The 118,741-nt window shown below is 42.4% G+C and overlaps 1 protein-coding gene across 3 annotated transcripts; it reads right to left on the reverse strand.

The window, feature by feature from the left end:
- Nucleotides 1-3,715: 3,715 nt before the first annotated feature.
- UBR2 (ubiquitin protein ligase E3 component n-recognin 2) lies at nt 3,716-82,381 on the reverse strand. Of its 3 annotated transcripts, none has more exons than XM_063443877.1 (47): nt 82,281-82,381; nt 77,293-77,549; nt 72,617-72,695; nt 67,263-67,373; nt 66,695-66,825; nt 46,764-46,902; nt 46,574-46,636; nt 45,126-45,261; nt 43,671-43,778; nt 42,672-42,760; nt 40,498-40,596; nt 38,303-38,469; nt 35,974-36,073; nt 35,031-35,159; nt 34,335-34,518; nt 32,197-32,258; nt 31,457-31,567; nt 31,110-31,175; nt 29,790-29,912; nt 29,418-29,481; nt 28,416-28,540; nt 27,803-27,855; nt 27,612-27,714; nt 26,981-27,029; nt 24,601-24,755; nt 24,195-24,297; nt 22,960-23,069; nt 22,738-22,818; nt 22,027-22,205; nt 20,795-20,994; nt 20,390-20,483; nt 19,785-19,946; nt 19,194-19,294; nt 19,042-19,105; nt 17,144-17,292; nt 17,000-17,055; nt 15,916-16,012; nt 15,348-15,415; nt 14,463-14,598; nt 13,642-13,771; nt 11,553-11,683; nt 10,430-10,538; nt 8,632-8,688; nt 7,974-8,051; nt 7,712-7,882; nt 6,832-6,933; nt 3,716-6,024 (listed from the first exon to the last, which is right to left on the reverse strand). In XM_063443877.1, the coding sequence occupies exons 1-47, from the start codon at nt 82,359-82,361 to the stop codon at nt 5,883-5,885; spliced, it is 5,304 nt and encodes a 1,767-aa protein (XP_063299947.1). In that variant the 5' UTR covers nt 82,362-82,381; the 3' UTR covers nt 3,716-5,882. The 3 variants fall into 3 exon arrangements, with proteins under 3 accessions (XP_063299947.1, XP_063299949.1, XP_063299948.1); XM_063443879.1 differs by having other exon boundaries at nt 3,717-6,024; nt 13,642-13,732; nt 45,126-45,246; XM_063443878.1 differs by having other exon boundaries at nt 3,717-6,024; nt 13,642-13,732.
- Nucleotides 82,382-118,741: the final 36,360 nt, after the last annotated feature.

Below are 118,741 nucleotides of genomic sequence, written 5' to 3' on the forward strand. Positions count from 1 at the left end.
AGGTGTCTGGGGGACTTGGATGTGGGTAACTTGCCCAGCATGACCATGCATGCCTTGTGTGGACTAGTGGTGAAGCGAAGTCGGAGAGCAGCAAACAAATGCTTATATTGCCTCAACGCAAGCAGAAGCCGTAACACTAGGAAGTCTGTGGGGGTGGTCGGGAGGCTGGTGATTCCAGGCGGGATGGCCCCCGCATGCTGGGCGATAAAACGCCTCCTCCAGTGAAGTGACTCCAGTCTACATATTGAGCCGACCCAGTTAGACGGCATTACGGCCTGACAGGGCCACCCGGCCGTTCTACAGTTTGCATTCGCATTTATTTATTTTTCTTTACTTTATTATTTCCACGCATGCATTTAATTTTTACTCAGGTAGCATCATTATACAGACCCTTTAAGAATTCAGGGACCGTTAGCTGGCCAGTTACGCATATAAACCACTTCCGTGTCTTCATAAATGATTGCATACTCATTTTATGGCATACCTAAGTTGTAATTGCCTAGCTGCTGCAAAATTTTTTAACTATATGACCTGTCTGCACCAGGCCTCTGAAATCCATTAGATGGGGAAGCCTTAATACCTGTGATTGCGCTACCAGGCCGCTATGCATCGCAATATACCTTTATTCTTTAGTTAGGTAATATATGCATAATTCAACAGATGACCTTGCTATTTACATTTTAGAGCCCCCCGGGGGCAACCGCTTAATACCGTTTATTATTGTTAACTAGATAGCCAGACAGATGTCATATATAACGTATGCTGACATGCTCACACTGTACCTTAGAGCGCATGCACCTGGCTCGAGCAGAACCTACTTCACGCATACAGACCTGAACATTTAGCCATGCAATTAAGCACATCCTGCACTTATCGACCATTTCATACTTCACACCCGCATATCAGATGCACAACCTTTAATCATAATTAAGCTTCCCTTTTGGCAGTCATATGGCTATAGTTCTTTAAGTTTACTCTGCAGCCAAAACAGATCTTGCACAGTTAATGTATACCTAATTTCATTACCAGCATGTTTATTCCTGTTAAATGCCCTTGTTATACCAAATCTTGCAAAGTCTATGTACATCCAATTTACCTTACTAACTTGCATGTCTCATCTGATCTATATGCCTCTGCGCAGGCAACCAAATGTTATTTTAGCAATTCAAAAAAAAAAAGTTTGCCTGCGCTTTTTGTGTGACTCAAATAAACATATTCCAAAAAAAAAAAAAGCCCAACTCGACTTATACCCGTTCAGCACCTCTGTCAGCTCACAGTGTAAGTCTCGCGAGAGCTGCAGGGTCATAGTGCGGCCGCGAGACTTACACTCTTACACTGTGAGCTGATCGAGGTGCTGACCGGACCGGCGTGGAGGAGAAGGGAGCTGACAGGAGCTGCAGGAGAGGTAAGCAAGAGCTTCCTGCCAGCCCCCCTCCTACACAGTGCCCATCCACTGGACCACCAGGGAGTGAGAGCCCCCCTCCTCCCTGCCATGTATCAAGCAGGGAGGGGGGACGAAAAAAAATAAAATAAAATAAAATAAAAAAACAATAAAAAAAATTTAAATAATTAAAAAAAAATAATAAAAAAAAATTGTCCACCCCCCACCAAGGCTCTGCAACACACACACTGCACTCATTATACACACACACTGTAAATAAATATTCAATTAATATAATTTTTTTAGGATCGAATTTTATTTAGAAATTTACCAGTAGCTGCTGCATTTCCCACCCTAATCTTATACTCGAGTCAATAAGTTTTCCCAGTTTTTTGGGGTAAAATTAGGGGCCTCGGCTTATATTCGGGTCGACTTATACTCGAGTATATACGGTATTTGGTTTTAGTTTAATACAATTTGGTGCTTAGTAAGTTAGTTTAATACAATTTGGTGCTTAGTAAGTTAGTTTAATACAATTTGGTGCTTAGTAAGGAAACCCTGAAGTCTTTGAATATTTTTCATATTTTAGCAAGTCTGCCATGTACTTTGTGAAACCTCCAAACAAAGTTACTGTAACCACTGGGTCTAGAACCAAAATGTAGCCACCATATTATTTCAGTGTCTTCAATGGCTTGGAAAAGAAATATTTCAATCTCAGAAATGTAGCAGCACTGACCTTCCCATTGAAATGGAGAACAGACCCGATACTTCGATACTAAAATAAATCCTGCAGAGCACAACTTCTACGAGCATATTAGAATTGTCAAAATGGATGTACTGCGCTATTTTTACAATTAACAGTTACATTACAATGGAATCTACTGTGCCATTTTTAAACACTTTGGGTTACTGTCAAAGTTAAGACACTGCATTATTTTTAAGAACAATTCAGCCACAGCTATACATGGTAAAAATGTTTCAAATCTGCAACGTCAGGGATTGTACAGAATGCCGGCACTTCGAAGTGTCCTGATGTTTAATTAACTGGCAGTAAAAAGGGTTAAAGAGAACTAAGTAGCAGGGACCATGCACCTTTCATTTATCTGTTTATACTAGGACTCCTAAGATTGTGCTCATTTACCAAAACAACACTACCATGTAGTATATCTTTATACCAGCATGGCAACAATATACGCTACCCTTTAAATAGAACTCGTTTGTGAGCATTGAGCACCTACATATATCAGCAGTATAAATTATTACTATTGGTCTAAAACATCTTAACCATAAAAAAGCTGTGGGATGTTACCATATGCTTTGTGATGACATTATGCTTGAATAACTGATTGAACCGATTATCGATTAAATGAAAATTTAGCAGCCTTGACATATTTTTGCGTAGCATTCATTTTCAAAGTTACAGCCACTGAGTATATTTCTGTAGCTTTTTATTATGTCCACTGTGTGTGGATTGTATCGGCCATATAACAGATGCTCTGCATGCATTTTCAGACTTCTTATAGTAGATACTCGGTATCTAACTGAAGATATATGCACATCTATTTTAAAATGCTCCTTTACCTCAGCTGTTGGACACATATTGGCTCTCATAAGACTTGCATTTCTCCTACGTAAACACAGTTTGAGTATGAAACCACCATGAGCGTGTTGCAGAGTCTTTCAGGACTTCAAAACAAATTAATATAACTTTTTTTACGTTAAGTGTATATTGAAGCCATAAAACAAACAAACAAACAAAAAAAAACTAACAACATTTTTCTTCAATATTCATCAACAGAAATCTCCAGGTTAAGTATAAATAAAGAAAAAACATCCCAACAATTATAGAGCATTAAATCTATTTAACGCCTTATTTAACAAAAATGTCTTCAGGGGCAATTGTCACCAACAGTGAAATAAGTCTTGGTTGCGTATTTACAAGATTACTAAAACATCAATGGGTTTGGTTATGAAATATTGCACTAAAACACCCTCTAATGGACTAGTTCTTAGAACGCATATAATAAACTTATAATCATCAGTATCTTCACCCTCTACCTATCCTAATCTGTTAAACTCATGAGCAAGCTTATTTGTAGACTATCAGCATACCTGCCTGCTATTAACCCTAATATCATAATCATCTTTACGTTCAAGTAAGGTAACTGCAGAGGCTGCAAGACTTGCTAATCTGATGGCTTAATCGTGACATATTTGAGCAATGGCCAAGGCTGATCTACTTTCTCCTATCTCAGCAGAAATATGCAGTCTATATAGGTCAGTTCAGTAAGAGGACAAGAAATAACAGCTATAGCATTTATTTGGATAAGTTGTATATTTTTTTATACATATATTACATTCAAATATTACAAGAATTTAATGTATATTAAAGATGAAGTAAAATCCTTTCAAATATAATTTCATTCATACTTTTTTTTTACATTACCATTTTCTACATTAAACATAAATACATGCTAAAACTGTGAGCGTGAGAATAAAGTGGAAAAATTGCTTGACTATATGTCAGCAGTCTTCTGTTCTAAATTGGGCTCATTTTGCTACTAGTAGGATTGCTAAGCAATACCGTAGGAACAAAAGGAGTTGCACATGGTGTGCTGAAAGAGTTGGTAGTGATCCCTGGCACGCACAATGTTTAAGTATTGATTTTTACTTTTCATATGACAAACAACTTGTGCCATATATATTGACCAACGATCAAGTCACATCAACACACGTCTGGAATGAATTGAAATCACCCAGAACATTCACAGCTACATTACCAATGGGGAAAATGCACAAAGGGGATGGCAATAATGAAAAGGTTTGTATAAAAGTAGACCCACTCATTGTGATGCCAAATGTATTTTCTGATTTCCCTCTGGGGAAAGAGACCCTGTTTAAAGTTGTTGAATGGGATGGCATTTTAAGTTTAGACTACCTGGTAGTCAATGATGTATATGTTCAAGTAATGCCTTATTTATAAAGGGGTCATGAAAAAAAGTTTAATATTGAGAATCTATCTGCAGAATCTCATTCAACAGGAGCAGAAGAATGGGGGGAGGGGGAATCAGGCTAGCTATATTACTTAACCATAATCAAAAATCTTTTACAAGCTTATCTTCCCATAGTAACTGAGGACCAGTTTAATACATGCCCACAGTTAGCGTTAAGCAAATATCAACTATTTGTTCCAACAAGTTTAGTGCACTCGGAAAACTCACTTTAATTGACACCAGGTACCTAGAAAAAAATACATGCAGTTAGTGGTATTTAACTCAAGTCTGACATGGTCAGAGATCCAATAAATCTGCTCTGTGTCAACTACTTAAGATGTTGTTTCAGAAAAGTATTCATTCCCAGCAAGACACTGAATGTACTGTTATACTCTGGCAGTGAAGATGTTAAATAAAAAATGCATTGCCAATAAGGAAGACGTACTAATTTAACAGATTGATTTTTTTTTTTACCCGAGTTATCATACTACTGACTAAGGGAACACACTGAGATGTCAAAGGTCTTTGTCCCACGTGCAACTAATTTACTGCACACACTCAAATATGCACATGTCATTATGAGCGAGTACGGTTCTTAAGATATGATTGGCTAGGTGCCATTATTCACGCAAAATAGTAGTAGTGGAAAAATGGCAAAAACTTGTTTCCACGCAATTATTACTCATAAATGAAGGTAGACACCCAAGGTAAGATTATAGAAAGTCAGGAAACTCTTTAAGGTCTTTTTCTATTGGGTGGCGAATTCTGCAACCAAGAATCATCTGTATGCAAAGGGCAGCCCTCATGCAGAAATGTCAGATAAACAGCCTACATGATAAATATTCCCAGCTATTAGAGACTTTGTGTCCGCGTGGCATATTGATCTGTGAGTTGAAAGTAAGTCCAGCTTGCTCAAATGCCAAAAAAGCATATAATAGAAAGTCTGCCCTTGTTGGGTAACAAGAATTAACTAATCTACTGCAGGGACGTCTGGTGGTTCTTCGTGGTATCTTGTCTGAATTACACTCCCATGATTATCTGCAGCTGTTACCCATATTAACAGATTGGGAAGTGCTCATTGTCTTCTTCCGATCTAGAGAAAGCAAAACTGCTTCTTCTGTAAATAAAGTCACCATATAAAAGGATTACTATGCTGTATAACAAAATATCTCCCTTTTATATTCACTAGAGTTGCAGCCTGCTTTGCCATGCTTAGTACAGATGAAACAGAGGGGGTAATGACCAATATCTACCCCCTCCTAATCTGCCCTGAATTTTAAGCAGCAACTTCCCTTTATTTAAAAGAAGCATGGCAAGAACGAATACTAAGGAATTGTACATCCTGGTGACATTATCAGTGCCGTTAGCAAACGACAATTTTATTCAGATACTAAATTATGTATTATAAATTAAAGACTTGCATTGTTTGCACAATGAGCTGTTTTCGGTCACAGGCATTGTTTTAGAAAAGGGGTACAGCTATAAAATAAAAAAACAACTATTCTGTATTATAAATGTTGCCATTCGATGCCAGCTAGCGACTGATTGGCTTCTTGTGCATGGCCAATCTCCTCTGTTACGCTGTGTTGCTGCCAGAGTTTCTGGATCTTTTTAAAGCGCTCTTTACAGAGGTGCAGAGGGTTTCCTCGTCTAAACAAAAAAAAAGAAAGAAAAATTTCAGACAATATCCATATCAAAAGAACATATAAACAGATATTAATTTGCTAAATAAACTTTGATTCATGGCCATGATTACCGTGTGGGTTTCCTTTGCTAAAACATCTTTCAACGTAATTTTTTAAAAATAATAATTCTGGACACCACTACCCTAAAGGATCAAACAAACAGTTATATGATGTTGAAAAAAATTTGTCGGGGGGGGGATGTTCCATTGGGTCATAAAAATTGCAGGCTTTAACGCTGTTTGGACATGGAACATCCTGCAGTTTTGGTGTGAGCAGAGTTAACTCCATCAGTCGGGGCCATATTTAGTGACCCCAGACTTACAGACGAGCTATATGCAGTGCTCAAAGTAAGTGCTACATAAGGACCTTTAGATCCATCTCAATCAGGCCAACTGCTGAGGCTTAACCCTCCCCAGACCAGATTTCCTGTGGTTGTCCAATCCCAGATTTCCCAGTGCAGCTCAGTAAGAAGTTTTTGCAAGGCAAGTGCTCTGGGCAATTTCCTACCTACTGAGTTAGCCCCACTGAGCTAACCAAACCAGGAACAGGACCTGTGGTCTGTTTGAAAGCTAGGTGGTGTAACAAGTTTAATTTCTATTGAAATCTGTACTTTCTGTATAATGAGAGAGAGGAAACCCTTTTCACACAGTTTTCAGCAAGCTAAAGTGCTTTAGGGGACCAGGGTGTCCCTTTAAAAAAATGTGGAGTGGAAATTTGTGCAAAATATTCTTTACATTTTTATTTAAAAAAATGAATGCTGGTTTTCACATACCGCAGTCCCTGGTCTGTTTCGCCATAATCATCTAGATAAGGAGGTGCATAGAAGCAGCCCTTAGTTTTCCCAGCCAGAAAGAGGAGCTGACATTCCCGGACTCTGCAAATAATAGGGGGAGAAGAATGAATTTACTATAAAAATCGCCAGGAAAGCCTACACTTTTCCTATTGTTACACTTGTTTCTTTTAACAGATTAAGACGACCCAATGTACTAGATTTCATTCATCTGAAAATAGAAATCATATTGCTCAACATGCAAAACATGAAAATGTGCAAATCCCTTGACAACTCTACAAGAGTCGACATTTATTTAATAACCCTTTGAATATTTGTCATACAAGCTAATAAAAAATAAGTAACTGCTAAGCCTTGCAGAAAGATTATCGAGAGGGCACATAGATTAGATATGACCCCTACTGATTAAAATAACGGTTTGACTTTACTGTGACTGAGACTGTGCTTGACATCTGTGTTGTATTTCTGTGTTTGTGTTTAAATAGAAAAATATGGAATTGTGACAAAAAAATAAAGTTTGATTTTGTGTTAACCAGTAGCTGGAAGGCATTCATGGTTATAAACATGGCCTGGGGATCTGCATCCTTTGGATTTTAAGTCCATAGTTATATTTACGGTTTGCACACACTACTGAGCACCTCAAAGACATCTGTATCCATACAACTGTGTTTACTTCAACATTAATTGCACTTTCGTTCTACAGGATCTGTGTGACTAGGTACCAAGACATTGAAAACTTACCTGCTCTGAAACTTATGTTTAACTCTAATAGCACACCTTGTGAAAAACAAGATTTAACAGACCCTTTTTAAACAGTTGATTGTATAACATTGTGTGCATATTATAGTGTCATCACGCGTACCGGAGGAAGATACCCATGCCAGATCCACATGTGTAAGTATGCGCAGTGCATGCACCAACGTCGTCCCCATCTAACTCGGTCTGGCAGCAGTAACTCTGAGAGCACAGCATTGCTCCACACACCAGACACAGAGTGGGAGCTCGGCTTTTATCCCCTCCAGACTTTGGGCACCTGCACAGAGTAAGATTAGAAGAGGAATTAATCGATGCAAAATGTGCTCACTGGCACACTTTTTAGGGGGTGCAGAAAAGATGCTACTCACGAAAAATTTGATGCTTGGTTAATTAGGCTGCTGTAATCTTCTGGAAGGTCTATTAATTTATTAGACTCTCTGGGAAAGCTGAAGAAAACCAACATGGTAAAATAAGGTTGACTACAAAGACAACACAAGTAACTGTGCAGAAGAACGTATCATACACTGATGAATGAGTTGAGCTGTGTGACTAAATGTTAATTGGCCTGTACTGTGGATTGCATCATGATAGAGTCCAATCTTTGTGAATACTACCATTGGTATAAGATTGTAAATAAGTGTATATCGGGCTGTGTGCCAAAGCAGAGTAACTGGGGTCCAATAAATAATTGCTGTTATGAATGCTTATGCAGAGTGTTCACACGTGTTTACTGTGTCTTTCCCCATATTGTGCTACAGAAAATGTTGGCTCTACAAGTAGCAAGACAGTCTTTATGTAACATACAAATCTGCTTTCAGTTAGAAAGAATCATTCAAAAATATATCAAATGCAATATTGTCTATCTGAACATTCAACAGCTTATAGAGAACAGTTATATTCAAGAACACAGGAGCAGATTGAAGCCCACTGAATGAGCACAATCCTGACGGAGGAATCTACTTTCTGTCTACCAGGATTATGCGATCTGTTACAAAGAAGGGAGAAGAGAAAAACAGAAAATCTTACCTGACGGCTGTCCGTTCACCAACCAGAAATCTTTTCACCTCCTTGTTTTTACACCAACTAAATAAATATAATAATTTTTAATATGTGGCTTCCACGGTAGAAAGACATTTAAATAGAAATGTACGTAATAGGACTTTGCAGTGTTCCTCACTTCCACATAACACTCACAAAACGACATAGCTATGCTGTACACTTGTAATGTTACAGGAGCATCGGGCCAACTATCCCAAGGTTTATCCCAATTTTAATACCCTAGGATATGATCTTTACTGGATTGTCAAAATTTTAATTCAAACTAAAACCAGAAAAGGAGTGTATGTATTTTGTGCCCATCATGCAAATGGAACACTGAGCTAGTATTACAGTTCCTTTTAAAAGTGGCAAAATTAGCCCACAGCGCTATAAGTGTAATTCATCTGTGGAGGCAACCAGCGAATTGTAACTCTGGCTGCAGATTGAATCTGACAACAAAGCTAGAGAACTTTGCAGAACCTGGCAGAGTGTCTTTGAAGGTTGGACTATGTTGGATTTTAACATAACTTGGATTCAAAGATGACCCATGACCAGCTTGGTGGCAGTAAGCGGAGCTAAGATTGATGACAGAACTGCAGGTCAAGAAAAATATTAATCACAAAAAGCGTGCAGCCTCTTTCAACCCATGGGTATTTAATCAGCAAGCAAGCTTCACTTTCTAGATATGTACATCTATGGATTACAGTGTTTTCCACTAATATCCATTTATTCTCTTATAATACATATTGCAGGTTTAAGGAGCATGCGTAGTTTGTTAACCATATATGAGAACAAGCACTTCCAATACAAAGTAACTGTGCAAAAAAATAAAACACCAAACAGACAAAAAGCATCAAGCAAAGATAGAGTGATTCCCAATCTATAGGGAACATACCCCACTCCTCTTTTAAGGGGACATCATAGCCACCAAAAAAACTTTAGCTTAATGAAGCAGGTTTGGTGTTTACTGCTCAATTCTCTGTCAGTTAGGAGTTAAATCACTTTTGTTTCTGTTTATGTTTATGTAGCACTAGCCACCCCTCCTGCCTGCATGAAACAAATGGTTTCCTTTTCAATTAGACATTAACTTGCTTTAGAAGTTTTTATCTACTACTCTGTAAATTAAACTTCAATCACACACAGCTCCTGTGAGGTCCAAGCTATTAACATAGCAGGAGATAAGAAATTCTAAATTAAACAGAATGTGCAAGAACAATAAATTTGAACTTTAGACGTCACTTTACAGGAGGAGTTTGGTACGGCTGTGTAAGTCACATGCAGGAAGCTGTGGCTAGGGCTTCATAGACACAATGATTTACCGTAACTCTTAAATAGCAGAAAATTAAGACATGAGATAGCAGGGGCATGATTAATGCACCCAAACCACTACATTAAGCTAAAGTTGTTTTGGTACCTATAGTGTCCCTTTAAGCTGTGCAGGCTACACAAATGCCATTATAAAACTTTAGAAATCGTGTTCTCATTGTGCCAGTGATATGCTAGGTCTAAAATGTCAGATCTAGCCAAAATGCTGCATGCGAATAGTAGACATCAGCAATTCTATCAGTGTTATTCTGGAAAGTGAGAATTAAAAGTGGAAAAAGTCAGCTATGCTTGAAGTTTAGCTACTCTGGCCCAAATTCTAACATTCACTTTGAATTCTCACTTTATTGAATAACCCTGTAAAAGCCTCTAGGAAATTCAAGGTGGCCGTATGCATCCTGGTTTTTATTTACCTTGTTTATGATTCACATGTGAAACCCACCGATAAGATCTTTAGATTTACCTATTTATCAGGGTCTCCGACACTTTGGGATTATCTTGGAAAAGGCTGATTAGGTTGGTAGGCAAAGAAAGGTAACTACAGAGATGATCAAACTGGCTCATTCCATTCACTAGAGAGGAAAACAAATGAAATAAATAAACATTAAACGTGTTCCCAAAACAACATACATTACTTCGCAATCATTAAGGAGACATACCAGGTCAACAGGCAAGCACATGTTAGAAGCAATGTGCAGATTAGGTCAGAGTTCCCCAAGTTAGACATTTTCTACTTATTTGAATTAAACTGTGTTTTTGTTTTATAAGAAAATAAGAATGTGTTTAGTTACAATCTCCCACCCATCGTGCCCTGCCTTTTGTATTTCAAAGCCAAGTAAGTGTCACGACTGGCCAGGTTACTGTTTTGGCGAAGGGACACAGTAAAAGCTGGGCAGTCTTTGGGAGAGATTAACCTGTTTAGGTGTGCTGCCTTCCCTACCCATAACACAGCGCTATTCCTTTACTTGTTTTTTCTGTGGATGTGCAGCAAATTCTGAAACTTCAGAAGTCAGTATGGTTTTTATTTTATTTTTTGCATTTGTATACGTTATCTATATAATGCATAAAAATAACGTATCCTTTGTTCTGGAAGTCCTACTTTAAACACATAGCTCTCGATACACCCATTTATTCAATGTAAACATTCTCCTATATACCCTATTTTCTCGTCTTTGTTTTCTATCCTAAACCATTCACCCTATTCTCAACTCATCTCATGAGATCCCCTTCTTAAAATTGTAAATGCTGTCTGCCAGCAGGGTGTATGGAATGTAAACAGCAGCAACAGATAGCAAACCCTATGTGAGATATGCACTTCCCACAAGTCCCTCTCACTGACCAAAAAAAAAAAAAAAAAAAAGAAGAAAATGCCAGGGTGCAACTGGTCTATGTGTTTTATTTTTCCATGTGATGTGATCCATACATCAGGCAAAAAATAATTATGTATTGTTTTAACATGACGTGACGTTGAACATTCACAGCACCTTAGTTGTTTGTGGCGTCCCAATAAAGACTGGGAGCCGCCACTCAGAGGAAGGAAAAAATAAGACATTTCAATGAGAGTTAAGACTGTAAATGTAACATACCTGGTAAATCTAATGGTGCTGGCACACCATTTAAATAATGGAAAAACAAAGCAGAACACCTCAGGAAAGGCAGGATAGCAGTTTTTATTGCTCTGCAGAAATGCCACCCAGAAGACAGCTCTCTCACAGTTCTAGATAATGGAAATGAAACTCACAGTTATCAGTGGAATAAGCAGTTATCAGGGCAAATAAGGAGTTGCAATGTACCAGCAACATTATGATAACCACTACATACAGGCCACAGAGCAGGCCAGTCACCGCATACAGACTACACATCACAGAGCAGGCCAGTCACCGCATACAGACTACACATCACAGGGGAGGCCAGTCACCGCATACAGACTACACATCACAGGGGAGGCCAGTCACCGCATACAGACTACACATCACAGGGGAGGCCAGTCACCGCATACAGACTACACATCACAGGGGAGGCCAGTCACCGCATACAGACTACACATCACAGGGGAGGCCAGTCACCGCATACAGACTACACATCACAGGGGAGGCCAGTCACCGCATACAGACTACACATCACAGGGGAGGCCAGTCACCGCATACAGACTACACATCACAGGGGAGGCCAGTCACCGCATACAGACTACACATCACAGGGGAGGCCAGTCACCGCATACAGACTACACATCACAGGGGAGGCCAGTCACCGCATACAGACTACACGCCCCAGGGGAGGCCAGTCACCGCATACAGACTACACGCCCCAGGGGAGGCCAGTCACCGCATACAGACTACACGCCCCAGGGGAGGCCAGTCACCGCATACAGACTACACGCCCCAGGGGAGGCCAGTCACCGCATACAGGCCCCAGGGGAGGCCAGTCACCGCATACAGACTACACGCCCCAGGGGAGGCCAGTCACCGCATACAGGCCCCAGGGGAGGCCAGTCACCGCATACAGGCCCCAGGGGAGGCCAGTCACCGCATACAGGCCCCAGGGGAGGCCAGTCACCGCATACAGGCCCCAGGGGAGGCCAGTCACCGCATACAGGCCCCAGGGGAGGCCAGTCACCGCATACAGGCCCCAGGGGAGGCCAGTCACCGCATACAGGCCCCAGGGGAGGCCAGTCACCGCATACAGGCCCCAGGGGAGGCCAGTCACCGCATACAGGCCCCAGGGGAGGCCAGTCACCGCATACAGGCCCCAGGGGAGGCCAGTCACCGCATACAGGCCCCAGGGGAGGCCAGTCACCGCATACAGGCCCCAGGGGAGGCCAGTCACCGCATACAGGCCCCAGGGGAGGCCAGTCACCGCATACAGGCCCCAGGGGAGGCCAGTCACCGCATACAGGCCCCAGGGGAGGCCAGTCACCGCATACAGGCCCCAGGGGAGGCCAGTCACCGCATACAGGCCCCAGGGGAGGCCAGTCACCGCATACAGGCCCCAGGGGAGGCCAGTCACCGCATACAGGCCCCAGGGGAGGCCAGTCACCGCATACAGGCCCCAGGGGAGGCCAGTCACCGCATACAGGCCCCAGGGGAGGCCAGTCACCGCATACAGGCCCCAGGGGAGGCCAGTCACCGCATACAGGCCCCAGGGGAGGCCAGTCACCGCATCCATGCCACCGGGGAGGCCAATCACCGCATCCAGGCCACCGGGGAGGCCAATCACCGCATACAGGGCACCGGGGAGGCCAATCACCGCATACAGGGCACCGGGGAGGCCAATCACCGCATACAGGGCACCGGGGAGGCCAATCACCGCATACAGGCCACCGGGGACCACATCACAGGTTACAGAACAGGGTGCTCACCGCATACAATAATCCTCTTCAGGTAGGGGACACACACACAAAAAAAAAAAAAATACCAAGAACTAAAGAAGCTAAAATGTAATCGTCACAGTTTGAGTATGCGGTTAAGATTATGGATTCACACATCCAGATGGAATATCTTTTACCTTTTTCTAAATTAGGGCCAAGTACCGAGCAATGAAGGAACTCTCTTTCTCTCTCTCATTGAATCACCACTGTTATTCCAAAATTGCATTATGGGTATTTGTTTTGCATGAGTAAATGATCTTCTAGATTTTATTTTGAGTTAAAAAATATATAAAACAAATAATCCCCACCGTCCAGTGCACTGGCAAATTTTCCTATACAAGGCAATGGCAGCCATCTCCTCTTCTCCATCTGTAGATTCTTGGTCCATGCAGTTGTCTTCTGAAAGGTAAGGGCACAACACGGATAACTGCCGTATATCTAAAAACCAAACCATTGTGTATATTGTCAACCAGACTGGTGTGCTCGGGATATATTTTTTGCACTTATTTATCAACTTGATGCAACTTCAGGAAACATCACGATCAAGTCAGAAATCCTGGTATCCCTTTACTGAGCCAACACTTGATCTCAAAACATCACTATTTCACACTCTAGTCTATTGTTTGTACAAACACTTTTCTTTTTGCACACTGAACAGGTAAGGGAAGAACTACAGCAGCTCTTATCTGTTGGACAACATTTATTCTGGGAAAGTCTGGACTACAAAAGTCACACTGACTACACTAGATAGTCTGCCATGGACCACTTGCAAAGTTGCCTCCCTTCATCCCTCCCCCCCTCTCACCCTCAGTGGCTCTTAATGGTAAGGTCAGAACTTAAAATTGTAGACCGTGTCATTGTAATAAAAATATTAGAAATCACTGCTCTATCACTGTCTATGGTTCTTCCTAGAACTGACTATATTTCAACTATCTTCTTAAATTCTTACATTCAGACATGAAAACATTTGCATAAAAGCCTTAATTTATATAGACTCACATACTAATCACCACGGAACTCAATTGTATATTTCTAGTATTTGCGCCACTTTTAGAACTTTACACTGAATTGTCTATATGAAGACCTAATCTCTTGCTTTGCCTTATTGAAAAATCCAAAACCCTCTTACCTATCGATGAAGAAAGGACTATCTGGACGATATGTGCCATGGTTACAAGGTGGAAAAGGTGAAGGTCTCCAGTCGCAAGGCTGTTCCCAGAAAAATCCTGGCACTGTAAGGCTGGAAAAGCGAGCACCAAGCTGACCTGTAAGGAAAAGACACCTTAAATAAAGAGAAAACAAAACACTACCACTACATTGCGGCTGGAACCTGTGACAAAATGAAGATCTACAGTTATAACCAAAGTATTGTTCATAAAGTAAAGCTTGATACACCAGCTATGAGAAACTATTAGTATGTATAAAGGAGCTTATTTTTTTACAATTTTTCCTTCAAATAAAATGTAGCACATTCTTGAGCACACTTTAGCACATCCTTTTTAGTGACGCTGGAGGTCCTTTTAGCACATCCATTTTAGTGACGCTGGAGGTCCTCACATAGCGTGAGGACGTCCAGCGACGCTCTAGCACAGAAAACCTGTGCTAGAAACCAGGAAGTTCCCTCTAGTGGCTGTCTAATAGACAGCCACTAGAGGAGGATTTAACCCTGCAAGGTAATTATTGCAGTTTATAAAAACTGCAATAATTACACCTGCAGGGTTAAGGGTAGTGGGAGTTGGCACCCAGACCACTCTAATGGGCAGAAGTGGTCTGGGTGCCTGGAGTGTCCATTTTTTGGACATTGTACATGACCGATCAATTAGATAACATTTCACACAAAGTGTACCTATCATGGTACACACAACTTGACTGTAAATGAAAAACTATGACATTTCTTGTTTTTGTTTTGCTACCAGAACTGCTAGCAATCATGTATAAATGTATTTTCCACCACCAAAAAGGGAAGATAAATGGGAGTTAAATATTCATAAAAGACAATCATGCTTCAACTCACCATTAAATGGAACATGTCGATATCCAGTATACATGGAGCAGTATTGCTGTCTTCCTCAGGCACAATTGCTGTATTAAAACAGAAAAACACATTAGGTAACATCTCCGGCAAAATTCCAAGCAAATTTAGATATTTAAACATCCAATTTCTTCAGAGTAGCTTTTCTACAACAGAAAAGATCTGCCTGTGATATCAAAACAGGAGAAAGATTGCTCAGAAATATTCTGTGCCAAAGTGACAGAAAAAGTGGCCACGTAAGAAGAGGATTTACATCCTAAAACTTTTGTGAGTATGGCCTATGCATGAAAGCCACAAAACATGGGGCAAGCTACCACTAAACCACATGGGCAAATTCCTAGACTGCCTTGTGGAAACGGTGATTGCACTACAGCGGAGACAGTTAATACTTCCATCAAAGAGCGAGCACCTTGGGAAATTCCACAAAGTGACAAGGTTGGCAATTAATGAAACTCATTCAGTTCTCTGCACTGTTAGGCTCCTTAACTAGAAAAGCAAAAATTAACTTAGAAATTAACAGTATAATAATGTCAAACAGGAAAACCCTTACCACTAAACAAGCGGCACAAGTGTTTCTGCACCACAGGAAGTGAGGACACAGTCCAATGAGCTGCAGAAAACCTGGTCAGAGACTTGAGGCAGTCATCCTAAAATGTAAAAATATGTAACAAACACTGAAATCAGAGGATTGCTGCCATTAAACATATCTCACTAGATCACGACTTACGTGTAAATAAAATGAAATGTGAAAATGGAGGATTATTTAGTTAAAATAAGCTACAAGATAAACACATACAAATTACTTAAAATGTCAAGTCCTACGCTACTAACCAGGCCTTAAATGTTACTAGTTACTGTTAGCCAGGAGAGCATAGAATAATTCGCACAATAAAAGATGGCAGTGATCTCTGGATAGAGCAAAATCTCATATTAGCACTTGCCAGGTTAGTTCTGACATCAAGTTAACCTCAGACAGACAGTTCTAGCATCACTCTATCCTTCCTAATTTGCACCCCTTTTCTGAAATTTAACATAATAGACAGGACTTCTATATGGGGTTTGAGGCAGGGCTTGTCATCTACAACAATCCTGTGAATGTTGAACTACAAATTACATTATGGACCATTGCTGTCAATTTATCCATTAGGTAGTCATTTCCTATTTTGGTTTTTACCTCATCAAAAATAGGCACTTGTGTCTGTAAATACCCCACCACCAGTGCACTGAGTGGGGTTAATGTAATTTTGCTCTTGCGATTTCTGAGAGTGCACCGGAGAACGATCAATGAGGTAAAACAATAGAAAGACCCAGTGTCACGAATGTGCCTGAAAAACATGTGACAGAACCCTCCCTATGCACTCCCAGAAAGGACCCACAACATATGCTTGTAGGTTCTCTTATTACCACAGTGCCTCCAGCACAGCAGAGATCAGAGGTAGTCTTTCCCATTTTATAAATCTTAACTGGTGTGGTACACCCTCTCATTAAAATGTTCTACCACCCTGTTTTTGATTTATCTTGGACCATCTAATTATGTCGCCCATTTTATATTTCTACAAACCATTCAAGTTGTGCTTTTGTTTTCGACAACAAAAATTCTTCAATAAAAACTATTTATACAAAAGAAAGCTTACCTGCCGGCACGGCAAATTTCCAAACAAAGGTCTCTCTTCATCAGTCAGTATGCGTTCTGCAGAACACCACAAATATAAAAACTAGGTAATGAAGAACATATAACACGGTTTCCCTAACACTGAAAATATAACGGCTTTTCTTACCAATGGTTTGTATAGTGTAAGCACAGCTCCCCCAGCACATGATTGGGACACGTGGATCCTGCTCGTTGGGATGAACATTCAGGCCCACCTTGTATGTTGCTGTTCCAAACGTTGTCAGCATCCCTTTAATGCTGTCAGAGTATGGATTCCTGTGGGGGAAACACACAAAGACACAGCGGAACAACATGAATGGTTGGAGAAGACCGATTTAAAAGTATAGTTAAATACATGTTCACTGAGGGTATATCTACTAAACAGTGATTTCATTTTTTTTTGGTGTTTGGACAGTGGAGTGGTGCTTTAACCTTCATGTTGGCATTTTAAAAGTTTGTTTTAAAAAAAAATCTTCAGTGTCGGTAATTGAAGGAGATGTTTGGACGCAAACCTGAGAAGGAGTGCTTATGGAATAATAATGAGTATTACACTCCATGTTATGGAGGCTTTTCAATAGCTATAAGATATACACTGATCAGTCACAACATTAAACCCACCTGCCTAATATCGTGTAGGTCCCTCTCGTGCTGTCATGGTTTACAAAAACACTAAACATGACTTGTGGTATCTGGCACCAAGACATTAGCAGCCGATCCTTTAAGTCAAATAAGTCGCGAGGTGGGGCCTCCATGGATTGGATTTGTTGTTCATGCACATCCCACAGATGCTCAATCGGCTTGAGATTTGGAGAATTTGGATGCCAGAGCAACACCTTGAACTCTCCTGTCATGTCTTTCAAACAATTCCTGAACTATTTTTGCAGTGTGGCAGGGTCTATTATCGTGCTGAAAGAGGATGCGGCCTTCAGAGAACACTATTGCCATGAAGGGCTGTCTGTGGTGAATGTGATCTGCCATAATCTCTATGTAGGTGGTACAGTGCAAAGTAACATTCACATGAATGCCAGGACCCAAGATCCCAGCAGAAAATTCCCCAGATCTGCCATAATCTCTATGTAGGTGGTATAGTGCAAAGTAACATTCACATGAATGCCAGGACCCAAGATCCCAGCAGAAAATTGCCCAGAGCATAACAATGCCTGCGCCGGCCTGCCCTTTTCCTTTAGTGCATCCTACTACCATATCTTCACCAGGTAAACAAAGAACATGCACCTGGCCATCCACCTGATCTAAAAGAAAACATAATTCAACAGATAAAGCAACCTTCTCGCACTTCTTCGTGGTCTAGTTCTGATACCCACGTCTCCATTGAAGGTGCTTTCAGCGGTGGACACGTGTCATCATAGGCATTCTGACAGGTGTGCGGCTACGCTGCTCCATACAAAACAAACTGCAAAGCACTGTTTCCTCTGATCTTTTTATGATGACCAGCATTGGGTGTTTCAGCAATTTGAGCTAGAGTAGCTCTTCTTTGTGACCGGACCAGTCAGCTTGCCAACCTTGGGTGCTGCTGACCATTACACTGATTCACCGGTTGTACTTTCCTTGGTAGGTACTAGCCACTCCTGAAAGATTTGCCGTTTTGGAGATGCTCTGTTGTCACGTCACTACTATTTGGCTCTTGCCAAAGTCACTCAGATATTTTCGCTTGCCCAATACTCCTGCTTCCAACACAAAGTTCAAGAACTGACCGTTCACTTGCTGCCTAATATATCCCACCCTTGACAGGTGCCAATGTAACAATATAATCAATGTTATTCACTTCGCCTGTCAGTGGTTCTACTGTTGTGGTTGAACAGTGTATTACGCAGATATAAACTTCCAGGTTCAGCCATGAAGAATAATATTACAGTAAAAAAGTTATTTAATCTTTACAACTCCCAGAAGGGTAGGGCTGTATTGGGATAAAAGTCGTGTGTGTAAATAAGCAAACAGTCCCCGTAAATACTGCTGCCCATTACTGAATTTATCAAACAAACATATATAAGGCTGTTTAATACATACTTTGGCTGGAAATCTGTCCGGAAACCTTCAGGAAGGTCCAAAAGTTTGGGGGTCTCTAAATCCGCTATGCAAATCAAATTGGAGATAATTAGGAATAAATAATTGAGGCACATAAATAATATTTGCTCGCATAACCATTGATTGAAACTCACCTGGATCACTTTGGTCTGAGTATAGGAGTTTGAGTCCTTTAACCTGCTGAGCTGTTATACTAACCCATTCGGCTAAATCAGGCTGATCGGAGAAATCTAACCTATTAAAGGAAGAGTATTCAGGTTTACTAACAAATATAAAAGAAAGAAACAAATTGAAGAAGAAAAACTTAGTAAATAAACAACAACAAAAACCAAACACAAATAAAATTTAAAAAAAATTTATTATGTTAACGTCTTTGTATGTAGTTTGAAACAGGAGTTAATTATTCACAGAAAAAAAAGGAAAATAATGAAAAAAGGAAAGAAAATTACTCCTTTAAAAAACAAATAAACTAAAAATAACTTGTGGATTTTATTTTTTCAATAGTAGAAGTGGAGCATAGGGCCAGATCTATGACATTTACAATATTAGACATAAAACCTGAAAGAGACTATAATGAATGAATGCATTTTAACTCCATCATAAAAGATGACTGTTTCCGACCCTCATGATAGAGTGTTTTGTACAAACTTATTCATGAAGCAGTTAAATCCACCAAACGTCAGAAAGCTCGGAATAAATGACAGACGGTACATAAATGTTCTCACCTGTGGTATAAGCATCTTGGTGGTGGTAGCATAGGGATAACTGTGTTGCTTAAACACTCACAAAGGGGGCAAAGAAATTCCCCATTCTCCACATCATAGCTCGTGTGGACACGTAGACGCTGCTGCCTGCGCTGTTCCTTTGCCTGTACAGCGTCAAAATACCTATGAGAGATAAGCGATCACTTAAATTACAAAGAAAAGAGTACATGGTGCTCATTTAAAAAAAAAAAAAAAAAGTGATGCATAATAAGCAGCAATACAAATTACAGGGGTTATTCCCCCAACCTCGTGCAAAATAAGGTTTGTGTGTTTGTTCATTTAAATTAGCCTGCAAGCTTAATGAACTTCGTGGACACATGTTGGAAATGGAAAAATTATTAATATTCTCCCACTAAAGTTCACATCAGACAGCAGTTATAAATCCCCTGGAACAAGGTACCTTCTAAAATACGTGTCTGCAAGAAATATTCCACTAATATAAGCATAAATATTATCAGGAATGAAAAGTATTTGATCAGTTTCCAAACATAGCTGTAATGCATGATGCACTGCATACGTGACATGGTTTACAAAACAACTGCATGTTTTTCTTAAAATATAATTACCTCTGCCAGCAGTCAGCGTGCATTATATGTCCGCAGCTTCCTGTATGAGTCCCACAGGCCAAGTCTGGGTGCATGAACAACGGGTCATAGGTCTCTGTGCAATAAAGTGTAAACAAACACATTCATGCATTGATGATCAGGGCCAGTGTTTGTAATAGAGAAACCATACTTTCAGCAAAAACAAATAGTTTTCATTTGTAAATACATTTCCTGTTACAAGTTTTAACAAAGAAGAATAATTAACGCACTGCACTTTTTTGTTTATGAGTGTCTTATATCCCCCAGCTTTGGCTCTGTACTAGACAATTTGTGGCTTAAGGTAATGCTACATAAATTCTTTAGGAAAGTCTGTTTAAAGTTGAATAATATAAAAAATAGGCATATCAGTATGCAGCCTTCATTTACCAGGATTATCAATGATTTTACTCCGGTTCTTAGAGAAAACAGTCGATCTTTGGATGAAAGCAGCTAGCACCATGGCTTTGTTGTCCACTTTATATTCCTGCTCTTCTTGGCACAAAATGCAAATAACACGCTGCCTTTCTTCTGTGAACTTTGTTTGGTGAGGACCCAATGAAACAGGTTTGGTATCCAACATTGCAGGGCTATGGAACAGATAGAAACACTTATTCATGTTTTCAGCCTATATGGTCAGCACAGACAAATTGGTTAATCTTAATAAAAGGTATTAACTTGCTCTTTATCCTTCATCTATCTGTGTGTGAGTGCTAGGTTATAATGGAGGATTTGGTTGTGCCAAATTGCTTAATTTTTTTTTTTTATTCTTTATTTTGTAATGACAGAAAGCGTAAAGGTAAGCAATAACATGACTTGTGCAAAAGCCTTCATAAGGCTGCATAGTTGCAGCATGCCTATTCATATCGTTTATATTCAGAGTGAAGAACAGTTAACAGCTATTGCGGGTCTTATCAGCCATGGGTCCCAGATTTTGTGGAAGGATTTAGTTGTATCATGAATTAGGGCGGACAGTTTGTCCATTTCGATGGCATCTTCTATTTTCCGTAGTACTTCTGGAGCTGAGGGGGTAGCGTTACTGCCCCAATGTCTGGCTATGGTTCTGCGTGTGGCCAGTGCGACCCTGGCTGCGAGTTTATTTTGGGCCCTGGTTAGGGATTCATGTGGTTTAGAAAGGAGCCAGATCCATGGGCAAATTGCTTAAGCTTTTTAAGTTCACTTGAATCACTATTAAGCTTTTCGGTCAACATTGATTTAGAGATGGATCTGTAGAGCTTTGGCACAGCCAAACCCTCTCCATGGTGCATATGTAGTATTGACTTACAGGCAATTAAGTAATATGGAGCAATGCCTGCAGAAACTTTGGGCTGTGTGCAATTATAATAAAACTGATCATTGAGGTCTTATTTATTTTACTCAACTGTTATATTATCTTAATGTTTTCACCAACTGTGCTTATAAAGGATCTAATAAGCTTTACAGAATTTTTTAATTAATTTTTTTAAGGTTCCTTGTGAAGTTGAACTTGGCTAAAATCTAATTTAATTCAATCCTTAATACTATACAAAAAAAAAAAAACTAAAAACAAAGGTGACACTGTACAGCCTTTAAAAATGACATGTCAAGCCCTGGTTTAGCACAAAATGAAAATGAGTCTTTACCCATGATCACACGCAGAGGATGTCGATGCACTCATTTCGTCTGTTTGTTGGAAAAGCTCCTTATGCTCATCAATGAAATGACGCTGCATCTCGGATATTTGGGCCATGATCTTTTCTCTTCGAAGCCTTGCAATCTCTGATTTCCTCTTCCTCTCAGCTTTGTCTTTATCCCGAGTACACTGTGAGATACAAAGTTTTTCTTTATTTTAAACAAGAACACTTGCCTAAAGACAGAAGCACAGCTTATGTGAACAATGATGGTGTATGCTGTCTCTTTAAAAAAAAAAATAATAATAATTGTGGTTAGTGTTTACTCATTAAATGAGGATACTGCAAAGGTTAACATAATAGCCAAACCTGGAGCAACAATGAAAATAACAGATGAACATGGCATTCAGAGTTTGAACGATATTTCCCATGAAGCACTATGAAAAATGTAGCTCAGATCCAACTGAAATTTATGAAAAATACAGACCACTTAACTAAACCACTTACCACTAAATAAATAAATACCACTATATGCATGAAAAAAAAAAAAATACTAGACAGACCCAAATCCAAAATAAAATCTTACAGATCAATGTACTTAAACTCCTGCAGTGGTGTTTACACAAGTCAGGACCAGATATTTGTGAATACGTTAATTGTTTCTTTTTGATCAGGACACGCGGTTGGGATAAACACATAAATGAAAGGAAGTGAAAACCATACCTCCTCAAAAATACTGCCTTCTGTCTCTAAGACTGGGCTTGCTGAGGAACTCTCTCTGATCTTCTTAATAGCACCAAATGTCTACAAAATAGAAAATAAAACGTGCCCGTGTTATGATGCACAAACATTGTAAATAAACCAAGTGCCAGCAGGAAGAGAGCAATTTTATTTGATTGTGTTTAAAAAAACAAAAACAAAAAGCATTCTGAAATGTAATGTTACCTTCAGTATCCAGCGTATCATATCTTTGTGCGCTTCCAAATGGGCAGCATTTTGCAGTGTTTCTAACGTGGCCAGTATGCTGGGAGATGTGCTGGGGGGTTCCCCAGGTCCTAACAAAAATACATTAAACATCATTCACATTGTAGAAAAGAGTGTCAATAGCACTCGACTAACTGTTAATCAACCATAATACGGCACTTAAGTGCAAACGTACTGTAAAATATTAAAATGTGTGGAAAATATCTAGGGAAGTCAGACTCACAATGGTGGGACTGTTAGAAAAAATCTGCTCATAAGCAGGAAATGGAGCTGCCAATCCATGTAAAAACATTACTTTTATAGACTGACCCATAAATCATTTTGTTATTGCCAGCTATAAACAAAAATTTGTTTATAACCCCTCATGGGCTGAAAGGAGGAGCAGCATTTGGTGTGTTCTGACTCCACAAACATTTGGATTTTTGTGCTAATACCACTTGTGAAAGAAGATTACTTATCACCTAGTAATTTAAAATAATTTCACATTTGATTTGGTTACATGGCAGATTTATTATCATGGGACTTCTGGTTTGGAATTCTCCCTTTTCCCTTTGGTTGATGTAACATATTCCTTTGGTTGATGGCGACTTCTACACAATGAGAGTGGGTGATCGCCACTTTCAGGCACAAACTAACCTCCAATTCCCATTGCATGATAATTCCCCTTGCTGCTGTGATGTCAAAACATAAACAAAACTGAAAAAAGGAAGCACAGGCGGCGCCAAATGAAAATGTCAATCGTATAAGGTCCACATTTGTTCTTCAACAATGGATTAAGTATCACAACACAGTTTCATACACAAAAACAGAAAATCGAATTTACCTGTGAAGTGATGCCAAATCCATTATGGAAGAAAGAATACGGGACATTGAAAATTGTGGACATTATCTGGCTGGACTTTTTTTTCATAATTTTCATTTAGCGCAACCTGTGCCGCTTTTTCCACTTTTGTTTATATTTGTTATATAGAGGTTAAACAGAGTTCCCCTGCCTTACAGGCTTTGCGGTCTTATTTATCTATTATGTATTGTCAAGCGTTTATCCACACCGATATTTATACACTGAAATCAATCGGACATGCATACAACTTCTCAGCATTTGGATAACAGTATTACAATTGTATCTACTGTATTAATAACGGACAAACTACACCCTGATCTCGATCTTGTAAACACATCCAGTGATTGAAGCTTACTTGAAATCTTTTCACTGAAGTTGAAATTGACAACATTGTCCTCACAGACATTCTGTAAGAGTTGATTCTCTTCCTGTAATGCCATGCCAATAAGATGCAGGACCTGGAGAAACAAACACAAATGAAACATTCCAGATGTTTAGATTAAATGTCCCAATCTGGGTTTGCTTGTTGGAATGTACGAGGCTGGTTAAACTAACTACACTTTTTTTTGTTCCAGCCTTATAAAAATTAGTTTTTATGGTTTCCTATAGGTTTTGTTATGGAATTTATAATGCAAGTATACTATTATACGTTATTATGGGATTATTCCAGTCAAAATGTACTGCACTTTGTTATATAATATTTCTAGTATTCAGTCTCAGTATTATTAGCCATTATTACCATATGTACATTATAGACATACCCTTTGCAGCATGGACTCTGACCATCCAAGACCACTAGGCTCCAAAGCCCACTGTAGAACTGTTCCCATGATGCATAGCATAACATCCGACTGCAGAATGTTTATCAAACTAGCAAAAAGTGGACAGAAAGGTGGCAGGACTGGTGGAGGGAGAGCTGAAAGAGAATATTGTCATGTATTAAAGGGCTATTTCATGTCATATACCCCTCATAATCTAAACAAATAACAACAAGCATTTCTAGTACCTTAGTTCAAAGCTTCTCTAAGACATTACTTTATGGAGAAGGACATAAAGAGCCATTTTACATCTAGCTAACCTGTTTTAAAGGAGAAATAAATATAAATAAATTAAATGTACCTTTTTACATGGAGATTGTTTGACTTTTCTGATTATGACACAATATGTTTCATTAAAGGAGCATTAACATTATTCCAGTCGCAGTAACAACTCAATTATGGCGTTGAGAGATGGAATCACTGGGTGCCCACATTTCCAAATGATTTAACCCCAAAGTGGTTGTTCTTCCTATGTATGTACTATCACTTTCAATAAGCTGCTAGTCATAGACTGAAAGCACTAGCTCTTAGCCATTTAAAGGTCTCCAAAGTAAACCTCCCTGGAGTGTACAGCAGCCAATGGAATACATAAAGGGAATCAACAAAGTAAAGGAGGAGACTATATTTAAAAGAAGACAAACTACCGCAACAAGAGGACACGGTTTAAAAATAACTCAGGAAGTATTACTTTACTAAGAGGGTAGTGGATGCATGAAATAAGCCTTCCAGCTGAAGTGGCAGAGGTTAATACAGTGAAGGAGTTTAAGCATGCGTGGGATATGCATAAGGCTATCCTAGCTATAAGTTAAGGCCAGGGACTAATGAAAGTATTTAAAAAATAGGGCAGACGAGATAGGCCGATTGGTTCTTATCTGCCATAACATTCTATGTTTCTATGGAAGGGCTGTAGCTGGACAAAGTTGTCAGATTGGGGTGGACCCTTTACTGCAGAGGAATAACTTCACCACCAGCAGCGACAGAGAGGGGTCACTAGCAAGCACAGACAAGAGTTCCAGTCTGGCTAATGTAAATTATAGTAGCCATTTATTGGCTGAGAGCAGTCAGGTGATATTCTCAACCAATAAATGGTGACTGGATCGGTGGGACAACTCTCCAATGCCCTCTGTTGCTGAAACTAAAAAGTGTATTTATTTGTATAATTGTGATATGCAAATTAGGAAATTGAGGGGGTCGATACCTGCCTGGGAGAAGTGAAGCAGACCGAGGGGGTCGATACCTGCCTGGGAGAAGTGAAGCAGACCGAGGGGGTCGATACCTGCCTGGGAGAAGTGAAGCAGACCGAGGGGGTCGATACCTGCCTGGGAAAAGTGAAGCAGACCAAGGGGGTCGATACCTGCCTGGGACAAGTGAAGCAGACAGAGGGGGGTCGATATCTGTTACGGAGAAGGTAAGCAGACAAAGGGGTTGATACCTGCCTGGGAAAAAATGAACAGGCAAAGGTGGTTTGATACCTACCTGGGAGACGTGAAGCAGACAAATGGGCCGATACCTGCCTGGGAGAAGTAAGGCAGGCAAAGGGGGTTCGATACCTGCCTTGGAGAAGTGAAGCAGGCAGAGGTGGTTGATACCTGCCTGGGGAAACTGATCAGGCAGAGGGGGTCGATACGTGCTGGAAAGGAGGGCTTCTGGCTTTTTCAGCTCTGCAGAAGCGTCACCAGACATGGAATGAGCCTTAGAGCCCAATGGGGACCCAAGTTTAGTGGGCACTAAATAGTTTTCCTCATTACCAGGGAACTGGTCCAGAACACTTTAAACTGTAGGAAAATGGGTTATGATCTCAACCAGGCACACCTGCCATTATAACAATGTCAGAGATGAGGCTGTTATGGGGTGAGAATGTTCCTTTAATAAAAAAACTAGAGAAACTGCAGTTACAGTGGAACTATTAAAGTTTCCTACCTGATGACAGCAGTAACGGTTCACAAGTTTGGAGAGACACACAGTGAGGTGCCCTCCTTCATAGCTGCAATAATAACAAATTAATCTAACTTGGGACAAAAAAAAATAATATTTTTTTTAAAATCTGCTTTCATCCAACTCCATATCGTAAATAATAACCTATTCAATTGCCAATAAAAAAACATTTATGTAAAACGATATATATTTATATATATTTTTTTAATATGAGGATTGAATAAAAGTTATTTGTCATACTGCCCTCTCGGGTGGAGGCTGGCTTTTTCAGCGTACCTACTTAGTAGTTCAAATCTTGTTGGTATGGCACGAATCTCTCTCTCAATGTTTCAAACTATGCGTTGCATTTTAGCTACATTTATTGTAAAAACAAGGATAGATTACATACCAGTATCTTCACCATTCTGCTTCTTTAATCTGCGCTGAGCTTCCTCTGCCTGAAAAAAAAACACCCATTGCACAGTGTCAAGGGACAGTTAATATAGAATTTCTATTAGATACATTTTCTGTATAAACAGTGTCTTCATTGAACTGTGAGCAGCAACAATAGGCCGAGCGGGCAAACCCATGCTTTTTTTTTTTTTTTTTTTTTTTTTTAAACAGCACAAAATAATTTGACGTCCTTTGGGCTCTCTTTCGGTCTAGATCAATGGAATTAAATCACTTGGGCAGCTGCATGGTTGCAGGACCTGGTAGACACCATGGCTACTTTACTGGGAAAACAGTTAGGCCTCTCTTGGAAAAAAATCACAGCTAAAAGCCATTCTATTGTGTATTCATATTACAAGGTGTACGTACGATGGAAAGAGTTTAAAATAATCTTTGAGCAGATTTTCAGTAATGTTGAAATTGCCATATTCTTCCACATGGTATGCCTCTCTCCACTGGACAACTCCCCCTTCCTCTGCCCCATTTTATTATTCACCTAGACTTTGCTGCTAAGAAAGTCAGAGAAGTCACTGTTTCTCATCTCATGGTTTATTGTAATTAAAAACAAAAAAATATGTCTGAAAGGTTACCTTAGATTGTTCTGCCCTCGAGTAGTGATGAAAATATAGATTGAACTCCTTGGCAGATTCAGGCTTGAGCTCATAAAGTCCTCTGCCTGTTAGACCTGGTTTTCTAAATATAATAAAAAAACTAATTAGAAGATTATTCCAATGAAACAATTGGCATGTGTAATATTTTTGAGACAATACCTGGGACTTACTTAAATGAGGCTATAGATTCAATCACTGTTTCCATTCCTGTTTCTTTGTTTTCCTGCAAGTTAACAGAAACAAAGTTATTCACCACAAAAACAAAGTAATTTACAAAAGGGGCAGTATGGGCCTCCAACTTCAAATTCGTAGCATGGGCTTCCATGACAAGTTTTTTTTCCAGAAAGATTTACCCATAAACTATTTATGGCCAAAAAACTGCAATGATGTTTCCATTTAATTACAAAAGAAATTTCACCTATTAAAATTGTAATGCAGGTCTGAACAGTGCCACTGCAGGCACCCTGAGGGAGTAGGCCTACAGGGTTATAGTGACCTGGCCACTGGTTTGCAATTAAAGTTTTCTTATTTAAACATTTTAAATTAAAAGTAATCATGTATGCATTTATAGAAAGAATAACTGGCAACAAAACCGTTATCCTATTCAAGAACTAGTTAATTAAGAGAGTCACGATTCAAAAAATTATACAAGAACTGGAATTTCAGAGCATCAATGCATATAATTTTAGCAGAATAACCACTGATTGGCACAATGTAGGTATGTTTCCAACATAGGCAGCTAAAGACATCAGTGATAATTAATCCAGATTTGATTTCACTTACATCTTCAGGCAAGGCCTTAACTAGTTCACTGTGGGCCATGGGCCTGATGCACAGTTGGTGTATAATTTCACGCTTTATCTCATCTGTAGCAGTTACTTGTCCAACTCCTGGGCAATATCTTTCTCCTGTGTATTAAATAACACAATGGGGGCATTCAATTAGATCTAGAGTAATTGTTTTCACATTACGACATACACAGAAAGCGTAGGTGTTTATGGCTGCTGCTAATGTAAAAACAAAAGGTATTCTCTGATCAATTAATTTCTTAGTTACAATCGGGAATTACAGCTATTGGCTTATTATCCTATTCGCACATTAAAGGTTAAAACATATCTACCAATATTTGCTTGGATGTGGTGTCAAACTTGCATTCTTTAAGGGGCAATCTAAGCACAACAACCCGATTTCCCCTGGCACCTCCCCCCTTGACAGTCAAACTGTTTTCGAAAAGATGGACACACCAACTATTCACAGATGTCCGTAATTGTGACATTAATACTTCCAATGTTGGCAAAATCTATTCCGTCCGTTTTCGGATGGAATTCATAGGCTACAACTTCCACTTCAGCGTTATGACGACCTGAACCTGGTCAAAAATGGTTTGGCTCATAATAGCAGGACTGCGTCGCGGGATTCCTGGCACCATAACCACTGAAGGAGGCTGTCGTTGGTATGGTGCCTAAAATGCTCATTGAATGCTACACTCAAATAGTATTTCCTTACTCATACCGCTTGTCCATTTATTTTATACATATGTTGTATGTTTACTTGTGCATTTACTTCAGCTGTATTCTATAGCACCTCTATATTTTTGCTTGCCTATCCCAAAATATTGATCGCTCCCCAACCCCAATTCCTTTTCCCTGGCTTAATTTTTTTTATCTGTAATAATTTAACATATTTTGCTTAGTTGACTGCCTAAGTCTGCATTTTATACTTTCTTTCACATGTGCCGCTTTACCTGCACAGCTCTATTGAAAAAGAAAGAAAGAAAAATCTTACCAGCAACCATTATGATCAAGTGCAGCATTTCTTCTGTTAGAGTATTGTTCTGCTGTATAATATCCTGCACATATAAAAGGGAAGAAGGACGGTCACATCAACCAGTCCATGGAGAGCATTCAACCATATTCCTGCACCATCAATAAATGGTGTTCATTTTTTTTAATCAAAGAAGATAATTAATTACCGTATCGGGTATCATCATAGGAGGAACATTTGCAAGTGGTCATTTTAACCATAAATTATATTATTTCATTTCAAGTAATTACACTACAGGTACATATATTAACCACATCCTCAGTTCTGTGGAATTTCATTTATTTAGTAATTCTATATCTATTTGAGCAGCGTGCGAGATTGTGCCAGTAGTACCTTGTTTGTACTTTCTTTCCGAAATCTTTTTCCATAATCTGGATTGCTAAACAGCTGAAAGAGTTCAAAACGGCTGAGCACGATCATCAGAAAGTGGTTGGGATCCATCATAGATGCTCCTGCCTAGAATAGAAGCAGTGATGTAAGGTAAACTAAATCATGAATATTTCTTATTCAGGCATGGTCAGATGAGGTCAGATTGTAGCTCTCATTAGATTCTTAAAAGAGTCCACACACTCCAGAGAATTTGGTAGTTGCCGTCCAATATCATCAAGTTTGCGGACTTTATTTAACATGTATAGTTCTAAATAGAAATCTGCAGTATAGAGGACCTTAACTAGAAACAACAAATGTTCATGGTAAGAGAATGAAAGCAAAGAAAATACCCACTTAATTTTTATATTGAAGAGTATAGGTTATACAAGAAACCTGGGTCTTAACTAAGAATTATTCAAGACATGTCTAACACTGGATAGTTATAATTGAAGTACCCGTTTACTTTGCTACTCACAGACCAAATTAATATAAGTAAATAAATAGAAGCATGTACTGTGGAGAAGTGCCTCTGGAAACTTTTCCTGTGCAGTGTCTGTGTGGGCTGTGCGCAACCAAATATGCCCATGATACCATCCAGAAAGAGGTAAAAAATCTTTCAGACAGTCCTATTTCTCCTATATCTGCAAGATATTTATCAGGTATAAAAATGGTATGAGGTCACTTGCTCAGTAATAATCAAAGGAATACGATTTGGTAAAGATGTGCTGTATGTCTCCTTATAAGTGTAGCACCCACAGTTTCACATATATTTTTTCTTCTCTTAAAGGGACAATTTGGTCACTAAAACAACTTTAGCTTAATGAAGCAGTTTGGGTGTATAAAACATGCCACTGCAGTCTTACTGCTCGATTCTCTGCCATTGATGAGCTAAATCACTTTTGTTTCAGTTTATGCAGCCCTAGCCCCTGGTTGTGACTGACACAGCCTGCATAAAAAAACACAATGATTTAATTTTCACTAAAATGTAGAATAAATATTAGATGTCTTTTTACATTAAGTGTTTAAGAAGGCTGTGCAAGTCACATACAGTGAGGTGTGCCTAGGGCTGTATAAACAAAGTGATTTAACTCTTACATGGCAGAGAATTGAGTTATGAGACTGCAGGGGCATGATCTATACACCAAAACTGCTTCATTAAGTAAAAGTTGTTTTGGTATAGTTTCCCTTTAAATTGAACCTGTCATTCACAAACACAGGAATGCAGTCATTACAATTCAATCCATACATGATATCTGATATCTGCAATATAAGAATGACACTTACCTGTAACATTACAATATCTTTGTCAAACATTTCTCTTCGGCACTTTACGTTGTGATAGTAATAAATCTGTTGAATATAAAACGGTTTTGAAATTGAAAATTGTATAGAGTTGTAGAACATAACATTAATCAGCAACATGATGCAGTTTTACAATAATCAACACAGGTACATCCTATTGTACAGCGCTACAGAGTTTGTCAGAGCTTTCTAAATATTAATAATGACGATGGTTGATAGAATGACAACTTATTCAACTACAATAAATAACATCTTTTGTAAAGTAAGGCTTGTTTGACTACTGCATGAGCTACAGATAATTCAGAAGGATTGACAGTGGTATTAATTACCTGATTGACTAAAGAAAAGCCATTCCTTCTCCACATTCCTGAATGTACTTGGGCACATAACACCAAACAACGCAGTGGATGTTCAATCAGCATTGGTGGGCTTAATTCACTCTGTGGGAAAGTAGAGTAAACAGATTACATATGAACATTAGAAAAAAAACAAATATAAAACAATATACAGACCCTGCAAAAGGGAGTGCATGCAGCAACCATGCCAGTGTAATAATCTCAGTTTTTCCCAAAATATTTTATATTAATATCTAAAAGTTGTAGTACAACGTCTAGTATTTTATTGCTTTTCTTTCTTTTTTTTTTTTTTTTTTTTTTTTAAATGTATTAAAATATGCATTAAACATGCATTAAAATTACTGCTGTGGGTATTTAAACCTTTGATTCACTTTCCCAAAAATGCAATTTGCAGTAAAAGCAATCTGTAGCAGATAAAGTGAACGTCACCCAGAAACGTAAGGAATATCAGATTAGCTGCATGTGAGGATTTAAACAGAACTCTTACACTGAGCTACTCGCTCCACATGCAAGGGTATCATGTAAAGGCATAATCTGTAATATTTTCAAGGAGGTAGGCACAGATTTGCAGGCACTCCACTGTCTGTTGTAGTAATCGATATTTTAATGTTGCATTTTAGCCACACATTTTATAGTGTATAAAGAAGAAAGGACGCATTTCAAAGACAAATGAACATTGAATGATATCTACACTCTATATAAAGAATACTTACAAAAGGTAGTTGCTCTGGAAACCTATAAGCCACTTCACTTTTACTCAGCAAAGTATGTAATCCTATACATCAAAACAGAAATAGTTAAAAATGCAGGACTAAATGCATAAACTAATTTCTTAACTAGGTAAGTTTTTTGGGCACAATGTATTTTTGCATCTATCAAAAATGTATTCTCTAATTAGAGGTTAATGGGAATACACAATAAGAGCAACATTAATTTAGATGTCCTATGCACTTTAGGCACAGATGTGACCGATGGTCGCTTGGTGATTGCTTAAAGTAATTGCCTTTTCGCCAGATTTTTGGCATAACCATGTTTGAACATAATGGGCTCAGTTTGTCATGTAAACCATCTCTCACGTCCAATGAAAGGATTTTTACACATAGACTATGCGTATTTTCAGCTTTACGGTAGAATTGTTGAGATGGTTACATATTTACACTCATGCCATCAATAAACCTGTTGTTACCACTGCTTTAGGCCAGAGATGCTTAAGCTTCAGATGATTATTTTTTAGGGCACTCTGCCAGTCTTAAAGTGACACTGTAAACACTAAAATAACAAGCATAATGAAGTGGTTTGTGTATATAGATCATGCCCCTGAAGTGCCACTGCTAAATGTTCTGAGTTAAATCACTTTGTTTATGTAGCCACGTCTCCCCTGGCGGAGACTCACACAATCTCTTTAAACACGTCCTGAAAAAGAAGTCTAAAGATTTTGGCTTCCCTTATTGCACAGAATTTCCTATACCTTGCGCTCTTAATTGGCTGCAAGAGTCTCATGTATGTAGTTGTTCCTTTAATCAGTTCTTATATCTACTCAAATTAATAGTATATTATAACTGAATATCAGCAATCAATTATATATTTTAGGGTTTAAATTAAATAGTTGATAAGTTTAGGCAAACATTTTCAATAATGAATGTGAACAGATAAAATAAAATGCAAAACTACACAACATGGTATACACACATAATTAACCAAGAGACCTGTGTTAGAGATGTTATACTACATACACTTCCTTTCTCAATATCAGGTGGGAATGCCTTTTTATCCCACCTTTCTGTAGCATATTTCTGTCTATTCTAGCTCAGATCACACATGGCTCCAGCATGCATCTCAGTTTCAAGGTGTACATCACAGAGCACCTAATTAAAGAAACACTCCAAACACAAAGTATTTCAGCTTGCTGAAGTAAGTGATTGGACAGTCACAGAAAGTCTGTGCTGGGGAAGAAAACCAGGGTTTGCAGTAGCAGCAGATATTAGATCTGCAGTTATAGAAAGTCATTTCATACATTAAAAAAAAAAAAACCCCCAAAAAAAACAAAACAACTAAAACGTTACCTGTGCACTATTCCAAATCCCTATGCACATTTCATTAACTGGAGCACACTAGTCTACACTAATTCTTATAGACCTCGCTGCTGCCTTAGACCCAGTGGATTATACCCTCCTTCTTTAAACTCTTCAATCCCTCTATGACACTGTCCTCTTATGGCTCTTGTCCTATCTCTCTCAACGTTCATTCAGAGTCTCCTTTTCTAATGACACCTCCTCCCCTCGTCCTGTCTCAGTTGGAGTCCCCAAAGGCTCTGTTCTCAGTCCCTTTTTGTATTCTCTTTATACTCCCAATCCTGGAAAATGTATTAATTCCTTTGGATGCCACTCAAATATATTTCACCTCCCCTGCTGTTCTAGAATGCGTCATCAATTCCCTTTCTTTCATATTTGATTGGATGTCCTCCCACTTTCTGAAACTCAATCTCTCTAAAACTGATCTTATATTTTCAAACCAAACCACTTTCAAGCAGTTTAACAAAAACAAGGTTTTTTATCACCCAAAGCCCAGCCCATCTGAAGCTGCACAGGTAATTTTGAAATTCTTTTCTGCATCATTTGTCCGGAGTTGCCCAACCTTGGACCGCAATTAAAGGCTGTAAGCGCACTTGTATTGGTATCAGCAAAACTTCCTTTAGAGGATGCCCTGCAATGCATTTTGACTTCAGAACATTCTTGTATTCTTTGAGTTTATATCAAAGATATAAAATTGCATTGTTTATCAATATCAAAGAACAATGCAATTTGACAGTAGAAATTACTAATATTAATAAAACGTAGCTTTCTCTTCTTACCTGCAAGGAGCCGTGAAATAGGGAGGTGAATGCTGACTTTTTCTTGGGAAACACAGTAACGTATGGTCTCTACCGAATGGCCAGAAATACTCAAGGTTATGGGCTGTTCTCCATCAGTAAAACCACTGTGACAAGTCATCAAAGCTATAAGGCACTTCTTGTATGCTTCAACAAGGACTTGCTCCTAGAAACACATTTAGAAAGTGTCTTCAAATCTCAGTTTATAGTACATTTTGCTAGACACAAGGTCTGGAATCCATTATATAAATGAAAGTGTTACTAATACAATGGAATAGTTCCATAAATATTGATACATGCACACTGCTGTCCTAAGTAGGAAACTAAATTATAAAAAAACCGTCAGTCCCAGATCCAGTGAAACCGTATTGTCTTGGAACTGTTGGCTTGTGATCATGGCCTTTTTCTGGAGGTCACGGCACTCATGTCCTATCACCAGCCAGTGTGAGAAGATACAAAGTAAAGTCTGCACTTTCCGCCAGTCAATGGGCAGAGAGGTTGGACCTCTTATTTAATATAAAGTTTTGTGTTAATTAAACCAGTATTTCAAATACAGCGCAGAGCTGGACAACAATAGTAGTCACCATCATACTTGTAAAACCAAGTACAATGACAGCAGGAGTCGTAATCCAATAAATTATGGAGACCAGTAAGGTCCATTTCATGTATAGCACTTACATCACTACAACACCAATCTTGAATCATTGATATGATGTGTGTTAATTTCATCTGTAATGTGAAGGCGGCCTCCCATTCAGGCTCCATCTCAATGTGCTGTCCAACCTGACGTGTTATCGGGTCCATTCCCTGATAAAATAAAAACAAGGAACATTTAAAGAATGTATATATATGCATTTAAACCCCACTGTGCAAAAATATATTGAATCAATTCATTGATGTTTCATATTCTACAGAGATTTTTGTAATAAGCAAGACTTTCTAGTCTGGTAATAAGTAGAAAAGGACTACTCAATATTATGAAATTGCATAGAGGATGAGTTATTGCATGTGCACTATAGACACCAAAAAACTAGCTTAATGATGCAATTGTGATCTATAGATCATGTCCCTACATATTACCTATGCCGTCACATGCACATTACAAATACATTCGCAAACATTTTCACATATATATGCACACGGAAAACCGGGGTTTGGAAAACTGTGGTGGTGGGATTATGTGTAATTTGTAGTATTGTTGTGAGCGGCATAGAATTCAACAACTGGTAAAATGAATGGAACACATGGATTCAGTTTAATGTCTGAGATAAGGGTAAGGTGTTAGAAGAGCGCCAGGTAATAAAGGAAAGCTTAATAACATTATCACCTGTGAGAGACAGATTAAAAGTAGGGCATCGCACTCAAGACAACTTATTGATCTCTGCAGATTTTTTTTTGATTTTTTTACTGCTTCATCAATTCCTACCTAGAAAGCAGATACTGGGAGTTGCAAAGACACAAGAATAGAACGGACATATTCAATTGACATTCTGATTGGCTTTCTGCTATTTTGCAGCCAGATTATAAATCAGTCATCATGCTACCGACAGGCACGGGTTTATTTATAATTTTAACAAAATTGCAGATACCCTGTAATTCTATGACTGTTTTTGAAAAGTACCTGCATGCATTTTAGTAATTCCAGAAACACATCAAATCCTTCAAGAAATTTGCAACGTAAAGCATCAGACCACTCATTTGGTTTGCTTATCAGCACATACCTGTAATAAAAATAAATCAATAAAAAAAAACATTGTGTGTGTGTGCATATATCTATATCTCTCTCATATCCATATATACTTACATATACACACACACACATATAATATATATATATATATATATATATATATTATATGTGTGTGTGTGTGTGTGCGTGCGTGCGTGCGTGCGTGCGTGCATGTTTCTATATACACACTGCTTCCACAATAAAACAAGAAATACTAGGAAAAGCTAAAATTACAATATATATTGTACTGCGTGACCAGATCACTGATGGGTGATTAGTATATTGTGGGTTTTCACACATCTCATTTACAAATACAGCAAAACTTCACATGTGTAAGCTACAGTATAATAATGTGTGAGCATCACAGTAAATACAATGTGCAAGAGGGGCCAAGGCTTAGCTATCAGCTGTGCAATAAACATGTACTCAAATGAATCTATTTTTTATGGGGGGGGGGGGGGGGGGGGGCTACAAAGGAAAATAGTGAATATAAAAGAAAATATGTCCTCAGTAAGCTTTATAACATATAAAGCTAGATGAATACAAAGGAAAATAGTGAATATAAAAGAAAATATGTCCGGGGGCGGGGCCAGGCCGCCATGCAGAGAGGACGCACAGTTGAGCAGCTCCTGCAAATCTCCCTAATCTAAGCCTCTAAAAATCAGCATTCTACTTACCCAACAACCGACAACGATACCCTAGTGCAAGAGGCAGCCCTGGTTCCGGGGAGAGGCTTGCCGCGAGGTTCTAGTCCCCCGGAGGGGCGATCCCCGTCGCACATGATGGAGACCGCTCGGGCGGTGAGCGGGGTGGACGGCCGCCGCCCAGCTATCCTGACCACCAGCGGTTCGGCAGCAACACGAGGCTAGGCGAGTCTGGCCCTGTTTTCCCCCCCTCTGGGCCGGCAGGGGTCATCCCGGTCCCCACCCTGAGACCCACCGGAGTGCCGCAACACCAGCGGGCATGCATCCAAAATGGCGGAGACCACCTGGCGAGCAACACAGCCACGAGAGCCGCCGGACGTACCTGATACCATACAGGCGGATTACTCAGAATGAGCGGGAACCGGCAATATGCGCCGAAATTCCACAAGCCAGGGAGGAGCAGCGCGGATACCCGACATGCCGGAGTAAGCTGACCCCAAAATGGGACAACGCTGCATGGCCTTGACCTAACCTGCCATACTGCACAGCTTACCACAAGGGGGCCATAACACAAGGCCTGACCACCTACAGATGCCATACTGGGACTCCTCTCACGTCCTTCCCACACCTCATGTCCAAGACAGACACCCGGCTGGACAGCATAATGCCCCGCAAAGGAAACATCGCACCCCCTATAACGACACCCAACAGGACTATAAGTATTCCTGCATTTACCAAGCCTTTGTTCCATTAAAGCAATCTCCACCGCATAAAAAAAGGGTCGCCTAGCATACCTACACGGATACTCGTCTGGCTGACAGGGGGCCAGCATGGGGTGGACACTTCAAACATCGAAGTATACTCTAAACTGTGGACACTGCTTTTAGGTTTTCAGCTTTGCTTCCAAGCCACCCACACCCTAGTTTAAGGTTAGCATAGCATGTAACCACTCAATCACCGCTTAGGCAGACATCAGAGAAATACAATCACCATGTTATTCAGCCTAGCACGAACCTAATTGTAGAATCTTGTACACATAACCTTGTTTACACAATCGCTGCACAAGTCATGTTATCCTCCTTTGTCTCTCCTCTGCATATCCTCTCATGACGTGCATTTTGATGAATCGCCACGAGAAATCATATTAAAAAATGTGCCCGCATAACGAATGCCATGACATGTATTACCATTGTTTACCAATTCTACCTCATGTTGCTGTTGTGGCACACCAAGGCTAATTGTTAACTCTGCGCACACCCAAAATAAAGAATTATAAAAAAAGAAAATAAAATATGTCCTCAGTAAGCTTTATAACATAAAGCTAGATGAATACATAAACCATCAATATTCAGTAAATTCACACCCTTAATGGTACAGGAACATTTCAAGCCTAAATAAAACATTTGGTGCAAGGGAAAGGCCTCTTGTCAGCGCTGTTCCAATGGACAAATCATGCACTATGCGTCTGAAATATATTAATGTATAAGTGTGAGATGCAGTGATGTGTGGTGTTATCTCTTATCTCAAGGCAGTCAGGAGTACAGTCCAACCAACCGAACTAGCATTGTGGAACTCACTTAAGGTCCAAGATAAGGCTCTGGACTCTTCTAAATTTGAAAGACTGCAGTGCTGTATATCGGTCAAAGTGAAACTTTCCCTGCTGGACGTCACTGAGCTTCAAGTGAGCCATAAAGGTTTTTATAATGGTGGCCATCAGATTCTCTTCGGTGATCAGCATTCGAGCCTAAGGAAGAACATAATCAGTTACTTCAATAGTACTGAGCAGTTGCAGTAAGTTTTGTAAAGGGGTTCTGGTGGAAAGCTGAAAGCTGAGCAGAGATATTCCATTGGATTCCGTCACAATCGCTCCCCTTTAGAAATCCTAATATGCTAAATATTAGTTTAAACATCATACAAGGTACACATATGGAAATGTTGATACAACTTTACATTCATCATTGCCCCTAAAATTTTACACCAACTGATCAAGAAAAATGTTTTTCCTATAAAAGCTAAACCAAGTGTAACCTTGGATACATCTTTTCTTAAAAAAATTAGCAACTTGAAAGGGACACTATGCCACATAACCACTACAATTTGCCTAATGTGCCCTAGTGATGTCCTTCAGTTTAATGTCAAACCATTTAGAAGCAGTTCACCATAAGCCAGGACTCTTCCTAGACTGGTCTCTCATACTGAAAATTGATACTCCCACATTACAAACCGCAATTAATTTATTTTAAGCCTTTCGTGGTACATTACTTAACCACTAACAGAGGTTGACAAAGCTTGAGTACTTAAAATTAATTTAAAGGTACACTATAGGCACCCAGACCACTTCGGCTCATTGAAGTGGTCTGGGAGCACTGTCTCAGGCCCCTTAACCCTGCAATTGTATTTATTGCAGTTTTTGATAAACAGCAATAATTACACTGCATGGTTAACTACACATCCAGTGGCTGTCTACCAGACATCCACTAGTGACTTCCAGGTCGTTAGGCGACTTTTGGTCACCTGATGCTAGACGTCCTCACGTTTTCCTAAAGGACTTCCAGGGTCACCCTAAATCTTATAGGAAAGCATTATAGAATGCCATACATGCACATTAGTCCTCCAGCCAGCAGAGGCAGCGTTTAAACCAGCGGCAAAGGACATCGGCACTGGAATCAGGTGACAGAAGGCGTTTTTCACAACCAACTTTGTTTGCCTAGCACTATAATTTCCCTTTAATTAACAACTCTAATGCAGACCTGTCAATTGGTTGATTTAGAGACTATGAATTCCTTTAGTTAAGCTGTGCATAGAACAAGAAAAGACAAGAAATTGTGACATCAAGTGAAAACAATCCAGGTTTATTTTGCAGGGTGTTAAATGCGTAGTTTTTGTAAACAAAGTAAAACCTATTTCACAGTGGTAATACATCATTGTCCATTGTGTGTTCCACTACTATAAAGATTTGTATTATTAAAACCCTGAGTAAAGCAACATGCCTCATGTAGATCTTTCATTTTGAGCTAGTTGCAGTTGTGGCACATGCAATTCTTTGCAAAATTGACATGTCGTCAACGTGCACAGTGAGCTGGCAACAAATGTAATGATTTTCTCACGTCCCTCCTTTAATGAAGTGCTGTCCGCCTTTCTATACCATCATTAGTGGGTCTTTCTTTTTAAATCCACCCCTCCATACCAACTCAGAGCACGCGCTTGCGTTCTATATGAACCCATTGAATGGACTTCGCAACGGCTGCCGTGATGTCCGAGGGGCAGTGGAGTTTAGCACCAGAAGCTTTTCCCTGGATTCCAGGTAAGCTATAGCTTAGTTTTTTCTACTTATTTTTGAGTTTATGGGGCAGATGGGAAGACCTAAAGAATAATGCCCAATAGGAGGGCTTATGACCAGAATAGAAAAAAATAATTAAAAAAAGAGGGCTGAATTTTCAAGAATTCAAAGTGTATTTTCAATTTTAGACCATAAGTGTATAACTGGAAAAAAAAATCTCCAAGTTAAATGGGATTTGGTTTTAGCTATTTTGATCTACAACTTGAAATGGTCTTTGAATTGTCCAACAGGACATACTTTTTAGTAAATAACCCTGTCTGCTTCTACATTTCCATAAACAAGCACACACTATATATAAATATATAAACACACAAGTGACAAACATGGCATCCCAAATCATCAATTAAAGATTTATCTGTCACATGTCACAGTGATACGAAAATAAGAAAAGAGGTTACCGACAGCCCTGCTTACTGTCTCACCAATACTTACAAGCGAAGGCATTGTGAATATCTGCACCGAAAGATCAGTGATTGAGAATTCTCTGTCGTGATCGTCTTTCACATAATCACTCTGCAATCGCTCATAGTTCTAGTAAAAGGAAGGTAAGAAAGACAAAGCGGTGGCATCTATCAGTCCAAACAAATAGGTATTTACTCACCAGAGTGGGAACAGTGAAGAGTTGGACAGACAGAGCAGTCACGGATACTGCTCGCTCGTGATCATCGTCCATAAAATCTCTCTGCAACTGCTGGTAACTCTAGACAACAAGGGGAAATTCACCTCTAATCCACTCTGGCCTTGCATGCGATTCTTAAGATCACTAATAATAAAGGGGTTATGTCAGCTACTCCACCTGCAGTACTTGCTCTAACACTGGTAAAATGGCACAGTAAGCCAGTTTACCCATAGAGCTTTGGAAAATGTAAAGAGATTGATCATCCACGTGAATAAGCAAATAATGAAACTATTTCATCTTAAGTTTTACATTTAAAGATAAAAGATTACAAGTAGAATTACATATGTATAAATAGACACAGATGCATAGAGTAGACTCTTCAGTGCACTTCCTGGCTTACTCTTGCTCTATGGGGGGGTGGCCATTTTTAAAGGGGCACTCCGAGCACTAATGCTACTTTAAGAAATTTATAAGTGTACCATAAACAGACCTCATTAGCCACACCCCCACACTCCAGAAAAAGACAGCACTGACATGAAGGGGAGGGAGGGTAGCTAAGGTATGGTGTATGGTGCAACATTCTGTAAAACATTTATTTTGTGCAAAAATTATAAAGATGTGACCATTAAAAAATACAGCATATCAATGAGGCCAAAATGTATCAAATGGCTTAAAGTTGTGTAGATGACCGGTATATCCTTTTAATTCTTTATTTTTTTTTCAGAAGAACCCCTTTATCTGTTAAGACCATGCAGATCTGAAAGTCTCAATAAGCTGCACTTTCAACCAGAGAAGACTTAAAGATGGCTGCTCTCACATTATAAGGGTAACTAGCAGGTGCACTGAAAATATGTATTTAGTTCTATGTATTTTTGACAAAATTACACAAAAGCTATAATACACATTTTATTTTAAATAAGGGCAGCTTTATTGTAAGAGGTGAATGCAGAACATTTGTGCTTTGCAAAATAAAAAAAACTATTCTAACTATGGTCTTACATAGTTACATAGTTAGATAGCTGAAAAGAGACTTGCGTCCATCAAGTTCAGCCTTCCTCACACCTTGATTAAAAACGTTTTTGAAATGATTCAATACTCTGAGAAAAACATTTGCAAATTATTTATCTACGGAAGTCTCCATTAATGTGAATGATAAATATTATAGATAAAACATTTGGAAAATGTTCTAGTAGTATTGAAGCATTTGAAAAGCTTATTAAATTTAGGCCCATGTTTCTCTTTCCTTTTTAATATTTTCGATAACCAGTTAACTGTGAGTTACTTGATAAACTGTATCTTCGGTGTTCGCCTACCTAATCTAAATTAGATGCTAAAAGGCCCTATAAAAGAAATTTCATAATAAAAAGGAGAAAATTGGTTAATTTCTCAATGCCTCTATCCAATCAACTGACACAGTGAGGGGTTGAGAAAAAGCTAAAGTAGGGTAAGCTACTACACTGCTGCTACCAATTGCCACCACTAAGCAGCAAAGGTGAAGAAGTTTGCACTTTTAAAGGACTTGAAAAGTGTGTTCTGTTTTGAGTTTGTCATTTTGTAAATGTATAGAGATTTAATGGAAAATTATGCATTATGCCACAAAATGATAAAATTGAATGAATCTTTTCCTTGGTAACTTCTGAATAATTATAATATCCTCACACGTCTAAAAGTGATGCTGATTTACACCACTTTTAAGTAAACAATAAGGTTTGAATGCCATCTTAAATGGCATTCTGAAATACCCTAAAATAAAATTCCATAAGTTCTACATTACTCAATTAATAAAGTGCAAAATCCTCAAACTCTAAATATTTCTAAAAGCCTTATACATAAATAGAACTGCAGCTTTTTAAAACAACTTACTACTCTGAGGCAAGGTGCTCTACTTTATCAAATGCTCTTTTGAAGGTGTTTGGTGACGGTGTCTGGATTATTGTACTGCATGCTGGGATTGTAATGTGAACTTTAAAATTAAACTGCAACTTACTTTTGCAAAGCGGATAGCAAATAGTTTCTTATACTTTAAATCCATCAGCAAGCTACTCATGAACAGCTGGTGGTAGCAGTTCCTTGCTCCTGAAAATGAGAAAACATTTTGTTTTAATGTTAATTTTATAAAGAACAATATAACAATACCACATGAATACTAAAAAAAAAAAAAAAACAATTAATGTCCCCTGTAAAATAAAACAGAGGAAACAAGTCGTTAAAGGGATATTCCAAACACCATAAACATTACAGCTTATAATAGCGTACATGGGGGCTAGAACACTGTGTGTGAACTGGGTATGAACAGCCCACCTCCTCGGCAGGCAATGTCCTAATACTGATTTTTCATTTCTTCGTTATCATTACAAGTGTCTGTATGGCATGGGCATACATTGCAAAGTAGGTGCTTTTTCATGGGCTCTGATCCTCCACGGGGAAACGCACCATAAACAAGCAACTGGCTGACACATTTTAGCCAATTCATGGTCTTCCATTCAGTCATAAAGGGGAAGCATTGAAATGCATAGGATAATACAGGCCTGCTTGCGCAGTGGTTCCCTCTACAGGACAAAATCTGATAGTACAGCTGTCATTTGATCTTAATGAATATCATTGCCTTTGCAGTGCACAAATGCGCCCACCAAATACCCCTTTATCCTAGTTAATACATCTATTCGCAAAGATATCTTGAAATGCTTATTCTAAAAATATTAGTATACCAGTAAAAAGTATGCTAGGTGTCTCTTTAATAAGGACTTTACTACTTATTAAATCTAAAAGGCATCATATAATATGTACAGACCTTTTACTTTTTGTTAGTATGCCAGCTATGCATAATTTTAGAACAAAAGTATTCTGACCAGTTTGTTTGCAAAGGCATAACATTTAGGAAAAAAATAACATTTTCAAATAGCAAAGGGACAAGTAGGTTTGTATTTTCCCCCACTTTCTGGCTAGTTAAAAAAACACATATTTGGATAATTATTTTTTGTCTCACCTTTCCACATCATTGAATCGCACAGCATCAGTTTGTCTACAAGGGAAGAGTTTTCCCCGTCCGGGCCTTCTTGCAAACCCACCTGGCACAAGAGGCGCCTTAGTCCATCTGTAAAAAATATGGAAGGTAAATCTCAGTCTGGTACCTAGAAAAATGTTCTTCTGCCACAGCAGCCAATATGGATTTATTCTCGAAACCTACATTTTTTTGAGAACAGATTAGGGAACTGAAAAATGTAGCCCAAAAGGGCAGAGCTGAAAAGTTCTTAAAATACTGATTGTTTCTCTGTTTCTCCAAAACGGTTATTTAATTCTAAAATTTTTAACTGCTCGATTTAGCAAATACTGAATATATTACAATTATGACAATTACAACATAAAGCATATCTGATCTGACTGGTAATAATGGAGTTTTATTACCTCAAAAAAATTTTTTAAGTCTAATCTTAAATGGGTATTTTCTACAACTCCCCCTCGCAGGAATTTGTTTGTTGCGGTTTGTCTCTTTTGACCATGAATATGGTTACCATGTTAGTTCATATATGCATACTCTATTTTGTTCCTGGTCATGTTTGTAATCTATGATATTAACTTGTTGTAATATTTGAAATTCAATACAATTAAAAAATTTAAAAAAAAAAAATAAGTTACAAATTAATAAAAAATAAATCAATAAATATTTTTTCCATTACTTGTTTTCCTTCATCAATACACATTTCTCCCTGCAGCCAGGTCATTTGATTATATTATATCTCAACTTAAAGCAGTACACTCCCTTTTCAATGCAAGTATAAAAAACAATGCAATATATGCCAAAATTCTAGCATTACAAACATTTACAACCTAATAATGTGGATTTTGTCAACTGAATCTCACATTGCAGGCATTTTGATTCTCAAGTGTCAAGAAATAGAATCAGAAATTGGTGAACAAGTTTAACATCTTTAAGTAAAAAATCCTTTTTACTTCTTTTTTTTATCCTTATTTAAATGATTGTATTTATAAAATCACTTGTCCTTTTTTGTTATTAGAGAGAGCTTCTCTGTAATTTCTTTGGGCTGCTCATAGCACCAAATCCGGACTGAAGCTTAATCGGAGGATACAACAAAGAAATGAAACAAATTAGTCTGGAACAAGCAAGGAGAGGGGTCTGTGGTCAAGTAAGTACTACCTCATGGAAATGGCTGTGCACAGGAAAGGAAAGGAAATGACATAAATGCTGTGATAAAGTGATATTATAGATTTTTGATTATAGATCGAAACAAACAAAACAAAAAATAAAAACAGATTAAAAAGAAAAGAACATTTAAATATATACCCCAAGTACCAAAACTACTTTAGCTTTGGTGTCATTTACTGCTCAATTCTGCTGTTCAGGAGTTAAATTTAAATGGAAAAAAAAAAAAAAGGATTAGGACTCTATAAACAATGAACATGCTACAAAGTGAATACATACCGGAATAGCTAATGACTTGACCCAGCCAGTTAAGGAACCTTAACCCAAACGTCTGGTGCGCAACAACAGAAGAATGCATGACTTGCACTTTCAGAGGCTTCGTCTGCCGACTGGTGTTTCTCTGAAGAGAATATGACTAAACAAATAAATTTTGAAAAAGCCGCTAAACATTATCTTACCTTTTTAAGGGAATCTCGCATGAATAGTTTTGTTTTTTATGATATGTACCATTAACGTGTATTAATATTGCATGCTTCCCAATTCTGCGATAAATTCAGTCAACTATTAAAGTGGGCCTGTCATCACAAGTCATGAGGGCGATCATTCAGGTTGGCGCAAATGTAAAGGTTAAAAGACAAACCATTCCAAAGATTTCTTCCTCGGTCAACACAAAATGCTGACATGAAGGAAAATGCATCACACCAGCACAAAATGATGCATCCCATGGGTACCATTACTTGAGGCAGGTTCCTTCTGTTATGTCAAAGGGCAGGACGGAGCAATTCTTTAAAATGAGCAACAAAATGCAGGGAGAAAGTGATAGGGGTCTCCATGTACCATAACCAATGCAAGGAGCAAAAGCTATTACGCTGTTTTAAAGTTATCTTAAAGAGGAACTTATGTGAGTGGTAAATACTGTAACAGCATGTACTGGGGGTGAAGGAACAAGTAATAGTCACTTCCCTTTAAATGACAGTTCCACTTTAAATGCTATTTCATTGCTCAGGAGAGGGATACTCTAAGGATCAAATATCATTTAAGAAAAAAAAAAAAAAAAAACCCAAAGGCACACTATAGGCACTAAAACAACTTTAGTTTAATGAAGCAGTTTAAGTTGTATAAACAAGTGGTTCCCAAAAGGTATATCCCCCAGATGTGGTAGAACTACAGTTCCCATGATGCTTTGCATGCCTTTAGAATGACAAAGCATCATGGAAGCTGTAATTTTAAAACATCTGGTCATCATCTTTATTGGTATAAACCACGCGCCCCTGCAGTTTCACTGCTCAGTTATCTGCCATTTAGGAGTTAAATCACTTTGTTTCTGTCCATGCAGCCCTAGCTACACCTCCCCTGCTTGTGACTCACAAAGCCTTATGTGACTTGCTTTAAACATTTTTATCTGCTCTGTAAATTGAAGGCTTCTGGAGGGTCTAGATGGCTATTAACAGTGCAGAAGGCTTCTGCAGGGTCTAGATGGCTATTAACAGTGCAGGAGACAAGAAGCTCTAAATTAAACAGAATGTGCAATAAAGGAAGTTTAAACATTAGCTCTCTTTACAGAAGGTGTTTAGGAAAGTTTGCACATTACATGCAGGGAAGTGTGATTAAGGATATGTATATTAAAATGATTTACCTCTTGAATGGCAGAAAATTGAGCAATAAGACTGCAGGGCTGAAGATGTTTTGATGACTATACTGTCCCTTTAAGTAAAGATGTTACTCACCACAATGACAGACTTTGCACTTTCACAGTACTGAAAGTCTCCATACCGGACAGATCTGCGGCCCTTGAAAATGAAAAGGTACATTATCATGCATGGTTACAAATTGTTTATCTACAACACATTAAAACTGTTCTAACAGTGAGGGTTAGTTGGAGGATTAGGAAAGAAAACATAAAATACAGAAACTTACATCTCGATCCACTGTTGTAGCAAAACTAATGGCTTCTTTCTGTGTGCAGCTCACTGCCTTTTGCAGCGTGTATATAACCTGCTCGTATGTGTGGACCTCATCATTAAACAGCATGCAGTAATATGTGTCTTTTTTTTCCCTGTTGACAAAAAAAACAAAAACAAAAAGTGAGCAAAAGCATTTCACAGATTTTTTTCTTTCAAGTTCCAGAGAACTGTAGATGGCACTTTACACAAAACAATAGCTAATGCGAATGATAAACATACCCTTAATAGGGCCTAATAAATTGCTCTTTAAGATTGGGGCCAAGTCCAAATAACATATTATATAGTGTGTGTATATGTACGTGCGTATTAACTATATATAGTTAATATATTGCTCAACACAAATACACACACCAGTCAAGCTTTTCCCACAGAAATCGCACTTTAACAGTGCTCTCACTACTGCAAGGGATTCTGGGTAGACTTATGCAAATGAGCTCAGCAAAGAATCACATTTGGGCCTCAAAATTCAACTTTATACATCGATTCCTTGGAGTATGTGTCTGCTGCATTCAACAGCTTTGAAACAACTCAGGAAGAGGAGCAAAGTCAGTGAACCACTCGTGGACAGCTGTTTTGTTAATAATGCAACTCATCAGCATGAGGTTAGTTACTGGCTTGCTATGGAGGCTTGGTGTTACTTGTAAAGTACATACCAAAATAGTTGTGGTGGGGAAAAAAAGTGTGGATGAAAACCCCTTCCACCTTGACTTAAGAAGATAGTTAATACACTGCTTCACAGTGGAAGGGGTTTTCAACCACACCTCTTTTGGAGTGTGTGGGGCGGGGGGGTGTGGTGGTGGTGGTGGAGGGTGTGCGTATATATTATATAATGAGCAACACACACAATGCAAGGATGCATGCAGCTACGAGAGAGAGACATGAAATTTGTAAGAGACAGCATGCTACCTTGCAGCCTACAGTTGTGAAGGGATTTCAACTAAATTGGGAAAGTGTTATTTTCAACATTTTATAGTGAAAACGTATTTCTCATCGCTTTACCATTTCACAATTGGGATACATAATGGCTGGTAACTGACAAAGAAAGTAAAGATGTTAATTTTGTGTTTTCATACGCATTAGATGTTAGAATAAAGTGAGATTTAGTATGTGTTGGTGCACAGGGTTCTCCAGTGTATTCCCTCCATCTTGATGGACAGGTTTAAAAAGTATCTTAAATGAATACTGTATTATGAGTTCTGAATGTTAATTCTTTTAAAAAAAATTACCATTGGACCCAAGGTCAAACTGCATTTTATGGACCACACCCAACATAAAATTGCTACTAACGCTAACCTAATAATTATTTGTTTTCTAAACAGTGCATAAACAGGAACCGCAGCATCAAAACCACACAAAATACAAGAATCATATTACTACTTAATTCTGAAGATGTTCCCATGTCTTCTACAGGAAATAACATCCACTGAGATAAAACTCCAGCCTAGAAATGATCACACAAAATAGCAAACATGGACAGAAAGGGAAACATGGGTTTTATGGATTGTTAATATAAACTCTGGGACTTTTCTTGTATCTAAGAGCAGTCTTGAGTTCACCTACTTACCTTTTACAGAAAATACATTTAACATTATCTGTTCAAAAACGGCAATGTCATATCTGGGGGGGGGGGGACCCCAAGAATAGCTAGGCGACTCACCTGGTTACCACCCGGAAAGGGGGGCCTAGGTGTTCCAAATGTAAAATCATACTACAGATCGGAAGTGTTGGCACAGGGCCTGGGAGTTCTATCGGGCGCCAAGCCGCCGATATGGCTCCACTTGGAGGATGCGTGCCTGCACCCAAATAAATTAGATCATATGTTGCGATCATACGCAAAATGGGATTCCAAATGTCATGTCCAGCACACGCTTCCTGATCCGCGGTTGGGGGAAATGGGCTCGCAAGCTTACAGGTATAAACAACCTTATATTTTTCACCCCCTCACATATTCTTTCGACTATCAGAAAACCTACCCATAGCCTACATACCCGTACCTGGATACAAAATGGGGTTGAATTTATGCACAACTTATACACGCCACAGGGCCTCACACCAGTCCCTGAGCTGCAAAAGAAGTTTGTTCTACCAGCTAATGCTATATTCACCTACCTTAGGCTACAACATATAACGGCACATAATGTCCAATATCCCACCTCACTAAGCTTGGCCTGCATTGTATAGGAAAAAACACAAAGGCTTAACCCCTCTCCCTATGTTACAACGCCATCAACGACGCTGACCCATTGACCAAACACACTTACATAGAGCAGTGGGAGAAAGACCTTGACACCACTTTCCCTACCCCACTATGGCTTCAAGCCATACAAGCCACCAAAGCATTCTCCCGTAGCCTGTCGCACTGAGAGGCGTATTGTAAGCTCCTAATGAGGTGGTATCTGGTCCCGGATCGTCTAGCACGCATGTACCACACGGTATCCCCCATGTGCTGGAGCTGCGGCTTACACGCTGGTTCCCATAAGCACATTTTCTGGGACTGCCCCACACTGGAGCCATATTGGCAGAGAGTGGGGGAGGTAAGAATAATCCTGTCAAAACCACTACCATTCACACCAGAATGCTACCTCCTACACCTGTCCCCCGTCCTGTTCTCTGCAAGCCAAAAGGTGGTGGTCATACACCTTGTGCTGGCGGCAAAAAAACAGTATTGCAAGCCATTGGAAAAGTATTAATGTGCGATCCTTCGCAGAGGTGTGGAATAGGGTGGAATCCACATGCGAATACGAACGCATGGCACATAGGCTCAAAGGCAAAGTGGAGATCCACTCTAAAAACTGGGCCAGCTGGATAGATAACCGCCAAGCGTTAAAACCCCCATAGAGTCAAGAAGGACGCGATCACTCCATACCTCTACATCTTCGTTCCCATATATATTCTCAATAGACACTTAACTAAAATATGCTCAAGCAGGGTCTACACACATAACCAGTTGGGTTTAAGTTAACCACCCGTTTTCACTTTTCTTTAAATATGATTTCCTCTGTATTAAGTCTGTTACACAAATAACTATTCCACATGAAGATGGTATTAAAATGCCAACACCACAAAGATACACAAACAAATGAACCAAACCGACCCTTGGAACAGGGCCACAGACACCAGTGTACCAACCAAGCAAGATAAGTCTCTCAAACAAAACGGGACTGCATCCAATCTAAGATAGGGAGGAAAATAGGTCAGGGAGATACAGGCAGAGTACCGAGCCGACACGGCACACTTTCAAAATCATCACCTACCCTACGTGACGACAATGCTGGTAGCATATGCTCACCTGCTGTACCGAGGGGAGCATGGCAGCGCATTTGAAAGTAAGGGTTATAACAAGAGCTCTATTGTATGCCGGACTGATTAGTCCCTGTCCTGTTTCAAAAATGTCTGCATGCCAAGTAGTCTGTCTGAAAACACGACTGTACCCTGGGGAAGTACAATGACAGATACAGATATACGTAAACCTGTATATCCCATGTATTGAATATATTGGTTGCTATACCCTTAATGTTTTGTATGTATCTTACAAAGCTGTACAAACTTCATGTTATTTAACCCTTCCCCCTCTTTCTTTTCTGCATCCCCAAATGTTGTTTATTATCTTCCTAATAAAAATCAGACATTTGGGGAAATAAAAATGGCGATGTGATTTTAATAAAATTTTCAAATAAATATTTATCTTCACTGCTTGGTGTCCTCTCCCTATTGTGCTGGCTTCCCTGCAGCTCCCCTACCAGTCAAGTGCCGTCAGTGGCTGAGCTACATATGTACAAATCTAATGTAAGAACGAGGGAGAACCTATTTTTTACATGAAATGTTCCCTCTGCACCCCTTCCAACACACACACACAGTGCTCTTCCTCTTTTCTCCTTTTACCGCTCTCCTTCAAATTTTCTACATATTTCTCTCTCTCTTGCTATATTCCATGCCTCTATGACTGTACTTTTGTCCCACATGCGCTCACAGGGTAGACACTGTTGTCCCCCTGATTTTCTCATAAATGTTTATTAGTGCACAACTTGGAATTATACCTTGAGGGGTATGCCCCACTGTTTTGAGCCCCAATTCCTTTGGTCATTAACAGAGCTCCTGCAGGGTGTTACATATTAGCAAACATATTAGCTTTGTCCCAACGTTTTTCTTGTAAACGTTTGTGATGTCTTAGGATTGTTTACATTTACTGTAACTCATTTTTTGCATGGTTCCTTGTACTGTGTGCACCCTTAAATAAAGATTGTCAAAAAAGAAAGAGGGGGGAAAGCTAAGCAGGCAGACGTCTAATGCAGAAAGCTGTAAAACCTTTAGTTCATTTTTGCAAAAAACTCTTTAGTTGATCATGCAAAAACATGTCATACAAGGGGCGTGGCCTGGACACGGAGGAACATGGCAGCTTAGGCACAGAGCTCCGACCCACGAGCACACACAGCACGCTTTAACTATAGCAATGCACGAGGATGTGGCGCACGAAACGCCCGCAGACACCGAGGGGTGATACCCCTAGCACCTCAGCCGGACCCATGGACGGGTTTCTGACACCCGCGACAACCACGCTCCAGGAGGCCGCGGGCGCCAACATGGCCGACTCACCGGCCCACTCCATGGCGTCGGACGGCAGTGAAACAACGCTGGCGGATATAAGTGCTGATCTAAGGGCACTTGCCGCAAATATGGTCACCAAGGAAGACCTCCGCAACCTCTGACACCCTCCATGCAGCGATCCGCACAGAGGTAACCGCGCTGGGGTCAGACATGACGGCGCATGCCTGCAGGCTACAACACTTAGAAACTAGCACACAGACCTACACAGCTCAAGCTGAAGCCTCTACCCTGGCTATCACTAGACAGGGAAATATGCTGCTAGCCCTGAGACGTCACACTGAAGATCTGGACAATAGAGGCCGCAGATCCAACATTAGGGTACGCGGCCTGCCAGAACCAGATGGCGAAGAGGATGTGGAGGCTACATTGCGCACATTTTTCAGAGGACTCCTGGGTGCTGAAGCCCAGGCCACAATGGAGTTTGACAAAGCGCACAGAGCTAACAGGTTGCACACCAATGATGGGACGCCACGAGATATATGTTGTATGCACCAGTATAAACTGAAAGAAAAGATTATGGCCAAGGCAAGATCCAGACCAACGTGGAGATTCCAAGACGCAGAAGTCGCCCTCTACCAGGACCTCTCGCCCTTGACCCTGGAAGCGCACAGAGCGCTGAGGCCGATCACGTCACAGCTCCAGGAGAGAGGTATCCATTACAAATGGGGCTACCCCTTCGCCCTCCTAGCCAGGCACCAAAATGAATGGGTGCCCTTGCGCTGGCCGGAGGAAGTACCCAGATTCCTGCAGCGCCTGGGACAGCCGCCCACGGACATCACCAACTGGGTTTTTGGACCACCAGAACAAAGAACAGACCCACAGACACCGAGGCAGCAACGCAGTCGCAGAGATGGCACAGCGCGGCGCCCTGCAGCTCGCAGACAACTAGCGCCCACTAGCCCCCCCTTCCCTCGCACTCGCCCATCTTGGGGGAGGAGTGCACTTGCCCCTAGGGCGATAGCAAAAGACACTATAAGCTGACCTGACCACCGGCACCTGACAGGGCTCGACACACACATGTAACAGGAACACATCCAGACGTGACCTTATGCTCGACAGATAGAACAGGGAAAGCTACCGAAACACATACGTGGGGAACGGATTCCAACCTTGGGCTGCCATTTCATGACCTGACTAATACTACCTCCTAACACCTGTAAAATCACAGGTACTCGACACGTTAATCTTTTGACATACCACCCCCAGACAGGACATGTGTTCCACCAACTACTGGAGGAGACAGATCCGCGGCTGTCCTAGACCACTCTAAGAGACGGTGCGGACCTGATACTCGATCCAGTCGCACAGGTCGCCCTCATATTGAGGGACCCAACACCCACTAGGTGGACTCCCGGATCCGCCCGGACTCGGAAACTCTTGCCCTTCCCTCTCCCTTCTCCCTCCCTCCCCTCCCACCCACTCACCCCCCACCCTCTGACAAAAAAGGAGAGGAAGGGAGAAAAACAAAAAAACAAACAAAAACCAACATTTCATCATCCCTCACCCTTAGCTCATACCTCTCTATCACTACCACAACTCCAACACCACACCCATAGCACCCGAAACACACGGGAGACCTCCCAGCACAATGACCGACACACCCGGAACCCAGGTCCCTCGGGGGCTCAGCGACATGGCGTTTGCAGCTGCCCCCTTCCGAATAGTCACACAGAACTGGAGGGGCCTGAACACCCCAGAGAAGTGCACAGGAACTAAAAAAAAAAACAGCGTGTATCCATAGCACTACTGCAGGAAACACACCTAAGAGCGGCGGAAACACAACGATTGACAGACAGACGCTTCCCGGATAGCTTTCACAGCACCCACCCGACGGCTCGCAAAGCAGGAGTGGCGATCCTCCTGGCCAACAGCCTCCATTGCACCCGGAGTGATACGATGGCCGACCGAAATGGCAGATACCTGTTTGTAAAGGGGACGGTAGCCCAGAAGACGTATACATTCGTATCAATATACGCTCCAAACACCAAACAGGCGAAATTCCTCCGCAATACACTCCTCAAACTCGGCAACTTCACCGAGGGAGCCCACATAGTGGGAGGAGACTTTAACGCACCCCTAGATCCGATCATGGATTCGTCGACCGGACACAACAGTATCCCACAAACAGCCATTCGGACGATCCGAAGGACCCTACGCGACCTACGCCTTGTAGATGCATGGAGAACCCTCCACCCAGCAGATCGAGATTACACGCATTATTCGGCCATGCACCATAGACACTCTAGAATAGACTCTTTCTCCAGCAAGAAGGACTCCATAGACTACTGGAAGTGAAAATCCGCCCTACTCCGTGGTCGGACCATGGCGCGGTATCCATGCTCATGGACTCACCCCTATACAGACCTACCCGGTCTACCTGGCGATTAAATTAATCGCTTCTCACCGATGTAACGATACAAGCACAGCTAGTTGAACAACTGAATAACTACTTTGCTGAAAACGACTCCGGAGATACCTCCGCACTGACCCTGTGGGAGGCTCACAAGAGCGTTCTCAGAGGGCTTCTCATACGGATATCAGCGAAGAAAAAGAGGGAAGCACAACAACAAATGACGACACTCGCAGACCAGATAGCAACGCTAGAAACGCTACACAAGAGGACTCAACTGGGGGGCGTGGCCTGACCGTCAAGGGAGCTGGACGTGTCCGACTAGAGCTCCGACCGCACTGTCTACAGCTTACATTACCCCCACAGATTTACCCACAACCTACCAATGGAGAAACGACAATCTAAGAAGGCATCCAAGAGAGGCCCAGAGGGCAACAACACTGTCGCGGGCCTGTTTGCCGCCCACAGAAACAGCCAACTGGACCCACAAGATGGCGCCGAAGATGGCGCGGCATCCCTGCCGCCGTCGCCACATGGAGCACCCGGCGAACACACGATCCCCGGTGACACCTCCCAGATACTCACCAAACTATCCGAGGTGCGTACCTACCTGGCCGGGGAGATTGTAAAGTCGACCGCATTGCTGCAAACAGAGATCCAGGCCCTTGGAGCTAGGACACATCGCCTAGAAACTCGCATGGAATCTACCACTAAGGCCCATAATACAGTTGTGGCCCAAGTGAACTACCTCACACACCGCTTATCTGACGCTGAACTTATGATAGAAGATATGGCGAACAGATCTAGGCGCAATAACCTCAGGCTGAGGGGCCTGCCGGAGGGTGAGGAAGAGGGGCCGGTGAGAGACCTCGTGCTGGAGGTGCTTCAACCCCTACTACCCGATATCCCACAAGATCACTGGACCATCGAAAGGGCTCACAGGGCCTTGCGCCCTAGGAGGACGGACACAGCATACCCCAGAGATGTGGTCATTCGCTTCCTACACTACCAGACAAAGGAAGCCCTGCTACGCAAGAGCCGTGAAGGCCCCATAAAATTCAGAGGGGCAGAAATCACCCTGTTTCAGGACTTGCCACCGAGCACCTTGCAGCGCCGACGGGAGTGGAAGCCTATAACTGAAGCCCTCAGATGGGCCAGCATCAAATATGCCTGGGGATTCCCTTTCAAACTCCTGGCGTTCAAAGAGGGCCGAACACACGTCCTTCAGCAGAACGGAGACCCCAAAAATTTATTTCGCAGCCTGGGGCTACAGCCGCCACTCAACTTGCCCACGGTGCCCACCACACCTGAGGACCTGAGCAGCTTACCGATTGAATGGCAGGAGGTCGGAGGAAATGGACGTTAGCTGCTGTAAGGGTATCGTATAAGCAGGTCTCAGACTGACTCTCATTTTGGGGACTACCACTAATCTACTGACTTACCATTGGGGACAGTGGGGGACTCCTTGGGCGGGGGACCGGGACTTACTTTGGCCGCAAGCCACTCTCAATGGCAGCCTGGACCCGCAGGCAGCGGGCCCTTGATCGGGACTTTGGACACTGGGCGGGGGCACTGGCGGGACTTGCAGAACTTTGCTGTTTTCCTTTGGGTGGTGAGTGGGGGTTGGGAATTCCCATCCATGGGGTGCATAACGCACCACAGAGTCCTGTAGGAGGCCCACAAGACACCGCAGACCGCAGCACCATCCCCATCAGGGACATCCGGCGTCTTTGGGCGAGAACATTGCTGGACTATGGTCCCCATGGACTCTTAGAGACTCAGTTATTACCTTGTCAATTACCTGTCACACGTCGCTACACCGCCTCCGGGCGCTGTGGCAACAGCTGGAGTTGGCCTCCGCTAAACCGACCCCCTACCAGTCTGCCCCTACCAGTTTATGCTTCCCCCCCCTCCCCCCCCTCCCCCCCATACCACTCAACCGCCACTCCGCTCGGAACATTGCACCCACTCAACCTTCACGAGTAATCATAGCGCATCAAGTGTTTTCTTAGCCCAACCGATCACTCCAACACTTTGCAATGAGATACTTCTTCACATGCTCATGTTGTAATGTAATGTATGGAATAATGCTGAGGGCCCTAGGTGCACATGCCCTCTTTTCGCTTCAGGGCCTTGGGCCCGCCCCGCGCTACCGCACTGTATGCGGGCCTGCCGCGCGCTCTGGCGCGGGGCGGGCTCGGGCCCCAGTAACGCAGCCTTATCAGGGCGCATGCCCAGAGCGTGGACCCAGCCCGTGACTATCAGATTACCTCATTTTTGGTATTTGGTATTTTAGCATACCAAGATTGTTTCACTGTTTCATGCTTTAGGCATACATGTTCTTAATAGTTAATTTGTCGTGTAATTGCCAACACGTTTTTTGTTGTTGATTTAGGTTGTTTACTACAGCTTCTCCCTCACCTCGGGTGGGAGCGTTCCTTCCCAACGCCTGCCCGATGAGGAGGGACAATAGTTACTGATAATCAGCTGTACAGCGCATCACGGTCATGGCTGCCAGGCTCGATTCTCTCACTTGTGCAGGTCGCAATGGAGGACCGATCCATGGTACCCATAGTACGTCTGGCAACTGGTAAGACCCGACCCGAGTCGCCTTCATATGGAGGCGTTTCATTCACTTTTCTCCTTTTCTCCCTTTCTTTTTCCTCCCTTTCTCTCCCCCCTCTCCCTTCTCCCCGTCCCTACGTGGTGCTGAGCAATGCCCTCAGGTCAGATGATGCTAACCTGGTGTCTATAGTGAGACTTTTAACTTTAACGGAAATTACTGAAGAGGAAATAGACAAGGCCATAACAGCCCTAAAGGGTAATAAATCACCAGGTCCTGACGGTTTTGACGGCGGATACTATAAGGCGTTCAGGGAAGAGCTAACACCCCACCTCCTCCGACTGTTTACAGAACTCAGGAACGGTGGTGTCCCAGACCAAGACATGTCCTTGGCCACCATAGTGCTGTTACCCAAACCTGAGAAAGACCCCATGCTCCTGTCTAGCTATAGGCCAATCTCCTTGATAAACCACGACATGAAGATACTAGCCAAGTTCCTAGCGTCCCGCCTAAACCCTCTCCTGACGTCGCTTATAGACCCAGATCAGGTCGGTTTTGTCCCCGAACGGCAACTTTTCGAAAATACTAGGCGCAATATAGATCTAATATGGAGACAGGCCACCCTGAACACCCCGTCACTAATCGTATCACTAGATGCCGAAAAGGCTTTTGACAGGGTGACCTGGCCTTAACTGTTCACGGTGCTGGAACACCTAGGATTGCCAAGGGAATTCACTGCACCCATTAGAGCGATGTATAGCAATGTCCGAGCCCAGGTCCAGATCTCGGGGGCTCCCCTCCAACCCTTCAGTCTACACAATGGCACCAGGCAGGGGTGCCCGCTATCCCCACTCCTATTTGTTCTAGCCCTTGAACCCCTGCTGCAGACCCTTAGGCAGCACCCCAGAATCACTGGAATCCCAGTGGGGGGCAGTGAGTTCCTGGTCTCGGCCTACGCCGATGACGTTTTGCTAACACTCACTAACCCATCCCAATCCATGGCGGCCCTGCAGGAAGTCCTCCTGAGATACGGGAAAATCTCGGGCTATGTAGTGAATATGGCCAAGTCCAGCGCGCTTCCTGTGGGCATGTCGGCAAATGACGCTATAAGGATAGGACACGAACACAAGATACGCATAGAACCATTTTCAAAACCCTAGCAAAAGACCTGGACAGGTGGCTTGACAAGCCGATATCGTGGGTGGGACGGATTCACACTGTTAAAATGAATATCCTCCCACGTATCCTGTTCCTATTCCAGGCGTTACCACTACAACTGTCAAAAGCCCAATTACAACCACTGCAACGAACCATAGGCACATTTATCTGGCAAAATAAACGCCCCCGGATTTCAAGACAGATCCTTTACAGACACAAAACAAGGGGGGGACTGGGGCTGCCGTGCCTATATTATTATTACCTAGCTGCCCAACTAGCTCAGGTGGCGATGTGGCACACTCCCCCAGGCAAAAGGAAATGGGTAGATATTGAATCTCTCATGATAGGGGCAGACCTACCACAATTTGCCATGTGGGTCCCGCGAGAACATAGACCCATACTCAGAGTCACATGCCCGGCGATTCTAAACTCACTTAGATTATGGGACCATACCCACACAAAATACAGTCTGGCATCCTCACCCTCCCCCCTAATGCCGTACCTCCGCAACAGAGCCTTTGCCCCAGGCATGTCTGCCAGGGACTTCAGGAACTTGGAACACACGGGGATACAGAGGATTTGCCACCTCTATAACGGCCCCGACATAGTAGGGTTCAACGACCTCTCACAGGGGAGACACCTCACACCCAGCGAATTCTTCAGATACCTCCAATTACAAGACTTCGCCAAACATCCACATATCAAAAGCGCAGCGTTGAAACCACTTACATTCTTTGAACACTGGTGTATATCAGAAAACTTGCCCCGGGGTACGATTACAATGCTGTATGCCCATCTTTGTGCTAAGACGAAGGAGTGGGGCCGACTAACCTACGCTGATCAGTGGGAACAGGAGCTCGGAGAGGTCCTGGAGGGAACGGAGTGGCAAGAGATTTGGGAGGCCAACGCCACCGCCTCTGTATGCGTGACCCTCCAGGAGCAATCATTTAAGACATTGTTCCGGTGGTACACCACCCCAGTAAAACTACTGCGGATGCGCAAAACTGTAAATGACGAATGCTGGAGGGGTTGCGGACTAAAGGGGTCGTATCTCCACATGTGGTGGGAATGCCCAAGCATGGTCAGGTTCTGGAAGGGAGCCCAGACCCTCCTGAGCCGTGTTTTCTCCAGGACCTTGGAGCTGGATCCATGGGTCTATCTGCTCAACAGACATATAGAGGGCTGGACCAGGGCTGAGCAGAAACTCGTACATAAAATTACCTTAGCCGCCAGGAAGGCTGCAGCAGCCTCATGGTTAAAACCTTCCACCCCTACAGAGCCCGAAATAGTGGCCAGAATTAGAGAGATAAGGCTAATGGACGACCTAACAGCTAGACTCCGGGGGTCCACGAAAACCTTTCACAGGATATGGGACCTTTGGGATGACAGCGAATTTGGTTGACCGCCCTCCCCACTCGTTGGTGACCTCCACATTAGGATAGCCAGGCAGGGCCTCAGCACCACGTACCTCCCCACCCCCCTTAGCTCCTCCGCTCTCCTTCACGTTAGGACTATCTCTATAATTTGCCTCTCCCCCCTCATCCCCATATGAGCCCTAGGAGCGGCCTCAAACTGAGGGCATACAGGTAACACGCAATCCACATCCTTGCTTGCGGACCTAAAATGTACTCTATCCCGCTCACTGGGGGAACTACCCCTTCTATACCCACGCACCACCTATGAAATAGAACCTGTCCCGTCACTGTTATACCATGGGCAACATCTCTTCTGAATCCTTACCTTGTAGGTAAACTCATGACGTGGGTATCACCCACACAGAGAAGGGTACCAGACAACCAAAACTGGGACACAGAATAGCTGTGGAGGACTACAGTATTTTTAGTCCCTATTCCCCTATCCCCCCTCCCCTCCCCCCTTTTTCTTTTTCTCCCTTTTCATCTATATCCCCCTTTCCCTCTTGCCTCTGCCCCCTCTTCCCTCTCTTTCCCCTTGCTGTACAAGGGAACCTCATAATTACAAAAACCTCGCTGGGATTCAGGGATACTAATCACTGTATATGCATATTTCAATATGTCACCCTTCCATTACTCATGTTACTTATGTACTGTAATAACTGACACATCTGTTATGTGTAGTGGGCTTCTGCGTAAGCCTAAAAGTTGTTTATTGCACTCCCTTTCCTGCCGAGTGAAAAAATAAAGAATTTAAAAAAAAAAAAACAAGAGGACTCAACTGGAGGCACACTACCGCACCCTCCTGACAACCAGACGTCAACCGACTGAATTGATAGCCCGCAAGCATCACAGAGCAACCCAGCGGTCGAAGGCCTTCTTCTATATACATGCCAATAAGGGAGGAAGACTCCTAGCCCGCATGATACGGAACCAACAAACCAGCGCACAAGTAAGCACACTACACACAACTAGGGGCAACCTCACACAATTCCCCGGGGAGATCGCGAACGAATTCCGCTCCTACTATGAGGGCCTGTACAACATAACATCAGTAACTCCGGATGCAGACGAGACCAGAAGAGCAGAGAACATCGCGACCTACCTCAGAGACTTTCACCCGGACACCCTCTCAGCGCAAGAAGCCGAAGCCCTAGATGCCCCGATCTCCACAGAGTAGATACTGGCGGCGGTTAAAACGACGAAAAACGGGAAACCGCTGGGCCCAGACGGATTCTCGGCAGGCTATTATAAAATATTCAGAGACATCCTTGCCCCACGTATCGCCAACGCCTTCAACCACCTTCGAGACGGCGGAAGTTTCCACCGGGAAACCCTAGCAGCCATAATCACAGTGATCCCCAAACCTGGCAAAAACACTGAAGCATGTGGCAACTACCGCCCCATTTCATTACTAAATGTGGACGTGAAGATCCTCTCCAAAGTGCTGGCCACTCGTCTGCAACAATTTCTGCCATGGCTGGTCCACCCGGACAAGACAGGCTTTATCCCGGGGAGGGAGGCCAGGGACAGTACCCTGCGGACGTTCTTTATACAAAGCCTGGCTCGTAAAGGAAAATCGGATCTCCTTATGCTCTCCACGGACGCAGAAAAAGCGTTCGACCGGGTGACGTGGAGCTTCATGACAGCAACGCTGGCGGCGATGGGCCTGGGGGATGGCATACTCACCTGGATTAAGGCACTCTACACCGACACAACTGCTGGGTGCGTGTAAACGGAGCGCTTACAGACAGCTTTGAAATCCGCAATGGCACTAAGGCAGGGCTGCCCGCTGTCCCCCATCCTTTTCGCCCTCACGTTAGAGCCATTCCTGGACAGGATAAGGCAGACACCAGAGATACAGGGGTTCAAACAGAAAGACCAGATACATAAGGTGGCCTATGCGGACGACATGCTCTTTTTCGTGGCAGAGCCCCAGAACACACTACCAGCCTTCCTAGGCGAGTTTGAGCGGTATGGAAGTAGATCAGGGCTTAAGCTAAACCAAGCAAAGTGTGAAATATTGGCTGTACGCACCACTGGGGACACACAAGTGAGGCTCCAACATGATTACCCTTTTCACTGGTGCAGGGAACAGATGCGCAACCTGGGAATATGGTTCCCTCGCATTCCAAGCGAAACTTTCACCAGGAACTACATGCCTCTCCTCAGCAATATACTGAAAGACCTGAAGAACTGGTCTTTTGACCACATCTCCTGGCAGGGCCGCATTGCGGTGGTAAAAATGAACATCCTACCCCGCCTGCTCTATTGCTTCAGCACTATCCCCTGGCACCTGCCCCCGGGTTTCTTCACCAAGCTCAAAACAGCGGTAACGAAATACGTCTGGAGGGAAGGGAGACCGAGGCTCAGACACGACAGATTATGCCTGCCCAAACCATGGGGCGGCCTCGCATTGCCGGACTTTCGGAAGTGCTCCAGAGGATTCGAGAATGGCACACGGCCCCCCGCTAACAAGTTGTGGGCGAGCTTGGATAGGGAAGGCACAAACAAAGCACTCCACGCATACATCTGACACCGCTCGACAGGGGGCGTACACACTATTGGTGTGGAATCCCCAGTCACGCAGACGCTGAAAACCTGGTCCACCCTGAGAAGGAAGGCATACATCTTACCACAACCAAGCCCCTTGATCCCTCTGACGCATAGCGAGGCTTGGGGGGGGGGGGTACTGCGAGTGGATGCGTGGCCAATACTCAGCGAAGGGGAGTACCTACCCCTGAGCTCTGCCCTGACCAACGCCGGACTTCGCAGCCTCCAAGACTGGGCTACCACGGAACGCCTGACTGTAATGCACCGCTTCCACTACGTACAGCTGCGACACTTCTACAACAACTTGCCTAACAGAGGAGCAATACATAGAGAACAGATCTGGTTCGAACACCTTTGCAAGACTTCTCCCGAAGCGGACGGGAGAGTGTCGGTCATCTACCAACAACTGCTTACAGGGGACCTCACCAGAAATAATGCTTTCCAGAGGCAGTGGGAGGAACTGACGGGCAAAACCTATACAGACGCCCAATGGGCACAAATTCTTATTCTACAACATAAAAGTTCGATAAGCACCAGGTACCAGGAGGTGAACTACAAGCTGCTCTCCCACTGGTACAGAACGCCAACGAGGATACACAGGATTTTCCCGGAGGTCCCAGATACATGCTGGAGGTGCAAAACGCTACCGGGCACGCTCCGCCACATCTGGTGGGATTGCCCCAGGATCATGCCGTTTTTGGAGGAAGTGAAGCGTGAAATCACTGCCATTTTGGGGGATCCGCCAGACTTCACCATAGAGGCCGCACTATTGCACTTCTCTGCAGGTCCGCTGGCACTATACAAACAATTAATCCTGCGGCACCTGCTGAATGCAGCCAAAGCTCTGATCCCAGCAAAATGGAAGCAAACCCAACCACCCACTAAAGTGGAATGGCTCCAGAGAATAGCAGAGATCCATACAGCCGAAGCGAGATATGCCGACATACTCGGGAGGACAGACAAACAAATCGAAATGTACACATCAAAAATGGGATATGAGAGGAACGCAACAGGGACATTAGACAACAACACTAACGCGCATACTCAGATACACCCCCGCCGAATCCCAGCAGGACATCTTGGGAGATGCGCTAGCACTATACAAAAACAACAAAACACAATTACCCTACACAGTAATCCCCCCCCCCCCTTTTCCTTCTTTCCTCCTGTCGGATCTGGGAGCCACCCGGCGTAAATTGGACTCAACCGTATAAGGCCCTAAGGGGCCAGCGAGATTACATGTGGAACGTAAAGCCCACATGACGTTGCATGACGCAGTAGGGATGACCCCCTACAAGGACTACACCTACACTGAGTAGCAACCACAAGACATCATATGAGTGTAGACACACCCAGACGAAGAGACAACACAACACACTCTCCCAACGCGGGGTGAACTTGCAAGACACAGCGCAGATACCTAATGTCGCATCACAAAGCCTCTCCATAATGACTTTGCCTCGTACATGAGAACTAGATGAGGATTCAGCCCCGGACAGTAGATACTCCAAGATAGACCTAAGTAACCACCACAGAGCGGAAAACACTAGCGTTAGGGCAGACGGACGAGGGAGACCGAGACCCAGTACTAGACTACAGGACTCTGTTCTGTAAGACTGACTCGCACTGCGCCCTCCACACTGGTGGCTATTAACTAGGGACTAGCCTCACTATCTAACGACTGGTAGGAGATTGTACGCAAGACTTGTGTGTCCACCAAGGTTGTAGGCCAGTATATTTATGACTACGGCAATGTTGCATAAACTAACGTTAGGCACATGTTGCACTCATGATGTCATTGTTAAGGTGCAGACTGAGACCTGCGAGTCTCACTAAAATCTAGCGCATTACTACCTGCTATTGCACGAACTGCTCATAAATGCACCGTTTGCAAGAAAAAATATGCCATGCTGTGGCCTGCGTGTCACCAATGTATGACTGATCGAACACCACTTCCTACTATGATTGTCATTGTTTTATGTTGACGGGATCTGCGTGTCCTAACTGACGCATACTCAGTTATTTGACAAATTGAACGATTGCACAATCCAATAAAAGTAAATTTACAAAAAAAAAAAGAAAACAGGTCATATAAATAAGGACAAAACCTATCAAAGCATTAACGTTGTTTTACAGTTTGGAGAGTCATTTTATAGAAAGTGAACTCAAAAGACAATCAGGTTTTTTCCTGGATTTACTACTCTGATGGTAATGGTACCCTGGTGCTATTTCCCCCCCCCAAATGGGGAGAACCATTTTACAATTGTACAATTTTACCTCTGTAGCAGGCAAATGACATACGACTTCTGCAAAGCTGCAGAAGCCATATGCCAATCTTGTTATTTATTGGCTGAGAGGGTGAGATGACAGCCAATGAATAGAACACTTGATGATGCCCCAATAACACTGCCAGAGTTGGAGTAACAGCTAGAGCAGCAAAGGGCTTACACTAGTTATGTGCAATGTTTCCAAACACTGCATATACAGACTCCAGGGACCATGACCACTTCAAAGTGGATCTCACATTTTAGGGCAAAATAGACAAACTGGAAACATAGTTTACCTTTTTTTTATTTGGCTTATAATGCCCTAAATTTTGAAATTCACTTTCGTGAATAACTATTCAGACGTGGACCCTTTGTTCACTGTGCTGGTCTGTACATCACTGGTAATGTCCATGGTAAGGTGAAATATTGTCTGAGTTTGATGCATCACTTACGCAATTGGACCTCCATGGAATCTCAATAAGTCTAATATACTAATTTAAAACATTTTCTTTTGTAATTGCAGACCTAAAAATTTATTTGTGACCTCCTGATAGGGAAATGCCCATAGGACAACCTATTAAATGTCTTCCAAATTTTAATTACAATTTTGTAATGGCAGAGAAGCGAGAAGAAAAAAAAAATTTAAATTTACTTTTTAAGTGACACTGTGGGCACCATAACCATTTCAAATGATTGCAGTGTACGGAGCCTCAAGTCCATGGATGCTGGGTGACAAATCGATTACTCATAATTTAACAGGAATGCTTTGTTCCTAGCAGCCCCCCCCCCCCCCAATTATTATAAAGTGAAAGAGGGGTTACTCACTGCCTCACACCATAACAGGGAACGGGGGCAGTAAGTGCTCTCTTTCTCACTGCCAGCAATCCCTGGTATGGCCCGAGGCAGTGGCACAACGCCACCTCCTCATTATTGTATTTGGATGCCTAGGCTGCAGAGGACTGACCATCTCTACTACGTGGAGAGTAATCCATTTAAACAGTCAAGCTAGATCCGAAGCCTATGGGACTCCAGGCTCCACATTTACATCACTTGAAGTGATTATGGTACTTTGTGTGTTTAAAAAGCTTTATAGGTTTCCCCTTTTATGACAAAGAGCATTTGTAGGTCTTCTAAGGACACTAAAACCAGTTCCCGAAAAGGTGTCAAACCACAGCTCACTTAAAGTCAGCAAATACAAACTAAAGTATCAGTGACCCACATTTCAGATAGAAACACTGTTTTCACACCTTTCTTACTCAGCATTCTCATCACAAGCAGATCCTCTGCATGGAGATACTGAACTTTCCTCACTGAGATGCATTGATTCAATGCATCTCTATGAGGAGATGCTGACAGCCAGGGCAGCATTTGGCTCCGCTTCCTGGTCCGCCAATCAGAATTGACAATCTCAGCCAATCCAATGCTTTCCTATGGCAAAGCACTGAGATCATCAGTTCTGATGTTGTAAGCCAAGGAGGCAGATCAGGGCAGAGCCAGCAGACTGGTGTAAAGGTAAGATTTCACTATATTTAGGGGACAAGGGGGCTAGATGTGGTTTTTAACACTAAAGGGCCATGAATACTTTTTTTTCTCCTGACCCTGTAGTGTTTCATTAAAGGAGCTCTATAGGGTCAGGAACGCAAACATATATTTCTGAACGTATAGTGTTAAAGCCACCATCCAGCCCTCCTGGCCCTCTCTTGCCTCCCTAAATATAGTATATTCTTACTTGTATTCAAGCCTGAAGCTGCTGGCTCTCCCCCGGTCTGCCTCAGACCTGCAAGCTGTCTGCTGACATCATCAGAAGTGTTGTTCTGAGCCAATTGCAATGCTTCCCATAGGATTGGCTGAGACTGTCAAGGAGGTAGATCAGGGGCAGAGCCAACACAAGTCGGGCAGAGCCAACACAAGTCAAACACTGCCCTGGCCAATCAGCATCTTCTCATAGAGATGAATTGGATTAATGAATATCTATTAGGAAAGTTCAGTGTCTGCATGCAGAGGGTGGAGACACTGAATGTTCTAATGCATACTAGGCAAGACTGAGATAGGAAGCACCTCTAGCAGCCATCTAAGGAGTGGCCAGTGACATTATCACTAGGCTGTAATGTAAACACTGCATTTTCTCTGAAAAGACAGTGTTTACAGCAAAAAGCCTGAAGGGAATGATTCTACTCACCAGAACAAATGAAATAAGCTGTAGTTGTTCTGGTGACCATAGTGTCACTTTAAGGTTGTTTCACTATACAAACTAATTACAGCTTTAATAAAAACTACCCCAGCAAGTTCATTGTTGTTTTTATCCTCAACTGAAATTCATCTTATAATGCTGCCAGGTTTTGTGGTGTCTCCTGCCTCCAAGCCAGACATCCTTTTACTTTATGGGATTCTATTTTAGGTGGTATCCAGGGGCCATATGACAACTTTAAATAAGTTTCTTGTTCTTAGAAATCCTCCCCCTTCACCCCAGATGTTACTAATTAACCTCCTCCATCACTCAAATATATCCAAGAATAAGGATCATAGAAAAAGTACCGTACTTAACATTCTGTTATTACAGCTAGGCAGAGGAACTCCTAAAGGAATTGTAATACATAGAACAAATAACACAAAAAAAAAAAGAAATTAAAAATAAATAAGGACAGATTTAGTGTTACTCATGAAAGAGTGAATTGTTTGGGACACAACGAGAATTCTAAAGTTTAAGCCAAAACAGCACAACTGTAACCATTCTCCAAATGAGCTCATTTTTGTTTCTGCTATTTTGGTGCAAAGTTTTAAATAAGCTTTTTAAATAAAATAAAAAATACAAAACAATTCACGCTTGTGAATAAAGGTGAATGATTTTAATTAGAAACGTATTAAATAAAAAACGTGTTTTTATAGCACAGAATTAGCAGGAGTTGGAAACAGAATACAATTACAAACACATGCTATTAGCTGTTTGAATCTGACTTGATACTCTGATGTACTTACAGACACTCAAGCCCAGAAGGCAGTTCATTCTCCTTCTCCCATGTCAGAATATCAACAGCATACTGGAACATAATGGCAAAAACGTTGTATGCCCGCGCGATTATATCGTCTGATAGATGAACAAGTGGATCCTGTGAGAAGAAGAATATCAAAATTACAAAAATCAAATATTCGAGAAAGTAAAATGCTTCAAATTCCATAGTGTAGAGTTGTGGTGTCTCATTGGGTTGTAGAAAGATATTCATTTTTCCCAAATGAATGATATATGAAACATATGTTTACGGGGACATAACTGTCAAATTGTTTTTTGTTTTTTTTTTTTTTGAGGAGGTCTCTCTCTTCAATCCCCCTTTCTGAAAGGCACTTAACGTAAATAATGCGCACAAACGGTCTACTCCAATGATCGCCTTAATTCGTATTAATCACAGGGAATTGCCTTCAATATAAAGTGGATATTGTGAGATATCATGCCTTCTCTAAATCTTACATACACTAAATAAATAATATATATCATACATTTACATGGACAAGTACTTGGACAGCAGGTGTTGGTTTAGGCTTGCATTACCTCTACTTCGCTTTCAGAGATGTTAACTCCATGTATCTGACAGTATGGTCCTTCTTTCCATGCTTCTGTGTCTCCACAGTCACAGAATCCCCCGCCGCCTGATGTGGTCATCTGAGGAGGAAATACAGCAATGTCTTGACCTGAGGCATCAATGCTTAGTTATACATAGAACAAAAGTGACTTATGAGTACTTCAAAAGATAAAACATTCCAATTCCAACAAAAACTAGTAATTGCTGTGTGAAAATACATGTTTCTTGACTTCCTTACACATAAAAAAAATATAAAACTCCAGTACGAGAGAGCAGCTCGCTTCAGAAGAAATAGAAGATGTAAATATTACTCAATATCAAGTGAGTGGCATTATACTTAGTCCCACAGGACCATGTATCAAACCATGATTACCAGCAAAGTGCAGAGTATTATAAATTGAGAATTTTGTATTTTATTTAAATCAGGTCCCACATGGGGTAATTCTTTTATTGAGCCTGGAGATGGGGGCTTTATACGTTACTCCATACTTTGCTCTGTGTGTTTATTAATAGGTTTTACACCATCGTTTTGTTTTCTGTTCTGACACAAAATGCTAATTTGAAATATAAGAAGTTTCCTAGCATGGTGCCGATGGCAGCTCATGTGCAGGAAGGAAATTGTAGGAAGATTTTGTCTGCATTAATAGCAATTCAGGAACATCACAGGAAAGATCCTGTAACTGAAGAAAGGTAAAGCATGTTTTGCTTTTTTGTTTTTTTTTTCAAATTTTATATATATAACATCACAGACAAGAACAGTTCAAAATTGGACATAAAGACTTTGATTTACAATAGAGGGATATGTGAACTGTTGAGTAGACTTCACACACAAAAACACAAATATCACAATTTAAAAGGACTGAGCGGATTAGGCGGGCCTAAACTATAATATTTAAGTTACTTCATAACTTTCCTGAATACAGTTCCACAGGGAGGAACCAGAGTGATCTTTATATATAAGGATATTCATAACAGAGAACGCCAAGGTGTACAGTTATATCAGATTATCTAGCCAAGGAGACCATTTCTCATCAAATTTTAAGTGGCTATCGTATTGAAAAGATATTCATTCCCCTTTCCATATCGTGTTGGTATTTAAGCTGAGTTAGCACTTGGGTCCAAGATGGAGTCTTTTTCTGTAGCCAATGTCTTGATATTTCTATTTTTATGGCCATCATACGTTGAATTATTAGATATCTATTTTGAGTTGAAAATCTTCTTAAGTTAAAATGGAAAAGAGCAACCAATAAGTTATCGTCCAAATCTTCTCCCACTAAGTCTGATATAACTCTAAATGCTTTGTTCCATATAGGTCTTAAAAGCTTACATCCCCACCAGATATGTTTAGAGCTACCTTCAGCACAAGTACATCTCCAACAAAGTTTGGAATTATCAGGGTTAATTTTATTTAGAATTTTTGGTACCCTATGCCATTGATGAATTTTATAATGAAGCTCTATGATATTTAGACAATGCAACAATTTTTGAACTTCTTGAATTGATCTATACCACTGTTCTAACTCGATTAAAGACCCACTTTCTTGTTCCAAATTTTTCCATGCTTTTGGTTTAGACTCTTTTTCTTCCTCTCTCAATAATTCATACCAACTAGATATCGATTTATGATTAGTTATATTTTTAAATAGATCATTAGTTTTTTATTTATCCTAGTGTTGTCATAAAGCAAATAGTTGTCCAAATTATTTTTGATTCTTACATATGAAAATAACTCTCTTGAATTAAGGTCAAGACTTAACTGAAGATGTGAAAAAGACCTTATTTTATTCAATTCTAATAAATCATCTATTTTAGTTGAACCAAATTTGATCCAATTACCTAAATATAGGTCATTAATATTATATTCCATTGTCTTAATTGGACTATACTTAGAAATTTTATTTAAAATGTGATTTCTTTTCCTGTATTTTACCCAAATTTCATAGATATCTTTTATGTATGGAGTTTCTATGTTGGAGGTGAATTTTGCACTTGCCCCAACGTCAATCCATAACATATTAGAAAGATCTTTTGAATTACACAAAAAGGATTTAATTTTATACCAAGGCTCTTCCAATGAGGTTAGGCCCTGCCATCTCCACAGATGGTACAGCCTGGAGGCTTCGTAATATTTTATAAGATTTGGGACAGCCAGGCCACCCTTATTGGGCTTTTTCATTACATGTAAGATCGAGATCCTTGACCTCTTATAATCCCAGATGTAATTCAAAAATAATTTATGAATCTGCCTAAGTTTAGTTATTGTTATAGATAAAGGGATCATTCTAAACAGGTATGACCAATGAGGTAGAATATATGATTTGATGATTCTCCCCAGCCAGGAAATTCCTATGTTTCTCCACTCTTTGAGTAATTTATCACTGGTATCTTTTATAAGATAATCCACGTTTTTATCAATCATTTCCTTTAAGTTATAAGAGAAATGAAACCCAAGATATCTAAAACCTTGAGAAGACCAAGTGAAGGGATATTTAACTGATAATCTATTAATTGTCGTAAAGTCTAAATTGATGGGCATAACTTGGGATTTACTAATATTTAATTTATAGTTTGAAACTTTACCATAGTCTTCCAGCTCCCGAAACAATGCCCCTAGTGATAAATCCGGATCAGACAATATTAATATTATGTCATCAGCATATAGGCTAATCTTAAATTCAGAGTGGTTCAGAATAACTCCTTTAATTTGATAGTTGTTTCTTATGCTCACTGCGAGCGGTTCAAGAGTCAAAATATATAAAAGCGGGGCCAGGGGACATCCCTGCCTACTCCCGTTAGAAATTGTAAACCAATCTGCGGAGATACCAGGGCCCACGGTTTTAGCCGTTGGACTAGAATAGAGAGCCATTATTGCAGTTTTAATAGAGCTAGCAAATCCAAATTTGTCCAGAGTCTGGCTCATAAAACTCCAGCTGACCCTGTCAAACGCCTTCTCGGCATCCAGTGACAGGGCCAGCATAGGGATCTTACTCCTTGTTACATAATCTATCAGGGCAGTCAATCTTCGAGTGTTATTACTTGGGTCTCTATTCTGAATAAAACCTATTTGGTCGTGATGACTTAAAGATGGAATCATTGATTTTAGTCTATTTGCAATGACAGCAGAGTACATTTTAATATCTGAGTTTATAAGAGATATAGGCCGGTAATTAGCCAGATTAGTTAGTAAAGCATGTTTTGCTTATAAAAAAAAAAATTTGAATTGCAGAAAAGAATAGGGCTATATAAATAATGGGAATTTTGTATAATAAGTTAAGTCAGAAACTCAATACACAAATTTCGACAGAAAAATAGAAAGTAATAGAAAACAAAAATGTACTTATCTCCCAATATTAGAGTGAAGAGTTTAAAAGAAACAAAACACGTTTATTTAAAGATATCAATATATAACACGTTTATTTAAAGATATCAATATATATATATATATATATATATATATATATATATATATATATATATATATATATATATAAAACACGTTTATTTAAAGATATCAATATATAAATTTCGTAAAAATATGCTTTCAGTTTGGCAGCCAAGCTGAGCGGCTGCACACTAGAGGAGCTCCGGGCTAAAGTGGGCAAAAAATCGACAAAAAGCCTGTAAACGACCCACTCCATGCCTGTTTTTGAGCCCCAGAGACAGGGGACCGCCGCTACAGCGATGCACAATCAGGTCTGTGGCCAGAATCGGCGGTTGCGGCCGCGGGACAGATCTGAGGCCTACTCAGACGGCACGAGGGAGGCGGCCGATCCCTCCACCGACTGCGGCCTACATCACAGAAGGTCTCCCCGGCACACTCCATTCCCCCCCCTGCCGGAGAGGGATATCCCGGCAACAACAGCCTGCAGCCTGAGACAGGGGAACCAAAACCTACACCAGCGGGCCAACAATGCACAACATGGCGGAAGTCACCCAGCACCTGGGCCCCCGCTGCCCTCGCTATCGGAGCGGATTGACCGTCTGTTCGCTGCTTTTTGGGCCAGGCTCTCTATCCGCAGAAGCACCTCGGTTGACACCCTACCAACAGCAACTCCACAAAACTCCGAGCAGCACCCTGCGACCTCAAGAGAGAACTGGAAAGCGGGAAGAAGGAGACGGGCAGGTAGAAGACAGCCCCAGCACCTTAACCGCCGACCAGGGGTGAATCACTCCAAGCCTCAGCGTGGACTCACCACGAGGTCACCCCTTCAGCGCCCCTTACCTCGCCAATTCGCTCAACAAATTGGAAAAGTGAGGCACCCACAAGGAGGAAAGCACCAGGGCCACCTCCGGTCTAGCCCAAACCCCCTACACGCTACAGGGAATGACCCGAAGATGCTTCATACATCTGAGCAAACACCTACATGGAACACCCGCACGCTGCCTCCCTGGGAAGCCTGGCAGCAATCTCCATCGACCAAAGGGGTCCACAAGAGCAGCCGAAAGCAAGCTACCGCTTGGTGTCCTGCAGTCGCCCAGTGGGTAATGGCATTATACTGCACGCAAGCTTGCACAGACTGGGGGGCCCCGAAAGAGATAGCTGATGGCAGCGGAAAAAGTGACTTACCGCCCCTAGGCATAGGTTAACTGGACAGTATAGCTTGCAGTAACATAGCAATGATATACCAGCCTGCCTGACAATTTGCATGTTAAAATTTAAAATCTGTTTTCTCTTCCCCTCTCATATATATACATCATCTGTGATGCCCACAGACTAGCTTAAATACCGTTCTAGCCTAATTTACCTGTAACACTACTCTTACACACTGAACGCATAAGCTAACAATAATATAAAAATGTGCCTTGTAATTGAATGTCCCACATGTTTTGCGTGAAAAAGCTTGAGGACTGCTCTTGGGGCACCTCATGCCTGCTTGTAACGTTTTCTGTGCACTGCAAAAATAAAAAATTTAAAAAAAAAAAATATGCTTTCAAATAAAAGAGCTTATTAGAGAAATATCACCAAGTATTAAATGGCATTATAATTATCGCCCCTCAAGGGCTTAGGTCAGCAATAACATTGGTAAACTGTAGCATCATATATATTGCCAAACAGGCAGTGGCACAAACGAAATTGGGTCACAAAAGAAATATGAGAGATAGCCAGACAGGAACGTCATTTAAAAAAAATGGTGCTGGTATCTTAAGGTATCACTTACATGGAGATTCACCCACTTATGTAATTAATGCACACACAAATCTTGTAACTTGAATTGCGATTAGAAGATTAAAAACTATTGCGCAAATAACCATTTTAGTATAATTTTTTTTTTTTTTTTTTTTTTTAAAGGATATTACTGAAAAAAAGCAAAAAATTACTGACCCGGTAGCGATGATCTCTGTGAATACTTCCCAAAAAACATTCCATGCACAACACACACGTGGGATCCACAGCACAGTCTCTGAAAATGAAAACATTAGAAGATGCATGAACGTACGTACAAGTCATGATGAAGACAATTATACATTTGTCTTTTTTGGTGTAACAATAGCAACAACAGCAATAAGATGAATAGTCTTCTCATTGTGCCTAAATGTAAATCAGCAATAGGTCATTTATGAGGCCTATTGAAGGATATTAATGTCTAGGTTAGCCATGTGCAATTTTGGTTCTGGATTGCTCATATAGGTAGGACCAATCTAGATGCAAAGCTCCTCTTTAGTGGAGATTTTCCATAGGGCAGACTATAAATAAACTTGGAGCTGAGAATGGGCAAAGGCTTAAAGGGGCACCAATGCTACGAGGGAGAAAAGGCAGAGAATAAAAAGGGTATAAAACCCTTTTTATACTCGGATGGTAGGGGCTGGTCAGCTAAGCTGCCAACATGGCACTATAGCATTAGAAACAGACATTTGCATTCTAACGTGGTAGTGCTTCTTTAAACCTTTTGAGTGGCACGGTTCCAATCTTGTAAATCTATTTGTGTTTGTTTATACTTTATTGAAATTCATCTTATATATGGCAATGGACAAAGCTTAAAGGGACACAGTAGGTACTATAACCATTTGGAAATAGTGCTTGCAGTACCCCAACACTGTCCCTCTACTCAGTGTTTAACTATTTTCAATATGTAAATAAGCAGTAAATAAGGGTCTCTAGCTGCCCACAGTCCAGTCCCTACAGGAGCTATTGCTAAGAAAGAGATTATATACACTTCCTTTAGCCACAGTAATTCTTCCAGCAACAGCGGCTGTAATGGGCTAAGAGAGGTCCAGTGCCAGTTCCAGCTATGCAGATCGGTTTCATTGCAGCACACTAGCTTGTAATAAGAATTATCGAGTGAGGATGCAGTGTGTTCAGTGTTACAATAAGGATGTAAAAAAGAAAAAGATTGTAGAGTGCGGGTAACCCTTTTATGTCTATAGGTCTTGGGCTACTTTAGGATTCATTTGAGCTATAACAGAATGCTCTCTGTCCAATGTATCGAATGGTACCACTGTAGGGATACCTCCTCTAGGATACTAGGCACGAAATCAGCTCAACAATGGCAAGTGCTCTCTGTCCAATGTATCGAATGGTACCACTGTAGGGATACCTCCACTAGGATACTAGGCACTAAATCAGCTCAACAATGGCAAGTGCTCTCTGTCCAATGTATCGAATGGTACCACTGTAGGGATACCTCCACTAGGATACTAGGCACGAAATCAGCTCAACAATGGCAAGTGCTCTCTGTCCAATGTATCGAATGGCACCAATGTAGGGATACCTCCACTAGGATACTAGGCACGAAATCAGCTCAACAATGGCAAGGTTCTTTTGGTAATTATAACATTTAGATTATTGCATTATGTCCTTATTTTATGCTTTGTCTATGATTAGTTTGCAACTTGAATTGACTAATTTAAATATTTTTTTTTTCTTGTAATTGACTCAGGACCTGGGAGACAGAATGGTCGCCACTTCAATACGCCCTCTGGGTTATTCAGTAAGGTAAGAATTCAAAGTGAATTTCTATTTTTGGCCAAAGTAGCGAAACTGGAAGCATAGATGGTGTAGAGAATGTTCCCAGTTCGACTATTTTGACCTTAAATTTGAAATCCACTTTGAATTCTCACGTAGGTAGATACTAAAATGATATAAATATATGCACAAAGTGAATTACTGTTTGATATTGTAATTCCATTGAAACAAGTTGCTGACACATTAAAACAATTTAGGGAAAGTCACAGTTAGTTTCGGTAAAGTCAAGCAAGCTTAGTAAAAGGACCTTTAACAAGTTATTTTTAGGCTGCTGTGAACTTGATCAGGGACAGATAAAGGTGGGACAGGAGTGACTCAATGTGACAGGAAGTGGCACACCAGTTACATATAGCTTCACAGCACAACTGTAAATGAGGTCAAGTTTTCAAGCTTACGGCTGGGTTTCATCTATTTCCTGTTTGCGCACAGCACGTCTGTTTATTTAAAGTAACGCTTTACATTTAAAGGAACAGTTATTTTTGAGGGGTTTTCCAAAGCAAAAACAAAAAAAAATAAAATAAATAAACTACGATGCTATTCCACTTATAGTCCTTGTATTTTACATACAAATACAGAGTCACTAAAACAGTTTTGTCTCCACAAAGGAGCTCACACAATATAATTAAGAATGTTTAAAATCCTTAGGTATACACAACAAATTGAAGCAATGTAGTTAGCATACAGAAGATATTGATAAAAGCCTGAGTTTCTGTCCAGAAATCTCAAACATTTTATTGTTCATGTATCCGATTATTCAATGATCTACCGGTTTGTTTTATTTATTTTAATAGGCTGATATTTCACGCACTTGTAATTCACAGTGAGGATGATTTTTGGGTAAATTACAGAGGTACTGATGTACACTGCCTAATGGTGAGAAAAATTATATGGTTTAACACCTCTCCAAGAATGCAGAATTGTTTGGGAGATTGTAGCTCCTGCCAGACTGCATTTAAATCTGTGATTTTACTGGTAAACTCCACGTCTTGTAACGCGTTGCTTATCAGTCGGAGTCACAGGAGCTCTCAGAGGCAAAGAGGACCAAACCACTTCAAAAATACAAACGTGTCATCTACTTGTTGTTGAGTTATAGAGAGTGGTTAAATGGTTAAAATGCTGGTGGTCCTTAAGACTGGTAAGCACGTGCTGGGGAATTGCAATCTGAGAGAAGAGTCCCAATAAATTTAACGCACGTGTGTCGGAATTAACAGAGCATGCTGGGAAAATCATTTAACTGCAGCCAGAGAACAGACAATATCTGACACTACAGCTGTTGCAGAGCAAACCCTCAATTATTATTCTATCTTACAGCCTTATCACATTATATGACCTGACCAATTATTTTACCAGGCAGATCACTGTTGCAGAAGTGGGGGAAACCATGTCCTGGCTGTCTGTGACAGAAGTCACAATTCCATCTAATATGAACACTTACCTAGCAGGCTAGGCTTGCAAATGTTATCTCTGACATGGTTCTAATGTTTCGCTAAGAGCGGATAGCCCTAATTGCTGCGCATGTGCCCTGTATGCCAATGTTCCTCTATAAAATGCATTGGGATGGCAAGGTGATCACCTTATATTTTATGTATATTTTTTTTCTTTAAAAGGGGTTACTCCAGCCATTATAACCCACACAGCCTGCTGTAGTGATCATGATGAGAAAAGTACCCTAGCCCCCTTTCTCGGTAATGGGGATAACCATTTTGCAACAGTTGCCCTTTTACCTGGGTCCTGCCAGGCTTCTAGTCTGCTTTGATGGCAGGTTTAGGACAACCTGCTTCTACAGTACTGCAGAAGCCAGATGCCGATCCCGACATTCATTGGATCAGCTTGTCAACTGACTGCTCTCAGCCAATGAATGAACATCTGTGTAAAGAACTATGCACAGAATCGATTTTAGCCAGCCCGGACCTAGGTTGGCTAATGACAAATCAATTATACTGCTGGAGGTGGAGTAATACCTCTAGCAGCCAAGGGGTTAAACTCCCTCTGTGCAGCGTTTCAGATTGAAATGGTGCACATACAGACTCCAGGCACCATGACCTTTGCAAATCAATGAAGTGGTCATGGTGTTTGGAGTAACACAAAAGCCTATCACTTGCAATTCAGCTGCTTTGGAACATAATAAAATATATATATATTTGTTTAATACCCATTTGTTTCTAATATCAGGCCATGCCAAAGATTCATAACAGTGAAGAATGTGTTAAAAGAAACCTCTGGCATTTGAAGACATCCATAAACCTCTCGACCAACCATAGCAAGTACAGTCTAAGTTGAACAGCTCCACACTGATAAAACAAATCTTTTAAAAACTGTATGTAGATAAATTAATGCTTTCAATCTTGAACATGTGAACAGCAGCTTATTGCCAATGGAACCGAGAAAAACGTTGGCTGGAATTTAAAAAGTGATATGCTGCTTGCTAATTTGCACATGGTCATCACTGCTATTGGGAGTGTGGTAAAAATCTCATTTACCAAATTGCAGAATTTAAATCTGGTTTTCGATGAGATAGGTGCCAGATTTTAGTCATATTTCCAACCTCTGCCATAAATCATGTTCAATAAAAGAGGAAATCTGACTAGCTAGAATTGATTCTGGTCACAGATATAGGGGTTAATCCACTAATCATGTTCTGACAAGTTTAAAATTGAATTTGCAATAATTACACATTTTGTATGATTTTCACCATCTTCACAAAGTTTCAGTTCACCAATACTCAATGTTTAGTGAATAACCATCTGTGCTAACAAAACTAATGTACATGCTTCCAATTGCACCGACAAGGATGCAATCTGCCCACTCAACAAGAAGAAAACATATTCCTTTGGTTTCAATAAGGGTAAAGAAAATGTTTCTATATAGTTCTCAGAGTATCCTATTTTACTGTTACCATGTAAAAAGATTAAAAAATAAATAAAAAGTATAGAGTAGTACTGTGCACCTGTTTTCTTTCAATGCAGATCGTGAGTTTTAGATCACATATCCAGTACTTTATTTTTTTTAAAAATTGGGAGTCAAGTATTCAGTACCTGCATGAATATGTTGGTTCTCCAACTTTGAAAACTCGGCCGCAGAGTTGTGAAGGTTTGTTGGCTTGTTTCAGTTTTGGAAATCCAATTGCTGGGTCTTCACCAAACATATACCACTCCAGGGGACCAAGAAGGGCATTCTCTGCAAACACTTCTTTATCTGGAGATATATTGCGTCCCCGGCAGTATATTTTGGGAACATAGTAAGCAAGGTGCTGGTAGACTTCCTTTCTAAGATCTATCGCATGGAGCCAAGCCTGTTAAATTACAGAGAAGACATTATACGGATAGTTATTAAAAAGTCAATTGCAACAGACATTAGCAAAGAAGCACAGTGGATTTGAACTATGCAGAATACCAAGGAACATAGCTTGAACAGCATAAATAGGAAAAATTATTTTCTTCAGAAGTGGTGGTGGGTCCTCTTTACTTGTGAGTGGCATGATATGCTCCTATGTCAATAAATACTAATGCTCCTTTAGTAACCACTCTGATGTCCTGGTGAGACATTAATATCCAAGAAACGTGGTTAAGTTCAGCCTTGACTTTACTTTTTTCTTTTCCATTGTATCTATGTTATAACAACATTCTGTATATTACATGTTGAATTTCATAAAGACTTACAAAAGTATAAGAAAATTGGAAAAATATAATAGCATTGTGGTTAGACATGCCATTTTATCAATAAGAAAAATTTTAAAAAGCCCAGGAATCCAAGAGGTTGTTTGTTGAGGTTTGCAATTCTGGGTACCCATATAGCAGCTGCCATGGTAATTGTGTATAAGACACAACACATTGTTTTAAAAATACAGAAAAGAATGGAAGATATGTAGTCTGCTAGAAACAGACCACTGAAATACGCTCCCCTGCCTGCTATAAAAAGCTGGGCTCAGAGGAAGGCAGAGTGAATTTTCCTGGGTAAAAAATAAAATAAAAACCAAAGCAAACTTTCCCATTATATAACATTCAATTTCTGGTAAAGTGTGTGTGTCCCTTTACAGAGGAGAAACACACAATGTAATAAACCCTGGTCCTTCCTCTTTGTACCACTTGTTTCATAAGATATTTATACCATGATATGACACATTATAACCTCTCTGTATACTGGGAAAATCTCAAACCTAAAATTAAAACATATCTAACAACTGCTTATAGCCCTACCAGAAACATGTGATGCAAGAAATCCCACAAATATATTACTTTACAAAGCTTAAATTATTGATGCAAAAAATATATTTTTTTTCCCCTGTAAATTCAGGACAATGTGGTTTCAGACTTTCTCGTATCAATATGCACAACAATATCTGCTACATAAAATTAGCATATTTTCTTAAAATCACCTAGGTAACAAATGGAAGAACATTTTATGAAAGTCTATCATGAAAGGACTTGGCAATCTTTCTCAGGAGAAAATGTTAAGAGTAAATTTGGTTACCATCGGTAGGACACAAATATCACAGTATCAGTTATGAAATAATATTAAACATAAACAGTTTTAAGCTGACCGAAATAATCACGGTTACTGAAGTTTTTTCATAAAGTTATCGATATTTTTTTTCATAAATATAGAATCTGCCGGAGGGAAAAAATATATATTTTTTTTAACTTTGAAATTTTATTAAAAATCCAAACAATAAAGATAAAAGTAGAGCCCAGCGTGTACCAGCCAACATTTAAACTGCGATATTAAATGCGATTTAAATAAGGAGCATGGGTGGAGCCTGACCAAGCGCCAAGGGACATTGGCGCTGGATTCAGGTAAGTGGCTGAAGGGGTTTTAACCCATTCAGCCTCACAGGAGTGGGGCTCCGTTGGAGAGGAGCACCCCAGGAGCCTATAGTGCCAGGAAAACGTGTTTGTTTTCCTGGCACTATAGGATCCCTTTAACAGCGGTCAACATCCTCACGGTGTGTATGACACAGAATATGAAGACCTTTGAGTTTCTAAAAAACCTTCATCTTATACTAAACAGACTGATTTTGACCACTGCTCTCTACTGCTAGGACAGGGAACAGTTTCTTCTGAGACAGTGTCTAGAAAACACAAGCCAGTGCGGGAGACATTGATAAGTGATAAATTAATCATCTAAAAATAACACATGGGGTCTTTTGCTGACACCATCAACCAAAATTGTCCCAGAGTTCTTATCTCAATAAGTGCTGGACTGTTAAGGAGCAATCCACGACAAGGTGTAAAGGGGCATGAAGAAGAACAAGGTGTTAAAAAAAAACAAGACTTCAAAGTCAACAGTATAACTTTGGATAATGGGTATAGTCCCTTCTAGCCATACTAATGCCTACCAGCAATGGATGCTCTGATAAGCTGAAAGTGGTCAGCTGAAATCTCAATAAAAAAATTCCCATTGCTGCTAAGGCTAATTCTTGTTTAACATTAAAAACTGTTTTAATGCTGAATGGAAGGAAGGCTCCAGGGGACTCTAGACACAACCATCACACCAATAAGATAAAGCAGGTAGAATACCTACAGTTTTCCTTTAATTTGTAAAAGAAAAGGTTATTGTTCAAAGCAAACAATTCTATGGCCAAGCAATGAAAAGTCCTTCACTTTCATGCCTGTACAACTACTGTTGTGTTTTTTTTTTTGTTTTGTTTTTTTAATAATGTTTATGCACAGATCACAAGACATAACATTTTTAGTGTCTCGTAAAGATGTCTGGCAAAACACCCATACTCCTTTCTTCATTCTCTCCTTGTATAATAGACTTTGACTGATATCTGATGGTTTTTGTTCATAACTATATTAATAAAATAGGAGTTTAAATGGACATTGCAGGAACTCTGCCATACTATGGGAAAAAAATAAAATGCAGGTGCAGAATGTGGTAGCAGCTGAAGCAGATATTGTGAGCTCTGCAAGAACTCAATATTTAATGTTTTTTCACCGATTTACCCTGCACTTTTTTAACTTGATTGGTAACTGTCTGTTGGAGGACAAATCAGGGCTTTGTATGAGCTCACCAAATCTATGCTGCCAACCTTTGGAGCCTAGTTGGCTTTCCTGATGGGAGAAGTTGCCAATCTGGAGTACATGACCTGTACAGCGATTTAACGCAGTTCTTCTTTGGTATTGGACCAGTGGGCGTTATCCTGGTCCTCCCTATTGAGATCACATCATTTTACTCTCCTTTCTTAGTCACAATTACACTTTTCCTAAGATGCTGGCTAAACAGGACATGGCGATTTCTACCGCCTGTAAGAGAGGTCTTCTGGATGCATTTGACCTAGTTTATCTGCATTTTTTTTTTTTTTTAAATACCTGAATTTGGCTGTAGACAAGCAAAGGTCTAGAGCCCCACTTGCCTTGGAAGTAGCCACTGCTTTTACTATTCCCTAGGAAACTACATACACCAGGCAACACCCCCTACACACTCATTCCCAAGACACATACCGCAAGGGGAGAGGACATCACTGAGATTACCGCTCCCTACCATAGCAACAACCTCCGTTATTTATTGTGACAGACCCGGATTTTACTCAGACTGGCCAGAAAAGTGTACCTGATCGTAGTGCCTAGGGGCAGACTGGTGGCTATCCCCAATTAAAAGGAATAATCATCTGGCAATGGACTCGCCATTTTTCTTGCCCATGGGCCCAGAGCTCAGGTCTCCAGTCTGGGTATCGGTTAGGTAGTCGGATACAATATGTACATTAGCTCCCTCCTTTTAATGTCAAGCCCAGCTCCTAAGTACCTATGCTGATGTGCAAATAATGATGCTTAGCATATTTGTTTTATTTTCATCTTTTTCTTTTTTAAAGTATCTGCTCCTAGTCTCAACATCTTTCATATGCACGCTTAAGTAAGCTTTAGTATATGCATTGTCACAATGTCACTCATTCTCTATACTATTCTCTAAAATTAGGTATCCATATTCTTTGTACAACTGAGAATTTTAAGCCTTACTCTCAGTTGTTGCACGTGAATTAAAAAAAATAAAAATTAAAAAATCAAATGCTCTCTGCTGGCTTACATGCAGAGAGGATGCATTAAAGAGGCGGGCTTACAGAGACACTTTATATTTGTGATCTCTAAGAAATTCTCTATTAAAATATTTAGAAAGAAGTTTATCACGAACTGTGTTGCTTTTACTTTTTCTTGTTGCATTGTGAGCAGTCAAGCAGAGAATATGTTTTCTTTTAATTAACGGACAATGAATGATAGTTACTTTTTGAAAAACCATGCACAAATCTCTATTCTACACTAATTTAGAAAACTTGCATTGGAAACAATTTGTAAAAACAAACTGCAACGTGCCAAATAAAATATGCTGATATACTAAAATAAAACTAGGATATATACCTAGCAAGTTGTGAACAGTTTTGAACAAAAAAAACAAACAACCCAAAAGAAAAAAAAAACTTTAGTGTTAATCTGAGAAGCCTACTTTTCAAGCTGGAGAATGCACTGAATAAAGAATATGCAAGTACAGTAACAACATAACTATGAACAAAACGAATATATAATGTATTCGTTTTTTTTTTTGTTTTTTTCCCCAATTACGCCTTCATGTTTTTTGTTATATATTTTTTCTGCATGTGTCACTAATGGATGCTTGATTATGGCAGACATGGGCAAATACCTCAAATTATCTTGGAAACCTTGTAGTGGAGTTAATCACTAAACCCTGGCATTGTAGTCAGCTGAAAGACAGATTGCTAAACCAAGACTCAATAAATCCAGCCATCTGCTGTAGCTAAACTGAGGACTACCGAAGCAGTCAGCTACCTTGGCTTGTGTTGTGCAATGATTTGGGATTCATTGTTGGGTAAATAAACCGCCCCAGGTATATGGTATAGTAAGCCAGGGTCAGCCAGTGGTTTGACACATATGTAAATACGGCCCCCCATCCCTAGAGGAAGTAAAGGAGACAGCTGTGCCTGTCCTGGGCCTGTGCCGGACCGGCCCCTGATCACTGGGAGGAACCGCTCCGCTGGGGGCCACACAGCCCCTGCTTCCCGCCGGGCACATACCAAGGACACATCCCGGGGCGAGCAGTCCAGCAGCGCGCTGTCTATCTCGGACAACTCGGGCTCTTGCTCCGGTTCCGACATCTTTGCCAAACAGCAGACAACACCGGAAGCGGAAATACGTCACTCCAGCTGGCTCACAAGCCGGAAGTGAATTCTCTGCCCGGAAGTGATCTCGCCGCACGGTGACAGGGCTTATCGCACTCACACAATGTCTGAGCGGACCGTGACGCTGCAAATCATTTACAGTGCTGTGCGGAGTGCAGATTCCCCTCAGGGTTGTGCAAAACTACAACTACCATGCTGCCCCTTGCAGCATGTCGAATGGCAAAGCATCATGGAAGTTGTAGTTCTAAAACATCCAACTCTAGCACCATGCCAGCTTTTACTGGGTTATTCACTAAAGTGAGAATTCAGACTGAATGTGAACTGGAAAAGGTCTGCAAGTCAGCTATGCTTTCAGTACGGCTACTGTGGCCTTACATTTTAAATTCGCAGTTAATGTACTATGAATTCTCACTTTAATATTTAACACTGTTAGAATGGCATTAGGAGACCCACCGTGCCAACCTTTAGGATGGCAAACCACCATGGAAGTTGTAGTTGTGACTTTTTTTTTTATCTTTGCTCTTGGTTTCGCCTGTTTTCCAGTATTTCATTCCATATAGCAGGGTCAGACGTTTTAACCCCTTAACGGCAAGTGACGGACAAGGTCCGTCACTCAGGGGATTGCCTTAACGATCGCGGGGTTAATGGTGCTCCGGTCTACCTCTGTATTAGAGGCAGACCGGGAGCACCCGATAGTGCTGCCCCAGCACATGTGTCCGCTCTGACAGCATGTCAGAGCGCGCACATGTGCTCAGTATACTTACCTTCCGCCTCCCTGCACTTCCGGGTTCACTGTGAAGTGCAGGGAGACGGATCAGTGCTGATCCTGCCCCGTGTAAAAAATAAAGTTAAATTAAAATCCCACCCCCCTTTACCCAGTTTAATAAAAAATTAACCCCTTCCCTGCCAATTGATCACTCACTACAGTGATCAATTGGCAGGGATTGCATTTTACTATGATCAGACTTTTTTTTTTTAACCACTGAGGGTTAATTCTTTTAAATTTATTTTATTAATTAATTTAAATATTTTAAAATTATAAATTTAGCTAGCTGGGGAGGGTGGAAGTTAGTGGGGAATTGGGGGATTTAGTGTTAGGCTAACGTTAAAAAAAAAGTTTTAAAATAAGCTTTAAAAAGTTAAAAAATGAAGTAAAAAAAAAAGTTTTAATAACGTTTAAGAAAAAAATAAAAACCCTTTACCCAGTCCAAATAAAAATTAACCCCTTCCCTGCCAGTCGATCACTGCCTACAGTGATCAAAATACAGATCACAGTATTATACTGTGATCTAATTTTTGTTTAACCCCTGACGATTAACTTTTATTTATTTTTTAACCCTCCGGGGTTCAATTTATTTCATTAACTAATTTAAATATTGTATAATTAGATATTTTGCTAGCTGGGGTGGGTGGGAGTTATGGGAAAATGGGGAATTTACTTAGAAAAAATTTAAATCTGTAAGTTCAGGAAAATTTTAAAAAATTAATAAGCAAAACAAAAGTTAAAAAAATAGTTTTAAAAAGTAAAAAAATACATTTAAAAACGCTCATTACCACTACACCTGGAACAAACTAGAGAAAAAATGATCCCACACCAAGGTTCAAAATATGCCTTTTGAATTACCCCAGAGTGTATTCTTTAATAAATAGTATGTGTTTGTGGGGAAGTTTCAATAACCAACCATCTAAACTACTCCAAATTGGAACATGGACACAGCGAAAAAACGTCAAAGTTAGAATAAAACTGAATGGCTGCGTCTCAAATGTGCCCCTTCAACATCCACATATACCTGGCAAAGGTACATACGGGGGCATTTTTGTACTCAGCAGACATAGCTGAGCAATATATGAAGTATTATACAGTGGTAGTACACATAAGGTTTGCAAAATATACTGTGCAAACTCACTTTGTGTGTCAAAAAGGCAGAAAACGCGTATTACCACTACACTTGGTACAAGCTAGCGGAAAAATGATCCCACGCTAAGGTTCAAAATATGCCTTTTGAAATACCCTGAGGTGTCTTCTTTAAGAAATGGTAGGCCTTTGTGGGGTAGTTTGAATTTAAAACCTGCGAAGATGCTTTGAAATTGCACATAGGCCCAGCGTCAAAATTCAAAGTTCGGTAAAAACTGATATGGCTTGGTCTCCTATATGGCACTGTAGCTTCACGAAATAGTGCCAAAGACATTCATTGGGGATGTCTTTTTACTCAGAAGACTTAGTTGAGCATAATTTGGGGATTTTGAACTTAGTGGCACATATGAAATATACAAAATGCCCAGCAAAAATGCAATCCGTATGTAAAAAAATGCCCAAAATAATTTTTTATTTGTCAAAAACGGCTTTATTCATACAGAAACATTTCAGGGCTTGCCCTGATCGATGTACAGTGGTATGTAATTTTAGATTTAACAAGCAAACATAATATAATGGACATGCAGGTCCCAGCGAAGAATGTATGGACAACATTTGAACAATGGTACGTATTATACAGAAATGTTGTTTAATCATGTTTAACACATTAGAGTAGTCATATGGGTGACCTGGTTGCGGCTTGAGGATAGGTATACTTATAGTTTGTATGTTGTGTCAGCCTGTTGGTCACTTTTAACATTTACTTGCCGCCTTTGGGCCTCTTCCCTGGTGAGATGGTGAAAGCTATTGGTCCGACTTTAGTGATCATTTGCTGTTTATGAGTGTTTCTTGTTTGTATTGTGTGATGTCGTGGCGGAGGTGTTTGCCTCCAGTCTAATGTGTGAGTGTGTGATGCATCCGTTAGTAATCTCGGGTTCAGGTGGGCTGCATCTGTTATTCAGATAGTTCATGAATCGTTGTCGGAGAACTTATAGGAAAGACGAGTGAGAGATAAGAGAAGGAGATGGGGGGGGGAGTGAAAGCGGTTTGGAGGAAGGGTGGGGAGAGTGGTGTGGAGGGGTGGGGGAGGTCCCATTGCCCGTGCCTATGGTATTGCGTGTATCGTATCCGATTTCAATCTCCATCCAGGGGTGGGGCGAGGGGTTCCTCGGGGTTGCAGACGGTCGTTCCTGTCTGTGCTTCGGTCTGCTATGTAAAGTAGCCATGGGCGCCATCTCTCCACATTTTTATCCTCGAGACCCATAAGAGTGGCCTGCATTGATTCCGCTCTATATATCTCTTCCACACGCTCCATCCATTGCCTTATCGTTGGGATAGTCGTCTGTTTCCAGTATAGTGGAATTAGTGCTTTGGCTGCGTTCAGCAGGTGTCTACGAATGTTTTTCCTATATGCCCCTATGGGGTCTGGTGTGGAGTGTAGGAGGACCGCCTCTGCGTTGAGATTTCCTTCCGTCCCTAAGATTTCCCCTGTTTTCTGTAATACTTCGTCCCAGAATGGCTTAATGAGTGGGCAGTCCCACCATATGTGTAGTGGTGTTCCTCGCTCATCCCCACATCTCCAGCATGTGTAAGGTATATTAGGGAAGATCCTGTGTAGGCTATCAGGTGTTCTGTACCAGAATGAGAGAAGTTTGTAGTTTGTTTCTTGATATTGGGAACTCGATGAGCATTTATGATGCAATATGAGGATCTTATCCCATTGGGCCGTGGTGAAGGATGTATCCAGCATGCGTTCCCAGCGTCTGCGGAATTGGTCGTTGTTGGGGAGGTGTCCCACTAGCATGTGTTGATACAGAAGGGATATCGCCTTATCTAGGGTAGTCTTGTGGTCGCAGAGTGTTTCGAACCATGTTAAGTCCCGGTGTAGTGTTTCCTTGCCCTTGTCTGATAGTATGATCTGAGTTGCATATAACGGAAGGCTTGTAAGCTGGTGGGTTGGTTGCCCTCCAGTAGTTCCCTCAGGGGGGTCATGCCTGTGTTGTTTAGTACTCCATGTATGGGGAATGATTCCCCCTCTCCTAGGAAGGCCCATGCCGTCGGCGGCAGCCCTCCTCCTATCTGGGGATTATGTTATATCTGAATCATCGGGCTTGGTGTTTGAGACACGTGAGGAGCTCTCCTGATAGTATCCCACGCTTTCAGTGTCTGCGCTACAGTAGAGGTCGGTTCCAGACTCTCCGTAGTTTGTGATCATAGTGACCAGGTGGGGCATTGTTGCCTCCGGGTCCGTGATAAAAAATAGAAGATCATCCGCGTATGCAGCTACTTTGTGTGCTGTATTACCGCTTTTGAATCCCGGGATTTCATCTGAGTTGCGCACTGCCTCTAGGAACGGTTCGAGGGCCATTGCAAAGAGCATGGGGGGGAGTGGGCATCCCTGTCTCGTCCCATTGTGAATCGAGAAGGAATCGGTAAGCGCTCCGTTCACTCTCACCTTCGCGTTGGGGCAGCGGTATAGCGCCTCAATCCATTTCATCATGTTCACCCTGAAGCCCATTTCTTGAAGCGTGGCTATAAGGAACGTCCAGTCAACCCGGTCGAATGCTTTTTCCGCATCCGTTGACAATAGTAGGAGCTTATCATTTGACCTCTTCACCAGGCAATGGATGGACTGTACTTTAAGGGTGCTATCCCTTGCCTCCCTTCCAGGGATGAACCCCGTCTGGTATTCCTCCAATTCTGGTGGATAGAATTTTGGTGAAAAGCTTCACATCCACATTCAGCAGTGAGATTGGACTGTAGCTGCTGCATAGTTCGTGATCCTTCCCCGTTTTCGGGAGGACCGTTATAGTTGCCGCCAGGGACTCATGTCGGAACTGGGCGCCATCTACCAGAGCGTTGAATGCATTGGTGAGTTTCGGGAGCAATATGGTTCGGAATTTCTTATAGTAGTCCAAGGTAAAGCCGTCAGGGCCTGGTGCACGGCCCGTTTTGGCGGTCTTGATCGCTCCCCCTACTTCTGCTTCCGTGATCGGTGCATCCAATATCTCTGACTCTCCTTGCTGCAATCGTGTCCCCACGTGTGATTCGATGTAGCTCCTTATTCTGTCCCAGGAAACAACAAAAATACAGGGTGCGCTAGGTGGAATGGGAGGTAATAAAAAGACAAGTCTCTGAAAATACACAAGGGGGTCTTCTTAGGTTCTTGATGAGGTCCTCAGCAGGGCCGGACTGGGAACTAAAATCAGCCCTGGAAAAAAATTCTATACCAGCCCAATAATGCGTCGCGCCAGAATAATGTGCTGATATAGAGGGTGAAAAAATAACTTGAAATTGAAAACTCTTACTCCAACGAAGGAACGCATATAGGGCTTCAAAATAAACAAAAGAGCGCCTTTATTTTAAGTAGACGTACATTTGCATATAATCAATGTTTCAGTACAACTACTTTGGCCTATTAAGGACATTTTAGTAATGGTACTGAAATGCTGAATGTCTGCAGTTGCACAACTAAAAAGATGAAGTGATCTGGTTAATTTTGAAGTTCTATGGGTGCGCTCTTCACTTTGAATATGTTATTGTGTTGAGTATGCAACTAGCAACAAGACAGGGCCAATACGTGCTCATTACATTTATTTATATATATATATATATATATATATATATATAAAAAGTATGTATCTTGGCACTCACCCTTTCCAAAACAAATAATTTGATTAGTAAAGATGCCTAGGTGCTATCCCACGTTGTAGTATATAAATGAATGAAAAAGAGATGCACTCACAGGTCTTGATAAGTAAAAAAATCGGTATTTTATTCTCCAAACAGGGTACACATTGTCCGATCGATGTTTCGACCCCTTAGGGTCTTCCTCAGGATCAATGTACCCCCACAAATATGACAAATATATACAAAAAGTAAATAATGTACTCACCAATCGTGATACAGTTCCCCCACCTCCATCGTGTATACCCGGAAGTGTCCTCGCGATCATGTGACCTGACGTGATGCGTGCGTACTGACGTGTCAAATTGTTGCTAAGCAACCAGTGTAACAATGGGTGAAACAGCGAGTCCATCACTCGTAGGGTATAAAGGAGAAATATACATATGTGTATATAGTGTATGTGATAGAGGATCTAAATAACAATCCCCAAGGCTATACGAAGCTATGTAAAATCGTCCATAAAGTGATCAGTGCATGCTATATATACGTGTTAAACAGTGTGTGAACACAAAATAAGTTGATAAAAACTGCACCCAGTGGATAAGTGAAAAAATAATAGTACTGATCTCCTCTAAAAATATGTGAAAAAAATCCTGTGTGTATAGTATACATTATAAATAGTGCAAAACATATATATATATATTGCTTTCCAAACATACACATACAATATTTCTAAAAATACACTGAAAGACAAGAATGGTTCTGGCATATGCAAAGACAACCAAGAATGGCATATCTATGTGGCAAATTTTTTTTTGAGACTTTAAACATAGTCAAATAGCCAATATAAGTTCAAATTAAGTCAAAATATAAAGGTAAAGGTAGTCCAATGATCACCCCTACCATCAGCAACTGTTAACCCTAATGGATCTGTACGGGCTGTCTCTATAACGTAGACTAGGAATAAATATACTTAAACTAAAAGTTACACTGTTTAACTGGATCTTATGTCCCCTCTGTCCAGACATACGGAAACATAAGAGACAGATCAGGATCTCCAGGTTAAATGGAAAAAAGTACGTAAAAAACAATAGCCAAAAAAGAGGAAGAAAAAAGAAAGAGAGAAAGAAAACGACAGCAGAGCCCAAACCGAAACCAAACGGAGGCATCAGGGATAGCTGTCCGTCCCCAACCAGACATCTATAATCTAGAGAGATATATACCCATGACAATGTAAGGTAGGAGCTATCCATCCAAAAAAGGGGGTAGTATCTATAGTGGGAATACCTCTGATATAGGTATAAACTAACAGAGACGGAACTGGAGCCCTGTGCAGAAGGGATCGGCCCCTGACGGGTCCAAGGCTACATCTATAAATAAGTACTAAAGAGAACAGCTACTATGTACTTCAAAAAAACCAATAAATATACAAATTTACAAGAACATGGACAGCACTATATTCTCGTTGAGTCCCTTAGGGGCCACAGTGTCCAATCGGTGTATCCATTGAGCTTCCCGTTGTAACAACATCTTCGATCGGTCACCCCCTCTCAACATTGGGGGGATGTGATCTATGGCCACAAATCTTAAAGTCGGTAGTCTGTGTTCCATGCTTAAGAAATGCTTTGCAACAGGTTTGTCGCTATGTCGATCCCTGAATGCCGTCATAATCGTGGATCTATGTCCTCGTATACGATCCCGTAGTGTCAAATCCGTTTTGCCCACGTATGATAGGCCACATGGACAAGTGATCATATATATAACATGATCAGTGGTACATGTGATGTAGTGAGGTATTTTGATCTTTAAGCCACTATGAGGGTGGGCAAATGTTGTACCACTGATCATGTGACCGCAGGTGACACAGCCAGTGCATTTATAGCACCCTTCTTAGAAATCTGTTTGGTTTTACGATAACTTGCTACTGGGTCATTCTTTACCAGCAGATCCTTCAAGTTTCTGTTTCTTTTGTAGCTTATAGTCGGGGTATCTTGAAACGTCTTGGGTAGTGTCTTATCCGATCGCAGCATTCCCCAATGTTTATGAATGGATTCTCTGATTTTCGCGGTCCCTGTATGAAAAGTGATGGGCAGATAGATCTTGGGTGTTTTCACTGTTTTAGTGGTTCTGGTTGTCGATTTCTCCTGTTTCCAGATATCAAGTGCTCTGGTGTGGGCCACCCTCAATATATGTGGTGAGTACCCCCGCTCTCTAAATCTCTCCCACATCTCTTTAATCTGATAGTCACACTTTTCCATTTCTGTGTTGTACCTTAAGACTCTAAGAAACTGTGATACAGGTAAGGACCGTTTAAACTGTTTGGGATGGAAACTGGACGCCATCAGTAAAGTGTTACGGTCGGTCTTTTTCCGATGTAGAGTGAATTGTAGTTTGTCATTTTTCTTATATATTGTGACATCCAAAAATTGGATTGCCAAGCTATCATGTTCAACACTTAACCTGACTGGCGTAGGTAGTGAGTTGATATCTGCGATCATAGTTTCCAAATCCATCAGAGTTCCAGTCCAGACAAAAAACAGGTCGTCCACAAAACGATAATAGTGCTTAATATGTTGACCATATTTTTGTAGAATATATGTCTGTTCAAACATAAACATATATGCATTGGCATATGACGGTGCCATGGCCGCCCCCATCGCAGTTCCCGCTAGCTGAAGGAAAAATTGGTTCTCAAATTTGAAGTAATTACATGTGAGTGCTATAGACAAAAATTCCATGAGGTATTCAATGGGCGGTCCCTCATATACTGTAGATGTGATCAAAATTTCTCTGAGAGCCTGTATACCTTCCCCATGGGGGATAATGGTATATAGACTTTGTACGTCCATTGTTACCAAAAGTGCTGTAATCTCCACAGAAGGATCCTGGTTGATTCTGGTCATAAGGTCTTGTGTGTCTCGTATGCATGTAGCTAAGGCTAGTACACTGTTCTTAATGAAAATGTCGATGTACTTAGCGATAGGTTCCAGAAGACTATCCTTGGCCGATATTATCGGTCTCCCTGGTGGTTGTATCGGATCCTTATGGATCTTGGGTAAAGTGTATAATATTGGGTGTTTAGGATGTTCTACGTGCAAAAATTGAGCTGTTTTCATATCCAGATATTCACACTGTATTCCAAGATCAATATGATTTTGTATTCTCTTCTGGAATTTCTTAGTCGGGTCAAATGTAAGTTTGGCATATGTTCGAGTGTCATTTAGTTGTCTGTAGATTTCAGCTTGATAGTTATGATATGATTGGATAACGGTTGCACCCCCTTTATCCGCTGGTCGTATTACGATATTGGAGTCTTGTCTAAGATCTTTCAAAGCCAATTTTTCACCTGGTGTCAAATTTTGATGATACTTAGGTGGATTTTTAATGGTTTTCTCAATGTCAGTCTTGACTGTTTGAATAAATGTTTTAATTGACGGATTTGCCATCCGAATGTCTTTTCGATTTTTCGTATAAAAACGATGTGTAGTAGTCTGTGTTTCTTGTTTTTGTAGTCTTTTTAGTTCTTGGCTATATAGTGTTCTTTGAATTTTGTACATTTCAACCTCCATCATAAAAGGGTCAGGTTTAGACACCGGTACGAAAGAGAGACCTTTATTTAATAATGAATAGTGTTCCAAATCAAGAGTCTTATTAGATAGATTAAATATTTTGGTCATCTCCTCATTCTGGGTGGTTTGGTCGTGGGATTTGTACTTGTAGCAGTTCCTCTGCCCCCGCCGTGTAGGTCGACTCTTTTTGCGCCTCTGGTATTGACCCGTGATGCCTCTGGTGGTTCGTCTGGATAACTGCCTCTTGCTAAAAAAGGTTCTGAGGTGTGTCTCTTTAAATCCTCTCTGGTATCGGGGTCTGAGGTGGAGTCTCCTGAGCTGGCATCTATAGTGTTGAATGCTGGTTTGTATATTTTAGTTCTAAATCTAGTATTTGGTCTGTGATAGTCTTGTGCTCCTCCCAACCACCGGTAAACCTGATGGTATTTGTAATCGTTGTTTACCTTTTCCAATTTCAGTTTCTTATATATATATATTCAGTTTCTTATATATATATATTAATGACATTTATGTGTGTATTATGCATATATAAATGTATATTACTATATGTGTAAATATTATAGGCATAATTATATGTTACTAATACACACATCAATATACATGCATATATATATATATATATATATATATATATATGTGTGTGTGTGTGTGTATTACTGTCGGGATCAGATACATTTACGACTATTACCTTTACCTCGTTTAATGTATCTTGTCTCCAATTGTCTCCTTTTTTTCCTCTTACAGCGACCCATCTTTTACTTCATCCCAGTCCCTGGGTGTTTCTTTTTACTGTTCTCCAGCCTCTGTATTTCTCTTTCCCCCAGCTCCTTTTGTGTTGTTCTTAGCCCCAGCCACTTTGTCTCTTTTTCCCCTTCCAAATCTCATCTGTGTGTCTCTTTCTAACTCCAGACTCTGTGTGCCTCTTTCTCTTCTCCCAGCCACTCTCTGTCTCTTTTTCCCCAGCCCAGCGTTGCCTCCCACAAATCTTGTGTCACTTTGTTCCCCTTCCCTACTGTATGTCTCTTTGTCCCCCCAAAAAACCTTCTGTGTGTCTCTCTTCCCCATCTCCTCCCTGTGTCTCTCTCTTACCCCTCTGTCTCTTTGTACCCCCATCCCCTGTGTCTCTCTATTACCCCATCTGTCTATGTGTCCCCCCTTCTCCTGTGTCTCTCTATTACCCCTCTCTTTGTCCCCCCTTCCCTGGTGTCTCTCTATTACCCCTCTCTTTGTCCCCCCAATCCCCTGTCTCTATATTACCCAATCTGTCTATGTGTCCCCCCTTGCCCTATGTCTCTCTATTACCCCTCTGCCTCTTTGTCCCCCCCAACCTGATGTCTTTCTATTACCCCTCAGTCTCTGTGTCCCCCCTTCCCCTCTATTTGTTTCCCCCTTCCCCTCTATTTGTCTCCCCCCTTCCCCTCTATTTGTCTCCCCCTTCCCCTCTATTTGACCCTGCTTCCCCTCTATTTGTCTCCCCCTTCCCCTCTATTTGTCTCCCCCTTCCCCTCTATTTGCCCCCCCTCCCCCTCTATTTGTCTCCCCCTCCCCCTCTATTTGTCTTCCCCCTTCCCCTCTATTTGCCCCCCTTTCCCCTCTATTTGCCTCCTCCCTTTCCCCTCTATTTGTCTCCCCCTTCCCCTCTATTTGACCCTCCTTCCCCTCTATTTGTCTCCCCCTTCCCCTCTATTTGTCTCCCCCCTCCCCCTCTATTTGTCCCCCTCCTTCCCCTCTATTTGTCTCCCCCCATCCCCTTTATTTGTCTCCCCCATCCCCTTTATTTGTCTCCCCCTTCCCCTCTATTTGTCCCCCTCCTTCCCCTCTATTTGTCTCCCCCTCCTTCCCCTCTATTTGTCTCCCCCTCCTTCCCCTCTATTTGCCCCCCTCCTTCCCCTCTATTTGTCCCCCTCCTTCCCCTCTATTTGTCCCCCTCCTTCCCCTCTATTTGCCCCCCTCCTTCCCCTCTATTTGCCCCCCTTCCCCTCTATTTGCCCCCCCTCCTTCCCCTCTATTTGCCCCCTTCCTTCCCCTCTATTTGCCCCCCCTCCTTCCCCTCTATTTGCCCCCCTTCCCCTCTATTTGCCCCCCTTCCCCTCTATTTGCCCCCCTCCTTCCCCTCTATTTGCCCCCCTCCTTCCCCTCTATTTGTCTCCCTCCCTTCCCCTTCTGTGTGACTGCTGACCTTGTTACAGGAGGACTGAGGGAGGGGGCGGAGCTAACTACCAAGCTCCCTCGCGGTTCCGATAATTCCCAGCATGGACACATCATAGAGTAGTGATTACTCTATGATGTGGCTGAGCTGGGAATTCTGGGAACCGCGAGGGAGCTTGGTAGTTAGCTCCGCCCCCTCCCTCAGTCCTCCTGTGCTGACAGCTATGCTGCTGTCAGTATCAGTGAGTGTGCCGCCGGCCTGGTTAGCCGGCCGCCCGGCACACTCACTGATACTGACAGCTGTCAGCACAGGAGATGGTGCCGCCGGCCGCAAGGTGAGTAATCACCTCTGAGTGTGCCGCCGGACCGGCCACCCGGCGGCACCGACATGCGGCCGGCGGCCGCGATTTTATTAAAATATAGGGAGCAGGGCTCCCTCTCCATCTCCAGCCCCCCAGGTGCCGCGGCCCACCGGGAAATTTCCCGGTATCCCGGTGGGCCAGTCCGGCCCTGGTCCTCAGTGGTTGATATGAAAAACAAAATTAGACAAAAAGGAAGACCAATAGTGCACAACCGTTAGGGATAGTGTCACGGACAACACAGAAGAGAAACATGCCAACTCACAATCAGTTGAGCTATGCCCAGCTCTAGGTAAAACAGCATACAGTGGTATTTGAAACTCCCCACATGTAGGGTATAGCTGGACAATAGGTGATTCTTCAATACTTTGTACAACGACTCAAATGCGTGTCAGCATATAAAAACATAAAGGAAAAAAGCGGACCAATGGTACAATAGCGTATGACACCTGCAGCTACAGACAAACACTGAAGTCCTGAGAGTGCTAACTTACAAAGAAAGAGGTATAACCAGCTCTGAGTAAAACAGCATACAGTGGTATTTAAACTCCCCACATGTAGGATATCCTTCTGGTGATGTATGGAGTGCAGAATTTATGAAAGACAAAAGCACAAAAGAGGGCCCATAGTTTTCTCAGTGAATAAAATAGTGCAAAAGGTAAAAATGAAACGTACTTACAATAAATAGAGCAGCCACACTGCTCTATGAACCAGGCGTGAGTGGAATAATCCCCACCTAAGGATTTCTTTGTAGTACTGGATCTTTAAAACAGTAGAAAACAGCCAGGATAAAAGTAGCAAAAAATAAAAATAGAAGGACTGACCATAAGAATATAGGTAGTCTAAAAATACTTTAATAATAACAAATAGGCTTTTTCAAGTGTAGCCATTTGTGGTGGGCGTGAGTGGTTCACTATGGCCTTTAACGGTTTGTTCGCACTTCCAGGCGAAGTCTGCTACCGAGTTGTACCCCGTCCCCGTGGGAGTTCCGCGGGCACTATGGCAATGGGAGGGGGGGTAATCGTGGGAAGGCTGGGGGGGCTGGATCAGAATCGTAGGGAGGATGAGGCAGGGAAAAAAGAAGGGGTTGAGGTGAAGTAGGGAGAGACCCCTGTCTGCACGACTGCGCAGGCGGGGGTGTGAAGGTGAATTCTCCGTCCCCAGAGGGAGACGGTGACGGCACCTAGCGGTAGGTGTCGGAAGTCCCTCCTGGGAGGGCTGGGTCGCGTGACCACGGCAGCAGCCGGCAGTCGGGCCTGTCAGACAGTGTCCAACGACCTCCAACTATAGACTCCCCGTGGTTTGGGTTTGTTCACGCGAACTTGTCGGGGGTTAGTGGTTGTGTCCTTGTTTTATCACCAAATTAAGATGTGTTTTATAGATGTAGTTTTAGGTATATAAGTCCGAGATTACCCAACGGGTGTGCCACCACCTTGAGGGCGTTTGAAGGTCTTTTGCCCGTGTTAGTGTAAGTATTGGGCCCCATCTTGGGCCACCAGCGGCTATCAGTATTGTCGTTATTTGCAGCCTGTCATGGGGATACCGTGTGGGGGCAGAGGTGGGTGTCCCACTTCGTTATGTCCCTTATTTGCCCTCCTCCCTAGGGGTAATGGGGTGTAGATGACCGCGGGATGGTGTGGGTCAATTTACGATCATGGAATTGAGCGTTCTTGGTCGGGAAGTTTGGCTAGCGTAGTGTATCCAAGCAAAGTAGCGGTCGGAGGTGTCGTATTCAGTCTCGGTCGGGGAGTGGCGGCCTGGACCAATAACTACATCGTGTCGAGTCTAGGTCTGGGGTTGGGAGCGTGGGCAGGGTGGTGCCTCGGTGTGTTGTGCGTATCGTGCGGTCCACGGGGTATAGGGATGGGCCGGGGGAGAGGCGGGATCACTACCAGTCGTCTCAGTGGAGGTGCCGTTGTGGCTGGTATCTTGGTGATCAATACAGAATGCATATCACACATTGCAGTACATTTCCTCCCCACTTGGATCATAGAATAGGATATACATACAGTGGGTGCAGCATTGAGTCCCCCTCACATTCCCCTTACCTCCTGTTCTACTTATGCGTCTCCCCCTTATCCCACCCCAGTGTACCTTTTTGTATCCTCACCTAGACTTGAGGAGTATGGGGTGGTGTCACTCACACTAACCTCTAGCTACTCCCCCTGTATCTATGTTCTAGCTGTACCAGGCGTCTATCAGAAGGGTCCCAAATTCCCCCCCTCTCACCCATACCCTCCCCTTCCCTCCATGGTATCCCCCATGTAAACTTATACATTCTTGTATATTTCGCCCTCCCGCCCGCTCCCCTCACAAGCCCATAATGCTTTGTCTACCCACTGTTCAACGTCCCCCGCTGAACCTGTTGGTACGAGTCCTCCAGCCTGAAATGTCTCTGCCGACACGGGTGTGCATCACTGGATCAGTCTCTTGTGCTGGCATGGTGGAGGCATGGTATCAGGTTGAGCCAGTGAGCCGACCCTTGATTCTTCAGCCCTGTAGGGCTTCCCATGTAGCTATCACAAGCCTTCCCCCCTCCCAAAAGAGTCCTGTGTTGGTGCCAGCCCCGTGGGCCATAGGCTGTGAAAAGGTGGTATAGGGTGGGAGTAGGCACGGCCAGTTAGGTCTTTCAAATCAGTGACCATCAGTTCCATCCCCTGTGGTCAAGGACATGTTACATCCAGGCCCGGACTGGCCATCGGGCACACCGGGCAAATGCCCGGTGGGCCGCGGTGGCCATGGGCCGAGGCCAGCAGGGGAAGTCCCAGGATCTCCCCTGCCGGTCTATGCGGGGCCGGCACTATCCGAGCGCCGGCCCCGCTGTTTTCAATGAAGGGCCGGTGAGGAGATCAAAGATCTCCCTCACCGGCCCACTTGGACAGACCTGCGACACATGCGGCTGGGGAGGGAGGTAGAGGACCCGGAGGAGCTCTATCTTGCAGCTCCGCCGGGTTCCTCTCGCGAGATCCGGCGCGTTACCATGGCAACGACCGGATCTCGCGAGAGTGAACTCTAGCCCGCAGGCTAGAGTTCACTCACCACTGGACCACCAGGGATGCTGTCGGAGTGCGAGTTCCGGTCCCCCCCCTCACTCTCCCAGGTTCCAGCGTGCCGGTCCCCCCCTCCCAGGCTAAAGGTAAGAAGGGAGAGTTAGTGGCTAGAGTTCACTCACCACTGGACCACCAGGGATGCTGTCGGAGTGCGAGTTCCGGTCCCCCCCCCCTCACTCTCCCAGGTTCCAGCGTGCCGGTCCCCCCCTCCCAGGCTAAAGGTAAGAAGGGAGGGGGGGACATTATAACTGCTTAATTTTTATTTTTTTACCCCACACACACACAATCCATTCAAACATTCACACACAGCACTATCACACACAGCACTCTCACTCCCATCACACACAGCACTCTCACTCCCATCACACACAGCACTCTCACTCCCATCACTCTCACTCCCATCACACACAGCACTCTCACTCCCATCACACACAGCACTCTCACACCCATCACTCTCACTCCCATCACACACAGCACTCTCACACCCATCACAGCACTTTCACACACAGCACTCTCACTCCCATCACACACAGCACTCTCACACCCATCACAGCACTTTCACACACAGCACTCTTACACTCATCACAGCACTTTCACACACAGCACTCTCACTCCCATCACACACAGCACTCTCACACCCATCACAGCACTTTCACACACAGCACTCTCACACCCATCACACACAGAACTCTCACACACATCACACTCAGCACTATCACACTCGGCACTCTCACACACATCACATTTAGGACTCACACACACATCACACTCAGCACTATCTCAAAACACATCATACACAGCACTCTCACACACATCACACTCAGCACTCACGCACATCATCCACAGCACTATCACACTCGGCACTCTCACACACAGCACTCTCACACACATCACATTTAGGACTCACACACACATCACACTTAGCACTATCACAAAACACATCATACACAGCACTCTCACACACATCACGAACAGCACTCTCACACATCATCCACAGCACTATCACACTCGGCACCCTCACACACATCACCCTCAGCACTCACACACATCATCCACAGCACTATCACACTCAGCACTCTCACACACATCACACTCAGGACTCACACACATCACACTCAGCACTATCACAAAACACATCATACACAGCACTCACACACATCATACACAGCACCCTCATACACAGCACCCTCACACACATCACACACAGCATCCATCATACACACATACTGCACCCCTCACATACACACCGAACCTCCCCAACACACACATACACAATACTTCCAAACATACATACATACACATATATATATATAAAAAATACAAATATCCCCTGCACTCACGCTTAAAGACAGTCCAATGCCGGGCGCACCACCAGAGCTCCAAATAATGTAGAAAAATATGAGGGAAGGCTGCTCTCCGGACTTTAAAACATCAAACTTTTATTAAGAAATAGTTAAAAAACGACCAATGGTCGTTTTTTAACTATTTCTTAATAAAAGTTTGATGTTTTTAAAGTCCGGAGAGCAGCCTTCCCTCATATTTTCCATATATATATATATATATATATATATATATATATATATACACACACACGCACACACACACTACATTCCTGACATACACACTCTGGATACCCTATACACACACCAGATTCCTTGTAAGCAAACACATACTACACCCCTAAACACACACTCTCTACAAACACTACATCACATATACACACACACACACACACACTATAGCCTGTATGCACACACTTGCTACATCCCCTATACACACACTCTCTACAGACCCTAGCCACATATGCATTACATTACACCACAAACACAACACGACTAAAACCGACCTTATTACACAATACCACACCACAATCAGCTCACTCTATACACACACACACACAATCCCACAAGCAGGCTCCAAACACAGCACAATACTCTTTCCTGGCATTTTTGTCTCCTGGTATCCATTTATAGAGACACCAGAGACAAGTTGCAAGGAAACACAGTGCAAGCATGTTATTAAATTTGCTTGCACTGTGCAGAACAAATACAGGGCTTTTTTCTCATGCTAGAGCTCTTTAGCAGAGCTCTGCGCATGGTCTGCCCTGGCCTGCACTTTGAGAAGGGGGCGTGTTTGTCGTTAGTGACGACAAAACACACCCTCTCTGCCCCGCCCCTTCTTAGTGGGCCGTTGTGATAAAAAAATGCCCGGGCCGAATTTTTATCCCAGTCCGGCCCTGGTTACATCCCTCCCGGTCCCCACCCAAAATGTGGAGGTCACAGGGTGTGTGTTCACCCCAAACAACCGCTGTAGCGTTCGCCTTGAATCAGGGGGTTGTGAGCAGTGGAGAACTGCTGTGGGCAGCTGTGTGTGTCCATACCATCCCGTGCGACCGGTTCTCGAGCAGTGTAGTAGAGCTGAAGCCGGTATCATCGGGGCATGGCTATTCCTCTGGGTTGGATGGGTGTGGAGGCGCATCATGTATTCGGTTCTCTCTGGGGCCCCTCCGCGGGTTCCGCGGTTGTCTCTGGGGTCTGGGTTCCCGGTCTAGTGGTTCCAGTATCCAGTCCGGAACTGCTATGGGCGGGAGGTCCAGCCTTTGGAGAAAGCGTGGTATTTCGTCCGGCCAGCGCGCAGCGACCCATTCATTATGGTGTGTCACTTGGATGCTAAATGGGATTTGTATGGGATATTGCGTTCCCTCAGTGCTGTAGTGATAGGTCTGAGAACACCTCTAGCCTCCAACGTGGTAGGGGAGAGGTCATTGTACAGGGAAACCTCCGCCTCTTGATATCGCCACGTGGGCCGGGTCCTGGCCCGCTGCATTATGCGTTCCTTAAGGGGAAATGAGTGTAAGCAGCAGATAATGTCTCTGGGGTCCCCATCTCTGATCCTGGGTCTCAAGGCCCTGTGTGCCCGCTCGAAGCGTATGTCTGGCGGTGCATCTGTCCCCAGAATTTGGAGGAAAAGCGCAGTGAGCAGCTCCTCCACATTTTCCGTCCCCTCACCCTCTGGCACCCCTCTTACCCGGATGTTTGAGCAGCGGCTCCGGTTATCCAGGTCCTCTACTTGTCTGCGCAGGGCCAATAACATGTTGCCCTGCCTTGTTAGGGCTGTGTCTGCAGCTGATGCTTGGCGCTGTGTTTCTAGGGCCTGGGTTTCTAAGGCCTGGATGCGGCCGCCCTGTGCCTCCATGACTGAGCGCAGTGCCGTGACCGCGGGCGTGAGGGAAGCTGTGAGGGTGGCTGTCAGGGACTGCAGGTCGGACTTGGTGACCATATTGGCTGCCAGTCTCCTGATCTCTGCCCCAATATCAGCCAGTGTAGGCTGTTCGGGCTCCGAGCAGGAGGAAGCTGGGGAGACGGGCGCCATCTTGGATCCGTGCACCTCGCGGCTCGGTCCCAGCGGGGTTTGTAGGAACCCGTCCATCGGTCCAAAATTATTTTTTAGCACATACTTTGGCATATATTGGTGAAAAAATGGGGGCATGCTAAGGCACAATATGCACCTTATGAGATACCCTGGAGTGTTTACTTTTACAAATGGTAGGCCTTTGTGGGGGGGTTTTGAACAGTCAAACTACTATAATACCCCAAATGGAAGCATAGGCTCATTAAATCCGTCTCTCAAAATTTGACTGAATTTCTGAAAAGGACAGGTCTCCTATATGGCATTGTAACTTCACTAAATTGTGCCAAAGACATACAATGGGGGTGTCATTTTACTCAGGAGGTGTAACTGAACACAAAATAAAACTTTGTACAGGAATAGCACACACCAACTTTTACAAAATACACAGGAGAAGTTATTTGTTATAAGTTTGTGTGCGAAAACCCCCAAAAAACACAATTTTACTCCAATATTTAGCAGAGGTTGGCGGTGAAATAGCTACGTAGAAAGTGTCAAAACAACCTTAGGTAAATAGCCTGTGGTGTCTACTTTATATAAATATATACTTTTGTGTGGCAATTTTGTTTTCTTTTATGGCTATTAAGCTTACAAGACAAACATACCAAATTCTAAAATCGCTCCACATTAAAAGTTTATTTTACTCCTTGTGCTTTGTGACCTGTAACTACCAAAAAAAACTTAAAATCCCAGACACATTATATATTCTGTAAATCAGAACAACTAAATGAATTTATTTTTAATTACTTTCCTTAACCTGCACTAATTGTGCACACATTATTATTGCATAAACTGTAAAAAAAAACTAATTTTTTTTTTTCATTTTTCTGTATTTTTTTATATTAAATAAGCATTTATGTATATATATGTTACATCAAATTAAAGCCCTTTCTGTCCTTTAAAAAACGGTATATAATATGCGTTGGTGCAATAAATTAGTAAAATGCAAATTGCAGTTGAACGCAAACAGCAAAAAATGCTGTTGTCATTAAGTGAAAGCCAAGCTTCTGAAGCTCTGTCCTTAAGGGGTTAAATTGCAGCCACTGTTTATCGTTTCTCAATACAATGTGCAAAGTGATAATATCCTGCACTTATACATTCTATGTTATATATAAATGCTGCAATAATAAAACTATTACTTAGGTATAAAAAGATTGACCCCCTCTTTCTTCCCCTGATGACATCAACCCTGCCTTTGCAGTTACTTACCCCTGACACCCACACATTCCCTACCAAGGGTCTGTTATATAACGCAAATTAATGCCATGTAGGACCGCACTTATTGGTTGAGAGCACCAGTTGAGCGCTGTCAGCCAATAAACTGTGCATTGGCCGAGCGTTATTCTATAGAGACATCCCGTTTCTCCGGCAAAAGAAGACTGGATGTGATGCCAGATGCCATTGGACCCAGGTAAGTTGTTAAGCTGCGCTCAAATGATTTAACTACTTATTTTGGGACAGCGCCAGAACACTAGAAGCACAAAAAACAATAAAATGGACTGTAGTGGTTATATTGCTTAAAGTGTTCCTTTAAAATATCCACTATCCCTTTTGCCATTGTTGACTGTAAGTGGAGCCTATATTTGCTAGGTGGAAATGAACCTGACAGGGGTTCTGAAGGCTCCAGAATGCAAGTTGTGTTTTTTCTATTCCAGTTGTGCCAAGTTTACCAGGTCTGCAATCATGAGATTCAGGGAGGAAGCACCAGTCAATGAATGGGCAAATTACACAGTGTCTCTTTAGCTAACAATAAAGAGTGAGTCTCATACCAACATGTATGTGCACAATCAGGGCTGCACTCACGGAATTGCTGGGTGTGCTTTAAGGGTTCAGATACAGCCCATTAAATCCCTTTTTGGGACATTATTCATTTATATTTAATATATCTTCTAGATGTAGGTGGATTGGCCAGCATCCAACAGGATGTGTAAGAAGAAAAAAGAGAAATAGCACATCTCACATAAAATGTAGAGAATAGTCACCTGGATACAAAACAGTTTCAATACTTAATGACCATAGATAAACTAAGAAGTTAACAATGTAACCAAAATATAAACAAAACAAAAGAGATTATATGAATCAATAGATACAAGCCTTATAAGACTACTCCTGAACCACCTGAACTACTCCTGAATGTTGGTCTATGAAAAGATATCGCATAATAATTATTCTAAAAATAAAAAAGCTTTATTATAAACTGTCAATGGAACACAGTACCAGCGATCTGCCTTCAAATGATTACTAACAGAGAAGAGAGGGAAGGTAGTCAGCCTCGGGCTGTGATAAATTCCGAATAAATAAATCTAACATAGATACACAGGAATAGTAATAGAATTGAATATAGACAGCCTCTTTCCCTTGTAATCTTACTAGATAGGCATAAGAAGAATAGAAATATATATAAAAATGACTAAATTAAGTCATTTATAACAAAATAAAGAAAAATAACCAATAGTGCAACAAAATAACGTGAATCAAGCCCCCATAGCCGAAAACAACCCGACGTGCGTTTTGGTACTAAACTACTTGCACCTTCGCTGGTACTGTGTTCCACTGATAATTTATATTAAAGCTTTTTTATTTTCATGATAATTATTATCCGATATCTTTTCACAGACCAACGTTCCTCCCCATATTCCTACTAAGGTGGCTTAGGAGTAGCCTTTTGAGGCTTATATCTATTTATTCATATGATCTATTTTGTTTATTTATTGGTTATATTGTTAAAAGATCACTATAGGGTCAGGAACACAAACATGTATTCCTGACCCTATAGTATTAACACCACCATCTAGCCCCCCTGGGCCCCTCATGCCTCCATAAATATAGTAAAAATCTTACTATATTCAAGCCTGAATCTGTAAATCTGCATGCTGTTAGACTCAGAAAAACAAGCAGTCTGTTGACATGTGGAAGCCTGATCCAATCACAGTGCTTCCACATAGGATTGGCTGAGACTGACAAAGAGTAATATACAAAGATGTATTTGTGCGTATGGGTGCTTTTATATTGTATATACTCATGAGTAGTTTGTGGTATTGTGTATAATACCTATGAATGTGGACTTTGTATGGGTGCTGCTCGTATGATTGTGTGTGTGGATCAGGCCCGGATTGTCCATCAGGCCGAGGATGGCAGGGGAGATCACATGATCTCCCCTGCCGGTCTATGCAGGGCCGGCACTATCTGAGCGCCGGCCCCACTTTGTTCCATGACTGGCTGGTGGGGAGATTAAAGATCTCCCTCACCGGCTCACATGTAGTGTATTGCGGCCGCTGGAGGGGGAGAGAGGGAGGGAGACAGGAGAGGAACTCGGAGGAGCTCTATCTTGCAGCTCCGCCGGGTTCCTCTTGCAAGACTCGGTCTCGTGACAGTGAAGTCTAACCCCACAGGCTAGAGTTCACTCTCCACTAGCACAACCAGGGATGGCAGCACGGTCCCCCCTCCCAGCCTAAAGGTAAGAAGGGAGGGGGGATATAATCAATGCTTCTTTATTTTTATTTTATTTAAAAATTAATATATAGATAATCTGCCCCTACCAACACACAAGCCCTCCAAACATATTCACACACCAGCACCCTCACTCACACACACATACTGCACCCCTGACACTCACAGCACCCTCATTCACAGACACACACTGCACCCCTGACACTCACAGCACCCTCACTCTCACACACACACTGCACCCTCACACACACATAGCACCCTCACTCAAACACAGCACCCTCACACACACTGCACCCATCACTCACACACAGCACACACACACTGCACCCCTCACACACACAGCACTCTTACACACACAGCACCCTCACACACACACTGCACCCCTCTTGCATACACACTACATCCCTTGCACACACACCTCACCCTAACGCACACAGCATCCTCATACACACACACATTGCACCCCTGACACTCACAGCACACTTGCTCACACACACACACACTGAACCCCTGACACTCACAGCACCCTCACACAAACACACACTGCACCCCTGACACTCACAGCACCCTCACACACACTGCACCCTCACACACAGAACCTGGAAGTGGGGCAAATTCGTCGCCGGGAGGCTCGGGAGAGCCAGGAGAGAGCTGCAACAGGTGAAAGGAGGCACCGGAGAGGCAATGTGGCGGGGGGGGCGGCCCCTGGCTGCTGAAGGCCCTGGAGGAAGAAGAAGAATGGTCACTACCAGCAACCCAGCTGGTAGTGGACCCAGCAACTGGCGGTTCCCATGACTCAGATGACCAGGACCAACAAGGAGATTGTGGCGACTGCCCTGGAGAGCGGTCTCACATGGCAGCTCCTGTCAGCGGTGAGTTGGCCTGCGCTAGCGCTTGGGGTAGCCTAGCTGGAGGTTCACATGAGGATCAAGGGGACTTGCTGCGCCTGCTTAGGGAGGTAGTAGACAGGTTGCCACTCGCTGCGCACAGTGAGACTCATAGGGAGGTTGTAGCTAGGTTGCCACCCACTGCGCACAGCGAGACACATAGGGGCCTGGGGGTGCAGGCCCCAGCAACGCCGGCATGGGGAGGGATGTTCGGCCCTCTGCTACCCGGCTGTGAATTGTCTCCGTTGGGCATGCATGTCCCAGTAGAGACATGTGATAAGATTTTAAAGGGAGAGTTTATAGATCTCCTCTCACTGGTCCCTCCTGAGAAGGACTCCATGGATAGGCCACGTCGTGGCAATCCCCAGGACACGGAGAAGAGCAAGCAACTCCCACGGACATTTGGGAATTGGTTGCAAGGTTTTGCCGTGTTCGCTACTATCCTAACCAGGAGTTTTCCGGAGCGGGCGCCTTCCTTGTTCGGCTACCTAGACCTTATTTGGGGTGCATATAAGGTTTATGGCGGTCAGAGCTGGTACCGGTATGACCAGCAGTTCCGCCAAAAGATGGCGGCGTGCCCCGGGTTAGATTTTAGTACCGAGGATGGTAGCCTATGGCTGCTGATAATGACTCCCAGTCATCCTTCCCCCTTTTCAGGGACAGCCGGGGCTCCTTCAGGGGCACCGGCTGGTCCAAAGAAAGGAGTGTGCTGGCTCTTTAACAAGAGCCACTGCAGGTGGTACTCCTCCTGCCGGTTTAGGCATGAGTGCTCGCATTGTGGAGGGGCTCACCCCGCAATGCGGTGCTTTAAGAAGGCGAGGCAGCATGTGCCTAAGGCGTGGGGGCGGGACGACGGGGCAAAGGGGGAGGACTCCAGTGAGCGTGGCAAGGATGTTGCCGTGGCTCGAGCTTTACCCTAGACGCCACGATGCGGTGGTGCTGGGGGAAGGGTTTTCCATGGGTTTTTGGATCCCCTTAGTTTTTTTCCCCGGAGCCGCGTTTGGCTGACAATCTCCGGTCAGTCAAGGGCAAGGAGCCCCTGTTGGGCGTAAAGTTGTCTAAGGAGACAGAGATGGGTCGCCCCACTTGCGGGTCTCCCCTTTGGGACTTGTCCCAAAAAAGGAGGCTGGCTCTTTTCGGATGATTCATCACTTGTCCTACCCGGCTGGGAGTTCAGTGAATGATGACATTGACAGAGAGTTCAGCAGGGTCCGGTATGCCTCCTTTGATTGGGCTCTGTCGCTGGTTAGACAAGCGGGAGTAGGGGCACTCATGGCAAAATCTTGAATCGGCATTCCGGTTATTGCCGGTTCACCCAGAATGTTTTCACCTTCTGGGTTGCCAGTTTCAAGGGTCTTATTTTTATGACATGTGCCTTCCCATGGGTTGTGCCATTTCCTGTTCCTATTTCGAAATGTTTGCTTCATTTTTGGAATGGGTAGTTGTTCAGTTCTCAGGTATTGCGTCAGTTACGCATTATCTCGATGATTTTTTGTTTGTGGGTCCTCGGGAGGGGGTGGAGTGTGCCCAGTTATTGTCGGCGTGCCTTGCAGTGGCGCACATGTTTGGTGTGCCAGTGGCGGAGCAGAAGACAGAGGGGCCGCTTACCAGATTGTCGTTTCTTGGTATAGAAATCGACTCGATTCGTATGATTTTTCGCCTGCCCGACGAAAAATTAGTGGTTCTGTTGAGGATGGTAGATCTGGTAAAAGGGGCTAGGAAGGTCCAGCTCAGAACGTTACAGATGTTGCTTGGTCATCTAACTTTCGCTTGTCGCGTACTACCTATGGGTCGTGCTTTCTGTCGATGCCTGTCGTTGGCGACGGTTGGTATCAGGGAGCCACACCATTACATCAGAGTCACGGCAAAGCTGCGGGCGGACTTACAGGTATGGAGTTCCTTCCTAAGCAAATATAATGGGAGGTAGTGCTGGTTGCATGAAGCGGTGTCGAATTCTGAGTTGAATCTCTTCACTGATGCGTCTGGTTCAGTCGGGTTTGGGGCCTTTTTTAGGGGCAAGTGGTGTGCTGCGGCATGGCCTCCAGAATGGCGTGATTTAGATGTTATGCGTAACCTTACCTTCTTGGAGCTTTTCCCCATAGTAGTGGCTCTGGCATTGTGGGGTGAGGACCTGCGGGATCGTGCGGTGGTTTTTCACACGGACAATATGAGTGTTGTCCATGTGATTAACCGATCGTCTTCTGCGTCTCCTCCTGTTTTGGCTCTCTTGCGGCATCTGGTGATGCTTAGTTTGCAATTTAATGTGTGGATGCAGGCCCGGCATGTACCTGGAGAGCTGAACGTGGTAGCTGACTCTCTTTCTCGGTTTCAGTGGGACCGGTTTCGGGAGTCGGCTCCAGAGGCGGATCGCGAGGGTCTTCTCTGCCCTTCCTACTTATGGGACCTAATTTCGGAGGCTTGATGTCATTGGTGTCGGACTCCTTGTCAGCCCCTACTTGGAAGGCATACAGGTCGGTATGGGTGGGTTGGTTGGCTTTGGTGGATGGGTCAGTGCGGCTGTCATCTGAGGGGGCCCGGGTGGAGATCACTTTAAGGTATCTGGATGCATTACTCGCTAATGGTAGGTCTTGTTCGGCGCAGACAAGGCGTTGTCTGCCCTGTCTTTCCTGTTTCGGTTTCTTGGATGGAGGGACATCACCAGAGAGTTTTGCTTACAGAGGGTTATGCGAGGTTGGAGGAGTCGGAGAGGTCCGGACAGACGTCGGCCGATCTCCTTCGGCTTGCTGGGTCAATTGTTGGCGGCTCTTCGGGTCATCTGTGTATCACCAGGTGAGTGTCTGCTGTTTCAGGTGGCATTCTCCTTTTGCTTCTTTGGTGCGCTTAGGGTGGGGGAGCTGGTGGCCCCTTCCCGGCGGGCGATTCCCCCTTTACTGCTGTCGGATGTCCACTGGTCTGATATGTTTGTGGATTTGCATATCCGTAGGTCTAAGACGGATCAGTCAGCAAGAGGCATGTGGTTGCGAGTGGGGCGTACTGGTGGGATATTGTGCCCGGTGCCGCTGTTTGGTCAGTATCTGGCCATTCGGCCGTCGTCTGTGGCCTTGCTGGTTCATGCGGATGGGTCTCCGTTGACGCGTTTTCAGTTCGCATCGATGCTGGGTAAGGCGTTGCAGTATTGTGGTCGGGATCCAACCGGTTTCTCTCCTCATTCATTTAGGATCGGAGCAGCCACTCAGGCTAGTGTTTTGGGATATTCGGGGTCGCAGGTGCAGCGCTTGGGTAGATGGTCATCTCGTAGGTATCAGCTGTACGTGCGGCCTCATTTACTGTAACTTGTCCTCTGTTTTAGGGTGTTCTTCCCGGTATGTTTGGATTGTAGGACACTCTTTCATCTATTGGGCTGCTCGACGGGCAGAGTCACGTTCCTATGATCGAAATTTGGGGATCCCAGCCGAGTTAGCAAGGGTTCGTTGGAGGGGTATCCGGGGTCTGTCATGGTGCCAAATCTACCCGGAGTGCGTTTCTCTCAGCAGGTTTGTGTCTGGGTCGGTGGTCATTGTAATCCATGCAGGGGGTAATGACCTAGGGAGGGTAAGGACGGTGGATTTAATACATGATGTACGGCGGGACTTGGCTCGGTGCATGACATTATTTGCAGAGTGTCGTTTGGTGTGGTCAGAGATTGTCCCCCGTCCGTGCTGGCAAGCCTTGCCGCATGCAAAAGGGTTGGAGAGGGGCTAGGCGGAAGTTTAATGTTGCGATTTCGAGGTTTGTTCAATGCCTTGGCGGTGTGTCGGTTCGACACACGGAGTTGGAAGGGGACAACCGGAGTTTAATGAGGGCTGATGGGGTTCATCTGAATCCGATTGGGCTGGATATACTTAACGTGGGTATCCAAGGTGGGATTTAATACTTTACTTACGTTCTGCGTGCTGGGCATATTAGTTTATCCTGCCATGGACCCTGCAGACTTAGGTAGGCAAGTGATGTCCTGCGAAGCAAAGCTTGAAGAACATGATCATCACATCAATCAGTTCGCTCAGGCATTCCAGACTTTGCTGGTTCGTACTGCTCATCTCCAATCTGAAACACTCTTACTCCCCAGGTTACACCACATACCACATATTCCTAACACTAAAGTGTTCCTTTACATGTAAGGGCTTTTATCAAGCCAGGCTTTTCTATTAGGGTTGGATTTTCTATTAGGCAGAGTAAGCACTTGCCTACAGGCACCTGTCGCCTATGAGGCGCCTTTTTTCAGCAATTTTGTGGCCTCTTGTGTGGAGAGAAGGATGAGCAGCCCTGGCCAGTGTCCTCTGTAGTCCAGTCAGCCTCCTATGCTTAAAAGCCGAGCTGCATGAACAGTTATAGAGGTTGTAACACTAAGCACTGTCCCAGGTCACTTCCCATAGGCCCACTAACAGCCTCTCAAACAGGAAATGTCTTGCAGGAAGAACAGGGACAGCACCGACTGATACACAGTGTGTACAGCTTCTGCATCATACAAGGCTGGCTGGACTACATAAGACATAGGAGAGTGAGTACTTTGCAAACAACCCCTGATAGGGAAACTGTAGTGCCACGAAAACAAACTCGTTTTCCTGGCACTGTATCTTCCCCCTCTGTCAAGGCACCCCCCCCCCCCCCCCTGTGGTGCAGAAGGGGTAATAACCCCTTCTGCCACTTACCTGAGTCAGCGCTGGCTCAACTCTGCCCACATAATGGCCGCGCTCGCATTAGGATGTCCACATAGAAAAACATTAGTCAATGCTTTCCTACAGGGATTCTGGTGACGCTGGAAGGCCTCTTGCATAGTGTGAGGACGTCCAGCGTCGTTTAGATGATCAAAAGTCGACTATCCACCCGGAAATTCCTCTAGTGGCTGTCTGGTAGACAGCCACTAGAGGAAGAGTTAACCCTAGTAGGTAGTTATTGCAGTTTATAAAAACTTCAATATTTAAATGCTCAGGGTTAAGGGTGATGGGAGTTTGCACCCAGACCACTTCAATGAGCTGAAGTGATCTGTGTGCTTACAGTGTCCCTTCAAATCAACATATCCTAAACACACTTACCCTACCATTTCCCTTATCCAAATATAACTTAAACTCATAAACCTGAAAAAAAACACTTTACTTTAACCCCTTAGTAACCAGACCGTTTTTAAATTTTCTTACCCTTATATTTCTGAGGTGCTTGTGTTTAGGTGTAATTTTCCTCTTATTCATTTACTGTACCCACACATATTATATACCATTTTTTTCCTCGCCATTAAATGGTCTTTCTAGACATACCATTTTTTTCATCATATCATATAATTTACTATAAAAAAAATTATTAAACATGATAAAAAAAATGTTTTCAAAACACACTTTTTCGAACTTTCACCACCAAAATCTGTTACGCATCTACAACCGCCAAAAAACACTCATCCTAAATCATTTCTAAATTTTGTAACATAATAACATAACATAAATCTCTTAATCAAACCTCACATGTTTTTTTTTTTTTTTTTTTTTAAATTCTTTATTTTCAATTTTTCAACTGTTAATGTGGGGTACAGAATGAAAAGAGGGGAGGGGTACAAGTACAATTCACATATTTGAGTGAGTAAGGATTTGGCTTGTCTGAGCCGGAGAGAAAGAGGCCGGGATAGCCATGGCTCGTGAATAAGATGTCCTTTAACGATGGTCTCTTTAGCTGACGTTGTCTGATGGTCTTGAGGGTGTCATGGGGGTGAGCTGTCGCTCAGTGATTGTGTCTTTAGGTTAGTACCCCATGTGTCTGGGGGGGTAACAGTGGTGGGTAGGGTAGTTGGGAGATGGGGGGTTGCTTGTCCGCTCGTGTATCTCTGTGGTCTCCATGAGACCGGCCTTTCGCGGTCTGGTGCGGGGTTGGTCGCTGTGGTTGGGCCATGAGCTGTCAGAGTCAGTGATCTCTGGTGGCCGTTTCGGGACAAGAGCCCTTCCAGGGCGGTGGGGGCCTTGTGGTGAAAGTTATGGGGAGAGGGGCGTGGGGGTGTTGGCCCTTTGAAGGTTTCGGGTAGTGAGGGGTCGGTGTCTTGGGGGGGGCGTGGTACCCTCGTTTCCATTGGAGAATCTTCAGTTGTGTGAGGCAGGGGTTGAAGTGTCAGTTTAGGTTGGGAATAACATTGGTGGGTCGATTGTCAGTGGTCTGGCGAAGTTGCGTGGGGGGTGAGGGGGTTAGGGGAGGTCGAAGAAGTGGTATCTTGGAGGGGTCGTAGTGGAGTAGGACGGCTGATGTCTGTAGGAGTTGGGAAAGTTTAGGGGTGGGTCAGCCTATATATGATCCAGGGGTCCCATATTTTGTTGTTGTGGTGGGTTGTGTCGTGAAGTAGGGCCGAGAGATTGTCCATTTCCCTGGCTTCCTCTATTTTCTTAATAGCTGTGTCCATGGTGGGAATGTTTTTGTTGCCCCATTGTTCGGCAATTGTACGCCGCGCGGCCAAGGCGATTTTAGCGAGTAGTTTGTTTTGTGCCCTAAATAGGGGGGGATGGGGTTTGGATAGTAACCAGACCCACGGATCAAGAGGGATCTCAGTATGAAGGAGAGCTGATGCTAGGTCTGCGATTTTCGTCCAGAGTTGTGCGATGTGTGGGCAGTGCCACCAGGCATGAATGTAGGTGCCCTGTGACCCACAGCCCTTCCAGCAATCGTCCGTGGTCGAGCATTTCATTTGCTTCATCCGTAGGGGCGTCAGGTACCATCGGAGGAGCGTTTTGTAGGCCTGTTCTCTATGGTTAACGCATATGGTTAGGGATGCAGTTGCTTCCCATATTGCCGACCAGTCTGACGGGTCATTGGGGGGGCCGATGTCCCTTTCCCACGCTTTGGTGTATGCGAGTGCTTCTGACGGGGAGGAGGAGTTTAGTTGGAGGTAGATGAAGGAGATTTGGCCTTTGCGTATCGGGGTGTGTAAGCAGTCTCTTTCGAATTGGGTCAGGGTAGTGGTGGCCGTGGCGGAGTGAAGGGGGTGTTGTAGGAAGCTGCGGATCTGGAGGTATCTAAAGTGGTCAAAGGTGTTCAGTGGTGTGTGCCTGGGCAGATCTGGGAATTGGAGCAGCTGGTTGGATCGAAAGAAGTGGTAGAAGCGGTAGAGTTTGTTGTCTTCGAAATGTGCGAAGTCTCTGGGATTCATGCCGGGAGGGAATTGTTTGTTCCGGAGGATTGGGGTTAGGGGTGAGGGGGAGTTGACAAGTCGGGTATGTGGTACGGTCTTGTCCCATATCTGGAAAGAGGTGTTAAGGGCTGGGGGCGTTTGTGGAGTGGCGGGTCTGGAATGTTTGGGAACCCAGAGGAGCAGTGAGGGGTGGTCCCCACCCAACAGATCGTGTTCGAGGTCCACCCATAATTTAAGTCCTGGGGGGGCGTGTAGGTGTTGTATTTGTGTCAAGTGGGCCGCCTGGAAATAGTGTAGGAAGTTGGGGAGCCCCAGTCCGCCTGTTTTCGTGGTTTTGTACATCGTGGATCTTTTTATTCTGGGTTTTTTGTTAGACCAAATGAAATTGTCGATTTTCGTCTGAAGTGCTTTGAAGTCCTTTCGGGAGATAGGGACGGGTAGGGTCTGAAATAGGTACAGGAATCTGGGGAGTAGATTCATTTTAACGGAGGCTATCCTCCCCAACCATGAGATAGGCATGGTGTTCCAGGTCTGGAGGTCCGTATAGGCTTGTTGGATTAAGGGGGGGTAGTTTAAATCGTATGTGGAGTCGGGGTTAGCCGGTAGGAGTATGCCGAGGTACCGAATGCTGGTGTCGTGATACCTAAAAGGGTGTGAGCGTCGTAGGTCATTCAGGTCATGTTCTGGGATTCCGATTGGGAGAGATTCCGTTTTGTCTAGGTTTAATTTGTACCCCGAGACTGCAGCGTACTCGTCCAGTAGTGCCAGCAGGGGAGGTATGGATTGTAGAGGGTTTGTGAGTGTGAGGAGGATATCGTCGGCATAGGCCGATATTTTGTACTCCTTTTGTCTCACAATGAGACCGGTGATTAATGGGGAATCACGAATTTTTTGCAGGAGGGGTTCAAGGGAGAGGGCGAAGAGGAGCGGGGAGAGAGGGCAGCCCTGCCTGGTACCATTTTTAATCGTAATTGATGTTGGGATGGAGTTGGGTATAAGGAGGGTGGCCCTTGGGTTGTTATAGAGAGAAGACAGGGCCTCTATCAGGGGTTCGGGGAATCCAACTCACATGTTTTTTTAAGTAGACAACCCAGGGTATTCAATATGGGGAACGTCCAGTCTTTTTTAGTAACCACTTAGTCACAAACACTGGGCAAAGTTAACATTCATGTTTGTTTGTGTGTTAAAAATGCAAAAAACAATTGTGAACGCTAACTTTGGCCAGTGTTTGTGACTAAGTTGTTTCTTTTGCAAATGGTATGCCATCACGAGGGTAATTCTCAATCCTGGGCTACCATACGGAATCAAAGGTAACATTACTAATCTGGCAAATTTCAGTGTGAAAAAACTGAAAATCAAGCCTTATATTTGACCCTGTAAATTTCAAAAACACTATTAAACCTGTACATGGGGGGTACTGTTATACTCTGGAGACTTCACTCAACAAAAATATTAGTGTTTCAAAACAGTAAAACGTATCACAACAATGATATCATCAGTAAAAGTGCAGTTTGTGTGCGAAAAATGCAAAAAACTTCACTTTCACTGACAATATCATCGCTGTGAAACACTAATATTTGTGTTCAGCGAAGTCTCTCGAGTAAAACAGTACCACCCATGTACAGGTTTTAGGGTGTCTTGGAAAGTTACAGGGTTAAATACAGTGCTAGCAAATTACATTTTCTGAACTTTCTGCCTGGGTTGTCAGACAGGTCCCCCAAAATGCAATCAATAAAATTACTAAATTATGTAAATTGGGATTGTCCCAATTGTTTTACAATTTCTTGGTAAAAGTAATTTAGCTGCTGTAATAATATGTAGCGTTAACATTAGTATATTTTTTGTCATTTTTGGCCAGTTCAAGTTTAACAGGACCACTTCAGGCTTTAAAACTAATTTATTTTCTTTTATTTGATATATTACATTGATTACCTCTTCACAGAATTTGTTTATGGGTGCGCATTGCCACCATAAATGGATCAAATTGCCTTCATTAACTCTGCATTTCCAGCATCTACTTTTCGGTGTTAGGTACCATCTGTTTGAGAGTTTAAATTGCGTTTCAGTATGGTTTAGTCAGTGTATATATTTAGATAATTTGTTTAGGGAACCTATCCACTCTTCTTCGGGTATATGTACTCGCAATCTTTTTCCCATTTATTAATCAATTCTATTGGTTATTGTGTCTCCATCTATATAAAACTTTGGCACATTTTGCCAACAGACTTTTATAATTCTTTAGTTCAAGTAGCTGTATAAGATTTATATTTTTCTCCCCATTGTTTTTTCAGGAAGTATTCAGTTATGAAGCCCTTAATTACGGTAGCAAATAATTAAAGGTTTCTTTGGGGGGGAATATTAAATTCCTCCATAATTTGGTTGAAGGACTTGATTTTATGTTCCACTAAATGCTTTTGAATTCCATTATCTCCCCGGTAATCCAAGTATCTATTTTGATATTGTCTAACATATCTGGAATATTAGTGATTGGGAGCACGTCTATTATTCTGTTTCTAAATCCTATGTTAATTGTGAATTTGTCCCACCAACTTGTTCAATCTTTGAGTATCTGTGATTTAGTTCGTGCCTCTATAATACGTTTTCTATTTACATCTAAGACCCAAAATAGTGATGATAGGTTTCTTACTCCTGTTTTATCTTTTTCCATTTCATACCATGCTTCTTGCTTTGTCACATTATTTTGTGAGAGCAATATGTGAAATAGCCTTCTGGCCCGGTAACATTGTGAAATTTGTGGGCACCCCAAACCTCCATCCTGCCTATCCCTCGCCACAACTTTTATTTTAACCCTTGCTTTCTTGCCTCCACATACAAATTTTAAAAAAGATGTAGTAACGATAGCCAATTTTCTTGAAAATTTAGAGGGATCATTCTCCATAAGTACAGCCATTTTGGTAAAATAAATGCTTTTAACATATTGATCCTGCCCGACCAGGAAAAGCCCAAACCTTTCCAATCCCTTAAATTTTTTGTTTGTTTGTTTTAGTAGAGGTAAGAAGTTGGCTTCTATTAGATCTGAAATTAAAGTTATGCCTAAATACTTCAGCCTATCTTTATTTTCGGGGAGCCCGATGTTTTGTACGAGAAAGTCAGTTAACCTTTTGTTTATATTTTTAGCTATACATGTTGATTTCTCCAGATTCATTTTATAACCTGAGACTTTAGTGTATTTACTTATATTCTTTAGAAGCTCGGGGATCGAAATTTTAGGTTCTTCTAATGATAGTCGGATATCATCTGCGTAGATATTTAATTTTATTTGTCCTATTGCATTCGTAAAACCTTTAATTTTATTATTTTATGTTATTGAAATCGCATGGGGTTCGAACACCATTATATACAATGAGGGGGAAAGAAGGCACCCTTGTCTGGTCCTGTTTTTAATATTGAAGTTTTGTGATGGAAAACCTGACTCTGTTACCTTTGCCGATGGAGAGCTGCAGAGAGCGGATATAGCTTGTAATATTGATCCAGTGATTCCAAATTGTTTTAAAAGGTGGTGAACATAAAGCCCCATCCAACCTTGTCAAATGCTTTCTCTGCGTCTATGGACAGTAACATTAGAGGGGTTCCATTGTTCTCTGTTTCTTCTAATATGCTTCTACAAAAGACTGGGAAGACCGTGAGTGCTAGCCTCCCTTTTTCTATTTTTGTATGATTTTTGGCTGTGGCTATTTAGCACCCGGCATTTAAATTCACAGGGTTAGTCTGAGTGCAAGGACCTTTTTGTTTTTTACAAATGGTATGCCATGATGGGGTTAATTTTCATTCATGTGCTGCTTTACGTCTCAAAGGCAATATAGGCCCAGCAAACCAATCTGGCAAATTTCAATGTGTAAACATTGAATAGGGGAAAGCCCTACATTTGACCCCTGTAAGTTTGCAAAAACCCATAAAACCTGTACATTGGGGGCACTGTTGTACTCGGGAAATGTTGCTGAACACATATTGGGGTGTTCTGGGGTGTTCTTTGTAACTGGAGCTGAGAATCCATGCCTAAAGTACCATGTGTGTGAAAAATGACACAAAAAAATGACTATCCAAAAGTTTGACAAAGACTGTTGGTATAATAAGTGCATGGAAAGTATTAAAATACCACCATTTGAAATACCCTAGGGTGTCTACTTTTCAAAAAAATATGGTTTGATGTGGGCAAATTACATTGGCTGGCATTAAAAATTTCCCAAATAGAACATGGGTGCATGATGACCAGCTGTGAAAAAAGTTGGAAAACTGGAATGCGCACCCTCCAAATAAGGTCTATTAGCCTCCAGAGAACCAGACACACCTGTACATGGGTGGTATCACTGTACTCAGGAGATGTTGCTGCACACATATTGGGGTGTTCTCAGGGCCAGATTAAGAGCCCAGTGGGCCTGGTGCTGACAATTATGATGGGGCCTAAGTACAGAATCTTATTGACCAAAAACACTAAAACAGTCATACCTCTCAAGCGTCATGTATCTGATGGTGTTGGTGTTGGAGGGAAACTCAAAGGATGCAGCTATAAGAAAACACATACTCTATGCTAATCTCTTCATCTACTTAATGCTTTTATCTTTCAAGTAAATCCATACCCCCAGCAGTGTCCAGCGAAGCAGGAAGTTAATGGGTGGGGTAAAAGGGTACAAGTCAGGGTTAGGTTATAAAAAAAAATCCAAATTTTTGATGATCCACAGGAGCACCATCAAATCTATCATAACCAAATGGAAAGAACAGCCCACCAAAACCCACGGACCGAACAAGGAGGGCATTAATCAGAGAGGCAGCACAGAGACCTAAGGTAACCTTGGAGGAGCTGCAGAGTTCCACAGCAGATATTGGAGTATCTGTACATAGGACGACAATAAGCCGTACGCTCCATAGAGTTGGACCTTATGGCAGAGTGGCCAGAAAGTCATTACTTTCAGCAAAAAAACAAAATGGCATGTTTTGAGTTTGCGAAAAGGCATGTGGGAGACTCCCAAAATGTATGGAGGAAGGTGCTCTGGTCTGATGAGACTAAAATTGAACTATTCGGCCATCAAAGAAAACACTATGTATGGTGCAAACCCAACACATCACACCACCCAAAGAACACCATCCCCACAGTGAAACATGGTGGTGGCAGCATCATGCTGTGGGGATGTTTTTCAGTAGCCGGCACTGGGAAAATGGTCAGAGTAGAGGTAAAGATATATGGTGCTAAATACAGGGATATTCTTGAGCAAAACCTGTACAACTCTATGCGTGATTTGAGGCTAGGACAGAGGTTCACCTTCCAGCAGGACAATGACCCCAAACACACTGCTAAAGCAACACTTGAGTGGTTTAAGGGGAAACATGTAAATGTGTTGGAATGGCCTAGTCAAAGCCCAGACCTCAATCCAATAGAAAATCTGTGGTCAGACTTAAAGATTGCTGTTCACAAGCGCAAACCATCCAACTTGAAGTAGCTGGAGCAGCTTTGCAAGGAGGAATGGGCAAAAATCCTAGTGGTAAGATGTGGCAAGCTCATAGAGACTTATCCAAATCGACTTGGAGCTGTGAATGCCGCAAAAGGTGGCTCTACAAAGTATTGCCTTTAGGGGGGTGAATAGTTATGCACGTTGACTTTTTCTGTTATTTTGTCCTATTTGTTGTTTGCTTCACAATAAAAAAAAAAAATCTTCAAAGTTGTGGGCATGTTCTGTAAATTAAATGGTGCAAATTTTCAAACAATCCATGTTAATTCCAGGTTGTGAGGCAACAAAACACAAAAAATGCCAAGGGGGGTGAATACTTTTGCAAGGCACTGTACTTATTAACTTTTAATAGGGAACACATGGTATGGGCGGCAGCATTGTTACATAGCGGTGTGATACAAAAAGTGAATACAAATAAAAAATAAAAAAAAGTCCTGCGCTCAAACTCCCATCACTCCTGGGTGGCAGCAACGACCATAGTACACATCAGCCCCAAAACATACAGTAAAAACCAAAGGAAATTTTTTTTTACTTGCGCAGGTAAAATATAAAAAAAAAAAAGATATCCGTGTGTTTATATATAGTCCTAGGGTCTTCTTATTTCCAATGTAATTCTTTAAGTCTTTCCTCCTTTAAAGGTTGAATGTCGTTAGTGTCTATCTATTTTAGGTAAAGTTGGGAATACGCTGTTTGTTATCTAGTGATTGGAGCTACTCCTGATATTATTTTCAGTTAGCCAGGTTTTTAGAGCATCTGCATGAATAATGGGAGTGATTTTTCCTTTGTGCGATATTAGAATTTTCGTGGGGAACCCCCATCGGTAATTAATACTGTTCTGTCTCCAAATTGATGTGCCTTCAGAAAAGGTCTTCCTCATATGTTTGGTTGACCATGAGAAGTCCTGAAATATTTTCAGTGTTTCGTATTCTTTTGCGCATCCATTGCGTCTTATGGCTCTCAGTATTTGCGTCTTAATGTTATAAGAGGCCAACATATCAGAACATCTCTTGGGAGGTGGTCTGGGACCCCCTTAGGTTTATTCACTCTATGGCATCTCTCCATCATAGGGATTCTGATGTCCCATTCCACTTTCAGATGTTTAATAAACTCTTCTATGTAGGACTCCAATTTTTTTGGCGTTAATTTGTTCTGATATTCCTCTGAATCTTAAGTTGTTCCGTCTTGACCGGTCTTCTAGGTCTATCAATTTGTTCTCCATGTCAGCCATTTTTTGTTACCAGCGCCAAGTGCTTTTCTGGTTTGTTTTCATTTTTTATTTTTTTCAGGTGCTTGTCATTTTGTATCTTTTTAGTAGCCATTTGTAGTTTAATTTGTTTGCTCTTTTTCTGGAGCATATATGATCTTGTTCTAATGTTGTTCTTTGTTTTTTTTTTTTTTGTATTGTTCTTTCTTGTGTCTTGCGTTCCGTTTCGCTCTAC

This window comes from Pelobates fuscus, chromosome 2 (assembly GCF_036172605.1).
Source record: "Pelobates fuscus isolate aPelFus1 chromosome 2, aPelFus1.pri, whole genome shotgun sequence".
Classification (NCBI taxonomy): Eukaryota; Metazoa; Chordata; class Amphibia; order Anura; family Pelobatidae; genus Pelobates; species Pelobates fuscus.

Coding starts and splice junctions, on each gene's coding strand:
- UBR2 (XM_063443877.1), bottom strand. CDS start 82,361: ATGTCGGAACCGGAGCAAGAGCCCGAGTTGTCCGAGATAGACAGCGCG. Junction 15,416..15,915: donor CTTGTGCCGCTTGTTTAGTG/GTAAGGGTTTTC, acceptor GTTTTAATACAG/CAATTGTGCCTGAGGAAGAC. Junction 6,025..6,831: donor GAAACAGACCAGGGACTGCG/GTATGTGAAAAC, acceptor TTTTTTGTTTAG/ACGAGGAAACCCTCTGCACC.